Source organism: Globicephala melas, chromosome 16 (genome assembly GCF_963455315.2).
Source record: "Globicephala melas chromosome 16, mGloMel1.2, whole genome shotgun sequence".
In the NCBI taxonomy this organism is placed as follows: domain Eukaryota; kingdom Metazoa; phylum Chordata; class Mammalia; order Artiodactyla; family Delphinidae; genus Globicephala; species Globicephala melas.
Window position 1 is genome coordinate 71,614,528 of NC_083329.1, and position 143,791 is coordinate 71,758,318.

A 143,791-nucleotide genomic window follows, 5' to 3' on the forward strand; every position below is an offset into this window, starting at 1 on the left:
TATATGGCCCCAAGGCCTCAAAGTCCTGTCCCTGGTGGGCATTAAACTCAAATGTCATGGTTAGGAAGACTCACAAGTCTACTGCTCCTGTTTCAGCTACCAGGTTACTGCTCTGGTTTCTAGTACGCTGCCCCTTCCCTTTTTGATTCATACATTTTATTGAAGTATAACATACATATAGAAAAGCACACAGATTATAAATATATAACTCAATATCTTTTCACAAGTGAACATACCTATGTAACATGTACCCAGATAAAGAAAAAGAACATTACTAGAAATCTCCTAATATCCTTTCCAAACACTATTTCCTCCCAAGAAGAATCATTATTCTGACTTCTAGCATCATAGATTAATTTTGCCTACCTTTGAACTTTGTATAAATGCAATCACAGCATACATCCTTTTGAATCTGGCTTCCTTTGCTTATCATTGTATTTCTGAGGTTCACTCGTATTGTTTCTTGGAGTTGTAGTTTGTTTATTCTCATTGTTGTATATTATTTCACTGCATGAATATAACAGGATTTATATTGTAGGTGGACATTTGGTTTGTTTCCAGCTTTCCTCTTTGCTTTTGGAGCCTGGGATTTCCCTTTCTTTCTTTCAAGCTCTGCTGTGTATTTAGTAGGATTTAAAAAGCATTTCCTGCTCAGCAGTTCTGTATGATCTGTGTCAAGATATGTTTTAGGTTTTTCAGACTGCCAGATTTTCAGACATGTAAGTCATATATTTCATTTTTTGTTGAAAATCTTGATTCTCACTTGATTTACTGATGACAGTTCTTCAGACTGCTGTTGGTAGAAATGGTTTTGATTCCTGTAAACAAATAGTGAGTAAACACATGTGGGAGGGTAGAGATGAGATATGTAATTAATCTTGTAGGCTTTATCTCTTGCCTGGGTTGGATACTGCATATGCAAGGGTAGTTAAATGTTAATCAGTGTAAATATTGAAAAGGCATGTTAAAGAAATGGGTGATTGAAGACAAACAATAGTAAGAAGTGTAAGTGTGGATGTGACTGTTTGGGTCCAGGATCTCCTGGCTAGTTGACACTGGGAATTGGTTCGTTTTTGTTTTTTTTTTTCTGTAGCGCCATGCGGCTTGTGGGATCTTAGTTCCCCAACCAGGGACTGAACCTGGGCCCTCGGCAGTGACAGCACAGAGTCCTAACCACTGGACCACCAGGGAATACTCAGACACTGGGAATCTGAAATGAGAGGGAGCCTCTCCTAATGGCTCACTGGTATGTTATCAATATGTTGCCTGAAGAGCCACTCCAAAGTGGGCCTGCTTTTGCCCTGCAAAAGTAATTGTTCTACTAGATCAGTGGTTCTCAACCTTGGGCAATTTTGCAACTTCTGGAGACACTTGGTCAGCACGCTATTGGTGTCTAGTGGGTAGAGGCTGGGAATGCACGGGACAGCCCCTCTACCCATGCCCCCAGTGAAGAATTTTCCAATGGACCTAGAGATTATCATACTAAGTGAAGTAAGCCAGATGGAAAAAGACAAATATCATATGATATCACTTATATGTAGAATCTGAAAAAAAAAAGGATACAAATGAACTTATTTACAAAACAGAAATAGACCCACAGACATAGGAAACAAATTTATGGTAACTCAAGGGGAAGGTGGGGAGGGAGAAATTAGGAGGATGGGATTAACAGATACACATTAGTATATGTAAAATAGATAACAAACAAGGACCTACTGTAGAGCAATAGCACAGGGAACTATACTATTTTGTAATAACCCATATGGGAAAAGAATCTGAAAAAGAATATATATATATATATATATATATATATATATAACTGAATCACTGTGCTGTACACCTGAAAGTAACATGACATTGTAAATCAACTATACTTCAATTTAAAAAAAAAGAATTTTCTGGCTCCAAGTGTTAATAGTGCTGAGGGTGAGAAACTCTGTACCAGACTTAGGGACTAGACTTAGCCTCTAAATCAAGATATATTTAAATAAACACTATCAATTACCTTTCAAGAAATGATAGCACCCCAGTGGCACATTCTACGATTCTATCCAAATTCTGATAATCTGTGATAACCATCTCATACTTGGCTTACTCCAGTTCTTTTTAAAACTGCAATGGTGGGTTCTGCAACCACTAAATCCTTTCAGAGTTTGAATGAAATCACTTGTATCTCACACTAATGTAATTAGATACGTACAGCAATTTATTTAGAGCCACTAAAAATTAAACAACAAAAATCGCCTATGATTTATGCCCTTATTTTAACTTTATTATTGAAAGTTCCAAGGCCATGGAGTAAATTAGCCGCACAAATGGACTCGGACAGATTTCGATGTTGTGCTTTGTAATTAGACTATAGGTATTCTTTATCTTTGTTGTCATATTTTTGCAGCTTGAATTTAGGACAAAAGAAAATTTTGTTATTTCTCCAATGGACGTGACGATCTACATTTGTCTCTTCTTCCTCCAGGCAACACAGACTACCATTTAGTCTTCTGATTCATTTCCCCTGGAAAGGTGGGAAGAAGTTTTATGATATTATTGGTTTTCTAACTAGTGTTTTCATTGTAATGCTATTACTGAACCAGTGTTGTGATAAATGGTCTGTTTATAAGGGGAACCACTTTTACAAGTAGAAAATTAGACACGCTTCTGCTTTGCAATAACAATAAAAAAGCACAGTGAAAAAATATTCTCCAGTTTATTCCCATCTGTATCAGCAGGGAAGCTTTAGAAGATGGCTTTCTCCCTAAAGTCTTCTAAACACAGTTACTGCCTGTGAGTACCAGGTCAGAATGCTGTTTTCCTCCAGATCCTGTTCAAGACCAATCCATTTTAAGTTACCATAACCGTGGGCCCTTTAAGAAAGTCAGGCACTTTAAACCCCACCCCTCTGCTGACTTGTAGCAGTAGGTTCTCTTTCTGAGGCAGTTGGTGATAAAGCTGAGAGCCAGCTTGCCCCCTGCTTTGCCTGGAAGGAATGTTTCTAAGTACGCTTGAAAAGTGGAAGCTTTAAGATACTGTGGGATAGGGAACAATGGAAACTTGTGAAGTATGGAAGCCAGACTGGCTCTTAAGATTCTATCATGGTGCTGGATAAAGTGGAAAGAATGCTGTTAAGTCTGAGTTTCGCCTTGTGGCACTGCTCCCTGCTAGCATTGCTCCTCCATTTCACCCAGCAAGTGAGTTTTCCAGAAGCCGTTTCCAATTTAACGAGCTGCTTGTCTCATGTAGCAGATCCCCAAAAGGAAAAGTCAGCGAGAGGAGTCAGTTTCAGTGAAAATTAAACTGGATCACTTCTAACAGAATTATTTACATTGGTTGTATGCTTCTGAAGAGTAAAGCCAGCTCTCTAGTTTTCTTTTTGTTCCTGCTACAGCAACAGTGACTAAGTCCAGAAGTCCTCTAGTACTAAACTAAAAAATAATTAGGAGAAATTTGGGGCTTAATTGCAGTTGGCATTTTGGAGCTGTCTGCTAGAAGCAGCCATCTTGGTAAAAGACGATGTCATTTGGAACACTTGGAGGTTTCAGTTTACTCCCGGGTACCAGTTTTCATTAGCCATTGAATAACAGTGTAATCATTAAGTCAAGTTTAGGTTTAAAGATAATGGAGGAGTTGGAATAAAAATCATTAAAGCCACTTCTTTATTCTTCCTAACACTTTATAAACTTTCCCCAGAGTTCAAAGCAATAGAAAAAGTTTTACACTTTATTTTTTCCTATTTTTTGTTTCCATGTGTTTGTTCTTCCGTTGGCTAAGCTTGGATAATAAAACTAGTCTGGTCAGTTTCATTTTCTGATTTTTATACATAAGTGAAAGCTGTTTTGTGTCAACCGTGTAAAGTGTTTAGAATCATCTCACCTGCTGGGCCAATTTCCTGTAAGCCTTTGTTTGGGAGGGGAGAGGGGAAATACAAGTTTTGATTTTGAATTTCTTATGCTTTTCAAAACTAGAACCCTGAATTAGACCACAGTAGCATAATTACTCTGTTTTATTTTTGACCTACTAAACTTTCCTAGAAGTGGGCTAAATGATCGTAAAGAAGAATGATGGTTATGTTGTATTCCCACTTAATCACCACTATTAGTATAGCCGAATGCTCTGTCTGCAGTTACTTTGGAAAATTGGCACTTAAAAGAGATGTTTTAATCCACAGAAAGTGTTTCTCTTTTTTTCTTTTGGGATTAGATAAATGTTACTGTCTTAATCCTATTGCGCTACAGGTCCTGGCATTGTCTGCAAGATGCAGAGAGAGAAAAAAAATTGCACCTTGTTTAAACAATTGCGCGCAGTGTGCTTTACCAGATTAGGAGGAGGAGGAGTAGAGAGGGCGGCGTGTCTCTTCTGCAAATTTTTTCTTAACGAGGTTAACCTGTGGCTGCTGTCGCCTCGCCCTACTCGGCTCCTTGCAGGGTAACTTTCTGTTCTGTGAGCGCTATCCGAAGCTTCCCAGGCAAGCTCACGGAGATCAAACTAAAAGGGCTGCGTGTATGTCTGAAACAGACAGAGGGAGACAGGAGCACACACTGTCGGCGGAAGATGGGGCCACGGGCTCGGCCGGGGCTGGATGCCAGAGCCGGGCTGACCTTTCCACGTGTCCCCAGCACCTGCGAGGCTAGTGGGGCGTTAGGTTTCCTTCTCCCAGGAGCTGGCTTGAGCCCGGAAGAGGATGGGCGGCCTCGGGCTTAGGTCAGGGGGCTGGGAGGCCCACCCTCGGAACACTTGTGGCCGGCGAGCGGCTGGCGCGTAGGCTGGTCTGGCCTTCCCGCCCCGGCCGGGCCCGCGCTTCCCCAGCCGTCCGGCGCACGCCAGGAGGAGGGCGGCTGCGGCGGCGGCGGCGGCGGGGGGCGGGTCTCGGAGCTTTCGGCCGGCTTTGCAGGGCGGCCTAGCGAGCGCGCCAGGCCCGGCTGGAGCGAGCCCCAGTGCAATACTGCCCGAGCCCGGGCGGGGTCTCTGTTCGCTGGCAGAGGAGGTCCCTTGGCAGCGGGAAGCTCCCTCTCTTTCTCTCGCAGCCACTCCGAGTCTGCGCCCTGCTGCCAGGCTCCCAGCTCGGCGCTCCCCTGTGCTCGACCGGCGCCCACTCATTCGCAGCCCAGCCTTCGCCGCCGCCGCCTCCCTGCTCCTCCTCCTCGTCGTCTCCCCAGCCCGCCGCGGCCATGGCGGACAGCGCCAGCGAGAGCGACACGGACGGGGCGGGGGGCAGCAGCGGCAGCTCGGCCGCCATGCAGTCATCTTGCTCGTCGACTTCGGGCGCCGGCGGCAGCGGTGGCGGCGGGGGAGGCGGCGGCGGTGGGAAGTCGGGGGGCATTGTCATCTCGCCGTTCCGCCTGGAGGAGCTCACCAACCGCCTGGCCTCGCTGCAGCAGGAGAACAAGGTGCTCAAGATCGAGCTGGAGACCTACAAACTCAAGTGCAAGGCGCTGCAGGAGGAGAACCGCGACCTGCGCAAAGCCAGCGTGACCATCGTGAGTGTCCCCCACGGGCGCGCCGCAGCGCCGACCTCCGCCCGCCCCCGGGAGACGCTGCGCCCAGACCCGGGCGGCCCCCGGGCTCCCCGAGGCTCCCGAGGACCCGCAGAGAGCACGCTCCCTGCCAAGATCCGCCGGCCCCGGAGGGTGGGGGGAGAGGGAGGTGTCCCTTCGGGGCCGCGCGGGTCTGCCCTCCCTGGGGTCCAGGCCCCTCGCGGGGTGCGGGAGGAGGCTGCTGGAACCACCACCCGCGTTTCCTTGTCGCCTCTGGGGAGGAGGCCCCTCCCGGGCGGAGCTGGAGGCCGGCGGCGTGGCTGGGGAGGCGGGGTGGGACTTTTTTCAGTCCTAGTTTGCTTGAGGGGTGCGTTCAGAGCCCGGGAGCCCTAGGCAGAGGGAGAGGGAGGAAGCCGGGGCCTGTTCCGGGGGCCTGCGTTGGGGTTCGGGGGGTGCGCAGCTGGGCTGGGTACTTCGCTGGCATCAGGACGGCGCTATAGCTGGATCGCCCGGGGAGGGGGCGGGAGAGAGTGGCCGGGAATCCGGGAAGTGGAGTTTTTCTGGCCAGGATCGAGAGGGAAGGGCGGGTACCGGAGCTGATGCTCCCACCTCCGTTGGAAGCCCTTTCCTTGGGTGGGGGGTGGCGGCGGCGGTATACAGCCGGGAGAATGCAGCATCTTATACCGGCCTGGACAGAGTGAAGGCTACGAAGCCTGAACCGGCCGAAACCTGGGTGAAGGGGATCGACTGACTCCCTTGCTGAGCAAGATGTACGTGTGTTTGCTTCATTGGTGGTGGAGTGTCTAGGGATATTTTGCCTCGGAGTCCAGATACTTGACGGGAGAACGGGCTGTCTGTTCTGTTTCCACCTGGCCTCCAGAGGCGCCCCCGAAGAGGGGAAGTTTAGGGGTGTAGGTCTCCCTTTTAGTGTAGCAGGCCTTTAGAAAGGCCACTATTAGCTATGGTGAGGCGAAACATAACTGGAAAAAGTACATTGTGTGCTCTCACCTACCATCCCTGCCAGCTAGCCACATCATTAACTTGCAGGATCCCCCTACAGACAGCCCTGTTGAGATCAAAACAGATTCACAGCCAGGAGGAGAGAGGAAAGTGTCAAGAAACCAAGGGGATAAATTGCTATTGCTGCTGCAGAATAGCTGATTAGGCTGAACCTTCAGATGGAGAAAAAGGCATGAACTTGGGGACAGATCAAAGATCACGACCCTGGAAAGGAAATGGGGCGAGTTTAGGATGCCCCTGTGCCAGGAAAAAGTCTTCAGTGGAGGAGGGAGTGTGTGTATGCTCCCCCCCAGTGCTAGCTCACACTTGGGAACTGGATGGCATTCTGAATTTGCTTAGAAAGCAGGTTTTCACCCCAGTTTCAGTGTGATGGGCAGCCTAAATAGAAATTGATTGTTGAAAGACACTCCGCATGCTCAAATGCAGCCCTGGTGGATGGCATTGGAGCCATATTCATGTGTCTGCAGACTGTAAAGTTCTTGAAGTGCCCTTTTGGTAGGAAGGGGGAGGAATTTGCAGAGGCAGCCGCTTCCAAGCCTCTTGAGTAGCTTTTTTGGCTGAGAGAGATGTCTACGGTGAGTGGGGGTTTGAGAAGAGGGAGAAGCTGGTGGAAGCAATTTAGTTAAGGTTGGAGTTAGTAAATGAGAGGGTTTGTTGGTCTCTTGGAGAATGTGAACCACCAAAAGCAGCAACACTTACACGAAACAGAATCTCTGGCTTCTTGCATATTGTGAGCAATTCAGGCTGTTTTTGTTTGGGAGGGAGGATGGGGGGGTGGAGAGACTAGGAAAGGGTTATCTGTTTGACACCTGGCCATATTAAAAAGTAGGTCTGTAAACTGTTCACCACACGTTGGCTTTGCATGGACAAACACATTCGTTCCTGGTGTATAAGATCAGAGACCTCTGAATACTTGGCGAGAAGAGCGTGCGAGGTGGTGGCTTCCTTGGTACTTCCCGCAACTAAAACTGACATTTCACCAAATACGCCTTGTGAAATGTTCTGTGGCCTCACTGAGTCAAATTTTAAAATTGTTTTAGATGACAGCCTATACGTACCAGAAATTTCTCCATGCTTCTTTAATCTCTGATTAATATAATCAGGGAAACAAATAAAGTGCTTGTGGTTTCCTGAGTTCCCTAGTACTTGGCAGGTGTTACTAAGGCAAATGCAGAGGAGAGATTCCTTTCAGCTTTTGAGAGTTAGAGTTAACTGACCTAGGACGCAGATTGTGTTTGGGGGGTTTGACCTCTAGGGTGTGTAATTTGCGAGGAGAAATGTGTGCGACCACATGAACTGGGTCTGTGGATGTAAGGATTCCATTGAACAACACTGTCATAGTCTATGTCAAGGTTAAGCTGCACAGCCCCTGACAACTCTAACTGACATATAGCCCTTGCTGGTAGCTGCCCAGGAAGTGTTTGACAAGGTCTAGATATTCAATTAAGTGAAGGCTTTGCTAGATTTTTCACTTTCGAGTTTATTTGAAGGGAAGATGGTACCAGAATCCTATTAGTACTTGCCTTCATGGCTCTCACTAGTTCCTCTAATTGTGATATTAACTTTCATGTTTTGAACACAAAAGGCGATTATGGATGTCTTTCATTTTCCTTGAACGTATTCAGGAAGTTACCTTGCTAATCAGCTACACCCTGGGAAGAGAGCAGTGTGCTTTTATTAAAACTGTTTTTTAGAGTAGTTTTAGGTTTGCAGAAAATTTAAGCAGAAGGTGCAGAGATTTCCCCAATATTCCCTGCCCTTCCTCCCATCCTCCATTATCAACATCCCCCATCTGAGTGGTACATTCGTTACAATCAATGACCCAACATGGAAACATCTTCATCACCCCAAGTCTATAGTTTACATTAGGGTTCACTCTTGGTGTTGTACATTCTGTGGGTCTGGGCAAGTGTAAAATGACATGTAGCACCATAATAGTATATAGAGCAGATCCAGTGCCCCCAAAATCCCCTGTGCTCTGATTTTTCATCTGTCCCTAACCCCTGGCCACCACTGATCTTTTTACTGTCTCCATCGTTTTGTCTTTTCCAGAAAGTCATATAGTTGGAATCATACAGTCTGTAGCCTTTTCACATTGACTTCTTTCACTTAGTAATATGCATTTAAGTTTCCTCCATGTTTTTTCATGGCTTGATAGCTCATTTCTTTTTAGTGTTGAATAATATTCCATTGTTTGGCTGTACCACAGCTTACTTATCCATTTACCTACTGAAGGACTTGGTTGCTTCCAAGTTTTGGCAATTATTAATAAAGCTGCAGTAAACATCTGTGTACAAGTTTTTGGGTGGACAGAGGTTTCAGCTCATTTGGGTAAATACTAAGGAGCACAATTACTGGATGGTATGGTGAGAGTGTGTTTATTTTGTTGAGAAACTGCCAGACAGTCTTTTTGAAGTGGCTGTAGCATTTTGCATTCCCACCAGCAATGAATGAGAGTTCCTGTTGCTCCACGTCCTTGCTAGCATTTGATGTTGTCTGTTTTGGATTTTGCCCATTCTAATAGGTGTGTAGTAATATCTCATTATTGTGCCCTCTTTTTGTAAGCCAAGTCCAAAGGCCCATGGAAGTTCTTAACCAGTGGTCTTTTCTGTCTCTTTTGGTATGTAGGCGTTTACTCTGGTCCAGCTACCCATTTAGTAAAGGACTGGCTTCATGGGTCTGTGTTCTCTGCATTTGTATGATAGAGGTAAACGTCATCCTTGGGGAAGAACCAACTGTACGAGGCCCTTCATCCAGGTCTACAAGTGTCTGGTGTTACCACTTGCCCCCGGTGTGTTTTCTTTGGCTTAGAGGTGGAATGGAATGTTTTGAGTGATTATCTGATTTCTCCCAGTAAATCAGCAGTGGAACCAGACTGCTTATTATCGATCATAATTTCTCCTTTGGAGTGGGGAAAATAAACAACAAATGCTCAGTCACGCTGTTGAGTAGCTTTTAGATGTTAGGCTAAGTCTATCTGGCTTGTCCTGTGAGTTAAAGTGTAATCGGAGACTGTCTGACTCAGTGTAGTGAGATGTGTCCAGGGGTCGCGGTCTCTGAGAAGATGAGGAAATGCAATTGTGGGCAGTAATTGAATGGCTTGTAAGTTCTGGACTAGTTTCTCAGGGTATAAGCAGGGTCTCATACTTGGCGTGGCTAGTTCTCTAAGGTGTGTTTTCTATACCACTTCAGGCCTTCGCCATGTGTTTGGTTAGAAAATAAATACCTATGTTAAATCACTAGAGTTTAGTTGTCTTTTTCTATCTATAAAATTAGTCTTTCATTGTAGAAGTTTAGGGAAATAGAGGAATACAAAGGCATTTTGAAGTTATAGTAGGAAAACATGTTAGTACGGCATGATTAGAAAACCTGGCTATTTTAAACATCAACAGTGTAATGATTTCATTAACCAGTAAAAGCCACCGTATAGTTAATATTGTGGATTTTGGATTATTTGTTCTGGAAGCCTAATACATTATTTTCCATTTTTTAAGACTTTGTTTTGGCAGACTCTATGAAGCTATCAGATCAACATTGCCCTTATAAAAAGGTGTAGTGTGTGTCTTTTTTTTTTTTCCTGCTTTAAAACTTTTTTTCTTAGGTTCTTATGGTAACACCCAACTTTAGACACAACTCTGAGAAAAGTATGACCTCACAGTTAGGTCTAATCATACACAAATCCAGTCTTCTTAAGGAGGCTATTCTTAGATTTCTTCTATATGTTTCATATAATCTCTTTGTATTTGATTAAAAAACAAATCCCCACAAAACCGTAGAGGACAGTTGTGACAGTCTTTTCTAGTGCTTTTATTTATTTTGCTGAGGATGGGGAATAGTTCAGAGAATCACCAGTATCTAGTTTGTGGTGACTCTTGTTCAAGACCAGAGACACTGGTCTGAAGCAGAAATCCAAGCTGGCCGTTGCTGGCTCACAGATTTCCAGTGGCTTCCATTGCCCTCTGGATCCAGGTAAACTTCCTGTGGTTTACCAGGCACTGTGTGCTCCAGCCCCTGCTTGCTTCACAGACACACCCCTCACATTCTCAAAGCTCCCACTCTGCTGAACTGCTGGTTCCTGGAATTTCAGTAGATTTCTCTGGCTTCTCTAAGATGTACCTCCTGCCCTTAAATGTCCTTTCCTACCCCTTCACCTAGTAAATGCAAGTAGACTATACTTCCTCCCCGACCCCAGCGTGCGCTAGCACTGCCTGTTTACTAGCCACACGCTGGGTTACGTGCCCATTCATGAGACCGCCCCTTCTCCAGGCCCCCATCACATAGGTCTCCCCTTTGGGAGATGGCAGATGTGTTCATTCCTTCAGGGGCAGAATTTGCCTTGTTCACTTCCGTTCCTCAGTGCTTGGCATGCAGTAGACACTCAAGGGGATGTTGGGTTGACCGCAGAGGCATTGGGTGATGAGGTGTTTTTGTTTTGTTTTGTTTTTTACTGGGCAAGGGCACCAAGACTGTCTCCTGACCTTGTGCTCATAGAGCTGCTCTGCTGCCTGCGTCCGGAACAACAGCAAACGCCATCCTCACCATCGTTGGACGGATGAGTGGATATATTGTACACTTTGGTGGAACGCTACAAATCAGCGTGTGTCCCACGCCTTTGCTTTCTAACTGTGGATGATGTTGTAGGCTACTTTGTAGCATATACCTAGGCGTTCGTGATACATTTCACCTCTAAAAGGGGACAAAGTGTCTTTGGGTTCACCTTTCCAAGGGCTTTGTTGGAAGTGTTCAGATTTGCCATCTCAGTTTTGGTGATGGTGGCCGGTCACTCCAGGTGTTTCTTATAACCGTATTTAATGTTGAAATGCCCCACAGTGGCTTCTGGGAAACAAGCATGGCCGTCAAGGGTGGGGAGGCATCGGGGCAATTACCAGGCACCTGAATCTCCAAACCGAGGAAGTTGCCGCACACAGGATGGGGAGACTTGCTGAATTCTGTGGATTTCCACACGTGGCTTGCAGAGTGGAGTTCGGGGGGTTGATAGAGTGTCACACCCAGTGTGTACTTGCATTCATTTTTCTTTTTTTCTTCTTTTTTCTCAAATTATGCCTTGCAGCATTTACACCTAGAAATGCTAATCTGAGCTTTTAGACTCATACAGCCAGGTTGAGCAAGGAGTAACAGTCACCTTCCTTGTTCCCTCAGTGGATAGGTGTTGTATTTTGTTTTCAGTCACCATGCAGTTGCTTTTAGATTGATTGATCATCAAAGCTAGCGAAGTAAATGTTCACAGGTTCAGGGTGTGCTTTCTTGGTGGTGGTTGAAATTTTCTTGACAGGGGAACGAATGTTCTGGAAGATATTTCTAATCGTCAGGATCTTGGAGTGGGGTTAACTTGCAGACTCTTCCTATTTTACTTCTCCAAGGCTGTCAGATTTTCTTATCTTTGATGCTTCTCAAGCCCACAGCTGTGGATTTTATCCCTATTTACTCCTACCAGTAAATTGCAGATGTCACACTGTGTAGGCCTTCTCTTTCAGGGAGAGTATTAATATTAAACAAAGGGTTAATAGTTTGATGGTTATTTAGAATGAACTCACCTCCTTACTTATTATTAGTCCCTAGATTCGATGCATGGGGTGCAGTTTGGTGATTAAAGTTCATTTTAATACTCACTCGTTTAATGCTGGGGAATTTTCACCTCTTCAGTATGGCACGGAATGGCGTGTGATAAATACAGCCTGAAATAGGATTCAACCTACAAGTACTTGGGAACTGCCTACTGTGTGCCAAATACTCTGAAATACCCAGAAGGAATGTAAGGCCTTCTCCAGCAGGATTGCACTTGACTTGCATTCAGCTCGGCCCCAGCTGGGTGCTGTAGGGAATTCAGAGCAGAGGGAACGGTCCTTCCCTCTCCAGCACTTTGCAGCCCAGAGAGTTGTGAAATGCAGAAATAACCAACATACAAGTGGAAACAAGAAAGGTAGTTCAGGCAGACTGGTGCCAGGGTTCCAGGGAGGGCTGGCTTACCTTCCACCTTCCAAAATGAAGTTCATCTAATGCGGTGAATACATCTGAGGAAAACAATGTGTCATATTCACTCACAGTTCGATTAGCTTGGAGTTTATTTTTATTTGGTAAGGCAGAGATGGGGAGAACCGTTGCTCAATTTGTCTGTCCAGGTGGCACCGAAAGGCTTTTTGTTTGTTTTTAATTTTCTTTTTATGTGCTGATGATTGAAAAGAAATGGCATTGATGTTTTTAATTTCATAATTTACATCTGCCTGTAGATCAAAATTATGTAGGTGGTTTTTTTCATCTATTCCTGTTACACTCTGGGGCCCACCCACTTTCCTTACATGGAAATTATTGGATGGACCAAATTTCTTAAGTCTTTAATGGGAAACTGTGTTTACCTTAAAGTTAATTAGAGATACTAGTTTATGGACAATTTCAAACTCCAGTTTTTTAAAAAAGCGGTGTTGATTGATGGGATAATCTTCCACGCATCTGTTCCAAATCAAACCAGCCTCTGTGGGTGCCAGGTTTGTGTCACCAGTGAGCTGGTTAATACCCTTCAGGGCGTCTCAGGGCACTTGGGATCAAATGAGGCCATTCGCTGCTAAGGAGCAGAGTTGGCATATTCAGCTAGACAGACGTAGCTCATAATTCAAAAAAGTTTTCCATAGGAGGAAAGAGGAAAGTAAAAGAATGAAAACATGGAGTATGGGTGAGCTAAGGAGAGTTCTTAGAAATCTAGTACCTGTATTAAACCCTTCACGTGTTTCTTTCCTTAGTGAACAGTCTTGTGCAGTCAAGGTTTTTGAGACTGAATTAGAAGGGCTAAAATAGTCTTGAGAGAAAAATTATTTGGTGTTTAATTATAGGAAGAGCTTCTCAACTCATGAAATTATTTGCATGTAAGCAGGGGTTTTTTTTTTTCAATTATCCCAATATACCAACTCAAATAATAACTTTTATTCTATTGAGATTTTTGTTTTTGTTTGGGGTTTTTTGTTTGCTTTTTGTTTTTGTTGTTGTTCTTCACTAGGCAGGCCTTAATTTATCTAAACAGACATTTGCTAAGAGTCAAAACATTGTGTCTCTGCTTCGTTTAGTAGCTCCCGATTATAGAAACAAAAATTTGAGGAAAAAAATCGGTTAGATGATTTTAACGTCTTTGTTAATCAAAGAATACAATTTTGAGTATATGTACCATAAAGCAGAGGTTTGGACTTCTTTAGGTCCAAATCACTACCTGGTAAGGTGCCATGTCCTTTGAAAAATATATTAAGTATTTCACATCATTTTAAACCTTCAGTGCGTGTAGCTTATTATTGAGAAATACCCTAAGTACCCAGAGAAGAGGGCCAGTGACTTTTTTTTTTGGTAATTTTTCTTTTTTTTTGGTGGTAATATATACACGACATAAAAGTTACCCTTTTAACCATTTTTTTTTTTTTTTTTTTTTTTTTTTTGCGGTACGCGGGCCTCTCACCGTTGTGGCCTCTCCCGTTGCGGAGCACAGGCTCCGGACGCGCAGGCTCAGCGGCCATGGCTCACGGGCCCAGACGCTGCGCGGCATGTGGGATCTTCCCGGACCGGGGCACGAACCCGTGTCCCCTGCATCGGCAGGCGGACTCTCAACGACTGCATCACCAGGGAAGCCCTAAAATTTGTGTATTTTTTATAGGAAAAATTTAGTCTGATCTACAGAAGCAGCTAGCTGCTTTTTCTTGTCTTGGTGTTGAAGTTGTGAATTAGGACCCAAAGCATTTTAATTAAAGTGCTGTTGATGTCTTGCTCCGACTTCGATTTTTATTGCCTGTTGGCCATCCCACATCTGGTTCTTTCCTGTCATTCAGTAAACATGTGGCACCCCAGCTCTGGGCTCTGCACCGTCGCTCTGGATTTGCCTTTAGAGTGAGCACCCAGATGTGGAGAACCTGGGGAGGGACTCACCCACAGTGAAAACTTGTCCTCTGGGAAAGAGAAAGGACTGGGAAAGGAAAGAAACCTTGTAGATGATGGGTGCCCTTTTTTTTTTTTTTTTTAGTGAAATGTCTCATGTTTAATTTCCTTGATGGCATTTCGAATAAACCATAATTTAAGGAAGTCTGAAAAAGAAAAAAAAGCTTGAGATTCTTCCTTCCAAGCATTGCTCTACTTGCAAGTCATTTTGTGCTGCTGTGACGACAGCTAATGTTTACCCAGTGCTTTTACTATGGCAAAGGTGCTGTCTGGAGGCCTGGCATATATCCTCTCATTTAATCTGCACCACTGATGGGTAGCCTGCAGATTTGCAAATGCAGGCCCAGAGAGGTCATGTAACTTGCCTGAAGACCCCAGGCTATCGGGGGGGCTGGAATTTGAACTCCCAGTCTGACCTCAGAGTTTAAGCACAAGACTACCCATAAATTAATTTATGAACAGTTTTATTTTTATCCTGTTGGGGGCGTTTTCCTCTTAGTTGTTCCCACACTGTTGTAGCCCTTCAGTTAGAGTAGTGAGGGCTGCTCCATTAGCACAGCAAATTCCCAGGATGCCAACCCAGGCCTCAGGGAGTGTATCCAGGGTAGCAAACTCCCTGCTTTGGAAAAGAAACAGTGATAAAGAGGGTGCCTTCAGTGGGTAGGGGGGCGGTTTGTCAGCACCTTTCGGGCTGTCTTACCCTCCAGTATTGGGCCTTGGTCTGTTCCATCCCTGACCCTGTCTAATGTACCCCAGTAGGTGCCACCTCTGCTGATAGCTCAGCCATCTGGGCGCCTCTCCCCACCTCCTCTCCCCCCACCCAATCCCAGGTTGGAACAAGTCCCGTTGTACTTCTGTTATAATCTCTACTTAAAAATAGTCTGACTAGCACAATAAGAGTGGATTGTTTTTCAAGCACTGTATTGATCACCTGCTGTATGCCAGGCGCTGTGTCACGGATCGCAGCTGGGAGGAGACTGCACTCGGGGAGCTGGGGGAGGGCCCCTGACTTAGGCCGGGAGTGGGAACCACAGTCAAGGAGGGCTGTCTCTCTCTCAGGAGGTGACGCTGAAGCTAAAACCTGAAGGAGAAATTGAAGTTCATGTAGGTGTGGGCAGGGGCGGTGGCAGGAGGAAGCATTCCATGAATGTGAGGAAAGAAAGGAAACTGGGGAGCAGAGCAGGGCCGGCGTGGGCTCTTTTCCTGGGTCCCATCCAGGGGCTAATGACAGAAGCGGGCAGGGAAGGGGGGGACGGTAGGAGCGTTTCTGCCTTTTCATAATCTGCTCTGGCTGCTTAGTGCAGACATTGGTGTTTCCCTTCTAAACTGCTGGGAGACAGGTACTTTGTCATTTGTCATCTATAAGATGATCTGTCTTATTCCATGATAATAATAGCTACGGATTATGGTCTCACTCTCTGCCCGGTGCATATCTGAACACCTTACTTTCAGGGACTCACTTCATTCTCATAGCAACGTTTTGCTTTCTCTGTGTCCCAGGATTTGAACTGGGCAGTCTGATGGTACCTTGGTCGGCGCATAAAACCCTGCCATTTGAAGCATCATTTGCATTTTTCCATAGCCTTAGCACAGCAGCTGCTCAGTAACGTTGGTGGAATTTATTTTGGGGGGTGCCCAGGTTTACTTCTTATTAAACTCTAATGGAGTTAAACATACAGTAAAGTATCCAAGCTTTGAATGTACCAATTTATGGAAAAGTGCTCAGTGAATTCACAAATGAATTCACCAGTGTAAATCATTTCCCTGATCAAAATGCATGCTGGTATCAGCACCCCCTGAAGTTCCCTTGTGCTCTGTTCCACTCATCACCCCTCCAAAAGTAACCTTGTTCTGACTTCTATCACTGTAGGTTAATTTTGCTTCTTTCTGAACTTCATATGACAAGTGACTTTATACAGAATGTATTTTGTATGTGTGTAGATTCTTTGATTTCTTATCCTGGTTTCTACACTGACTAATTAGTCAGCCTCCGTGTTACCTGTAGCGGTGCTTCTTTGCCACTGCTATGCAGTGCTCCACTGTGTGAGTATCTGTGGAATTGTTTTCAATTTAGCTCTGCTCCCTGGGTAGCCCCACCCCCTTCCCTAGTGTTGATCACTGGGCACTGGGAGGGGACACAGGCCCTGCAGAACGTGTCTCCCAGTTAGTTGAGGTTCTAGCTACCTTGCTAGTTATGTTATGCTGCCCTCAGAGCCTTTGAGCCTTGGTGGACTTACCTGGTTAAACCGGTCTTTGGAGTTGGTACCTGTCTTGCTTCCACCCACTGTCGTTATGAGGATCAGATGAAACAGTGCACATCAGAGTGTTTTGGTAATTTGTGAATTATTATTCTTGTAGAAAATGATATTAAAGATGATTAGTAACACCCCCCCCATACACACTTTCTCTTGTTCTCCAAAATGTGTTTCAAGATCAAAACTGTTCTTGTTAATCCTGTATATAACATGATGGTGCAAAGCAGCGTCTGGCAAGCTGAGAGGCGATGGTTTGAGGCAGCAAGAACCAAGCTCTGCGGAGACCTCAGGCTGGGGAGCTCTGCAGCCTGGCTTCTCAGGGCCTGTGTTTTTCTGGCACTTGGGGATGCCTGGGAACTCGGCCGATTTCCTAGGGTTTGGTGAGTCAGGATGAAACCAGCCTGTGTGGCCGTGTAAAAGTAACAGGACAGCAGGAGGCAAACGCGTTTCCTAAAAGATCCATGTTTTCTTATAGGCCAGTTGTCGGGCTCCTTCCGTTATTTCATGAAAAAAGACCCAGCGCGTGCCTTTGCCCAGTTTTCTGCCTCTACTGCTGTGCGCAGCAGGCAGTTGTCCTGCTTCTGTGTCGTGTGACCTTTGACCCTGTTTCATGGGGGTGTGGGTTCTAGAGGGCGGACTTTGACGGCTGAGACACGAATGCCTCTCCTGCTTAGTGGCTGGTCTGAAGAACGGAAAGCAAAACAGGACTCTCTGAAACTGCCCAGCTTCGCAGGCTTGCAGTGCCCACGTGCTGGAGGGACCGTCGGGCCTGTGAGCCCAGAGTGGGTCTGTGGAGGCCGGCAGTTTGCTCGCTGGGGACTCCTCAAGGGACTGGTTTTCTTTCTGTTGCCTCTGGCTCTCTCTCTAGCAGTAGAAATGGTAGCCTGGGGACTTCGTGAAGGTCGAAGGCGCGTGCTTTTCACCAGGGCACCGTTGGGGTTTTACTCTCCTGCTATGAAGGCTTTTGGTGCGATGAGAGGGGGCGAGGAGGACAGACAGACAGACGGGCAGTCGGTGAAATTCAGGGACTCAGCTGGCATTGTCAGTAAACGAGTTGCAGTAGGCCGTCTGGGACCCAGGGATGCCCTTCCCGCCTTTGCTGTCATCTGTCTGCTCTAGCCAAGGCTGGTAGGGTCTTCTGGTTTCTCCCTGCCTCGCTCCTGGGCTGCTTGGAGTGCCTGCCCATCCAAGCCTTTGAGATGAGGGAGAGAACAGCACTGATCACTTGAACCCCTGATTTGTTTGGTTCTTCCTTGACCCCGTGCCTTGCAGCTCTGGGTCCTTGGTACGTGATGGGTGATGTGAAAAGGCACCTGGAATCCACCTGCCAGCCCACACGCGGAAGCCAGTAGGCTGCGCTGATTTTCCTGAGTACATTCTTTCTCTTGTTCTCGAATTCCCGTGGGTTCCACCGCTCACATTTTTTGTTCTTAGGCTTTGACATGTTTTAGATTAGCATGCTCCGTGAGGCCGTCTGTGTGAATCATCCCTTCTTTCCTTTTATGCATTAACTCCTTTCTGTTTTTCCACCCCTGGGTTCTTGGAGAGAACTTGGTGGAATGGAGAGAGACTCAGAAACCAGATAGGGGTGCCAGATTCAGCAAAAGCAAACACAGGTTGAGGAGCTGTACTTAAATTTCAGGTAAACAATGAATAGTTTTTTAGTGTCTGTATGTCCCCACTGTGGCATGGAACACACGTGTGCTAAAAAATTCTTTGCTGTTTATTTGAAATGCGAATTTAACTGGGCATCCTGTATTTTATCTGGCAATCCTAAAACCCATTAAGACTTAAAAAAGAAACAAACAAACAACTCAGTTCTGCTCCTGCCTCCCTCTGTGATCGTGTGGCATCTTACCTGACCCCTAAGCCACTGCGCCTTCTCTAAAAAGGGCTCATGCCGTCTTAGCTCTCAGGTTTGGGGGATAACTGATGCCCTCAGGACACATTCCGTGTCTTCCTTTTCTGTCTTTATGGGGTGATGGTGGATCTCCTTGCCCTTCCTTTGCCTCCTCTCCTCCTCTGTGAAGCTAGCCCACACTGTCCTCTCCTTTAGTGTGGCTTCTTTTTTTTTTTGGCTACACCGAGTGGCTTGCAGGATCTCAGCTCCCGGACCAGGGATGGAACCCATGCCCCCTGCAGTGGAAGCACGGAGTCTTAACCGCTGGACCGCCAGGGAAGTCCCTAGTGTGGCTCTCTGGGGTCTTCTCGGGGCATCACCTCCTCTTCTTCCTCAGGCTGCTCTCAGTTCGCTTTCACTTTTTCTGTCCTTCCTCCACCAGCTTCCTTATTTCTTCCTCCCTGCAAGCTGTCTTTGACTGTCTGTCTCAGGTGTCTCCCTTTATTTGGCCACATGTTACCAGCCCTCTTGTTTCATTTCTCCTTTCCTTCTGAGCCTGCAGTGGCACAGGGAGAACAGGGCCTTTCGGCCTCTCACTGTAGGGCCAGGCACAGATAACAAATACTTTTGGGGCCTCGGTTTTCTCCTCGGTTCACTGAGAAGGCTTGTTGAGAGTTCGGGGATTGCAAACGGGCAGGCTGCTTTTGGCCCACAGGTGAGTGGTTTGGCTTCAGAGTTTGGAAAGCCCCTTGGAAAGAGAGGTCTTAGGGCAGGAAAGGCACGGATGCTCTCGTTTGCCTTGGGCATCATCTCTGTCAGCTTCACAGGCTGGTTCATTTTGCATCTTCCTGGCAGTCGGGATTGAAACCCCGGAGCTATGTTTCAGGTAATGGCTGATGAAGCCAGCATGCACTGTTTCATTGAGCTCTTGAAACAAAACCACAGGGCACAGTTGGTGCAGATTTACAGATCGAGAGAGCTGAAGTACAGAGAGGTTACCTTGCCAGAGTCATTGGACTGGCAGGCCGGCTCTGCAGCCCCCATTCTTCGCCACTGTGTTGTATTTCTGTGACCACTTGCAGCTGTGAGGTTCCGTGAAATTCCTTGTAGGAGTGCAGAGTAGAGCAAAGTTTGTTTGTCTTTTACATTCATAATCTTAAGTCCTTGTCCTGTCATCTGGGCAGTTGCTCTATATTCTTGGGTAGTGAATCCTTAGACTCAGTTTCCTCTCAAGGATCCTTCTTCTTTCCCTTTGTTACCTGAAAACCGGGTTTGCCTCTTGGTGGGTTTCAGGTCAAAAGATACAACCAAGCCAAAGAGGGGGAGAAGGAAAGATTTATTACTTGTGGCAAGTAAGGAGGACACCGGGGATCTTTCCCCAAAGCAGTGTCTCCCCAACAGCAAAATTGGGGTTCGGGATAGGGTCAGCTAAGGGTACATGCATATTCGTGAAGTGGCTTGAGCAGAGACTTCAGCATAGAATTGGGGCAGAGTTTGACAGAGTCCAAGCTTTAGTTTATTGAAGTCACGAGGGTCAGAAAAGGTCAGTATCATTCCGGTCCCCCACCTGGGTGGGGACCTTTGTCCCTGCAGAACTCAAAGATAGGTATCAGATTATATATCCCTTGAGGAGGAACTAGGACTCTGTTTTATTGCTCAGCTTTTGTTTCCGGGCTGCTTTTCCTTTGTTTCTGCATTCCCTCACTTCCTTTAAGATGGTTAATTACTGAGACCTGTTCAAGGGCAAGCACTGTGGCTAGGCTTTGATCACAGGTTGGCTTAGGCCCAAAATGGCTTCCCTTATGTAAAGAAAGCCATGCCTGGTTCTCTTTCTCCAGGGACCCCCTACCCTACCTGCTTCCACCGTAAAGATGTTTCCAAAAGTTTTCTCTTCCTGCAGCCTGCCTCTAGCGCTTAGAGATGATCAAGTGTCCTTGGCGTTCATTTAACTCAGTTTAGTTTTTGGACACCTACTAAGTGCCGGCTGTATGCTTGAGATGTCCTTTTAGGAGTAAGGCAGGGCATCCAAAGCTCAAGGAGACTTTGTGAAGGAGCTCAGAGGCTGCTAGGAGACAGGTGAGAAAGCAGTGACCGCAGCATGGTTGAAGGAAGATGGAACCCATTCAGGGTTCACACAGGAACACAGACCCTGCAGAGTAGGAGGGAGAGAATTTAATCCCGGGAGTTGGTTATCCCAATGATAGAGTCGCTGAGAATACAACTCACCGGGAGGTGCGATGAGACAGGCCAGGGGTTTGGAGCGGCAGGACAGCACTCCCATACCTCCTCCTCCAGAGGGCAAAGGGTAGAGGTGGTGTTATCAGAGCCCAGGGCAGGGGTCACTCAGGGAGAGGGCTGGAACCATGGGGGCCTTGAGACAGGAATGCTGCCCAAGGTGGAGAGGAGAGGGGAGAAACACCCCAACCCTCCCTGCTTCCACCCTTCCAGCCTCCGGCCTGTGCTTTTCATTGGCTGAATCGGCTTGAAGATCTCCGATTCCAGGGAACAGGGAGATGCAGCCTGCAGAGGTTGCCCCTCCCCCGCTGAGCAGGAGAAGGGCAGTCAGTGCAGAGCTCTTGCACCAGACACGCCCAGGACTGGCTCAGGCAGAAATGAAAATGGAATGAGTGGCATCGGCCTGGGTGATCGCTGAACGCTTCACAGATGGCAGAATGTTGGAGGACTTGTAGGTTTTCATGGCGAAGGGCATTCCAGGGAGGAGGACCTGCAGGGACCAAAGCACAGCAGCCGGAAACGGCAGCCTTCGCTTGCAGCATCGCAGGTGGCTCCAGATGGCTGAATTGGTACCTGGCGTCTTGTCGTGTCCCTCTCTCTTTTCTGCATCAGAAGCCCCTTTCCCAGAGTGCTTTCTCGTGTCCGTGTTCTCGTTTATGGCTGAAGTGAGTTTTCCCACGGGGAAGGCCGAGTGGGGAGCTCTGCATCTTGTTGCCTCCTTCACAGAGCACATGTCCTCTCACAGCAGCTGGGGTGCCTCGCCAGCCCAGAAAGCAGTTTATGGCCAATGCCAGTTACACATGGTGCGTGGGACCCTTCCTGCCCCAGGGCTCTGATGAGGATGCGGATACCTTGGGAGGAGACAGAGCTGCTCACATTAGTGACTCTTCGTGGCTTGTCTCCTAGCCTCGAACGTCTGGCACTCGATCATGCTGTTAGAATCCATTTCTCACTTTCCCCTGCTGTGAAATCTGTTTTTATGATGATGGAGGATTTTGTTTAAACTTTTTTTATGATGGAAGTTTTCAAGCGTGCACAAAAGTAGAGTGAATGTACAAACCACTTAGCTTCACTAGTGATCAACAGATGGTCAGTCTTGAAGTGGTTTCACCCAGAAATGGTTCAGTTTGCATCTCTGATAAGGATTTTATAACCACCACACCATTATCACGTTTGAAAAAAATAGTATTTACTGTAGTAAATTTGTGTTTGAAAGGTAAACAGCAAAGGCTTTTCTGGAATTAAATGTGTTATCCTTGCGCCCCCTCTGCTTTAATGCTTTACCCCTGTGCCCTGAGGCACAGATGGAAATCTCTTCCTCACCAGTGTGCCGACCGAAGGCTCTGGGACCTTTTACCTGCTGCCCTGTTTCTTGGTACGAGCCCCAGAAGAATCCCAGTCATGCTAGATCTGTCTGTCCTCAGGAAAGTATGCGGGCTGGCTTCCCAGCCCCCATGGCACACAGCGGTCTGAGTCTCAGGTCACCACCTTGTGCATGTAGGGCAAGAATCATGGCGTCTGCAGCTCTGCTGCAAGGAAATCTCCTTTGCAGTCTTCCCTGGAAGCCGGGAAGTGTCTGCTGAGCACCCTGGAGGAATCATGCCATAGCAAGCTGGGCAGGCATCTAGAAAGTCTGGCGCAGTGTTGTGTGTGAAGCCACGCAGGGCTCGACGGCAGCAGCCAGGAAGCTATGGGCAGTGTGTGCAGACGGATGGCTTCTGGACAGGTAGAAAATGAGCATCTTGGCGCAGAATCTCCAGCTGTGAAATCTGCAGCTTGTGCAGCATCCACAGAATGGTTTCAACTCACCTATTTCACTGGAAATCTCACAGCAAGTCTGTGGGGGAGGTAGTGGGAACCTCACCTGGGAAACAAAGGATCTGGGGCTCAGGTGAAACGCTCAGGGAGGAGTGCCGGTAAATGGGACAGTGGGCTTGCAAGGTAATGACCCAACTCCCAGGCCAGGATGCTTTCCACTTGGCTAGCTCTTCAGCAGAAAAGGAAAAAAAGGGATCTGGTCCTTCCATACTTAGAAACAAGGGGGACTGACTGTAGCTTTGACGGTAATGCATGAAGGAGAGTGAGGTGACAGGTAGCAAGCGTCCTTTTACCAGGATTTATCCAGATACTTGCCAGACCTCTGCCAGGTGGGGCCACTCCACGAGGGTAATGAAGCCTCATGGGGGTTGGGGCAGGACGGCCAGGCCTTTGACTTCTGTGAGTCTAGGAAGAGAAATGGTGGGCGGTTCACCTGTTGAAATGACCTCCGAGGGACGGTCCGGATTATTTGACTTTGCTCTCGTTTCCCTGTGTCAGCTAGTGTTTGAAATGGGCCGCTGGCTCGGGGGCTTGGGTGCTTGGGCCTTTGGTTACTTTTGGAGCCGTTGCTCTTTGTGGGAATAATTTGACCTCTGTAGGCCATAGCCTTTCACTTTTCACTGTGTGGTTCCCAGACTTTGCTCTCCATCTGAATCCCCTGGAGAACTTCAGAAGTCATGATACCTGGTGTCACGTCCTTCAAATTCTGGGGACAGGAGCCAGGCATTAGTTTTTTTTTTTTTAAAGGTTCCTAGGTAATACATTTTTGAGTACATAGTAATCTCACCTGAGGCTAGAGAAAAACTACTGCCCCTTTAAACTGTTCTTTTGTGGGTTTTTTCCCATTAGTTATTTTTCCCCAGCTTTATTGAGATATAGGTGACATAAAACATTGTGTAGGTTGGAGGTGTTGATTTGATAGACTCGTATATTGCAAAGTGATTAACTACTGCAGCATCAGCTAACCACCTGCATTGCGTCAGTCATGTAATTACCTAAAATGTTCTTTTATTTTTTAATTGCATTTTCTGAATAGCAGAGGCAGCTCATGACGTGCTTTCTCCTTCCCTTTTACACAGAAGGTGGTGTAAATGCTTCTCTGTCCTGTGCCTCTCCCACTTAATTATATTTTGGAGATTTTTTGGTAACGGTCTGCTGATTGCTTCCTCATTCTTTTTTACAGTTGCATAGTGATCCATTGTATGGCTGGGTGTTACAGTTGGGCATCTCATTTGTTTTCAGTCTCTGGTCTCACAAACAAGGTTACCGTAACCTTGAACATGGATAATTTTGTCTGTGGGTGAGTATATCGAAGGGGATACATTGCATTTGTTAACGCTTACCTAGTGCGTATTACATACTGGCTATCCTTTTAAACCATTTCCTTCTATTGGCTCAATCCTCGCATTAGTCTGTGAGGTAGCCAGTATTATTACCTCTGTTTTACAGATGAGGAAACTGAGGCTTAGAGAGGCTTGGGTGATTTGCCCAAAGTCAACACCCCAGAGAGTGGCAGAGCCAGAATTCACAGCTAGGCAGGCTGATGCCAGAGGCGTCCCTTCACTCTGAGATATACTACCTTTCTGGGTAAATTCTCAGACATGTCATTGTGGGGTCAGATGCCCTATGCATGTGTAATCTGAATAGATGTTACCAAATTGCCCTGGACAGGGCTTGTACTGATTTATTGACGCTTCCATGTGCAGGATGTGAGAGAGAGAGTGTGTGGCCTCCTACCACGTTTTTATCAAACTTGGATTTTGCCAGTCTGGTAAGATGAAAAATGTCAAGTTGACGTAGTCTCTTCGCATTTCCCTCGAGGGTGCGGGGAAGCGTCTTTTCACATGTGTGTGAGAGCATTTGGATTGCCTTTTCTGTCAATGCCTAGTTCATAGTCTTCCGCATTTGTCTTTTGGGACGTTGGTCTTTCTCTTACCCATTTTTCTCAGTACTCTCCATATTGCAGAGAATTGCCCTTTTTTCTAATTTTGAGTTGCAAAAACATTTCCCACGTGTCATTTATCTTTTGACTTGGCTTTAGTGTTTTTTTGTTTTTAAAGCCACAGTGAAATTTCTTTATGCTTTTTTTTTTCTTTTTTTTTTTTTTTTTTTTTGCAGTACACGGGCCTCTCACTGTTGTGGCCTCTCCAGTTGCGGAGCACAGGCTCCGGACGCACAGGCTCAGCGGCCGTGGCTCACGGGCCCAGCCGCTCTGCGTCATGAGGGGTCTTCCTGGACCGGGGCACGAACCCGTGTCCCCTGCATTGCAGGCGGACTCTCAACCACTGCGCCACCAGGGAAGCCCTCTTTATGCTTTCTTAATGCCGTTTATGATCTGCAGGAATTACTGTTATGATAAAACTGGGTATTTACACTTTTGAAAAAAAATGTAGGACAGACTTCTGTTGCAGTTTTGTTTCAATGGTAAACAGTGCATTTAAGAGAGATTCAGAAGAAATCATAGAAGTAAAGATGCTAGATACTCTTTGAAGTTGCATTAAACTTCTTGAATTCATAGCTGAATAATAGAGGCACATCTCCTGGTGTCTTTCCCCCTCATATTTCTCTGCAGTATCACTTTATAATTTCATATAAGATCTTGAATTAGGATAAATCCCCTCCTGTGAGGAACTGATCAATTCCTGAATTATGTGCATTTTGGATATTATTACTGTAGCCTTTTCCGCTCTGCAGAACCTTCTTAAATGACCTTCCATTTAATTGGCATTATTTCTCTCTCCTGGTCAGTTTCAGACTGTTTATCTGGTGGTTTTATTTTACTCTGCAGTATTTTCCATTTCCCCTGCTTAAAGAAAGGTTTGAAGCTCTGGACGTTAAATTTAATTATCTTCCATATTGACCAATTAGCCAGTCATCTTTGTTCATCTCACAAATATTTCTGAGGATATTGTGTGAGCAGCTGCTGTGCTAGGGTTTAGGGGACAGTCCCTGCGTCTTGGAGCTTATATTCTAAGGGGGGCACGGGAGGGGTAGGGAGGGAATAGACATCAGACAACTGATTTCAAGTTACATTGTGATAGATGCTTTGAAAGATACGCATGTGGTTCTCAGAGGATATGATGGGGGAACTGAGCAGCCCGGGAGATGCTCCCCAGAGACGCCATGTAGGCTGCCATCATCTGAAAGATGAGTAAAAGTTAGCTACGCAGAGGATTGGTAAAACACGTTCTGGGCCAAGATAACAGGCCATGCAAAAATCCTGAAAGCAACAGAAGCATGGCAAGTTTGAGGAACTGAAAGATGTGGTCAGAGTACGATCTGGATGTGGCCTGAGGAAGGATCTGGAAGTAGGTGGGGCCAGTTTTGACAGGGGTGGTAGTCTCTCTTCTGATGCTACCGAGTATTCCTTTGCATAAACCTTGAACCCTTAGTGAAATCTGTAAGATGTCCATTTGAAGGGAAGAGACCTACTCGTTAGCCTTGTCTCTGGCTGTCTTCAAATTTCTGATCTGAGAATATCTTAAATGTTGCTTATTGCTAGTCTGATGTTCACTTCTACAGAGTACAGACTAGGGAAATCAAATGACACGAGTCCACGCTTTTAGCCAGTGTCAGAACTTGAACCTTGGTCTCCCGGTTTGGAGACGGTGTTCTTTGTACTCTGCACTTCCTCTTCCCTCAGAGAATATGTGTTCTAAAAATGGAAGTGTCTTTTGATGTGTAGTTTTTCCCTGATTTGTATGAGAACTCGTACGAAGGTATAAAAATTAAATCATTTAAGAATTTTGTCGAGTAACATTTATTAAAAACACCACACAGGGAATTCTCTGGCGGTCCAGTGGTTAGGACGCAGCACTTTGACTGCTGAGGGCCTGGGTTTTGCTTCCTGGTCGGGGAAATAAGATCCCACAAGCCGCATGGCGCGGCCAAAAAAACGAAAACAAAAACAAAACGAAACAACCCCCCACACACACCATACAAAAGGGAAGAGAATGCCTTCTAGAAGGTGGGATCTGCTGAGACCACTTCCGTGCCTCTAATCCTACAGCTTCTGTACACCCTTTAGTACCTAGAGCATCTAATTCAAGGAGCAATGCTGGCGTATATGTCTTTTAAATTAGGAATAGGTGTTTATTCCAGTGTCTGTGCCAATCTAGAACATTCTTCAGATGAATAAATTTGGCCGGCAAAAGTGGCATTTAAATCCATCCCATTTTAGTTTTTCTTTAGGATGTGTTTTTGCCAATAGTCTTCCTGTTTCAAAACCCATATGTGGCAAAAAGATTTACTGCTTGTTAAGCAAACCTCCACTTGGCTGGAGGATTGAAGAAGGAATAAAGATGGGAGGACTGTTGATATATAGTAAATGTGTCCAAAAATGGGTTTCTCCCTTCCTCGCCCTTGGTTCACACTTCATTGTGTGCCCGTTTGAAGTTGAAAGATGAGTAGCCAGCTCTGGGCTTTCTTTGTACAAGGGAAGAAAAAAAGGGAAGTGGTAGAGGGTATGTCCTCTCTACATCTGTTAGAGTCTTAGATCCTTAGGTGGGGGAGGGCTCTTCCCTGTGCTCAGTGGGATTTCTTGGCGTCTTACTAATGTGTTTAGGAGTCCTGCACCCTGTATCTGAGTGAGTCAGAGCCTCGAGACCTTCCCTTATTGGAGCCTGTACGTTGCTGTGCTGTGGTTGTCTCTCTAATCTCTCAGGTACCCATTTCAGATCTTGGCTGCTTATGTGAGCGATGGAAAGGAAACCTGGTGAAAAGGTGGATTCAGTGGTATTACCAATGAGGTGGGCCACAGGGAGGTTGAAGTGAGTGGGGAGGAACAGTCAATCTTAGGGTCTTAGATAGGCAGGGGACAGATGCAGGAAGGTTCCCTCCTGCCTGGATCAGCTGCCTGGGGAGGTGAGTGGAGAAGAATCAGGTTATTTGGGGGTGGTCTGGTCGGCAGAGGGCACCAGGAACCTGAACAGGGCTCGCTCAGCAAGGTGGTAAGGTAGAGAGCTCCTCTTCTGTGTTTTCTGCCCAAGGTTGTCACATCTCTGCTTACTGGTGGGTTTCAGTCTATAGATGAAGACAGTCAGGAAAGTTCTACTGGCATTTTCCCATTCTGTATTCCGTGTTCTTTCTTAACCCCCTTTCCATCATTAAATATTATTAACTGTTCCTGTTTTGTCCCCAGCGCTGAACCCTCTACTGCTATTTACTTTGCGGACATCATCTGAGACTCTTCTTTTACAGATAAAAAATGCATAGGCTCCATGTTAAAACTGAAAAAGCAAATAGTTTTATATTTTTAGGAAAGGTAGTTTTAAAAAATCACGTAATTGGTGCCTTTGGAATTCAAGGCACACAAATATGAAAGTTAAGTCTCTCTTGTCCTGGACCCTGGTTTGTCCTCATAGCCATAACCGCTGTCACTAGTTTCTTACACAGTTTCTTAAGGGTTTTTTCTGGATATGTTTTACGCAGATGCACGTGTGGGCCTCTGTTGTCCCCCTTAAAACATACACAGAAATGGGAGCTCATTGTACATGCTGTTCTGGCTCATGCTCTTTTCACTTAGCCGCGTATGTCATGAGTTCATTCCTGTCGGGCCTAGAGCTGTCTCATTGTATAAAGGGCCCCCTATAAAGTATTCCATGAAATGGGATTCCGTGAAATGGGAGCTCTCTATTTTTGTAACTCTCTATTAATTGTTTCCAGTCTTTTGCTTTTTATAGACAAAGCCAAAGTAAACATTCGTTTTTTCTTTTTGACACCTGCAGCAACTATTTATTTATTTATTTGGCCGCACTGCACAGCTTGTGGGATCTTAGTTCCCCAACCAGGGATTAAACCCGGGTCCACAGCAGTGAAAGCCCTAGTCTTAACCACCGGACCACCAGGAAATTCCCTACAGTAAACATTCTTCTAAAAAAATTTTAGCATAAATCTTAGTGATAGTTGGTAAATATTATCTATGGGATAAATATCTAAGAGTGGAATTACGGGTTTCAAAGTATATGTGTTCTTAATGTTCTTGTTTATATTCACTTGGGCAGTATTGAGTCATGTTTTGTTTTTTTTTTTTTGCGGTATGCGGGCCTTTCACTGCTGTGGCCTCTCCCGCTGCGGAGCACAGGCTCCGGACGCGCAGGCTCAGCGGCCATGGCTCACGGGCCCAGCCGCTCCGCGGCATGTGGGATCTTCCTGGACCGTGGCACGAACCCGTGTCCCCTGCATCGGCAGGCGGACTCTCAACCACTGCGCCACCAGGGAAGCCCTTGAGTCATGTTTTGCTTTTTGTCATCTCTCTCTGCACTTGTAATCCTTTCTTCTTTTTACTCTCTTGTCTGTTTCAGCCTTTTCTTTATCCCTTAGGTGGAAATATCTTTTATTCTTTATCGAGTTTTGGAGGGATTGGTTTTCCTTTGAAATAAGTGCCATGTTGTTTACCCTCCTCCCTGCCCCTGAACTTAGTCAACTTTCTTAGCTTTGAAAACTCCTTTTGTCTGCATATTGATAACTTAGAAGCCAGTGAGAGACCAAAGATACATGGCTTTTATGACCAAACTCTCCTTTTACTAAGAATCTGAATTGATAGATGTTGGGAGTTCAAAACTGTTTTTGGAGTACCATTAAGACGTGTCACTAGCATGGCCCACTCCCTCAGGTGACAGAAGGAGGTGATGGTCTTTGTAAGACGCTAGGAAGTGTTAAGAAATTTGTTCGGAGTTTGGGGCTCTCCGTTGAGAGTTTTGAACTCTGACAACAACACATCAAACTTTACCTGGCGTGCACTGTGTACAGAGTTCAGTTTCGTAAAACATGTTCTATCCTGATCTCCATCAGTTCACTAACATGATAGGAATCTTAGCCTCATGTTCTCAGAGATATTTTAGGGCGTTTTAGAGTAAAGTGGATTTCCTCATTAAGTACATAATCAATTGAATTCACTCCAATTTATGTAAGTTGAACTGATAAAAGGAACACAAGCTTTTAATATTATGGTTCAGTTGGACAGGATATATAATTTGAGCAACGTTGCAATAAAACTTACTAATTAGTTAGTGATAGTTTTCCTGTCATTGACTCCTGCTTATTACATGGGTTCCGTTGTTAGAATAGGAAAATGCAAAGAGAAGGAAAAGGACGACCTGGATTTCTAAATACAGAGCTGCGCCAGGTGGTGGCTCCCATGAAGGGTACTAGCACAGCTTCTGGTGTCACTTGTGACAGCTGGGTCATTGGCTACCTCTGAGTGTGTCTTAGTTTTTGAACCTTTCATCCTTTGCAAGGTGTTGATGCCATCCTCTCACTTGGAAGTCACAAAAGGGCGCGTTCATTTCCCTTCCCAGTTTCCGGTCCTCCAACTTCACTGTCGTGTTTCCTTCATCGGTAAACTTTAGTCTTTTGCAGAATGGATGTGTTTTGCAGAACTGGAGAGACACATGGTGTTTGAACTCAAAGGATCCTGAAGGCATCGCTAGTACAGAGAAATGGAGAGAGAAAGAGCGCCGTGGGCAGCGAACCCAGCTGATACTAACTTGAGATGACCCTTCAGAATCCCTGTTACTCACTGTACTTTGGGGGTAACAGTATATCCCTTTTTTTTTCCTACTGAGTTAAATATTTTTTTCACTTAAAATGTAGACAGATCAGGGAATTGATTCCCTGGTGGTCCAGTGGTTAAGACCTGGTGCTTTCACTGCTGTGGGCCCAGGTTCAGTCTCTGGTCGGGGAGCTAAGATGCCGCAAGCTGTGTGGTGCAGTGTGGCCAAAAAGAAAAAAAAAAGAATGTAAACAGATCAGTACAGTGAAGACCCTTGTACTCCTCACCTGAACTCACCAATTTGAACATCATTCGATTCCATCACATACATCTCTCCCTCCCTCTCTCTGTCTCTGTCTCCTTTTGCCCAACCCTCTGAAAGTCAGTTTCAAATATCAGGCCACTTCATTCCTAAGTGTTCAGTGTGCATCTCCCAGGAGCGGGACATGAGAGTGAGAATATTTTTGAGGCTGCCATCCACCCTATCACACGGTGTCCCCGTTATGGGGAATCACAGAAGAAATTGTTTTCTTAGGTCTTAAGACCAGGAAAAGCTCCTCAGCTTTTGGGCAACACAAACTGCTGGGCTGCTAGGACACTCAGAACTAGATTTTCAAAATGCATAGGACCTGTTGATTAGCATCTCTGTAACTTTTAGCTTTATTGGGCTATTAGCCTTTTTTTCCCCCTGTGACCATTCATGCGTCTTTCCCTTTTAACATCTTATATATTTATGCAGAGAACCCCCATGAACTTGAGAATGAATTGATGTATAAAAATTAACTCGGGAATTCCCTGGCGGTCCAGTGGTTATGACTCAGCGCTTTCACTGCCGAGGACGCGGGTTCAATCCCTGGTTGGGGAACTAAGATCCTGCAAGCCACGCAGTGAGGCGCCCCCGAAATCGACTCAAAGTGAATCTGAAATTGCAGTGTGCCCTCAGCTGACCCTCCAGAGAGGAACAGGTCATCATTGTTCAGCCCCCTCATGTTCCTTCTGGGTCATCAGGACAAAGCAGGTGGAATTTCCCCCACCTAAAGTCCCACTACTTCCTTTTTTCTTTTGAATATACTGCCTCGATGCTCATCTTAAGGGCCTTCTCATCTTAAGTCTTACAGGACGTGTCACACTCCGCGCACGCCCGCCTCAGAGAAATCCCCAGGTCTCACGGTCTCTCGGGGAGAGCTCTGCCCACTCAGACCTTGGGTGACATCGGTACCATCGGCCCCTGACACTGGTGGGAAGTGAGCACCCTTTTGATGGTTACATCTGTGAGAACAAAGCGAAGACAGTGGGAAGGGTCTGGATTGAATGGTACAGACAGTGCTGTGGGGTTTTGAGAAAGGATGGGTATTACCTGAATTAGTAGAGGACATGGAGGTGGTCAGAGGGCACCAGTGGCTGGAGGAGCCTGGTGAGACCTGCTGAACAGGTCGGGGGGAGAAGGAGATAAAGGGAGTGCGGGTGGGGTCAGACGTCAGTCTGCTCTGTGCCGTCTCCTCAGATCATGCCGGAGATGACCACTCCTCCCCGAGGTGTAGGGAGGGGACCCTGGGTGGAGACTGGATGTCCGGATATCCAGTTGGTGGAATCACCATGTTCTGAGCACTGGGCACCAGGCTGTGTACGAGTGTTATCTCATGTAGCCCACAGAGGAACCCTGTGTAGTTTAAGCAGTTCTCATTTACCGATGGAAAAGTTTAGGCTCAGAGAGTTTTAAGAAACTGGCCTTAAATGTGGACCTGTGTTACCTCCAGATTCTCAGTTAACTGGAGGCTGCTCTGCGCCATGCTGCTACTTCATCCCCTCCCCCTCCCCTTTTAAAAAATATATTCATTTATCTGGCTGTGCCGGGCCTTAGTTGCAGCAAGTGGGATCTTCGTTGCAGCATGAGGGATCTTTTTCAGTTGTGACATGCAGACTTCTTAGTTGCGGCATGTGGACTGTTAGTTGTGGCATGCAGGATCTAGTTCCCCGACCAGGGAACGAACGCAGGCCCCCTGCATTGGGAGTCTTAACCACTGGACCACCAGGGAAGTCCCCCCCGCCTATTTTTTAAACTTATTTTGAAGTATGACTTAAATAATTTACACATATGCTAAACATATGGCTGGATGAATTTTCGCAGATTGAAGGCATTGTATAACTTGCACCTGATGAAGATACAGGGGAAACACCCTGGACTCTGCTTTCCTCCCTTCAGTCATTATCATTCCCACTGGCCTGAGTTTGAACTCTATCTAACTGGAATCTTATAGTATATATTCTTTAGTATTTGACTTTCTCCCAACATTATGTCTGTGAAGATTCATCCACGTTGTTGCTCTCTTCCTTTTTGACATTGGGTCTTGGGACTTAGAGTATCTAGAAAAACCATTTATACTCCAGGGCTACAAAATTCCCTTAGTATACAGTTAGAATTTTCAAAACTTGTAAATTTGGGAAATGTAGTCAATTAGGTGTCATCACAGTTTGCTGTCCTTTGAACTTTAGAAGAAAAAACTTTCTGGATCTTCAGGGTCCTTGGTGTAAAGGATTCCCTGTATATTCAGGGAAATGCCTTTTGGTATTTTTAAAAGAACGAAGTAAAACTCTTGATGCATTCAGGGTCTCCGTCAGAGACATTTTCTCTTACAGAGGGCATGTACTTTTATGCAATAGCTAGGATCCTGAAAAGTTTGTTTGTAAATGCAATAAAATTTGTTTTTATCAAACAGTAAGCATATGTGGGATCTTCATGGGAGAAGACATTAGAAATCTGCAAAGTGAAGGTTTTACAAAACCTTTTTACAAAAGACCACCAGGGACACACCTGTCACTGAACAAACTGAGTATATTCCTCACTGCAGTGAAAAACACTGGCTGGAGTAAGAGTGCGTAGAAGGCATATCTACTCTAGGGTTTGGGCTTGGGTTGGCTCATCTTGGGAGGGTCTGCAAAAGCACAGGTTCCTTCTAGATTGGGTGTTTCCAAAAAGCGGGGACAGTTCTCTGATTGGGTATCTCAATAAATCTTATCTAGAGCGAGGGCAGAGTAGAGTCAGATGAAAGCTGTAACTGGTTAATTGGTAAAGAAGCAGCAGTCACTCATTTTAGCCGAGAGAGGGGATGTTAGGTATTTTGTGGGTTTCACAGTGATCTTGTTTTGTCTCATTTTGTCGTGGTCTCAGAGTGACCTTGTTTGACGTGGATGTTCTGTGAGATCGTTTATGTCCTACGGGAGAACGTCACGGCTTAGCTGTGTCACATCGGTTGGTAATGTTGAGCTTTAGCTGTGAGCCTCGGATCAGCTCCTGGGTATCAGGGGCTGCTGCTGTTTGTTTTGTTTTGTTTTTCCTTTCTTTCTCAAGGAAAACTTCCAGGCTTTTGTTTCCCATAAATCTACACTTTATAATATGAGTGTTCTTAAAATAGGATTGACCTTTAGTAGATACCTATGCCTTAAGATACTAAATAAGAATTCCAAACAGAAAGTATATTTAGAACATGACCCTTTAGATCCTTGTTTCCAGGCTTAAGTGACTGGGTTGCCCTGTGTGTACTGGTTTTTAGTGGTTTTAGGTGATCCTTGTGAAGTCACATGGGCCTTTGGCAATTGCTCATTCACACCAGACCCTTCTTTCCTTACCTGTTGAGTGAGGGTAATTATAACAGCGACCCCGATTTTTTAAATATATATATTTATTTATTTATTTTTGTCCGTGTTGGGTCTTCATTGCTGCGCATGGGCTTTCTCTAGTTGCGGCGAGCGGGGGCTACTCTTTGTTGCAGTGTGCGAGCTTCTCATTGCGGTGGCTTCTCTTGTTAAGGAGCACGGGCTCTAGGCGCGCAGGCTTCAGTAGTGGCCTGCGGGCTCCAGAGCGCAGGCTCAGTAGCTGTGGCGCATGGGCTCAGCTGCTCCGCGGCGTGTGGGAATCTTCCCGTACGAGGGCTTGAACCCATGTCCCCTGCATTGGCAGGCGGATTCTTAACCACTGCGCCCCCAGGGAAGACCAGTGACCCAGATTTTTTTTTTTTTTTTTTGCGGTACGCGGGCCTCTCACTGTTGTGGCCTCTCCCGTTGCGGAGCACAGGCTCCAGACGCGCAGGCTCAGCGGCCATGGCTCATGGGCGCAGTCACTCCGCGGCATGTGGGATCTTCCTGGACCTTCACGGACCCACGTCCCCTGCATCGGCAGGCGGACTCTCAACCACTGCGCCACCAGGGAAGCCCGACCCAGATTTTTTAATGGCCTCTTGTGATCTAATGGTTCGATCTCAGGCTGAGATGATACCTGCTAATTCATATTGTACTTGCTTCCGAAAGGGGTTCGAGGTGGACAAGGTGATATGCATTCCCCTTTGAGCAGTCCAACCTCATCTTTTGCCTTTTTTTTTCTTTCCTTTCCCTCATGGCCTGGCCTAAATGAGCAGTCACAGCTGTGAGACAATTCTTTGCCCACAAAGAAAAAAATGTTTCTGAAAGCACTGGGGGGTGGGGAGTGGTTCTTCACCTAAGGAAGCTACATCTAAGGATGCCCCATGGAGGTGCTGCAATACCTCTTGACTGCGTTAAAATCTTTTTCATAATTTTTCTTTTACTTTTTGTGTCTTTTTTTTTTTTTGCAGTACGCAGGCCTCTCACTGCTGTGGCCTCTCCTGTTGCGGAGCACAGGCTCCGGACGTGCAGGCTCAGCGGCCATGGCTCACGGGCCCAGCCGCTCCGCGGCATGTGGGATCTTCCTGGACCTTCACGGACCCACGTCCCCTGCATCGGCAGGCGGACTCTCAACCACTGCGCCATCCGGGAAGCCCTTTCTTTTACTTTTTAAAAATTGAGGTGTATTTGTTGTACAGTATTATGTATTTCAGGTGTACAGCATAGTGGGTCACAATTTTTAAAGGTTATACTCCGTTTTTTTTTATACTCCGTTTTTAGCTATTATAAAATATTGGCTGTATTCCCTGTGCTGTGTCCTATATCCTTGTAGCTTATTTATTTTATACATTGTAGTTTGTGTCTCTTACTCCCCTGCCCCTAACTTGGCCCTCCCTCTGCCCTCCCCCCCACTAGTCTGTTCTCTGTATGTGTTCTCATTGCTTTCTGAAGTAGGGTGTGCTAAGAAGGCTCGCATTGGGCTGGCCCAGAAGTTCGTTCGGGTTTTTCTGTCGGATGTTATGGAAAATCCCGAACGAACTTTTGGGCCAACCCAGTACTTTGGTGAGCCCTGCATTCTGGTCGCTTATGAAGAGTTAGGGGCTTGTGTGTCACATGCGGGTCACCTTAGACTCCTGCCCTTTTCGCAGGGGCCAGGGATGGGGCTTGATCACATGCTTTTCTAATTTCGTTGTCTGACAGAGCATTTAACCTGCTGATTCCCGGCCTCTCCTTCTTGCGGCTTGAATGCTTGTAAACGGAGCCTTATTTGTGAGCTGCAGCTGTGTATGAATTCTCATCCGGTTTCGTGGACCAGAAGAGGAAACTGGCTAGCGAGAGTGGTGTTTCACCTTGCATCATCCAGCCTGACGATATTTAAGAAAGGAAGGGAAAAGGATGAAGAGAGGAGGGCTTGGAGCAATTGAATAAGAGCTTCAAGCCAATGCAAGGAGGTGAAAGAAACAAGAGAGGAGCTAGAAAGTAGATATTTTGGGGGTTGTGTGGCACCTTTTGTGCATGTTTCGATGTACTCTAATTTTATTTTTGTCTAAATCTATGACTACTTATCCCCTTAAAATACCTTGAAATGGCATCTACATTCATAAATACCCAGCTTTAGTTATGTACACTCTTTTCTGATTTTTTAATCTCTGTATTCCTGTGTGAATAACTCTATTTTGATTATTATAACTGTATAGTAGTTTTTACTCTGCCCTGCGGCCAGTTCTGACACATTGTTTTCAGTATCGTCCTGGCTGTGATGACTTCCCCCTCCGCCTCTCAGCCCTCAAGTCCTGTGGAGGTTTTAGTTTGGGGAGAATTAACATCTTTAAAAAATCTCCTGTTTGTCCATTGATTGAGGTTCGTGTTTCTTTATTTTAACCCTCTAGTGCGGCTTTTAAAGCTACTCTCCTTCATGGAGGTTTTGTGGGCTCTCTCTCTTTTTTTCTTGTATCTTGTTCTTGCCATTACGAACAGGAGTTTTTCTGGTTTACTTTCTCGTATTTAGGCATGATGATTGTGTTTGTGTGTTTTTAATATGTTGCTTGGCTTCTGGTTATGTTGCTCAACAATTATTGGTTGGTTCCCTTAGACTTTCTAGGTGGATGACATCTGGAATGACAGACTGGTGTTCCCTCCTTTCTAGCATCTTCTAATCCCTTAGCGTAGAATCAGGTCATACGTTTAATTTAACATGTTCAGCTGTTTATACGTAGTAAACAGAAGAGAGTACTGATTTGAACAGTGTTGGCCCCTCTTTCTCATTCCGTGAGCCTTTGTAGGCTCTGGGTCCGTCTCTCCTTGCCTTGGTTGGCTGTTGATATTTCCTTGTACCTTTCCACCGGTGCGTGTGATTTTTTGTTTTTGGTTTTTTGTTTTAAAGCAGAACAGGATGCCCTACCCCATCCCAGCCATATCATAATCAAAGGAAAACTGACTTTATGCCATTTCCCACTTACAAGCTAACCTTGAAAGCTAACCCAAACATAAGAAGCCCCTCCACCATATTTCCTGTTGACTGTGTTAAGATGTTCTCTATGGTGTTGAATAATATTGATGATAGCAGGTGTCCTTCTCTTGTTCCCAACTTTAATGGGAATGCTTCTAGAGCTGTATGCATAAATATGTTGTCTGACGAAAGCATTTGGTAGAAGCCTGGACGTAGGGTGTTGCTTTGTTTTGTTTGCTGTCACGAGTGAGCAGAGTTTTTGGCAAATGTTTTGCATCTGTTAATATCTTAAAAATCTTAATGTAATGAAATACAATAATGCATCATCTCATGTTGAACTATCCACTTATTCTTGAGATCAACCTTACTAGGTAATATTTTTAATTTTAATACATTGCTGCATTCATATTCGTTCCGCTAATATTTTAGTCAAGATTTCTGTACATATATTATGCAAAAGTGGCCTTTGGCTTTTTTGTTGTACAACTTTGGAAGCACGGTCACTTTTGGGTAGCTTTCCTTGATTTATTTATTTTTTTAAATATTTATATAACATGGCAGTTATCTTTATCTTAAAAATTTGGTGGCACTTCCTGTAAAAAGAAAAAAAAACCTCTGGCATGGTATCTTTTCTGAATAGGGAAGGCTTTCAAAAATGCCAGAAGCTTCCGTGGTAGGAGAATAGTGGGGGCGGGTAACCTATTCAGTGAGGCAGCTGGGCATGTCACACATCAGTGATGATGCTTTTTAAAAAATGACAGGTGTGTCCACACATTCTTGTCTGTGTGCATGCATGTTGCTCACACACATGGCTTGGCATTGCGAAATTGCTCCTCAAGGCTTTTTAGCAACCACTATTTTTTCAGGATTGCAGAACTGACTTTAGTGTTTGGGTATGAGTAAATAGTACCAAGTTATATCCACGTGTCAGTGTTCTTTGCATAATTATCAGACACATTCACAATGCCATTGGGCAGGTCTGGAGTGGTCAGCGCTTTTGGTTTGGTCAGTTTCAGCCAGTTCAGTGCCTCTGTAGGTCTTAAAATATCAAATTGAGTATAGGGGTTTCTGCCCTCACATGATCTATGTGTTCCTGAAAAATGTTGCATTCTGCAAAATCGCACACTACCAATATCAGGGCTTGGGGGAGCACCAGTGTTGAGGCAGACCACTCACTACGTGGTGGTGTAACTGGAGAACTAGGCAAATGGTTTTTGGTAACTTGGGAGATACAGCTTGGACTTGTGGAGTAGTTTTCAGTGGATCAGCAACTTTCAAATGCTTGATGTTCCCACTGTGTGCTCAGAGAGAAAGATAAAACAGTTCTTTGTCCTTGAAGTTCACCTGGACAGGAATCTTTGAACTTCTGTGGTTTACTAACCTCTTGCGTGTTCTTCATCACCCCTTAGAGTTTGTCCTATATACACTGCCAAACGTAAAATAGATAGCTAGTGGGAAGCAGCCGCATAGCACAGGGAGATCAGCTCGGTGCTTTGTGACCACCTAGAGGGGTGGGATAGGGAGGGTGGGAGGGAGACACAAGAGGGAGGAGATATGGGGATATATGTATACATATAGCTGATTCACTTTGTTATAAAGCAGAAACTAACACACCACTGTAAAGCAATTATGCTCCAATAAAGATGTTAAAAAAAAAAAAAAAAGAGTTTGTCCCTCCCAGGCCTTCCCTGGCTCAGTCATGAAGGAAGCTGTCACAGTCATCCTAGATGAGCAGATCTCCGCCAGATTTTAAGTATGTTTTGCTGGAAGGTAAATACTTACTTATTGCAGAAACTTTGAAAAGCAGGCTCACTGTGCAAAGACTGTGTCATCAGTGCTATCCCTCAGCAGCCCCTCTGTTGCCGTGGTTTGTGTGCTTCCGTCATTTCTCACGCCTCCGAGGGTTGGTGTGGACCTTTCCGGCAAGCACAATTGGGATTGTGTGGTGCATCCCACCCTGTTCTTCTCCTATTGAAGGCATGTGACAATCGTTGCTTGTTCTTAATTATGGCAGCAGCATGATTATTCCATCGTTAGAATAAACTATCATTTATCGGTGGCTGCTTCTGCAGCAACAGATTACACACACGTAGTGGCTTGGGGCCACATAAGTTTATTATCTTCCAGTTCTGTAGAAGTCCAGCACAGGTCTCCCTGAGCTAAAGTCAAGGCGTGGCAGGGCCGCCTTACGTTCTGGATGCTCGAGAGGAAAATCCATTTCTTTGCCTCATCCGTCTTGTAGAGGCTGCCTCTGTTCTTTGGCTGGTGGTCCCTCCTCCATCTTCCAAGCCAGCTATGGCAGAACGAGTCCCTCTCACTTGGCCTCACTCTGACCTCCTCTCTGCCTCTAGTTACCGTTTTAAAGGACCCCTGTGATTACATGAACTCATCCAGATATTCCAGGATCATCTTATTTTAAGGTCAGTTGATTAGCAATTCCATCTCCTCCCTTAATTCCCCTTTGCCATGTAAGCTATGTACTCACAGGCTCTCGGATTTAGGATGTCAGGATCTTTGGGGCGGGATGGGGAGGGGCATTATTCTGCCCATGCGCATCTCCTGGTTGATGAATTAATTGGTTGCTTGTGTTAGTGTGGTTGACGATTCAGTGAACACCTTCATACGTTGCTCTCTGTGGATCTCTGGTTGGTCCATGGACCACCTTTCTGTAAATGGAATATTTCAAAGCGATCATTTTCATATGCTTGACAGGAAAAAAGGATCAAAGTACTGAAACTCCAGTCTTGGTTGAGTAGGAGAACAGGAGGCAAGTTTAGTGCCAAAGAGAAAATTTCAGAACCCAGAGGAGATCATTTTGTCCCTCTGTTGCATCCCAGTTAGAGTGTATGGTTGTTACTCATTAGAGCGTTACTTATTCCCTGTGCCTTCTGATGTATGTAACATGCGTTTCTTTGGTATCTGTTTGCTGGATGAACGAGTAAGGAAGTTACACACACATGCACGCATACACGCTTCACCATTAAACTCCTTCTTTCACTCTGTTTCTTTTCCAGTATTAAATCTTAGTAGATAATCAATCTGAATTACTAGCCATGGTTAATTTTGCAGCATTTTGGTTGTTGACAACTGTTTTGTGATTAAATGTAATACTGCCTAGACATCACTGAAATGGGGGACATTGATTCTCATATTGAGCATTTAAGATGTACTTGGATAGTTCTAACTGTTCTGTCTTGCTAATTTTTTTTGTTTATAAATTTATTTTATTTTTTTATTTTTGGCTGCATTGGGTCTTTGTTGCTGTGTGCGGGCTTTCTCTAGTTGCAGCGAGCGGGGGCTACTTTTCGTTGCGATGTGCGGGCTTCTCATCAGGTGGCCTCTCTTGTTGCAGAGCACGGGCTCTAGGCGCGCATGCTCCAGTAGTTGCAGCACTCAGGCTCAGTAGTTGTGGTTCCCGGGCTCTAGAGCGCAGGCTCAGTAGTTGTGGCGCATGGGCTCAGTTGCTCCGCGGCATGTGGGATATTCCCGGACCAGGGCTCGAACCCATGTCCCCTGCATTGGCAGGCAGATTCCTAACCACCGCGCCACCAGGGAAGACCCCCGTCTTGCTAATTTTAAAGGCTAAGTATGTGTCCTGTGTTCTCTGTCTTTCTCCTTCCTTCCTTTTTCTTTTTTAATACGAAAAGTTTATTATAAAATCTTCACAGATTTATATAAATACCAGTTGCCAGAAAGAGTGAATGAAACTGAGAGTTACTTTGGAATAAGCAGAATCAGATGACGCTTGAAATGACTGTTCTGCAGTCCCTTATCCATGGGGCCAGATATGTTTGAGAACTAAGGTTTTGGGTGGGGGGATGGTGGTGTATGTGCCTCCCAGGGCTTCCGTAACAAAGCACCGCAAGCTTGGTGGCTTGAAACAGCAGGAATTTATTCTCTCACAGTTCTGGAGGCTAAAGGCCTGAAATCAAGGCGTTGGCAGGGCCGTGCTCACCAGGAATCCTTGAGGGCAGGATCCTTCCTTGCCCCTGCCAGCTTCCGGCAGCTCCAGGCGTTCCCGGGCTTGCAGCTGCAGCGTTTCAGTCTGTGCCTCTGCCTCTGCAGTCACATGGCATTGTCCCTGTGTGTCTGTTTCCCCTTCTTATAAGGACACCAGTCATATTGGATTAGGGCCCATCCTAATGACCTCATCTTCATTTGATTCCATCTGCAGAGGCCCTACTTCCAAATAAGGCCACATCCACGGGTACTGTTGGGGTTAGGACTTCAACATATCTTTTGATGGGGGAGACGCACACATTTGAACCCGTAACCGGGTGGGGTGTGGGAAGGTCGTCCTGAGCACAGGCATGTGTAACACAGCACCTCCGCTGGGTTGGAGCAGCAGCCCATCATCAGACGCACAGGCAGCCACCCTAAGGCTGGTACTGAAGCTGCAGACAGCCTCAGGTCCTTTCAGATCAGGCTTTGCCACCACCTGAACGCAGGCCAGGCTGCTTGGCTTCCTGCCAGATGGCTGCAGCTTTCGGTTTTCAGAATCTCTTGGATTTGGAGTTGCGTTTAAAGGATTGAGGACCTGTGCGAGCTAGGTTTTCACCTTGATTCCTAACAGCCAGGTAGTGAGCTTTCTTGGCAGTTCTGTCGGGAGAATTGCTGCACGTCTACTGTCTCATGTTGCTGTCTTCTTCTTTTTCCCTATCTAAGGCAGTTCCTCAGCCCTGGGTATCAAGGAGCTGAAGTACTTTGACCCCCACATCCTCGCGTCCAACCAGAATAGAAACTTTGTTCTGAAAGTTAAACCCTTGCTCCAGGTTAAAACTTCTCTCCCTCCTCCCTGAGCATCTCCAGACACCAACAACCGCCAAGTCACAAAGCCAATCTTCTGTTTAACCAAAGCATTGTGCCTTTCCCCTCTTCGAAGGGGTGGGCGTCCACAGAAAGTCAGCATAGAAGCCAAACCCCTAGACACCTTGGAGCAAGCGGAGGGTGAGTGGAAAGTCGATTGGCTACCATCTCCTCGCCTGCATCTGCACAGGAAACAGACTCAGCTTTGTAGCTGCCAAAGTAGGAAGCGGTTTGCTTACATCCCCACATCTAAACTGCATACGGAAACCTGCTGGAAGGAATATCCAGCCAGAACAGTATTAGACACTGTTGAAGCATGTTCATTGTAACAGTCCTTATGGCAGAAGTATCGGGAGCATCTGGGATGTCAGGGAGATGCCCATCAGTGAGATAGGACATTCGTGACATTAAAAATTATTAGAGGAACATTTAGTCACAGAGAATTCTTACAATATAATAAGTGAGGTGAACGGATACAGTTTACCTGTAATGGGAACCAGTTTTGTCAAATATGTAAACATAGGGTCTAGAAAGCATGGATAACAATGTTGGCAGTGTTTTTGCTAATAGACTACTTATTTGCTTTGTACTTGGGAGTTTTCTACTTTTCTGTAATCTCTTCTTTTCCTTTTTTTCCCCCTTCCTTCCCTCTAAGTCCTGTGGTCTAGGGGCCTGTTACTTTGTAACAGATAACTGTATTCTCTTACATTTAATCCCAGCACTATCCTCATTGCTGCCAGTTATCAGCTGAGTTTGGGGGATGCCATAGGGGTTACTGTTGCAAGCCGGGTGGGCAGGATGGTGATGAGGGAAGAGGGATACTTGGCTCTGCTTCTCGCTTCCCTACTGACCAGCCCAACTGCTTGGCCTCAGTTCCTCCAATGACAACAGGTTTTCCCTAAGTCCCTCTTGAGTAGGTGACTGGTTTTTCTCAGCTGCTGTGTCATAAGGGATTGTCTCACATTTTACAGAGCGGGGAGTGGAAGCTTAGGGGAGAAGGAAGTTTGCTGAGGTTCATTAGACTTTAACAGCAAATGGGCCGCCAGGGCCAGAGCTGAGGTCTCCCCGGGGCTGCTGCAGTGTCCGTCCCTCTGCTGCCGGTTGGAACCCCTGGGGCCCACCCCTCGGAGCTGGCCCAGTGTGCCGGGAGAGGGGCTGAGCATCAGTCGTTTAACTCCCGCTCCCACCCCGTTTTTGTTTCTTTTCCCTGTGAATAGAGGACGTTCAATATTTCTGTGCTGGTCAAACAGAACGCAGGTGGGGAATACATAGGGGAGGGGTGCCTTTTGAAGGGGTGTATGTGGGGCTTTCCTGGGAAATAGTCCAAGGAGTCTTCTCAGCAAAGGGGCCTGGCCTGGGGTGTCATAAGCATCACACACACCCAGTCCTTGGCCTTAAGTTGGGGTCCCGCATAGGGGGTCTGTGGAGAGTCTCACTTTTTTTCCAGCTCCTTTGCTGGAATCCACACTCCCAGTGCGATGGGGAACTTGGTCCTGGAGAAAGGGGTCTGGAGAGTCCCCAGTACGCAGCCCAGGGTTGGAAAGAGGGCTCTTGTGCCCACTGCCCAAGGGGCCGAAGACCCCGCGGGGTGCTGAGGGCTGCCCATCTCCTCCCCTCTGCCTGCTTTCCTTCCCCCAGGCCGGGCAAGAGCAGAGGGGAGGTGAGCAGGGCCACCAACCTCTACTGTCCCAGGGTCCTCAGGGTGAGGTGGAGGGTGGGTAGAGAGAGAGGGTCTAGGCCACCAGCAGGCACTGTAAACTTTGGTTTAAAACAATAACTGAAGTTGGGGAGGGCTTCCAGCCTGGGGCCAGGATGGGAAGCGGGTTGAGCAGGGGGTACGGGAGGCGACAAAGGAAAAAGCCAACAAAAAGTTTTGGTTTTTGCTTCCGGCATAAGAAAGGTCTTTGGTCATCTGTGTGAGTGGCAGGGTCGGGGAAGGGGTGCTGAGGGCGAGTGAGAGAAGACGGCGGTGGGGCACCTGAAGGCTGGGGTGGGAGTCCTGTCGGGTCACAGCAGCTGCCGTGTTCATCCCACCCGCCCCTCAAGCCTGCTTTCAGCCTGGCCTTTCCCTGGACACAGGCAGATGTTTCCCCCAGCCCTGGCACCCCGTGGGGCCCCAACTCCAGCCTCAAGGGCAGCTCGGCCGCCTTCAGCGGCTGCACCTCCGCGAGTGCACCGGCCACAGGTCTCTTCCTCTGCTCCCGGGCGGGGGGCGGGGGGCAGCACCCAGCAAATGGAGATGGAGGCCCAGCTCAGCCTGCGGGGAGACCCGGAAGGAGGAAGCCCCGCCCCCCCGCCAGGGCACTCCGCTTGTCCCCCTCACCAGCTGTGGCTTTTGAATGGGCACGGCTGAGGGGGCAGGTTTTTCCTGGGGTTTCTCTAGACTTTAGCTCCCCCAACCCAGGCCAGGGCCGGGGTGGGAGGGGGGCGGAGTTGTTTCTTCACAGTGCGGACAAGAAGGTGGGAGGGGGCACAGGTTACCCACGCCGTTTTTTAAAATGAGCATTAGGTGATGCAGATGCAGTCTTGGTACTGGATTTTGGAAATCCTTTGCCTACAAGGCAGTCCCTCCCGGGGGTGTGTGTGTGTGTACACGTGTGTGTGTGTACACACATAGAAATGCAAGGTGAGTATTCATTTTTATAGTACTTGAGTGCCTAGTATGTACAAGGCAATGCTGTCTGCCTTGTGGATGTCGTGTGACAAATTAGTCACTTAACTCCGGAGGCATTGTTAACATTTCTGGAGTGCAGGTCTATTAATTTTTAAAATATTTATGATGGTTTTGATACTTACATACATTTATATAATATAGTAAACTTTTATAATTTATATTTATTATTACATAAATGCGTTTCATATACCCTTGTTAAATAAAACTTTATTTGTGGTGGGATCATAATACACATGCTCTAGCCTTTTGCCTTTTTAATTTCCTACATCTTGGGGGAGCTTTTCATTTCTAAACTTAGATCTGCCTCTCCTCTTGTACTGATGAGTTTTCATTTCAGGAATTGTATTAGTTAAAGTAGATGCTGAACTGCTGAAAGGGAGACACCAAAACCCAGTGGCTTCGAGTTCTTTTGCACCCACTTAACAGCCCAGGGCTCGGTGAGGTTGTTCACTGGCCAGGGGTTAGCCCTGGCCCCTGGGGTGGGAGCTGGTTCCTGACCACTAGGTCTGCTTCCAACCTGTGGGATGCAGGAATGAGCCTGGATGACACCCGCTTCCTTTTTTTTTTTTTTTTTTTTTTTGCGGTACGCGGGCCTCTCACTGCTGTGGCCTCTCCCGTTGCGGAGCACAGGCTCCGGACGCGCAGGCTCAGCGGCCGTGGCTCACGGGCCCAGCCGCTCCGCGGCACGTGGGATCTTCCTGGACCGGGGCACGAACCTGTGTCCCCTGCATCGGCCCGCGGACTCTCAACCACTGCGCCACCAGGGAAGCCCCCCGCTTCCTTTTTAAAGAAAGATGTGACTCCTGAGTTGTTGCCCGTCACTTCCATTCGCCTCTGCTGACCAGAAGTTAGTCTCGTGGCCGCACCTAGCTGGCGGAGAGGCTGCGAGATGTAGTCCAGTGGGTGGACGTGTGTCCATCTAGGCCGTGGGAGGGTCCTTTTAGCACAAGGAGGAAGGAGCAAGTTAATGCTGGGGGTCCATCACTCACTGTCTGCTGCAGCTCGAGCACTGGCCAGCAGTGGTGACAGACTGGCAGGAGGCAAGTTAGAGCTGCCGAGTACTGGGCTGTGATTTGGCAGTGACAGTGTCTGTGAAAGCAGACGTCGGGGTGTGAAAGGCTCTGAAGGGTCTGGAATGACCGGACTCTGAGTTCCTCCAAGAGCAGTGATAGTACCTCCATCATGTTTTCTGTCATGCGAACCCTACTTAATGCTTTGACCATCCGCTAGCCAGCAGAGGAGGGGAGGGAGAAAAGGTCCCGAGATTGAGAGAAGGTTTTTCCCGCATCTTAGCGTGCGCCTGTTGGCGCAGCGTTTGCGCGCTTGCCCTGTGCCAGGTGCGGTTCTGGGCTCTGAGGCCGCATCCGTCCCCAGCAGACCCAGCTCTGCCCCCTAAGCCCACATTCTGGTGAGGAGTGGCAGGGTGGCAAACAAGAAAGGGGGGGAAAAATTCCAGTAGCAGCGGATGCTCTGATGAAAAGAAAGCAAGGTCATGCGATGGCAAGCAACTGGGGGCTGACTTTAGGTTGGGTGCAGGGATGACCCCTTTGGGGAGGTGGGAGATGAAAGGTAGCCAGCCTGTGTGGCAGAGGGTCTAGCCAGTGCCCAAGTCCCACCACAGGAATTGTGAGCATGACGTGTGTGGGAACAGATTTGCTGGTGTGGCCCGAGCCTCGTGAGCTTGGCTGGGAGAGGCAGGCGGGGGCTGCATCACGGGAGGGCTGGCGGATTATGGGAGGGAATCGCTATTCCTGAGGATGGCGAGAAGCCTTTGGAGGGCTTGAAGCAGGGCAGTGAAGTGATCAGTTTTCTGCCTCTAAAAACACTATGGATGTAGGATGGAGCATAGATTGTATGAAAGGAAGAGTGGAAGAATCAGCAGGGCCAGCTAGGCGGCTGCTGGAAACCTGAAGAGAGGTGGTGGCGGCTGGACCAAAGAAGAAGAGAACGGAACATTCTGGATCTGTCTCAGTTAGAAACGGGGCTTTCTGGTGGATTGAATGGGCACAAGGCAGCGAAGGAGAGAAAAACCAAGGTTCACTCGAGATGTGTTGGGGACTGGGTTGGTTGAGGTGCCTTTATGATCTCCAGTGGGAGCTGGTGAGTAGGGAGTCGATTAAGAGTCTAGAGATCTGGGGAGATTTGTCTGGCCAGGTGGTCTCAGGTCCATCTTAGGTTGCACTTAAATTCCGGACTTTGGGTTATAGCCTGTACCACTCCGCTCTGGAAGAAACCAGGCACAAGCTTCCAAGAGTGTTCTCCCAGTAGAGTCATCCAGGATGTACTTAATTCTCCCAGCAACACGTTTTGACAGCACATGTGAAATGCTGTCTACCAGGGAAGCTCATTAGCGACACAGCACCCAGACTCTTTAACTGGGGACTGGTCCTGTAGGCACCCTCTGCTTAACATGTACCAGAATTTTAGACTCCTAAAGGAAAGCAGGTGTTCATCACAGACCATTTCGTTTGTAAAGTTTTGACACAGTGAGCCACTTTTATCAGGGTGGTGGGAACCCTTCCCAAATCCAAGTGCTGAGTCACCAGCCAAGGGCCGCCTTGTAAACAGGCTTTCAAAGGATAGAAGTTCGTCCTGCTACGTTAACTCTTTTTACACATGCAGAGTGTGACTTTCCTTATTCTGCAGTAGACTTAAATCCATATCTTCACTGGCCTGCCTAAGGCAGACCTGTTTCCCTGGGCTCTTTTTTTTTTTTTTTTGCAGTACGCAGGCCTCTCACTGCTGTGGCCTCTCCCGTTGCGGAGCACAGGCTCCGGACGCGCAGGCTCAGCGGCCATGGCTCACGGGCCCAGCCGCTCCGCGGCACGTGGGATCCTCCCGGACCGCGGCACGAACCCGCGTCCCCTGCATCGGCAGGCGGACTCCCAACCACTGCGACACCAGGGAAGCCCTCCCTGGGCTCTTTGACATGTCTGTCCTTACCCCCCGACAGCTATGCCTTTCTTCACTGTCTGAAGGAGAGGGGGAAAAGAGCTTGCTGTCAGCACACAGGAATGATACATACACGTACACATATGATGTGTGTGCCACCAGGAAATATGTGGTCTCCTTCTTGTAGCAGCAACGGTAGCAGTAGCAAAAAGTGGCTCTTTTGCAGTTCTTAAAGATTACCTGTCATTCACCTAACATTTACTTACTTAGTTCAGGCAAGGAAATGACGGGGTATCTCCTTGCAAAGATGAACTGCTTTGTGATGCTCAGTCGCTGTGTGGCAGCGCAGAGGATGTTGGCTTTACTAGCAAGTGAGTGGGTTCGGCTTCTCGAGCTTGGTTCCACAGCCCTTGTCCCAGGGGAAGACATTGTTCCTGGATGGTGGGGCAGGACGTAGAAGGACTGGGCACTCTGGAGCCAGTCCAGGGTGGAAGATTGTAGCCCTGGTGTTTAGTAGCTTGGATGCTTGGGCAAGTTGCTTTACCATGCTCAGCCCCTGTTTCCCCGAATATGAGATGGGGCTAAAATGTGTGGAGCCAACGTGTGGATGAAATGAGGGCCCATAGGAAGAGGCTGCTACAGTGCCAGCAGTATAATCAGTTCTTTAACGCTGACTGCCTTTATCATTTATTATAAGAGAGTCCAAAAGTTAAATATGCATTTATAAATATATATATACACACACACACACGTAATATAAAGTTTGTATATTTGTATACGATTACGCTCCTCATTATTCAACAGGTGTATGAGTGCTTACGTGCCAGACCATTTCTTCTGTTACCGTAGTGGATACAATACTTAGCTTTTTCTTCTGTGCATCTTAATCTCATCTTTTTTTTTTTTTTTTGCGGTACGCGGGCCTCTCACCGTTGTGGCCTCTCCCATTGTGGAGCACAGGCTCCGGACGCGCAGGCTCAGCGGCCGTGGCTCACGGGCCCAGCCGCTCCGGGGCACGAACCCACGTCCCCTGCGTTGGCAGGCGGACTCTCAACCACTGCGCCACCAGGGAAGCCCTCTTAATCTCATTTTAAATCCCTTGGTTCTTCAGGCTATTTTATAGAGCCAAGACCATTCCAAGGCCAGTTGCTAAATGTATGGATTAAGATGTTACTTTTCTTTAATTGCTAGAAGGATTATATACCCCTTCAGGGCGGGGACAGTGTCTGTTATTCACTGCCATGTCCACACAGTGGTTACCGTGTACGAGATACTCTGTCATGCGTGTTGAATTAAATTTTAAAAATCTAACGACTGTAGTTTGCTCTTACTTGTCAGCGGTTCTGGTTGGGAACTTATTATTGGGGGAGGGGGGAGCATATGGGAGCGATGTCTCTGGGAGTAGCAATGAGGCTGACCCCCTACCGTGTCAGAAACAGTGGGGATGTGGTTAGAAGGACACATTTCCTGATATAGGGAAGCTTCAAGTTAGGCATATGACGAATGGTGCGTGACCAGTATTCAATCTGGAATCATTCATTTGCAGTCAGCTTTACCTTCAGGGTGAAATTGACTGCCGGTGAGTTCATTCTTTGCTCGAATTTTGTTTTGTTTTGTCGTTTTTCATTTCCTTCACCATTTCTCATTTTGGGGGACTGTACCTTGTATGAGGGGAAGAGGGGCGGGTCCCTCAGTCTTTCTGTCCGGAATTGGCCTGCCTTCCTGTTCCATAGAGGTCACTTGCCCACAGCTCCCCCTATTGATTCTTTGGCGTAGAGCTTGCCTGACTCTGCACAGGTGGCAATGGAGAAGCAACACGCATTTCCCAAGGGCTGTAGACACTTCATATCCCTGTTCTCCGGGTCTCCGTCACTGCCCCGGCGCCAGGTTGAGAAACCTCAGGCTGTTTGGGTGGAGGTAGATGTATGGAGAGTGTGGCATTGGTGGTTTACTTGTGAAAGAAAATGATAGAGACCTCAGTTTGTTTGTTTCTTTAAATTAATTAATTAGGCTGCGTCAGGTCTTAGTTGCAGCACGAGGGACCTCTCTTGCGGTGCACTGGCCTCTCTCTAGTTGTGGCCTGCGGGCTTAGCTGCTCTGCGGCATGTGGGATGTTAGTTCTCCGACCACGGATTGAACCCGTGTCCCATGCACTGGAAGGTGGATTCTTAACCACTGGACCACCAGGGAAGCCTGAAGACCTGTTTTAAGGACACATATTCCAAGAGCAATGAATAACTCCCCCCATGGCTTTTGAGCCAAAATAACCCCTGGAGATTATTTACCTGTTGAATGTTACCTGTTTCCGTGGAGCTCTTTATTTTTTTATTATTATTTTTAATGTATTTATTTTTGGCTGCGTTGGGTCTTCGTTGCTGCGCATGGGCTTGGCTTTCTCTAGTTGCGGTGAGCGGGGGCTACTCTTCGTTACGGTGCGTGGGCTTCTCATTGCAGTGGCTTCACTTGTTGCGGAGCACGGGCTCTAGGCACGTGGGCTTTAGTAGTTGCAGCACGCAGGCTCAGTAGTCGTGGCTCATGGGCTCTAGAGTGCAGGCTCAGTAGTCGTGACGCACAGGCTTAGTTGCTCTGCGGCATGTGGGATCTTCCCGGACCAGAGCTCGAACCCATGTCGCCTGCACTGGCAGGCGGATTCTTAACCACTTTGCCACCAGGGAAGCCCCGTGGAGCTCTTTAAATGTATTAAAAGAAAAGCCTTCAACGCAGACGTAGAGAATGGACTTGAGGACACGAGGAGGGGGAAGGGTAAGCAGAGACGAAGTGAGAGAGTGGCATTGACATATATACACTACCTAACGTAAAGTAGATAGCTAGTGGGAAGCAGCCGCATAGCACAGGGAGATCAGCTCGGTGCTTTGTGACCACCTAGAGGGGTGGGATAGGGAGGGTGGGAGAGAGATGCAAGAGGGAGGAGATATGGGGAGATATATATACGTATAGCTGATTCACTTTGTTATACAGCAGCAACTAACACAATACTGCAAAGCAACTATACTCCAATAAAGACGTTAAAAAAAAAAAAAAGGAAAGCCTTCAGTTAAATTTTTTAAATTAACGTGAAGATCATGGATTTAAGTTAATCAGTGATGTGAATCACAAACACACAACACTGATGTGGTCCTTTCTCCCTTTGCATTTCTATCCATATATCTCTGCATCTGTCTAGTTTGTGAGCCCTGTTCTTACAGATCTGTGTGGCTTGAGACAGGCACCGATATTTTTTGTCTGATCTCTTTTTACTTATTGCTGATAGATCTGAGATTACCCATGATAGTACTGCAGGACCCATTCCTGTATTTTTAATTGGGAAAATGGGTTATTACTGCACCAGGAGACTACATTCTCTAGTGCTGTCAGCAAGAAAGGAATGGAGTTTAGAGAACAAGTATATCATGTAAGCTTAACAAGAAAAAAACTTCTGACTGTACTGAATTTGGTGGTCATTACCGGTGCAGGTAGTCCTCCCACTTAGATCTGACTGCACACACGAACCAAATTCTAGAGTTGCTCCTTTCCCATTCTGATCCGTTACCAAAAAACCTTGAGAGATTTTAGGAAATCTGTGCCTTCGAAAGAAGGGAAGAAGCTTTGAAAAAGGGAAGTATTCTGGTTGAGTGTGGTCACTTGAAAATCACCAGCACAGTATTTGACTGTTCCTCCCATTAAGACATGGCGTCTATTTGAATCTATTTCCTACCCCTTGATCTTGGATCATCTAGCTCAGCTGAACCTCCAGCTGAATGCAGCCTTGGGCGTGAGCGCCATGAAACCAACCAAGGAGTCACCCACCCATCAACCTATAGAATAATGACAAATAATACGTATGGCCTGTTACATAGCAGTAGGTAACTGATAGAACGAACTTGTTCTGAATGAAAATACTCAGGCAGGGATTCTATTATGCCCTCCTGTCTTCTCAGGAAAAAAAAAAAAAAATCAGGGTTAGGAAGAAAGTCTTTCACATTTTAGTATAATTTAGCAAGCAATCTGATTGCTTTCTTCAGCAAAGAAAGGGCTGCTAGGTGCTCACAGCTTTGTTTTGTAATGGAAAGAAGGTCGCTGATTTGGGGGCGTGATTCATTTTGGGGAAAGGGTTGTTTGGGAGTTATACTGGAGTGGGGACCTAACAGCAGTTGGAGTATACTGTGGATCTGGTGACTGTTGCAGTAGGAGATAAAGAATTTTGAGAGGAAGAATGAGAAAATACCAGAGAACCTGTTTGAAAACTGTCTTGAACAAGCAGCCTGTTGCTAAAGAAGGGGCAAGGGTGTGAGCATTGTGCTATACCCCCAAAGCTGAAGTTGGTGTAACGGCGAGAGACTCGGAAGCCAGATAGGGTTGGCAGATTTGGCAAAAACGGACACAGGATGAGGAGTTGCGTTGATTTATTTATTTTTGGCTGCGCCCTGAGGCTTTTGGGATCTTAGTTCCCCGACCAGTGATTGAACTCAGGCCCTGGCAGTGAAAGCACCGAGGCCTAACCAGTGGACCACCAGGGAATTCCCTCAGGTCTTTCATTAGATTAGTTACGGGATATTCTCAGATTTGCATATGTTTGTGGAGTTGAAGCCACCATCTCTTCAAATATGCTCCCTCCCTCTTTCTCTACTGTTACTCATCCTAGTCTTTAGTTAGTTGTGTGTTACATCTTTTCCTTTTCCTTGCTGAGTCGATTGATGTCTTTCACATTTGTGATCCTCTTGTTTCCTTGTGCACGTTTTAGATAAAATTATTGTATAGTTTATGAGAATTTGAATGTCTGAAGCCTTTGCTTATCGTGAGGATAGGGTAGTTCGTGTCTGTGCGTGGAATCGTAAACAGATAGTTTCTGTTAACTGATGCATAGCGGTTTGTGTCCCTGATGTGTGGTTTTGGTTTGGGAACTCAACCTGGGGCCCTTCCACCTTTACCTTCGCTATTTCACTTGGCCATTTGTTGCTAGACATCTTTTTATGACGGTACATACATATGGTACATATGACGGTACAAAATGGTTCCGCTATGTTCCCCCCCCCGTGGATGTGTCATAATTCTGTCCATTTCTCCTTTTAGCTAAATGGAGATTCTGTAAGATTTCCCTGTTTTCTCATGAACCATCCCTTACATGCCCCCTCCTCAAGCTTTGTTGTAAATATCTCTTGCGTGCTTACTCATGCGAGGTACTACGTAAGCTCTTGATGTGAATTATGTTACTTTATCTTCATAACCAACCCGGAAGGAGGTGCCGTTATTTTCACTTTACAGAGGAGAAAGCAATGGCTCCGAGAGGTCCCATGGCTTCCCTGAGGGCCACACAGCTGGAGGTAGCCATAGGCACCCTGCAAACCAGGCAGCCTGACCCCAGAGTCTGATGGTGTACGCGCAGCCGCCCCCGCCAGTGACGTTATTCAGAGCTTGGCCTGTGGACCCGTACTCTTTGTCACCGGGAGATAAGTTCTTAATCCATAATCCATGCAAACATTTAGCAGCTTCTCTAGCAATTTCTCATTGCTCTGTATCCAAGCGAGTGACCAGTGGACTTATCTTCCTGAGCCAGGCGTGGACCAGTTTGGGTGTTGTTGAATTCATGGGACGAGGCATGTCTGTGGAGCTGTGTTCTGGTCATGTCTAATAGGACATGCACAGAGGGATGTGTTGTCCCCTGCAGATCGGTGGTGAGGACGCCGTCTTTCACTGAAGCTGGTTTGAGAGGCACTGCAGCTTGATGAAGCTCGGTAACCTTTAGGGTCCTTTTTAACATCAAGATTCTCTTCTTGTCCTGAAAGTCACCCTTTGTTGCCGTTTGAGCTCTTGCCCTCCAGTCCTGGAACAGTGGCCTGGGCGTAGTGTCTGGGGCAGAACAGCCCAGTTGTGAGGGCTAATCATGATTCTTCTCTGGCTCCTGTGTACTTAGTGATTTGCTGGCAATACTGGAAGGAAATAAATAATATAAGTGCCTTCGTCCATCAGCTAATAATTGCTTTTACTGCGGGCTGGTACGCAGTGTGAAGGAAGCACAAAATTACCTGATGCTTTCATAGACTAAATAGAGAGTTGTAATACTTAGGCATGTAATTGACATCACCTCCCTAGTTCTTTTTTTTTTTTTTAAGTCACATTTTTGCTGTTTTATTTCCCTAGTTCTTCTAATAGAAGAAACGTAGGTGTGCACTTTGGGCCTGTCACATGTATCACTTGTCACCCACCCCTGCAGTACTGGCACTTAAAGTGTTAGCCAGTGCAGGACCACTGCAACATAGTGGTTTGTGTTGATAAACCCATGGGTATGACCGGTGTTCAAGCGAGTCCTATAAGAGGTGCCAGCCATCAGTCATGAGCTCTACTGAACGCCGAGCATCTCCCAGAACAATTGATATGGGCAGTGATGCACCTAATAAATATGACAGCAGAGAAAAGAACCGAGTGTTACTCGGTTGCCCTGGTGGTTTCTGCTATCCTGACAGTTTGGTTTCAGATGCTCTTTCAAACTGATGTGTTAAGATAATGAAAATTTGTACTGTAAGTGACTAAGCAACAGGATAATAAATTTAAATAATTGGAAGAATACATTTAAATAGGTTCCTAAATTTAAGGAATTTAAATAATTAAAATAATACATAGAGCCTGCCTGGATTCTTAAGCATTAGAGCTTCAAGGTATCTTATTATTTATTATGATTTTTTGTTATTAGAGCAAGTCAGCATTCAACTTAAAAGTAATTTTTTAAAACAAATGCAAATGTGTTATCTTGGTAGGCACTTGAACTTTCTCTTGATTATATCCTTTACCCATGCCTGCTCTGAAATAGATAGTGCCTATATTTTTTTGCTTTGGAAACTGTCCTTTTTTTTAATTCTTGACAGATGATGAGTTGCATCATTTTATATAATTTTGGTCTTGGTACTTGAATTTTCAGCAGTGCTATTGTTGAGAGAGTTTGAATTCTCCTTTCTGTACTAACCCTTGATCTCCAAAATACCACTGATAAAGAACAGAAGCACTAAACAAGCACATGGGAATCTCCTGTCAAATCTGTGCCCCAGTCGTGAGAGCAGTGGGTGAGAATGATTTCCTTATCAGAAAATTGTGCCCACCTAGAGTATGGTTGCCTCAATACGTGGTGACTCAAGAGAAAAGAATTTTGGGGCTTCCCTGGTGGCGCAGTGGTTGAGAGTCCGCCTGCCGATGCAGGGGACACGGGTTCGTGCCCCGGTCCGGGAGGATTCCACATGCCGCGGAGCGGCTGGGCCCGTGGGCCGCGGCCGCTGAGCCTGCGCATCCGGAGCCTGTGCTCCGCGACGGGAGAGGCCACAACAGTGAGAGGCCCGCGTACCGCAAAAAAAAAAAAAAAAAGAGAAAAGAATTTTTTCTAAATGTGCGTGTGTGTGTGTGTGTGTGTGTGTGTGTGTGTGTGTGTGTGTGTCCCAGAGGACTTGGTAAATTGCTCCTGTCTCTCCCGTGCTCTCCCTTTCCTTTTTTTTTTTTTTTTAATTGGACTCTTGGAGGATGGGGGAAGAGTGATGGAGACTTGCTTTGTACTCTAGTCCTCACATCACACATCGAGTGATCCCTGCTGGGTGAGGGTCAAAGTAGCAGACACCGATAAGTGAATAAGGTTATACCAGCATTCACTCTGCTTCTGAACATAGCAGTTAGAACCTTATTGAACATGAAAATATAATCATATTTTTAATTGAACTGTAGTTACTGTGTAATATTATATAAGTTGCAGGTGTACAATATAGTAACTCACAATTTAAAAAAGTTATACTCCATTTATAGTTATTATAAAATATTGGCTATATTCCCCATGTTGTACAATATATCCTTGTAGCTTATTTTATATCTACTTGTTTGTACCTGTTACTTCCCTACTCCTCTAACGCCCCTTCCCCCTTTCCCTCACCCCACTGGTAACCACTAGTTTGTTCTCTATATCTCTAATCACAGGTTTTTAAAAATTTCCCCCCAGATTTTCCCAATCTTCAACTCTACAAACGTATGCAAAACAAAGAGTTCCTAAGTTTTTGCTTCACATTTTCTTTTGAGAGTTTATGGAATTATAGGCAAACCTTGATTTTAAATTTTAAAATAAATTTTAGCTTTGGAAATATAGTTTTATTTTTGAATTTGTTGAGGTATGCTGATTTTAAAGCATTGCAGATAAAAGGGAAATAGATTGATAAAACTGATGAGATTCCATGTTAGCCTGTTTTATCTTTGCTCTGTCTACCTGCCTGACCCCTAGTTCCTTGCAAATGGCACATGGCCTGTTTTGCCTTTGTCTACCTAGCTCTTGGCTTGGGGGAAATAAATTGCAAAGGTAATTTGTTTTATGGCCTAAATAAAAAGGCCTGTTTTGGAGTTTAGGGGAAGAAAAAGCCAGGATTTAAGGTTAAGATTGAGAAGATAATACACAAAGAATGGGAAGAAGGCTGCAGGGAGAATTCCAGATGGGTGCGTCCTGCTTGTCTGTGATGCATGGTGCCTACTCTGGTTGTCAGTACACTAGAGCTGGTCTTTTAAAGATTTAATTTTTTAATTTATTTTGGCTGCATTGGATCTTCGTTGGTGCGCTTGGGCTTTCTCTAGTTGCGGTGAGCAGGGGCTACTCTTCGTTGTGGTGTGTGGGCTTCTCATTGCGGTGGCTTCTCTTGTTGCAAAGCACAGGCTCTAGGCGTGGGGGCTTCAGTAGTTGTGGCTCGCAGGCTCTAGAGCGCAGGCTCAGTAGTTGTGGCGCATGGGCTTCGTGGCTCCGAGGCATGTGGGCTTTTCCCAGATCAGGGCTTGAACCCGTGTCCCCTGCATTGACAGGCGGATCCTTAACCACTGCGCCACCAGGGAAGCCCCTGGAGCTGGTCTTTTAACCAATTTTCTCTGGGGCTGTATTGGATGTGGCACCTTGTCTTTGTCCTTGTTTACGTGTTAATTTCTAACAGTGCCCCCTGACCGGTTGGAAAAAGCGTGAACTGGGGTTTTATGTTTCCGGGGCCTGGAGTCTTGCCCTTCAGATGTGTGGTTTTTCTCTGGGATGACAGTGGGAGGCAGAGTGACAGTCCCCGTGCTAAACCTTAGCAAAAGGAAGCCTTGAACAAAATCTGTGCCCGGCCTGCTTAACCCCTTGTTAAGCTAGAGAGGCTTTAACTAGCTTCCACAGATCAGTTCCTCACGCTGGTGGTGGGTCCTGAGAGTGGAGTTTTCTATGAATGGGCTTTGCCTAGAAATAAGGGGCTACTCTAAAGTGGTGAAGAATTTTGTTGGCTAAAGCCCGAGTCTCTCACAACCATCACTCATTTTGGAAGGCACTTTCAGAGCAGATCTAGCTCGAACGTCGCCCTCTCCGAATCCTTTTTATTTTATTTATTTAATTTTTTGGCCGGGCCGCAAGGCATGTATGTGGGACCTTAGTTCCCTGACCAGGGATCGAACCCACGCCCCCTGCAGTGGAAGCGCGGAGTCTCAACCACTGGCCCACCAGGGAAGTCCTCCCGATCCTTTTTATAATAAATTTGCTACTTTCCCTGGGAAGAATTGCAAAGGAAACCCAATGCTCTGTGAAATACAGGGCCCTGTTAATTATTAGAGTTGTTTCCCTTAATCTAGTTATAATTCACATACCATAAAATTCACCATTTTCAAGTGTACAGTTCGCTGACTTTTAGTATATTCACCAGGTTACATAACCCTGTTAGCACTGTCTAATTCCACACCATTTTCGACACCCCAGAAGAATCCCTGTACTCAGAAGCAGTCATTCCCCGTTCTCCCACCTCCACCCCTCCCAGCCCCTGGCAACTACTAATCTATTTTCTATCACAGAGTTTTGTTTTATATTACACTGAGACCTGTTACCCCTGCAACTTAATGATTGGATGAAATATGGGAAGGGTGAGGGGCCGAGGTGGAAGTTTCATGAATAAGCCCTTAGGGCCTGGCCTCTTATTCTCAGCTTCTCACTTCTGGGTCCTTGTGCACAGGGGGAGGTGATCTGCTGGGCCTCTGAGTCTGGTTCTCTGTTACTGTCTGTGGGTAAATTTCCCAGTCATTGAACATAGGGAATGCCTGGTAATAGGCAAGAAGTTGAGTCTGACTTGATAACAAAATGAATTTATGGCAAACCTTTTGAAATCTAAGTGCACAGTCACCTGCAAAGGCATTACAGTTCCCCTCCCTACCATTTTTGTCCTGTAGCTTTTAGAATAATCAGAATTCAAATCATATAGAACTTTGTCAGTCAAAACCAGAAAAACAGGTAGCTCAGACAGATTGCAGGCTTGGATGTGTGTGTCAGATATGCCTGAAAGAAATGCTTTGGGTTCCTGCCCATTGCACTAGGATGAGATCTTGAGGTCTGAGAGTTTTGAAGCCGACTTGGAGGTTAATTTAAAGGGGAGGGGGGAAGTGCCAGTCCTGGGCAGTGTTCCCTTGACCATGGAGTAAGGAGTATGACCTTGAGAAGTGCTAATGAATTACGGAGTGTGTAAGGGCCTGGGCACCTAGGGCCTGCTACCTGGATGTGCTTGGCTGGTCATAAATCCTTATTAGCTGAGTGATCTGTTCTTTGCTGTTCACATCTCCCGGCCTATCCCAAAATGCTGTCTTAAAGAACTGGACTGCAACACCTCCTCCTGAAGTTTCCATTTTCTACGTAGCTCTGTTTTTCAGTGTAAGTACTACATACACGTGGCTTTCTTTGGTAGATTTGCTTGGCAGGCAGTTCAGGCCCTGGCATCCTTCTCTCTGCTGCTATCATGGGGAGCAGGGAGGATGGGCTCCCCAGAAATCAGGGCTCTAGGGGGCCCTGGGTGTCGGGGAAGTCAGTGCGTATGTACAGAAATCCAAACCAGCTGAGTTGGGAGTGGTTGGCGGACCTTTTACAGTACAAGGTGGTAACTGTTTAATGTAGGTGCCCTTTTGTCTCCTGCCCTCTAGCTCTCTTGTATTATTATAAGTGACAGGTACTGGAGGCTTGGAATTGATGCAGTTCTCCCTTCCTGGACTTGGCAGATGAATCAGGAATGCATTATTGGGGATTAACACATCAAAATGTTGCAGTTTAAAAAGTACTTTGAATAGAGTTGAGTCCATTTGAAAGAAGTACCCTTTTTCTGAAAAGATTAATTTCCTTCAAGGATGGCTGGTTTTTCTGTTTATTCTGTTAGAACATAGGTGGTGGAAGGGATCTGCAGAAAAATATTTTCATCTCCATGGAATTATGCCTGACCCCCTTTTCTTCTGTTTTTAATGCTCAGTAATGCCTGTCCGTGCCCTCACCTCCAGAAAATTCCCAGTAGGGAAATAAATAAGTGAAAAATGACACTCTCATCCGTCCTTACCCTTCACTCCCTGGATTCTTGCTGCTTTGCAGTTAACTACTTTTTAGCCTTCCAGCAACTATTCAACAAACATGTAAATTAATCTATGTCTATCTGTATTGCTTTTTAAATTGCATACTGAAACCCTTTCAGTAACATCTTAGAGAGATGACATGATTTTGCGGTTTCACTTTTAAGCGAGAGGTACTTCTCTGCTTCAGTAAAAATGTTGCCTAGATATTTTACCTCTGAACCTTTGGGATGTGGAGAGTTGTAGAGAGTTGTCATGAATCGATGCATATACCCCAGTACTGGACCCGTCTGCCCTATGCAAGAAGAAGCTTTCTGTAGTCTGGTGATTGACGTGGGATGGCTTCTAAAACTTGCAAAACAACCTTTGTTAATTTCTTTGGAATATCTCTTTAAGAAGAGGGGCCATGCATAACACAGGGAGGCCCTTTGGGGTAACATTTACTTTTATGGCTGCTACTGAGTTCCTCTGTTTTGTGCTTCTTGGGGTATATTGGTTCACAGTTAAAAATAGAGCTCTAATTAAAATGGGTGCCCTCTCTGGAAATAAGGACTATATTTCAATTAGTAAATTCCTGTTTCCTTAACATATTTTTTTGTTCTCTTTTTTATTTTAACAGCAAGCCCGGGCTGAGCAGGAAGAAGAATTCATCAGTAACACTTTATTCAAGAAAATTCAGGCTTTGCAGAAGGAGAAAGAAACCCTTGCTGTAAATTATGAGAAGGAAGAAGAGTTCCTCACTAATGAGCTCTCGAGAAAATTGATGCAGGTAAATTACCTTTTCTCCCCTCTCATCTTCCCTGCCTGTTTTCTTCTCTAGGAAATAAATGACTTTGATACAGCACTTTGCTTGAAACGTTCGCTGATGAGGTTGTAGCTAAAATTCTTTAGAGATTAAAAATACCTAGTAAAGATGGCAGCAGTATAATACTCAAGACTGTGCTTCTGCTTAGGTAAGGTAAGATATTTTATACCCTGAGCATTTCAAGAAACTGCTGATAAGCCTGAGGTCTTAGCGCAGGAGTAAATGCTGTATGCAGTGTTTGGGAATTATGAGGATTAACACCAAATATGAGATTTCTTTTCCTGTAATGTTGAATCTGTAATGAATACATAAACATTTTTGGCAAGCAGAAGTGGGTCTTTTGCACGAATATATGAGGACACAAAGGGAAATGTCAGTTTGGGGGGAGAAAAAGATACGTATCTGTGATAGTTAAAATTTTACACAATCGTGTTCACACGGGTGAGTAATATGTTACTGAGCAAATAACAAATGTTGAAACTTAACATTTATCGCCAATGGTGTGTAGAAGACAACACACAAAACATATAGAAGTTTTGATGTTTCTAGTTCAGAGATTCTCCTCCTCCCCTTCCTGTTTGGTTTGGTTTTCCTCCAAGCTTACTAGTAAAGTACAAAAGTAGAATTTGTTGAGGGCAAATATTTTACGGTGTATTTAATGTGAACTTGAGAATAAGTAGGACACTGAGTTTTCATTATTTAACAAAGCGTGTCCAAAAGAGTGGGCAGGTATAAAATTTTCCGAGGAGGACCACAATTACCATTTTGTCAGATGGCTGTAAAAGGTAGGAACACTCCCTTGTATTTTCTGTTCACTGGTATTACTAACAATTTCACTCATTAATTTGATTGAAATACATATTTTAGTGAGATTACAACACAAGGATATTTGGGACTTTTAAAAAACTTCCTAAATTCTTCTCTTACCTTCTAACATATAAAATATTAGAAGAGAAGACCAGAAACCTTAGTGTTAAGACCATGCAATGGTCCAGGCAACTTTTATCCCATCTTTCTTTTCTTCTCATTTTCCTACCTAATTACTGAATAAAGATACCATTGCAGTCTCGTACAAAATTTGGTTTATGTGGTAGCTGATGGAATGTGAAGGATAGAGGTACCCAGGCATTATTGTCTAGCAGAGATTTATGGTGAAATTTCTGCATTGAAACTGTATTCTGATTTAGACAAAAAACGAGGAAGAAGGTTAGTTTGACCTTTGACTCTACCTCACCTTGGCGGCATTAGACGAATTATTCTGCATGTTGCTTCTAGAAATAGAAGGATGCGATCGATTATCGTCTGCTCTTCTGAGTTTAGTGTGTAATCAGGTGTCCTAATTTTTAACACTTTAAGAAACATTTTTTGGTTTTCAACTTGCATAGTCGTTGGTATTTGGAGTCTGATTAAAGTACATTATAAAGCAGTCAAAACCTAGCCAGATTATACTCCTTTTCTCTGGAAAGACTTATTTTCATCGTGAGTGGTCTGTAGCGTGTCGTTTATCACTAATCGCTCATTCACTTATTATCATGACCCACCTACTTTCCAAGGACATGGATGTCCCTTAAAATAAGCTGCTGAATAGAGTGAAAGCACAAGAGACACGTGCAGCGAAAAGGAGGTTAGTTATAGAAATGTACTTGGCATAAGGAGGTTTGAACTTAAAATTTAAGCTCTGAGCATCCTATAAATAAAACTATAACTTGGAAAAACATAGTGATTTTTTTCACAATTCTTACATTAAAAGAACTAGTTTTACTTGGTCAAGAGAAAAAAATTTTCATATATTAAAAACTTAAATTTTTTTGAGGGGCATGGATCTTTCTAAAGGTACTGAATAATAAACAAACTGAACAACACAAGAAACTGTTCTTGCGCAAAGTAGTCTGTCATGTGGAGCGCTTGTCTTCACATGGCCGGGTCTTATGTTTGCCCTCAGTCAAAGCAAAGTGTCTGGTACGAGGGTGTGAGTCTATTGTTTCGGGAGCTCTAGGTGGGTCTGTAGCTCGTCAGTGGCCTCACCTGTCGAATCTGGACAAATGGATGGTCAGCATGTCTCTGAGACAGTCTCTCATGAATCTCAGCTTGGTTCTTAAGCCATATATATTTTTTGTTTTTGTAGTAAAATATAAATAACATAAACAAACAGAACAAAATTTGCCTTCTCAACCATTTTTGAGTGTATAATTCAGTGGCATTAAGGATTGTACATTCACATTGCTGTGCAACGATCACCACCATCCATCCCCAGAACTTTTTCAAACTGAAACTCTGAACCCATTAAAAAAGAACTCCTCATTCCCCACACCTGGTTCTTCCTTTTGAAAGGACACGGTTGGCAGGTAGTTTGAGGTTGAGGTCTCTGGCAAGTTCTGGAGCTATGTCTGTTATGTGGCATGGTAGGTGATCTCTCACTTTAGACACCAGATATCACAGCATGCCATTTTGTGGTAAATACCCGAGAATCCCTCTCACCGTTGGCCAGTTGGAAGGATCTTGTATAGATGCAGGGAAGAAGAGCTGCAGGCCTACTGTACACATCCCCCAGGCTTTCCTGAAGGATTCCAGCCAGTCCTTTGTTGAAGGCTCACATCTTCTGCCACCCAGTATGGTAGAACTCATCTCCATATGGAAGATTTTTAGAGTAATTGGTATCAGTTTCCAACGGTGTAATTACTTCATTAAGACTCTCTAGGGGGCTTCCCTGGTGGCGCAGTGGTTGAGAGTCCGCCTGCCGATGCAGGGGACGTGGGTTCGTGCCCCGGTCCGGGAAGATCCCACATGCTGCAGAGCGGCTGGGCCCGTGAGCCATGGCCGCTGAGCCTGCGCGTCTGGAGCCCTGTGCTCTGCAATGGGAGAGGCCATGGCAGTGAGAGACCCGTGTACCGAGGGGGGAAAAAAAAAAGACTCTCTAGGATGCTTGCTTCTGGATAAGACCTTGTTATGATAGCCTACTAAGAGAACCTGTGTTGCAGGTGACACTGATGGACAAAGAAGTAAATTGACCTGTTCACCAGGGAAGTGTTTAGCATTTTTCACCCAAAGGCTGCTTAGAGGCTGTTTATGAAACAATTTTGGTTTTGTCATTTGTTCTATGGCTATTGTCTCCGATAGTGATTGAGCAGTGCCTTTATGTGCATTTCAAAGGAATTCTTTGGTCCTGAGAACAAAACGAGATTATTACTTTAGAGGAGATACCTCCCTTCCCATCTGCTATGATAGAGGTGGTATCTAATACCTTTAAAAACTGAATCAAGTTTATTTAAGTGTAGATGAGTGGAAATCCCTTTGCCCTTTTAGAAGGTCGAGTTTGGAAGATAGCTTCAATGTCTCCAAATATGTTAAGCCCGTCTGAAACAAACAAAAAACACACACACAGACAAAAGCATGCAGCTTTCCTCCCTTGTTTTTGTATATATCTGCAAGATAGTTACTTTGATTTTGTGAACACTCTCGTCTGAAAGATCTGCATACTTCTGAGCCCAGACCATGGGATTGATTGACCTGATTGGTGAAAAGTCTGAAAAAGAGCCTTCTAGTCTAATGCCAAGCCTACTTTAGAACTAAATTCAGCCCTGGAATGCCTTGAAGAGAGGTTTTAGTTTAATCATAATTTGTAATTAAAATTTATAAGAAATGTTTTATGAGCAAACTCTTCAGAAGAATTTGATATATAATACTTATGTTAGAAAAAAAGTCTGAAAGACTATTCTCTGAAATGTTAGCTGTAATTATACTTGGGTGCTGAGCTTATAGGTTATGTTAATTTTCTTTATTTTTGGTCTATAAAACTTTTTTTATACAGCAGGTTTTTATTAGTTATCTATTTTATACATATTAGTGTATAGGTGTCAATCCCAATCTCCCAGTTCATCCCACCACCACCACCCCCCCATGTTAATTTTCTTATGCTCCTTTCCTTCTCATTTTATAGAAAGCAATGTGCATTACTTTTGCAATCGGAAAATATCTTACTTCCTGAAAAGGAAATTTAAAAATTCTGATGCCTGTTTTGTCCTTACCTTTTGAAACCTCCTTCTGTGTCACTGACTTCTAGAGCTCACAGTCCTGCAGTTGCTACTGAACCAAACTTTAGTCTGCTTACCTGATGCGCAAAAAAGCTAGTCCACTGGTACCGGGTTGTGGTGAAGGAAAGTACAGCGTTTATTGCAGGGCACCAAGCAAGGAGAACAGGCAGCTTGTGCTCAAAAGACCTGAACTCCCCAATGGCTTTTAGGGAAGAGTTTTTAAAGACGATGTGAGGGGAGAGGGTTACAAGGTGCATGATCAGCTCGTGCACAATTCTCTGGTTGGTTGATGGCGAGGTAATGGTGATGTTTCAGGAATCTCAGTCATCAACCTTCAGGTTCCAACTGGTCTGGGGTCTATGTGTGCTGGTGGTCAGCAGGCAGCTAACTTCTTCTACCTGGTGGGGGTTTTAGTATCTGCAAAACAACTCAAGGATATGGCTTAGGATATTATTTATAGCCCTTGAAGAGGAACTAAAGATCCTTGACTTTGTTTTATGGCTAAACTATTATTATTCTGTCTTGCTTGACTGTTTTCTCACTTCTCTGATTAAATTTGCTCTTTGGAACTCAGAGAAGGCCAAGGAGGCTAAAGCTTTGCTACAAACCAAGAGGCAGGGGTTCCAGCAGGGACGGGGGTAGGATGGAGATCTCTGCCTGGTAAGGCCCTGAAGGGTCCTACTTGGTTTCACTATCATAGTTGCATCTGTTTGTCATGGACAGCAATGCACGGGAGCTCCTTGCAAAGTCAGGGCTCATTTTGCAGTGATGGAAGATTCTGGACTGCCCAAATCATTACGAGCTAGCATAAACAGAATGCTCTAATGATTGGCTTAACTGTCTTGTCACTCTTGATATGATTCATTCCATTGGCCCCTCAGTCTTAAAACTTAGAAAAAAAAATCCTTAATTCCGCCGCCTGTTAACCACCCCATCACCAGTGCCAAGTGGAAGATCTGTTGTTGCTGAGAGTGACAGTGGTTTTAGCACTCGTGGATTTTCTCCTCAGTTTTTTGTAAGCCCAAGGCATCAGGTTCACTTCCTGCTCTTGGGAAGCCCTGTTCAGTTGTGGCCTACACTCTTCTCAACCAATACCACTGCCAAAAGGTAATGAATATTTTTTTTTATCTTTTTTTTAAAAGGCTGGAACAGGAGTGAGATAAGAGTACGAGGTATTATATGTATCTCTGAATCTTTTCCCTATAATCCAATATTCAAATTTTAGACCTTAAAATAACAGATAGGTTTGTAGTTTTGTTCTTTTGATTCACACTTGAAATTGGATCTGGTCCTCAGAAAATAATGCCACTATGACTATAATAGAAATTATTGTACTCATTTTCTTATGGGGGAGGCACATTCTTATTGATGGTTGAAAGCACTTACGAACAAAGGTTTCCTGGATTTCTTGTTAAGTGGCATGGCTTATTTTTACCATTATTGACTTGCTCCCTGAGGTGAAAATGCCTCCTGGAATTAAAGCATCTATGGAAAGATGATATATGGAGGGAAGGAAGGAAGTTGTGGGCAAAAACCACTGCTGAAGCTGCCAGTACCAAATGATGTATTGCCGAGCAGTTCGGAGTGAAACTGAGAGGAAGGATTTCAGTAAGTCCCCAAATCTGCCTCTTCATCTAGGCAAAGGCTTACCTTCATTTTCCGTCTCCCTCTCCTCCCCTCAGTCTGGAGAAGTAGTTTCTTCTTCCAATACCAAGTGAATGGATGCAGGATTTTTCTGCAGCGTGCATTTCCCTAGCCCCTGCGAGGCTGTGTCTCTGGGCAGCTGGAGTGTCCTCAGGCATTAGAAGTGAGTGTAGACCCCCAGTTCCCTTCTCAAGCCTGTACACCAGAATCTGAAGCTGCCTTTTTTTTTTAAATATCTTTATTGGAGTATAATTGCTTTACAATGGTGTGTTAGTTTCTGCTTTATAACAAAGTGAATCAGCTATATGTATACATATATCCCCATATCTCCTCCCTCTTGTATCTCCCTCCCACCCTCCCTGTCCCCCCACTCTGTGTTGTCACAAAGCACCGAGCTTATCTCCCTGTGCTCTGCGGCTGCTTCCCACTAGCCATCTATTTTACATTTGGTAGTGTGTATATTATCAGTGCTACTCTCTCACTTCATCGCAGCTTCCCCTGTGTCCTCAAGTCCATTCTCTACGTCTGTGTCTTTATTCCTGTCCGGCCACTAGGTTCATCAGTACTGTTTTTTAAGATTCCATATATATGTGTTAGCATACGGTATTTGTTTTTCTCTTTCTGACTTACTTCACTCTGTATGACAGACTCTAGGTCCATCCGTGAGGCTCCCTTTTTTTACTTCAAGTTCTCCAAGTCACTAAGACGGCAGTGCAGTGATTTTGTTTGTTCAGGCAGCAAAATCACATGTCAGGGTGATAAATATGTATGGAACTCTGTTTAGTTCATTTTAAAGGCACCGAGGCTAACACTGCCGTTGCATCCATTCAGGTGAAAACTTGTTCCCTGATGGCAGGGGGGAAGAGACCTTGAAATATGTTCTTCATTAAGCTGGCTCGGCCAGTGGCCCTCTTGGCTTTTAGTTTTTCAGGGCTATTAAGGCTGAGCAGGAAAATTGGCCATCACCTAATAGCTAACAGAACATTTGGGGCAAAGCTGGGTTTTCTGGTTGTTGTTGTTTTTCGTTCCAAATTATCTGAACCTCAGCTTTGTGTGTTCTTTGTTTCTTTTCACGGAGCAAGGGGCGTATACATTGTGTTCCCAATGCATCTGCAAAAGGCTTCTGGGATGTTTTCATTGCATTTTAAATGCTGCAACCACCAGAGGGCAAATTATAAGCTCAAACTTTCCTGTTAGCAGCATGCCAGAAATCTCTCAGTCTAACATAATTTGCACTGTGATTAGAAAATACACTAAATTTGATGCAGTTCTTTAGTCTTCAGAAATCACTGAGTTTTTTTCAAAGTGTGTGCATGTGTGTTGTCATTACGGCCGGAGTTAATGTGCCAGCCTCCCCAAAGTGTAAGGGCAAGGGCAAGGGCAAGGGCAAGGGCTTAGACGCCTCCCAGGCTGACTTCTTTGACGAAATACAGGAAAGCGCGGGTAGGAAATAAAGGTAGAAGGAAAAGGAAATTAAAGATAATGAGGTGGGCTTCCCTGGTGGCGCAGTGGTTAAGAATCCGCCTGCCAACGCAGGGGACACGGGTTCACATCCCTGGTCCGGGAAGATCCCACATGCCGTGGAGCAGCTAAGCCCGTGAGCCACGACTACTGGGCCTGCGCTCTAGAGCCTGCGAGCCACAACTACTGAAGCCTGTGTGCCTAGAGCCCGTGCTCCGCAATGAGAGAAGCCACCGCAATGAGAAGCCCGCGCACCGCAACAAAGAGTTGGCCCCGCTTACCGCAACTAGAGAAAGCCCCCGCGCAGCAACAAAGACCCAAAGCAGCCAAAAGTAAATAAATTAAAAATAAACAAATAAATAATAAGGTGAAGCTGGAGTGAGAGGTTGCTTTCTTCACCAGGATAGGGGTAAGCATTGCTATTTCTAATTGAAAAGGTGAATCTTGGTGTTTGAAGGATACTTGGCTCCACTGTAAATGGACTTGAGCTATCACTGGAAACACTTTTCAAATGATTTCAAAACTACAATTATAAATGTTGCAACGTTTTGCATTTATTGGGTAAATTTTTTTTTCGTTTTCAAAACAGTTTACACTCAGCCCAGTTAGTAGTTACCTTAAAATACAGAGTTATATCCTCCTGCTAATTATCTTTCTTTCCTTTTTCCTCTTTATTCATTAACTGGATAAGAAAGATGGGGCTTTTTATTTTAATTTACAGTAAGGTCTCAGCTTAGAATGAATTCTTTCTTTGGGCTAAATACTCTCTATTCCTCAAAGAAGAAAAGGCTAGTTTTTACAAAATGGATTTTTTTTTGCAGGTTAACTCTAGAGCCTAAAGGACTTCTTTATCTTATTTGTGGAGCATCTTTTTTAAACCTCCCTCCTAACCAGATTTCTTTAAAGGTGTTAATGCTTTTTTTTTTTTTTTTGCGGTACGCGGGCCTCTCACTGTTGTGGCCTCTCCAGTTGTGGAGCACAGGCTCCGGACGCGCAGGCCCAGCGGCCATGGCTCACGGGCCCAGCCGCTCCGCGGCATGTGGGATCCTCCCGGACCGGGGCACGAACCCGTGTCCCCTGCATCGGCAGGCGGACTCTCAACCACTGCGCCACCAGGGAAGCCCTAAAGGTGTTAATGCTTTAAGCAGCATGATGCTACTGGGAATCTAGGAAACTCAGACTTAGCCCCTTAGGTATTGTGAGTGGACGGGAAGCCCCATGTACTGGAGCCCTCCACTCAGAGGTGAGAGCTTGTCCTTGGTGTTGAGGATGCTCACAAGAAAGCAACATTTAAAAAATAATTAATTTTCTGGAAGGACCTACCTATTTTTTTCCCTTGCAAAAGTTATATATGCCTTTCCCTTTAGAAAATGACAGGTTCGACAGTTCAGGCAAACCTCACCGAGGATAAACGAAAGAACTAACAAGATCATGAAGAACTGTTGGAGATCTGGGGGGGTAGGAACTGAGAAGGAGACCCAGCACCCAAGCCTCCTTTTGTCCTGAACACATTTGCTATTTATTCGTTACAGAACAGCCAAGAAACTGAATTGTGCTTTTGACAGTTGTGTGGAGCTGGGGTTACAGAAGTCAGAACATGGGGCTGGCCACAGGTGAGGACAAAGAAAAGTCACCCCCACTTTAAGCTGGAATCACGAAGAGCTACACCCTCAGGACCAGAGTGAACCAGTTTTGCATCATCTGGGTGAGCTAGAGAGCTAGCTTTGGTTTAGGCTTAAGGTAGACCCAGACCTCTGGTGCCTGGCAGAAGAAAATGGAATTTTCTGGAGGAAGGTACCATCACCCTAGGCCACAGGTTTCACCTACAAATAAAATTTTATTGAATTTTGGGTGCATTTTGAGGGACTATCCTTACAGGACTTTAGGAGAGATTAGAAGTGGGTGTGAGTCAAAGACAGGATCATGGAAGACTTTGGTTTTGGCCTCCATGACTGGAAGAACAGAGTTCTTTCCCACCATTTAAGGTGGAAAAGATGGCAAGTGGAGTAGACTTGGAGTGGCAAGGTCAGAAGTGCAGTTGAGATGTCTAGACATCCAAATGTAAGTAACAAATAGGCAGGCTCTCTCAACAAGAGAAGTCTGGGCTAAAGATATAAATTTGGGAGTGTTGTTATTAATTAATTAATGCCTGGAGAAGAAGACCAAAGACACAGGAGATCACGTAGAGAGACTGCAAGGACGAGCCACAGAGTGGAGGAAGGTATTATCGACATATGTAACCAACACAAAACTACAAATCAGCAGAAAAACAGACAACCCCAAAGAGAAATGGCTAGAGACTTGAGCTGGTTCTTCATATAAACAGGTAGCTAAACGGCCAGTAACCATATGGAAGGGTACACAACCCAATTAGTAATCAGGAAAGGTGAAATCAACCACAGAAAGAAAGATATTACTAGAGAATCCCCATGCATACCGTCAGAGAATGGAAATAGTTTCAACCATTTAAAAATAATTTGGCATTACCTAATGAAGTTGGAAATATTCATTGTCTTTAACCCAGCACTTCCACCCCTAGGTATATCTTATAATGTTTGCACGTGTGCACCAGATGTGTAGAAGAATGTTCTTTGTGACATTTGTTCATAATAGTGAAAAACTAGAAATGACCTAAATACCCATCATCTGTAGAGTGGATAAATTTTGATATACTCATCCAATGGGATATTATCAGGCAATAAAAATACACACCTCAGCTATACTCAATAACAGGGGTGAGTGAAGTCACAATTTCATTTAGCAGAAGGTGCTAGACAAAAAAGAATATAAAATCAAGCAAAAACTAATGCTTAGAAATAATAGTAAAATCTTTTAAGATAAAAGGTGCAAAGAAGTGAATACGATAAGAATCAGGAGAGCATTTACCTCTAGGGGATAGAGGATGTGATCTGGAAGGGATGCACTGGGCTTTGGGGTGCTGGCGATGTTATATTTCTTGATTTGGGGCCATATATATATATATTAATATACGCCAGTGGTATCCTTTCTACTTGCCTGGTTATTTTGCTCATCCGGAGGCTTAATCTAGGGGGAAAGAGTCTGTAGGAAGGGAGGTCATTCATTACCATTCATCCAGTCAGTATTTGCATAGATAAGACATTTTTCTAGATGCTCTAGGGTAGAGTTGAGCAAATCCTGGTCACTGCTGTTCATAGAGCTCACAGTGCTGTCAGGGTGATTGAGAGTGCACCCAGGTGCTCAAGGGTGGCAGCACACGTCAGGGATAAGAATAAAGGCTTTGAAGCCAGAAGCCTGTATTTTAAGCCAGGATCTACCTGTTAGCAGCTCTGTGACTCTGGGCAGCTTACCTCATTTCTCGAAGCTGTGGCTTCATAATGTGCAAAATGCAGATGGTAGTATCTACCACAGAGTTAGAAATAGTAAGTGCATTGATGTGCATAAAGTGCTTGCTCCATAGTAACTAGTGCCTTGAAGTATTAGCTGCTTTTTGAAGTAACTCAGAGAAAGGATATGAAACCACCATGAATGTAACTCATAGAAAGGATATGAAAACACCATGAACAAGATGTGGAGATGCACCGGAAGCACACTGCGCTCATCCCAGCCTGAAGAGCGGGGAGTATACGTGATGCTGAGGGCGTATGGGAAGGAGCTGTGGGAGTTTCAGAAAGTTGGAGGGAGGGGTCCAGGTACCCTAGTCAGAGGGCAGTGTGACCAGGGCTGTGGGCTCAGGGTGCAGCAGCTCGTGTTAGCATAGTCCTGTGTGACCAGCGGGGCTCGTGGTCTGGAAGCCCCTGGGCTGGAGTGGTCTGTAGACACGTTTGCCTGGGATCATAGGCTTCTTTTTTTTTTTTTTTTTGCGGTACGCGGGCCTCTCACTGTTGTGGCCTCTCCTGTTGCGGAGCACAGGCTCCGGACGCGCAGGCTTAACGGCCATGGCTCACGGGCGCAGCCGCTCCGCGGCATGTGGGATCTTCCCGGACCAGGGCACGAACCCGTGTCTCCTGCATCGGCAGGCGGACTCTCAACCACTGCGCCACCAGGGAAGCCCATAGGCTTCATTTTGTAAAATGTGTTTTTTCAGGGAAAGAGTCTTTAGAAGAGGACACGAGCTGTGCCTCTAACTGCAGTTAGTACCACTCTCTGTGCTGAGACCCATCATTCTTTGTTTGCCAGATGCCTGGACCCTGAAGGCATTAACGTTTATAAACCTTAGACTGTCACTTGGGTTGAGTGTGAAAGTAGCAAGAGGAAACCATGGGAAACTTGCATGGGGAGTGGATCATGGGAGGAGTTGAACGTCATACCAGTGAGTTTGGACTTACTCTGCAGGTAGTAGGGAGCCATTGCAAGGTTTTGAGCAGGCTGTTGAATGCATAGAAAACTCTATTAGTTTAGTCTAGCATGATCTACACTGGACCTGGGGGCATCCATTAGGAGGCTTTGGCGGTGGCCCGGTGAAAAGGAATAAAAGACTTGAACTAGAGCACAGAAAGCACAGGGTATATTTGACAGCTGTTCTGGGGGCTGACTTAATGCCATTTGGTAACTGATGAGGTGTGTGTTGAATGAGAATAATAGTACCAGTGACAGAAGGAGGAAGGAGGTGGGCATAAGTGTGGGCCCAGGAGGCATTTAGTGGTGAGGCACTGAGTTTGAGGTGGGAGGCAGGCTTTCTGCTCAGCAGAACGGTTTAGAGTTGGTTAAGAGACTCAGTGTTGTGAGAGAGTTCTGAACTTTTTTCTCAAAGGCCATGTTAACTGCATGATACAGTAGGTCCTCTACATGCAAACGAGTTCTGTTCCGAGAGCGCGTCTGTAAGTCCAATTTGTTCATTAGTCCAACAGAGTTAACCTAGGTACCCAACTAACACAATCATCTATATAGTACTGTCACACAAATAATATTAATGCATAAAAAACAAACACAAAAAAGAAAACATTTTTAATCTTACACTTCAGTACCTTGAAAAGTACAGTAGTACTAGCTGTATCACTGCTGCTTTTTTTTTTTTGCGGTACGCGGGCCTCTCACTGTTGTGGCCTCTCCTGTTGCGGAGCACAGGCTCCGGACGCGCAGGCTCAGCGGCCATGGCTTACAGGCCCAGCCGCTCCGCGGCATGTGGGATCTTCCTGGACTGGGGCATGAACCCTTGTCCCCTGCATCGGCAAGTGGACTCTCAACCACTACGCCACCAGGGAAGCCCTATCACTGCTGCTTTTACACTTGCTTCCGGACATCCTGGACTTGAAATAAAGATACTGTACTACTGTACTCTATACAGTACTTACAATAAAGTACACAAAAGCACAACCAATCGCAGAGGATGCGCGTACATGACAATGTACGCCAGACACGTGAACTAACTTACGTGATTGGATGTGTCGAACGCACGTTCGCATCTTTGAAAGCTTGCAACTTGAAGGTTCGTGTGTAGGGGATTTACTGTAATTGTTTATGACAGTCCAATGACTTAATGTGGTCACTGTCCTATGGTGGGCTTTACTTGGTCCAGTGCAAGTGGCCCTAGTCCTTGGTGGTTGTCAATAAACCAGGCACGTTGGTTGCAGAACTGTGGGTGGTACACAGAAAGAATGATTACTGAAAACAGAGGTGGGGGCATCTTGGGTTTATCCTCAAGTTGCACTGAGAAGGGTGGGTCCCGGGGCTGGTGGCTGGAAGGCATGCCTCATTTGGCACTGGCTGGATTGACAAGAAGCCCAGACACACTTGCAAACACACTTTGCCCAGCCTGGGATTTGGCACACCTGCTGTGTGCTGAGTGGGTGGCCTGACTCATCCATGTGCACCTGCAGTGGTGCCTTCACCTGCTGGAGAGAATTTTTGCCCAGAAGAAAAGCCATTCAGTGAAGAGTGCTTGAATCTCCGATATAAGAAGCCTGGTTTACTGAAGTGGCTCCAGAAAGCTTTTGTAAATTATGAGAAAGACAACAATTATTGGTAATTCACTGATGCTTAAGGCTTGCCTGTTTTTAGATCAACTTAATGCTATACTTGTGCTTTTTAATGGTCTGGAAATTGGCTTTGGGACTCCATATGTGAGTGGATACAGTCAAAAAATGCTCATGTTTGAGTACTTAGAATTTTACAGGTTTGTAGTTGTATTTTTGCTTATAGCTTTTTCACTTATGTTAATATATTTTTCATGCTGAATCCTAAGGAACAAATCTTTATTTATATAACCCTAATTCCATTGAAAATGTGCTGCCAGTGGATCATCGGTTATATAACATAATTTCCATTCTATAAGGTTTTTTGTTGTTAATGTTAAAAGTATATTGCACGGGTAAGAGTTCCAAAACTCTTCCGTAGTCTTTGAGATTGACTTTATAAGAAGTATATTTACAGAAAATTCTGATTTTGGAAACAAATTTTAATCTACTTAAGCATTTTGCTTTAGATATTTTGAAGGCAAACACGTGAATTTTTTTCAAACACATTAATAGAATTTGCTTGACTATTTACTTCTTAGGTTGAATGACTTTTGTTCTAGCTCAGGATCTCTGACCTAATTGAAAGATTAAAAATGGTTCATAAAGTGTTAAGACCTTTGGTAAGAAATTTAAAATCATGGCTTGAATTTTATGCCCACGTTGAAGATGCTACTCAGAGATGAAACCGGAGTTTAGTTCTTTTGATAGGTCCTGGGTCAGCCTAAACCAGGCTTCCTTTTAGGGTTTTTGTTTATGGTATCATGGGCTACAGCTTTAAAATAGGCAGGTGGAGGGAATTCCCTGGCGGTCCAGTGGTTAGGACGCCGTGCTTCCACTGACGGGGGCACGGTTGGATCCCTGGTCAGGGAACTAAGATCCCGCATGCTGTAAGGCGCGGCAAAATGCAGAAAATAATAAAATAAAATAGGCAGGTGGATTCAGGGTGTTGGTTCCAGTCCTCCTGGGGCCACATGGCTTGAATATACATGGTGTCTATTTAAAACAGAAACGGTTTCTGAATTTTTCTCAGGCAACCTGTTATGAGGCAAACTCTATGGCTGTTAGTTCCTCAAGTTCTCTTTCCCTGCTCTGCCCCCCTTCTCCTTGCCCATCTTAATTCTCATCTCATAATTGCTTTGGCGGGGGTTGTTTCTGTATTTTTCTCTGTGTTTTTCTTTGTATTGGTGGTGTCTTTGTTCCAAGGAAGAACCAGATTTTCTATTTCCAGTATTCTGTTCAGAAACTCCATGCCCTGCCCCTAGATTGCCTGTCGCCCGAGAGATGGCAGAGCAAAGCAGGCAGCAGAGCCATGTGTTCCAGGTCTGTCTTTGGGGGACAATGAAAACTGTGAGTCTTTGGCAGAGTTAGAGCTCAGGATGGCTTGACATTTTCCCAGTGGGTTAGCATAACCCAGGGACCTCGCTTGAGTTCTGGTAACGACAGCTTATTCCTCAGGGTATGGCTCTTGAGAGGAAAAGGCCTTTTCAAATTGAGAGCTTTTTATAGATTTCCTTACTAGTTGAATCTGTATTCTTATAGGAAATACCTAATCAGATATTGACGGTGTTGGGCCATCTGTCTGTATATGAGTATTTTCCTCTAAGCCAATGAGAACCTTACCTTTGCTCAGATTGATATTCTGCGACAACTGCTGCTTGGGGGGCAAGAGATTTTTCAACATTAGATTGCATCCTTTATTGTTTTAATTTACTTCAAGGCAGAAGCATAACGCTAAAAAAAGGCGGAAGGGGGCTCTTTCAAATAAAAAAGACAGCAATTGAAAACATATTAGAGGAAAACACAGCTAATATTTTTAAAAAGCTATGCAAATGGTTTAAAGGTTTTAAGACTACAGTTCATTTTTCTAAAACCAGGAGATATCATTTAAGCTTAGTGTTCATAAACTATTTTAGGGCAAGGATAATGTCTTAACCATAGATTGTACTCCCTCTAACATAATACATTCAGGTAAAAGACATGCCACACAGGTAATGTTTATAGAATACAGGTGTTAGTTGAAGATGTACATGTTTTGCTATTTTTTCCTCGTAAGTGATGCTTTTCCCACTCAGGTCTTTGTGTCCGAAATGCTGGAAACTCTTCTCATTCTCTGTGCGTTCCTCTTAGTTCTTTTAATTACTGCTTGGTCTTGCAGAAACTGAGTTTTAAAGGGTTAGCTAAAAATAGACTCATCGCTGTAAGCACCTCTTCACATCTGCTTTCTTTCTCGGTCCCTGCAAGGTTGACCAGTTTTTTTTGGAGTTGTGCATCACAAACAGTTGGAGGGAAAACAGCATCTGTTTAGTCAACATTTCCAGTGTTGGAAGAAGATGTCAGATTTTTAACTTTTTTTGTTTTCTTTTTAAACACCAAGTATGGTGCTTTCAGAGCAATGGAAATTGTTTCAAATGTGGAGATGGTTAGGTGTAGCCTTTTGAGGTCCGTCAGGCCCACTGAGCTCTCTGTTGTCCATCTCACCCTGTGCAGGGTTTACAAAGAAACGTAGCATCCACTGGGTGGGCATATATGGCTCACTGTTTTCTACATTCAGTCATTTGACCTTCTGAATGCCAAGGGCGCACTAGGCACTTGTGGATGGAGGAGTGTGAAGCCAGCCCCTCTGAGGAGTGCTCAGGATCCGGTGGGAGAACTCTGGTTTAGAGTTCAGAGCAGGGTTTGGGCCCCAAGCTCTGCCGCCTTCCAGATGAATTACCTTGATCCATTAACCTGTTTCGTCACATTTGAAATGGGGGTGATCATGCCTGCCTAACACATGTGATGAGCCTGGTACGCACTGCCTGCCTGAGGAAATGGTTTTGAAGGTAGAATTAGGGAGTGGTGTCATCTTAGACCCCACAATCCAACTAGGTGTGCTTCATTGTTTTGAGTAGTTTTTGCTTAATCTGTCCATGGTTCTGAAACTACCAGGCCCTGTGGCTCTCATTCCCTTCACCCCCTACCATGAATCAACAGCCCCTCCCAGCTGAGAACCTTAGAAATAATGCACAGTGTTTCATGAGAACCCCAGTCGTTGTGTGTCCACTGAATTTCTTTTATTCTCTTTTGGTTTTGAAGGTTGGAGTACATTTTTTTTTTTAATTTCTTTTGCAGCAACACCATAACCTTATCTTTTAATTTCATAAATAAGAGGCCTTGCCTTTTGGTTTTTTAGGAAAGATGTAGGAGGTGTGATGTTTGGTCTCATTACAGAAAGTTAATTATTTGTACTTATTTTTGCCAAGCATGCTTACTTAGTACATTGGGAAACAGCTTTCAGAATAATTTACTAAGTATTTTTTGTGATTGTAGCATCTCTTCCCTCTCTCCACACATTGTATAAATGCAAGTAAACTGTAATTCATTCAATAAAAACCAACAGTTGCAAATTTTCTATTTTTTAATAATTTTTATGCTCATGGTATAAAAATTTAAGAGTACCAAAGGGTTATATATATGCTGGAAAGTAAGTTTTCTTCCTTTCCTCATCCCCAGTTGTTCCCTACAGAGATAACCACTTACATGTTCTTAAAAATGGAAATCGGTGTTTAATCATGGTTTGATGCTCTGATATATTTGCCCTGTCATTTCTTGGCCTTTTCACTAAGATCAAGTGCCTCTGACTGTGCACTATAATTTTCGGTTATAAGTTAGAGGAATCAGGAGCAAGTTACTAGGTGTACACTTGGACATATGAGCAGAAATGACTAATGTAACTTTATGATATACTCGGTTTAACTAGCTTTCGGAGCCGTTGTTCCCATGGCTTTTGAGTGTCTTGCTTTCCACATCTGTGTTTTTTCATTTTCCAGTTGCAGCATGAGAAAGCTGAGCTAGAACAGCACCTCGAGCAGGAACAGGAATTCCAGGTCAACAAACTGATGAAGAAAATTAAGAAACTGGAGAACGATACCATTTCTAAGCAGCTTACGTTAGAACAGGTAAAAATGTATAGTTCTCTCTGTACCCTTTTTAGGATCGTTATAATTATATATATATATATATATTTCTCATATCATCAACTGTTCTTTCAAGCTTTAAGAGGTCCTGAGGAATGTCAGTGAAAAATGTTTTTCAACTTTTTCTTCCCACAGTGGCGGCTTCCTCTCTGAAGTACACATTGGCAGATCTGCATAGCACCTGCTCACTCTTTCACACACTTGTGCTTTTCTTAACCACAATTAATAAAGTTTCAGGAGACACGTTGTGATGTACTGATTTATAGGCAGGAAATGTTAGGTTCCTTTTGCAAAAGGGGGAAGAATATGTTTTTAACCACAGGATCGTTTCTGTGAAATTTCCTGAGACGGTGTGGCTATGGAACTAAAACTTTTCTTTCAAGCGTTCTTCAGAACAATTAGCATTTTCTGTCTTTGAATTATTAGCAACCTTATATGAACCCTGTCTTTTCCCACCTAGATTTGTTGATACGGGTATGGAGCCCTAGACTTAGTTGCACGTCCTGGTTCAGCCACTAATGAGTTTTGTGACCTTGCATTAACTTCATTAACTTCTCTGGGCCCAGGTTTTCCGTTTGCAAACAGAGAAGCACAAACTAAAGTCAGGTGTGGCAACCTTAAAAAGGTACAGAAGGCGGAAGGTGATAGCGCACAGTTTCTTCGGCCATTGCCCTTGGTAGACGTTGGTATTTGAGCACAGGTCTTGCCTTAGGAGGCCAGGCTGGTCCTTATTTGCCAACTCACAGAATCGTGGACCACCGTTATCAGTCCTTCCAAGTTGGGGTGTCAGACAGAAGCTCCTAGCGCTTTTCCCCACGCTCTTTCCCCAGAGTTAGAAGAGGCTGACCGTAGTCTACTGCCACCTGGTCTCCGTGTCAAATTCAGCGTATTCACATTTTCTAGTTCTTTGCGATGTGGATCCCAATTACCACTTTGATGATCTGGCCAAGCTCTTCATGCAGACTTGTCTGATTTATCCCAATTTTAGGATCTTTCTGTGCATCTTACTCCATGCTGACTGGTTCTTGAATCACCCTCGGCACCATTCTCATTTCATCATTGTACTTGAAGCTGAAACCGTGACGGCAATGTCAGGCTTGAGAGGAAGCCAGGGTTTGTTTTAAACTAATTGGACTAACTTTTGGTTTTTGTGTTATTCTTGTATCTACCTATATCAAAGGGTGGAACGTCACTGGGTTTTCTAAGACTATGAATAATGGCCTTGGAAATTTTTCCATTCCTTCTAGGTTAAAGAACAAAAAAGCTTCATTTCCAAGGGTTGGCTGTTTTACACATATCCAGAGTAATCGATTCTTACCCGTCCTCTTTGGAATTCAGATGCAATTTCTAAATTTAGAAAACTCCCCCACGTCCCCCCACCCCCCACCCCGACCCTGCCTCCAGCTTAAAGCATTTTGTTCCAAAGTTCACCTGTTTAATTTCCAGGGTAGGCAATAGCCAGTTCTTCCCAATTAAAGTTTTGAAGATTCTTGTTTAAGTCCCTGACATACCAAGAACTCGTTACTGGTACTTGTTAATCAAGAGTTAACCAAGTGGCCAGGTGAAATTTTCACAGTGGTTAGTATTGTGAGAACTTCACTTGGTCAACACCTTCCCTGTGATGGCTGTCAATAACGGAAGTAGCTTCTATCTTGTGTTTGTTTACAGGCTCCTTGAGGAGACTTTGGAGCTCTGACCCCCACAGTTCAGTTGTGGCCACAAGGTGGAGGTAGTGGCCTAGAGTCAGAAAGAGAAGGGTTGACTGATCCTACTGTCCCTGGGAGAGAGGATGGATGGCTGCACGGTCTTAAGGCTCTTTGGAAACTTTAGTGACTAAATGCTTTTAAAATGAGGCCCAAAGGCATACATTCTCCCAAAGTTAATGATTTAGTCCACTGTAAGGCTTCTTTCAGACCTCAGCACCAAAGAAATGGATTTCCACAATGGAATGTGTGCATTGCAAAGCCCTAAACTAGAAATTATCCTCAGATCTGGGATATCAGGTCCTTATTTTATATTTTTAATTTTATTTAAAAATTTTTTTTATTGGAGTATAGTTGATTTACAATGTTGTGTTAGTTGCAGGTGTACAGCGAAGTGAATCAGTTATACATGTACATATATCCACTCTTTTTTTGGATTCTTTTCCCATATAGACCATTACAAGTCCTCATTTTAATTAAGATGGGGAAAAGTAACACCATCCTAAAACTTTCCCCCCTTTCTTTTGGGTATGTCTAGGATGATTATATGTTGGGGAATTTATTTGTTTTAACTACAAGTAATTTTAGTCGGTGTTTAGGGGAGAATGTTTGTTTTGCTCTACTGTAGAAATAAATGTCTTCCATGTTTCCATGGATGTGATCTGATCCTCTCTTGTGGCCATCTCTTGGGATTATCATCTGTATTATAATATTTACGATACATCGTAGTCTATATAATATAATATATCCTATGCTGAAATTATTATCAGAAGAGCCAAGGCATGTGCTGTACTATGCATTATAACGATATATGTGTGTAGTACATGCCTTTGCTCTCCTATCTGACAATAAACATATTTTTAAAACTAAAAGCTATTTGAAGACAATTATCCTATGTGTCCTGTGCCTCGCCGCTGCTTTGTTGGAAGAGTTTAAATAAAGTGTGGATTTAGACAGGTGCCTGAAGAGCTGTCATTTGTACTTTGAAAGGCGGTGTAGGGTAGGTTCAGGGTCTGGGTATTGGACTTGAATGGAACCAGATGTGAACCTTTTTCCTCTGCTGAATATCTTAATTATTTATTTTTTTGGTAGCAGCTTTATTGAGTTATAATTCACATACCATTCCAAATCATCCATTTAAAGCGTACAATGCAATGGTTTTTAGTATATTTAGTGTTGTGTAACCATAACCAAAATCAATTTTAGAACATTTTCATCACCTCAAAATAAACCTTGTCACTCAATCCCCTAATCCCGTTAAGCAACCACTACTCTACTTTCTGTCTCTGTGTATTTGCTTATTCTGGACACATCCTATAAACGGAATCATATAGTGTGTGGTCTTGTGTGACTGCCTTCTTTCACTTAGCGTGATATTTTTATCCACGGTGTAGCATATATCAGTACTTCATTCCTTTTCCTGGCTAAGTAATAATCCATTATATGGATGTACCACATTTTGTTTATCCATTCATCCTTTGCTGGACATTTAGGTTGTTTCAGCCTTTTGGTTATTATGAGTAATGCTGCTGTGGACATTCATGTACGATTTTTTGCGTGGACATGTGTTTGAATTTTTCTTGGAAATTAGAATGGAATTGCAGGGTCACATGCCAACTCTCTGTTTATCTTTTGGAGGAAATGCCAGACAGTTTTCAAAGTGGCTGCACCATGTTATTGCAGCCATCCTGGTGGCTGGGAAGCGGCATCACATTGTGGTTTTGTATTTCCCTGAGGCTAATGATGTCGAGTATATTTTCAGGTGCTTCTTGGTATATCTTCTTTGGAGAAATGTCTATTCAAGGTCTTTTTATTCTGGAATTATAAGAGTTCCTTATATATTCTTATACATATATGTATTTTATAAGATACAAGTCCCTTACGAGATACAGCATTGCAAATATTTTCTCATTTTCTGTGGGTGTTCTTTGCACTTTCTTGAGCGTGTCCTTTGAAGCATAGAGCTTTTTTAATTCTGGTGAAGTCCAATTATTAATCTTTTTCTTTGGTTGCTGTGTTTTGGTATCATATCTTAGAATGCAAAGTCACGAAGATTTACCCCGTTGTCTTTTTTGGGTGCTTACATTTAGGTCTTTGATTCCTTTTGAGTTAATTTTTATATGTGGTGTAAAATAGGATCCAAATTCATTCTTTTGCATCTAGTTGTCTCAACCAGTCCGTTTCTGAGCCTCAGTTTCCTTATCTGTAAAATGGCAATAATAGCAAGCCTGTGTCAGGTACAGTGAATGAGAGTGTAAGGTGATTTGTATAATGCCTGCTACATAAGCACTCAACATAAGGTAGCTGCTGCTGTTAATTTTTAAATAAGCATATATATATGTGTGTGTAACAGAATCACTTTGCTGTACACTTGAAACAAACACATCTTTAATTAACTATACTTTAATTCAAAATAAAAAGAAACTAAAAAAAAAAATCATCTATATTTTGAACCTAATGGGTTGAACCTGCAGAAGGGGTATTGGAAGGCCTCTGCCAGGGATTCGTGTTGGCCATACATGTTTGTTTTGAAGGTGTAGCTTAGGTTGTAACGGTTTTTAAGAGGGCACCTGGGGACTTCCCTGGTGGCGCAGTGGTTAAGAATCCACCTGCCAATGCAGGGGACACGGGTTCGAGCCCTGGTCTGGGAAGATCCCACGTGCCACGGAGCAACTAAGCCCATGAGCCGCAACTGCTGAGCCCGTGTGCCAAAACTACTGAAGCCTGCGTGCCTAGAGCCCGTGCTCCGCGACAAGAGAAGCCATCGCAATGAGAAGCCCGCACACTGCTACGAAGAGTAGCCCCTGCTCACTGCAACTAGAGAAAACCCGCACACAGCAACGAAGACCCAACGCAGCCAAAAATAAATGAATGAATGAATGAATTAAAAAAGAAAAGAAAGAAAGAAAAAGAAGGCACCTGCCTATTCTCTGTAAAGCAGAACTTATCTGGGTTTGGGACTAAGTCTTAGACTCCTTGCAAGGTGGGCTCCAATTAACTCACGTGCTGGAGGCCTAATTTTAAATTAATCTCACCAAAAGTCAGGCCTTCGGCATGGACGCTCGAATTAGTCAGATAGCATTTGTTCTTCTCTTAGAATCTGAGATCTTTTCATTCTTTAAGAAGGGAATGTTACCAGCTTGATCATCAAGGGCTCTGGGCTATCAGTGGTTCTGTCGGTGTTTTGCAGGATGAGAATTCATAGAATTGTAGAGCTGGAAGGCCACATTGCGGGGGAAGACTACTCTGTCGTTACTTTGTCCCCAGCCCCTCATGGGGATGTGAGAAAGTGGGGAAATCACGAGGAAATCCAGGGGCAGGGGCATCAGATCTGCCCAGGCTTTGGAACCACAGCTACCTGCACCCGTTTCCTCTTCCTCCAGAACTTGCTGCCTAGGAAGCAGGCTTGGGAGGAAAATGGACCAGCTTGGCCTGTAGGTGGCCCAGCCTGCTCATACCTGCTCACACTTTTTCAGAGAAGGAAACCCAGAGGGAGATCAAGAGGCTTTCTTCAAGTCACACAACTTAGCATTCTGAATGTTTAACTTCAAAAGATACTTTATAAGCAGATGTAAAAAAGCATGTTCAGAAAACTGTAACGTTAGGTGGTCTTTGCAGCACTAATAATTAGTCTAATAAACTGGATTACTTTAGTCAGTATGACTTTAGTACTCTTAAGGGCTCTTTCTAACACACACTGGTGGGCACTGCCTATTCCGACATGTGGTCACTGTTACATTTAGGTGATAAGAACATTTCGAACTTAAAATATTCTCTGAGTGTCAAGAACTCTTCATCAGAATGTGTTCTGTCAACTAGGAAGGATTTTCCTTCTCCTGAGGATAACTAGCATGAAAGGGCACAAATTAGCTTATTTATTAAGTGAAGTTCAGCTCAGCAGATGTGAGAACCTTCTGTGCACTTTGCACAGAAAGTTATAGGAAAGAAGAAAACAGCCATAAACAGGTGGATTTGACACTTAACTATTATTAGCTAGTACAGTAGAAAAATCTGGAATAAATTGGTTGGAGAATTAGTCATGTAATTCAGCTAACACTTAATGACGAACAGGGATGCCTGTCATGTACTAGACCTCTTACTCTTTTCTCCTGTGGTTGGCCCAGTAAAGTCTTCTCAGTTATTTCTAGAATTTGGGGTGTATTTTCTTATCGGAGATGCCCTTTCGTCCCAAAGCACAGACACCCATTTCTAAAGGTTGGCTTTAGGATTGGAATGGTCATTTTATTTATTAGCATCTACGTGTAATGACAGTATCTCAGCCCCTGTAGTTTCGGGACACTCTTGGGTTCATATCTCCCTTTCACCTGAATAAGCTGTGTGACGTCAGGCCAGCGATTTGATCTCTTCTGTGAACAGACGTACTCTCTAACTTGTAGGTTTGTTGGGGGGATAAATCTTCCATTCTGCCTCTCCTCACGCTCCATCCCTATTGAAGTTCTTTCATTTGTCTTGTCGGGGAAGGAGAAATTATCCTCTTCCCTTCTAGGTTTTTCTGGCAGAGAAAATCAACAGAAGTTTAATGACATGTATACGTGGGAGAGAAAATTCGTCAAAATTGTCGAAGCCCTCACTTTAACACTGTCTTCAGCACTAAAGACAAAAGAGGATGTTGTGGGCAGAGGTTTGGAACTTCAGAGGAGGAGAGGAAGGCAGTTGACAGGCAGAGGGAAAAGCAAACATTGGGCAAACAAATGTTTGCTAGGCAGAGACAGTGGGACACAGAGAGGAATTTCAACAAACAGGCTTTGCTAGATTCCTCCCACTCTACATACCTAGGTCATGCTACCGTTATCATGGTGATAGCTCCCTTTCTGGAACAGGTCCTCTACCTACATTCTTTTAGGCAGTTAGGGGGAAGGTCAAAGTTTCCTCCCGATTCTTTGGGGCCTTAAAAAGAATCAGCCTAAATCATTTATTTGTTTATTTATTTAAAAATCGAAGTATAGTTGATTTACAATGTTGTATTAATTACTTCTGTGCAGCAAAGTGACTCAGTTATACATATATATACACTCTTTTTCATGTTCTTTTCCATTATAGTTTGTCACAGGATATTGAATACAGTTCCCTGTGCTATGCAGGACCTGGTTGTTTATCTGTTCTGTATATACCAGTTTGCATCTGCTCATCCCAGACTCCCAGCCCATCCCTCTCCACCCCTCCCCCACCTTGGCAACCCCCCAGTCTGTTCTCTATGTCACAATCAGCCTAAATTAATCCTTGTGCCAAATAGACCTATTTTGGGGTGGCAAGTTTTGTTCCCCTGCACAGAATTGTCCCCATGTGGATTGCACAGCAGTAAATAAGTTTACATGGTGACCCAGTACACTGATGTTTTTGTAACTGTATTTATGACTGGGACAAGTTCTGTGAAACACTTGCTTATGTGCTTTGCACTGATTTTCTGTTCAATCCTATTTCGTTTTTAGCAAAATGTAGGTGACAAGTGACTTGAACTAATTTCCTAATCCAATAGTGGGTCACAACCTGCAGTTTAAAAATCATGCTCTGATGTGCCCAGTGCTTTCCTGCCCCCAGGTTTCCATGGATCTGTGTCCTCTGCCTGGCCCATTTTCTCCCTCCCCTGCCCCATCCCTACTTAACTGTTACCCAGTTTGCTCCTCTAGTCACTTTGGGGTCTGTGCTCCAAGGTGTTTCCATGACGTTCTGTCCTTTTCCTGTACCACTTGGTACACAAACAGCAATTAACAATTAAATCATTTCGTTTCTGTGAGCTCCTCATAAGGTAAAGGAGGGAAGGTACGATGTTAACCTCACCCCTGTATCCCTGGTGACTCACATATAGTAAGCGCTCCAAAAATTGTGTGCGCTGCCATTGATAATCAAAGTGTTCATCTAATTTCTGTGGTACTTTGCCCTCCCCATTTTCCAGGAAAATGAGCATACATATTATTTGAGCCTCAAACGTCTCACCACCTTCCTTGATCTGGTTATCCATCTCTTTAATCCATGGATCTGTGTGACTGTCTTTTTGGTCCATGCTGCACTTGTGTGGCACACATTCTGCGTTAATTCAACACACCTTTATTAACATGCCTGTTGTCTGCCACAAACTCTGCTAAGAAAGATGACGTCGGGTCCCTGGTCTCGTGGAGCCTGGTCCAGGGAGGCCAGTGGACCTGTGGACAGTGACGAGGGATGCCCTGTGCCGAGCTGTGCTTAGGGGAACAGCATTACTACTGCAGCAGGACTCCCCGCTCCCGCGTAACCAACTGAGAAGGACCTGAAGCTCCTTGGCATTTGGTCTAATTGTTTGTTACTTAACACACATGGGCTGGATAAATCTAAATCGAGCCTTGTTGCAGGGAAGCAGGGATGTGAGAGGAGACAGAAATGGGAGAGAAGATAATGCAGTAAAATGTAGACACAGGTTGCATGGAGTAGAGATGCCGAGAACACAGAAGAGAGTTCCTGCAGAAGACGCGAAGTGGAATCCCTCTTCTTTGTTACTGGGAGGGGGAACAGTAGGGATTTTGGCAGTCTGCATGTGCGGTGTCTTTGAGGACATAAGCTAGTCTTTTTTTTTTTTTTTTTGTGGTACGCGGGCCTCTCACTGTTGTGGCCTCTCCCGTTGCGGAGCACAGGCTCCGGACGCGCAGGCCCAGCGGCCATGGCTCACGGGCCCAGCCGCTCCGCGGCATGTGGGATCCTCCCGGACCGGGGCACGAACCCGTGTCCCCCGCATCGGCAGGCGGACTCTCAACCACTGCGCCACCAGGGAAGCCCTTGAAAACTTTTTTAATCAAGCATTTGCATTGTAAAAGTAATCCATTGCTCTTTCAAGAAAATGTGGTAAATGTAAACACAGAAGTACAAAAATGAAAAAAGTTACCTAGACTACAATCCTCCCCAAACAACTGCTATTGATATTTTTTCTTGATGTGATAGTGTGTTTGCAACATGCACTATGGTATGTGTTCTTTCCCCAGGATTTCTCCACTGTGCTCTTGATGTAGCAAAAGAGTTTACACCCCAGACTTTGAAACCTGCTTTCCACCAATGGTAATTATTTGGTAAAAGAGACCCCTGGAATTATGAACCCATTATGCACATTTGTATAATACTGTGCTGATGTCAAAGTGATAAAAACTTGAGCTCAGAAACCATATAAATCTGACTAATTATATATGTATCTATTGCATAAAAGACCTTCATTTTCAGTGTCATTGAACAAAAGCAAAATTTACTGAGCTGGTAAACTATGAAAGTGTTATTTTCACATATTATATATTAACGGGGTTTTAATATTATCCTGAAGTTCTGTCCATTTCAAAGAACAAATCTAATTTTTATGGGAACACAGTGTTTGAGAAGAAAAAAGTTATAAGCTATGGTAAAGAAAGTTAACTCTTGGGCAGTCTGGAAAATTCTGTCTTCCAGATAGCTAAGCCTTCACTATCATTTCTCCTCTGAGAGTTTATTGGTTCACTCTGTATTTTAGATATGTGAATTAATATCCTAAATTAATGGATGTACTATTAGGAAATAGTTAATTTTTAAGATTAGATGTCTTTAATTTTTTTTGTTATAAAAATAGTAAATGTTCATTAAAAAATTGGATGGGAGGGCTTCCCTGTGGCACAGTGGTTGAGAGTCCGCCTGCCGATGTGGGGGACACGGGTTTGTGCCCCGGTCCGGGAGGATCCCACATGCCGCGGAGCGGCTGGGCCCGTGAGCCATGGCCGCTGAGCCTGCGCGTCCAGAGCCTGTGCCCTGCAACGGGAGAGGCCACAACAGTGAGAGGCCCACGTACCGCAAAAAAAAATAAAAAAAAAATAAAAAATAGGGTGGGAGCTGGAAAAGGTAGGAAGATAAATTACCACCAACATTACTTTCACCCAAGGGCCGACCCTATTTATCTTGCTATATAGTTCTTCATGATTTTTTTTTTTTTGCATCTTTTTCTGTTCTCTATCAGTATTTTTTTTTTTTTTTTCATTTTTTGGCCGTGCCGCGTGGCTTGTGGGATCTTAGTTCCCAGAGCAGGGATGGAACCTGGGCCCTCAGCAGTGAAAGTGCAGAGTCCTAACCACTGGGCCACCAGGAAATTCCTTCTCTCAGTATATATTTCTTTTTCTTTTTAAAAAATATTTATGGACTTCCCTGGTGGCACAGTGGTTGAGAGTCCACCTGCCGATTCAGGGGACACGGGTTCATGCCCCGGTCCGGGAAGATCCCACATGGCCGCGGAGCAGCTGGGCCCGTGAGCCATGGCCGCTGAGCCTGCACGTCCGGAGCCTGTGCTCCACGATGGGAGAGGCCACAACAGTGAGAGGCCTGCGTACCGCAAAAAAAAAAAAAAAATTATTTATTTGGTTGCACTGGGTCTTAGTTGCGGCAGGCAGGCTCCTTAGTTGTGGCCCACAGGCTTCTTAGTTGCAGCAGGCTGGCTCCTTAGTTGTGGCATGCGAACTCTTAGTTGCGGCATGCATGTGGGATCTAGTTCCCTGACCAGGGCTTGAACCCGGGCCCCTGCACTGGGAGCTCAGAATCTTATCTGCTGTGCCACCAGGGAAGTCCCCCTGTCAGTATATTTCTGATGCACATATATATATTTCTTTTGAACTGTAATTTTTGACCACCTAGACTTGAAAGTGATCATCCTTTCTCTCCTTTTCTCTTGCTCCTTACTGATGAACTTCCATTAGCTCTTTCTGGGCTCAACATTACACAAGCCAGTGGCGATGAACTAGAACTTGTTTTTAATTCTGAAACCATATGCACTTGATTGATCAAATAGGTACCTTGGGAGCTCTGTAGTCTGTGAACACCTGTCTCATCTATAACACAAATTGGCTGCTTGATTTCTTAAAGATATATATATGTTTTCCAGAAGGCAAAGGTCAGATGTCTTCCAGCCTAGGAAACCTGCCAGGGCTAAGTAAAATTCCGCTGATTGCTACACCAGCAGAGGCAGTGTTTAAGTTTTACTTTACTTGTCTCTGTTGCTTTAATTTGTGAGGGACCTTTACCACCGAGCAAGGACCATTGTGCATGATTTCAGTGCTTTTCACATCATTTGCATGTGGTATGTTTTAATAGCCCCTTCATGAATCCTATTAGTCACTTCTTTCCTATATATAAGTAAAACTATGATTAACTTAGATGTATTGGCAAAGTAGGATGGAATGAGGTAATATCTTTTACTGTCTCCACTCTTGCAGTATAAACAAAACTGTCTTAGCCCGTTTGGGCTGATTTAACAACACAGACTGGCTTATAAACAACAGAAGTTTATTTCTCACAGTTCTGGAGGCTGGAGGTCGAGGATCAGGGTGCTAGCTTGATGGAGTTCTGCCGACTGCTGACTGTGTGTGTCCTCAGTTGGTAGAGAGCAGAGAGCAGCAAGCTGCAGGGTCGCTCGTGACTAGAAAGGACACTAATCCCGTCATGGGAGTCCCACCCTCCTGACCTCAGCTAAACCCAGTCACCTCCCAAAGGCCTCACCTCCAAATACCGTCACCCTGGGGACTTAGGCTTCACCATGTGAATTTTGGACACAAACATTCAGTCCATTACAGAAACTGCATTCATTTTTCTGACTTTGATTTAGTCATGTTTTAAATATTGTATGTTTTATTTTCCCAGGTGACTCTGATATACCTCCAAGGTCCCCACTTTGAACATCTATGGTATTATGTAATAAATTGATGGGAAATCGGGCTGAACTGTTAATGGCTCTCAGATGCTACCTAACTTGGAAAGTTTGGGGGGATTGTGTTAATTCCCACACCCATTTGTTTTCTTAGGATTAACCGCTATCTCTTTAAAAAACAAAAAACAATTAGCCAACTAATAAAGAGTTTGGTCAACGTAGGTCTTAGAGTACTCTGCTATTTCTTACATCTGGTATACACCTCTTGTATCACCATCATTCTAAGTACTTTTTGCCGTACGTTGTAACAAACTTTGTGTCTCTGTTCCGTGTATATGGTAGCCCTTACGTGGATTAGTTGTCATGGGCTGCCTTCCAGAATTCGTTTTTTCAGTCAGACGTTTGGGGTTCATATATTTTCCCATAGAAATGATGATAATATGGCAGTTAGGCTAAAACCAAGTAGCTTGAAAAGGTGCACTAAAACCTTTCAAAATTCTATCGTTGAGCGCAGAGGTCATGGTAAAGTTCTCATCGGGCTTTTTTTTGGCCAAGTACTCCCTTCCACCCTCTCCCCCCAGCCCAGCATCGCGGCTCTCTTTAAATGGGAAAATGCTGCGCTGAGAGAGAAGTGCGATGGTGTTGGGAGCCGTCTCTTGGCTGCCCCCTTTTTCTGCCTTTTTAGTGGTGAGTGTCTGCCCACTGCAAAGACACAGCTAGGGTGGGCTGTGAATTCAGACAGCCAGCTCTCTTTTTACACTCTAAGTTTATCCATTAAAGAAGTTGTGTATTTATTTGGGGAATATAATAACAACTCTTGGGGCCACGTTAATTAACTTTCAGTGGGAGGAAGGGCTACTGAAGAGGAGTAAAGAGTTTGGCTGGGAGGCCGCTGACCTGACTTAATTACAAAGCAGCCTTTCAAATAAATCATCTACGAATCGACTATATCCGTTGCTGCCGCGTGCTCACAGACTATGCAGTCGGAAGGGGCTTGGGTTAGCCTGAGAATTTAATGTCTGGCAGTGGAAGAGAGTAGGTGCCTGTTGCGCGAACACTGAGTTTAAAAGGCCGTTAGCTATTATGAGGAAGGAGATGGGGGAGAGTATTACAGATGGAGACCAGCACAGAAAAGATCATCTGCACAGGCAAGGAATGCAGCGCTGGGCTGCTGTTTCCATTCCAGCAAGAATTTCTGACTTTGCACGCTGTAAGTTTAACGTATACCGTCAGATTTGAGGGTTGTTTGATCTCACGGCAATGCAAGCACTGAAAATCTACTTCTGTCCGAATTGATAGTACTGGTGTGGACTCTTTTTAGGCTGTGGGATTAGATGGACGGGAGATGGAAGGGCAGCTCTGATAAAGAACTTCAGGGGGAATTAATCATGATCATAATTAGTACCGTTTCCTCTAACTTCTCTGGTCTTTAGTGTAAGAGCTCCTCAGCAATGCTGAAAAGTTAAGATTTTCTTTAGCTGAAAAAACAAGACTGGAAGCCCTGTTCTTTCTAAGGCCAGAGAGAATATGGACTCCCATAGCACTGCCAGCCTGTGTAATGAAACACCCAAATCCAAGCTGCTGCGCTGGGCTTCCTGTGTTGCCTGCTTCATGGAAACAAATTAGTAGAGCAAACTGGTACAGCAAACCCAAGTTGCACCCCCAGGAGGCTTTGGTTCACTGAAGTGGGCAGCAAATTGATAGCTGGTAGCTCTACCAACAGGTACCAGAAAGAAGCTGAGATTCGTGTTTGTTTTCAACTCCTGTTTTTCCTGCTCTCTTATTTGCTCCTGCATACTCTCGGACTCACTAAGCTACCCCTACTCGGCTACTCCCAAGTATTATTGGGTAATTTACCCCAAATCCTACTTGCCCCTCGAGGTGCTCTGAACTCGCTGGTTGGGTGGGACCCAGCTCTTTTGGTCACCATGGTGACTGATACCCATTCCTCTCCTGGCAGCGTCCATCGCTTTTCCTGAGTCACACCATCTCCCGGGCCAGTGGTGTCCTCAGCTCTTAAATGAAAGGGTGGATTTAGATGATTTCTCTTGCTGCTTCTGGCTCTAAAAATCTCTTACGGAGCTAGTTCAGACTGAAGACAGCTGCCCTCTTGAGATGGACAGAGAATGATAGAGTGGGTGGCCCCGGAAGGGACCTTGGCCGTCATCAAGGCCAGCGTAGATGAGGGCAGGTGAGTACCTACTCAAAGCCACACGCCAAGTCAGTTATACGTGGGCAAAGAGAGCTTTGTCTTGACTTGGCTTTTCAGGGTTACTGAGTAGCATGGTGCATGATGACTCTAAAATTAAAAGTCGTTGGGCATAAGTTTCTACCAGGCATCTCTACTACGAAATGATGCCTTGCTTGAATTTTTTTCTCACCTACCAAGTACCCCCTATCATGTTTTAGTTAAACCTGGGAATAGAGTCCTTAAAGGGTAAATGCCATGGCATTTTGTTTCTTTAAATAAATGGCTGTGAATTGTACTTCAAAGCTTGGCCCAAAATGTGGTCAGAGGATCGCCAAGGTTCTTAGGAGGTCTGCGAGGTGTTCCTGGGTTTCTCCTCCTCGCTGCGGGTAGGAACCGTTTAATATCTTGAAGAGCATTTGTGCACTAGGCGGCTCCAAGCTTCAGCACAGAATGCTTCCGACTCGGTTTGACTCCTCTGCCTTTTCCTATGCGAAGAAAGTGTACCGAGGCTGTGTTTCCAGTTGACTCTGTGTGATCTTGGCTCCTTCACTTGTGCAGTAAGGTCTGTCTGCTTTGGTTGCTTTAAAAGACTACCTTTTGGGCTTCCCTGGTGGCGCAGTGGTTGAGAGTCCGCCTGCCGATGCAGGGGACACGGGTTCGTGCCCCGGTCCGGGAAGATCCCACATGCCGCGAAGCGGCTGGGCCCATAAGCCATGGCCGCTAAGCCAGCACGTCCGGAGCCTGTGCTCCGCAACGAGAGAGGCCACGACAGTGGGAGGCCCACATAACGCAAAAAAAAAAAAAAAAAAAAAAGACTACCTTTTGTCCAGGGAATTGGTCTCTCTTTACTGTATGTATAGGGATCTTTGATCAAAGAGAAATAACCTGCTAAAAAGATACGAACTCTGCTACTTCGACGTCTTTACAGCTGTGCAAACAAAAATAATTCGTTGAGCCTGTGATTGAAAAGGTAACTTGCTATTGGTTGAAGAGACAGCATGGGGCAGTAACACAACCTTTTCCTCCTTTTAAAAAAGATTCCTGTTAAAGTTACTTAACATCTCAAGCATATAGACAAATACAAAGAATGATATCACACATTCCCTCTCCCCGGCTCTGTGAAGTCTGTTCATCGCGGCACTTCCTACCCCCCTCACTAGCGCTCTTTCTCTTCCTCTCTCTCTCACCCTCTACCAGAGTCTATAATTTGTTTCGTTTACTGTCTTGGCCCCCACTACAAGGTAAGGCCCCGAGGGCAGACATTTCTGACTCCTTAGTTCCCTGTTACATCATCCCTATTAACCAGTGTCTGACATTGTTCTCTGTATTTGCATATTGCTTTACGTTAGTGGATTAAATTAATTGCTTCCGCGTATTGCTTCTTTTTACGAAGTAGAATGCAGTTCGGGGTTCCCTCTGCAACTGCCCACCCCACCCCCCCAAATCAAATTTTCCTTCTTCCCTACCTCACTGTAGGTAACCTGTATTGTGAATTCAGCGTTTATCCTTTTTGCGTATGCTTTTTATATCTTAGGACATATTTATGTGTACCAATTAACCACTACGTAGAATTGTCTTCAGGTGTTTGAGTTATTTATATAAATAGTACTATAACCTTTCTGGTTTAATGTTGAACTACATGCAGGACTGGGGGGACAAACCCAGTTAAGTCCTGGGACAACTAGTAAGCAGAACTCCTCAAACCCTCTTTAAGGAAGACTTTCCATGTGCCTTGCATAAATGCTGAGGCAACCACTGTGATTCACGTACCAGATAGCAATTAAGCTTTAACATCAGAGAATGAACCTGTCTCGATGTTCTCAATTAAAGTTTAAGAACTAGACGCGCTTAATGTATCTGTGCCAGAAAATTGGCCATTCCTTTGCACTTTTCTCCATGAAAAGGGGTCCTAATGGTCCAATCAAAAAGAATCTAATTAACGAAGTTTAAGTGGTCTACAATTCTCAGCAAAACTGTTTTCCTTCCTTCAGCTGAGACGAGAGAAGATTGACCTTGAAAATACTTTGGAACAAGAACAGGAAGCACTAGTGAATCGTCTCTGGAAAAGGATGGATAAACTTGAAGCTGAAAAGCGGTTCGTTTAGTCTTGCTGTTCGGTGTTCTGTACGTATGTGTGTGTTGGAGGAGTGGGGTAGCTTGCTGGGTGTGACCGAGGAATGACAGTGGGACATTTTAATTCCTTGATCAAGTGGAAAAAACGTTGATAGCCTGTCCTCCTGTTGGTCACTTCTTTATACTTCTCCCTCACTGACCCGGTAAAATTTCTTTTCGTTTGGTATTAAATCCTGTGAAATTTCATTAAGGAGCTATTGTTCGCCTCTGTTGTTCTAGAGGATGGTTGCAGTTCCAGCTTTTTACCTAATTGAACTGGCTTCCCCACTCATTTTCTCCAGTGCTTCGGATATGTGCTGGGTACTGTGAATTATCACACATTTCTAGAAGGTACTTCATGAGGAAGGCTGGGATTTTGATAGAAAAACGATCATCTGTGTGTTTTGAGACTTGCTATAAAGAAATACTGGTACATATTTAATTAAGGTTAGGGTTCTTGGTGGTAAACGTATATCCATGGGTGTGGAATACTCAGCAGGACATATTTCTTGAACCCCTGTGTGCAAGATCCGGTTGGGCCCTTAGATTTAAGTACTGTGTGCTTTGGGGTGGGTGGAGTGGACCTTGAATAACGGCAGGAGGTTCTGTGGGTGGGATGTGTGACTGGGTGTAGAAAGGGAGCTCCTTGAAAATATTCATTCATCTCCTTCACCACGATCTTCTGTTTGCTAGCCAGAGACATTTGCCATAAGTACTTGGTTTGGATAAACATCCGTAAATTGAGTTCATCTCAAGATTCGCAACATAGAGCCATACCACAGGCTTAAGAAAACTGACAATCTGAGGTGTATCTATACGGAATTATGCAAGCAGTAGTTGAATCAGCTGTGTTTTGCCTTATTACAGTAGTGCTAATAAATTGAAGCTTGAAAAATGATTTCATATAATAGATGGGGGGACCATTACAATATTTAACCTACTAGGTTTCTCAACAAGGCCTGAAGGTAATTCACAGTTTGCACTTGGGTAAACTCAACGGTAAAAAGGTGAAAACCAAACGAAACCAGAAACTTCCCAGCAGCGTATAAAAAGGGGCAGAGAGGTCTGTTGCCAGTCTGTCTTCCTTTTTAAAAAGCAGTGGGAGGTTTTATATATATAAGTACCAAATTATTGCATCGAACAGTATGAAATTGTCACTTTGTAGAATATTCATGTTTTATGTGCTTCAAAATAATGATAATTGGTAGAGAAGGTGGCAACCACCAGTTATTAACCCAGTACATTTTGTTTTTGTTTTTTTTAACTCTTGTTACCTTTGCTGTGGCCTGAAGCAAAGGGCCTTCGGTCCAGTTTGCCATACCTTCAGGACTGGTTTTTCAGGAGGGGAGTTGAGAAGTCAGTCTCTTGACATGATGTCACTCTCCAAGGAGAGTCATAGTCTGTAAGTTTCAACTGAAAGCCTTGAGAGGAAGTTCCTCCAGTGTGGCCGTTCCCTGCAACCCAAGCCTGTGGACCGTTTAGTCAGCGGATCATTCTGATTGCCCAGTGTATTCCGGCATGATAATCAGAAGCCAGTGTTACAGACTTTTTTTTCATTAAGGCTTAATTACCAGTGGCCGTTTGAAAGGAGAAAAAGGAAGGTGGCTCCTTCAACTCTGCCCTCTGACTTGACTGTCAGGTAGGGGCGACCAGAAGTTGATGGAAAATGGGCACAGGAGTCAAACAATTCGTTGAGTTTTGGCGATTAACATGGGCATGCTGTTAATGAACCTCCCGGCTAGAATTTGTTGTTTTTGTCTTTATTTATTTTTCTGATTGCTGAGAACTTATTCATGTATTTTTTAAATAGACAATGGTGAGCATCAAATCAACGTTTTGTGTTTTAAAGGCAAACTGTTTTTCATTGTTGGAATTTTCTTTTCAATGAAGAATCCTGCAGGAGAAATTAGACCAGCCGGTGTCCGCTCCCCCATCGCCTAGAGACATCTCCATGGAGATCGACTCTCCAGAAAACATGATGCGACACATCAGGTTTTTAAAGAATGAAGTGGAGAGGCTGAAGAAGCAACTGAGAGCTGCCCAGTTACAGCGTACGTAGCCTTGGTGTCACTGGTCGTCTGTCCACAGAATTAATCCACTTACCAAGTATAGAGTTTTACCTATATTTACTATTGAATTTGTATAAATCAAATTCATATTGTGTTTCATTGCTAGTACATATTTATGTCTGTCATCCTGGAATAGATTATTTAAAAAAAAATTACAGTAGAGCAGGGCAAATAGTTTAGAATACTTCTAGAAAATCACATAGTTTCAGGATGGTCCAGAATCAGAGGTACTATTTCTTTCTTTTTTTTTTTAATAAATTTTTATTGGAGTATAGTTGATTTACAGTGTTGTGTTAGTTTCTGTGGTACAGCAAAGTGAATCAGTTATTCATATACATATATCCACTCTTTTTTTTTGGATTCTTTTCCTGTATAAGGTCGTTGCATAATATTGAGTAGAGGTCCCTGTGCTATACAGTAGGTTCCCATTAGTTATCTATTTTATATCAGTGTTACTATTTCTAACCTTCTCCCTGGTGTTCACCCCTCGGATGGTGCTAACAGAAGCAGTGCAGGAGACCTCAGTGTACTTTGGGGGCATTAGGCAGAAAACAGTGTTTATCTTCTTTACTACCGAAATTTGGCCTCAGCTAACGATTGTTCATGGTGATTGAGGAATAAATGCTTTTGAAATATCTCCTTTTTATTTTTGGAAATCAAAGGAACTAATTTCTGGACACTTGATTACATCACTCTGCATTCACTTGGGTTTCTTCTGTTTTGGTTTTCAGGCCGTTCAACTTATTTGAATAGATAATACAGGGAAAGGTATGCAGGGGAAAAATAAGTCTCCCTTTCACCCCTGATCCCCAGCTGCCCAGTTCTCACAATTAACACATTTTTAATATATTTTTCAGGTGTGTGTGTGTGTGTGTGTATAGACTTCTTTTTTTTTTTTTTTTTGCAGTACGCGGGTCTCTCACTCTTGTGGCCTCTCCCATTGTGGAGCACAGGCTCCAGACGCGCAGGCTCAGCGGCCGTGGCTCACAGGCCCAGCCGCTCCGGGGCATGTGGGATCTTCTAGGACCAGGGCACGAACCCGTGTCCCCTGCATCGGCAGGCGGACTCTCAACCGCTGCACCACCAGGGAAGCCTTGTATAGATTTCTTTTATACCAATAGTAGCACAATGAACATACCCTTTTGCATTTTTCTTTTCACTCACTATGTCTTACAGTTTTTTCCCTGCCAATATATACAGAGCTGCCTTACTCCCCCTGCCCCTTTTTTTTTTGAATCTTTTGGCCGCACCATGTGGCATGTGGGATCCTAGTTCCCCGACCAGAAATTGAACCCACGCCCTGTGCTTTGGAAGCATGGAGTCTTAACCACTGGACCGCCAGGGGAGTCCACTCCCCCTGTTAAAGGCTCTATAGTATTTGAGTGTTTGGATACACTGTAACTTATTTAACTCATCCATTACCAACAGACCCCTTTGGGTGGTGATGCTACAACCATAGCGAACATCTCTGTACAAACGTTTGATACCTGTGCACGAACACCTTCAGGGTAAATTCCACGGCGTGGATTTGCTGAGTCAAATGAAATGTGCATTTAAAATTTCAGCGCTTCTTATCTTTATGTTTTCTTCTCCGAAGCTGATTTCAAGTTCTAGTGCAGTAGTGCATCTGGGATGGGTGCCTCAAGGTTCTCCTGGGAGCCTTTAAGAAGTACAGTGTGGTCAGTTTCCTGTTGCCGCTGTTAACAGATGAGCACAAACTTAGTGATTTCAAACAACACAAATTTATGATATCATGTTTTTTGGAGGCCTGGGTTCAAAATAGGTCTCACTGGGCTGAAATCAAGGTGTCAGCAGGGCTGGTTCCTTGTAAAAGGCTCTAAGGGAGAATCCGTGTCCTTGCTTGTTCCAGCTTCTGCGTTCTCTGGCTCATGACTCCTTTGCATTGGTACCACTCGCACCTCTGCTTCTTGTCACATCTTTTCCCTCTGACCCTCCTGCCTTCCCTGTGTAAGGACTCTTGATTGCCTCGGGCCCAGACAGATAATCCAGGATGAGTTCCCATCTCAAGGTCCTTAATTTAATCACACCTGCAAGTCTCTTTTGCCATGGAAGGCAACCTGGACACGGGCTCCAGGGATTAGGATGCAGACATCTTTGGGAGTCCACTGTCCTGTCTAACCCCATCCAGGGTTCTGGGCTTTTACTCTAGGGGTGGAGCCTGGTCCTCTGTATTTTTTAAGTAGAGGTGATTCTGATATGTACCCCGGCTTGAGAACCAGAATGGATGTGTATTCCGTGAAAACAAATCAAGGAGTTCTCAAATATTAGTTGCCTTAGGTTAGGATATTTTTTGAGGTTTTGCTGTGTTGGACAGACACAGGTCTTGTGAGCCCCTTTCTGAACTCTTTCCACTGCTGTCAGTTTATATTTTTCTTTCTTGTATAGACTTGCCTTGTTGTTCCCCAGACAACATTTTTAGAAGAAATTTGTGAAGAATATCTTACTTCCTCTACTTCCTTCCTACTGTACTGCTTGGTCTCTGGAGAGACTGCGGATGTCAGCAGAGGCTTCTGCAAAGTGCTGTTTGGATTCTGTGAGGACAGGGAAGGCCGTGGCACTTAGCTGCACACAGTAGCTTTGGGTTGGGCGTAGAGTATGAGTTAATGGCTTTCCTCATCCACCTGCCTCTGCCTCCTTAGGCTGGATAACCTTGTCCACTTTGAAAGCTCCTGGGGCACTTGGTCCCTCTCCCCCAAGTCCAGCTGTGTCTGAACTTGAACCGCTCTCCCAGTAGCTCTCAACTGACATTAGAGTCCCCTGGGGAGTTTTTGGTAGACCAGTGGAGAGGCTTCATCCTCGGGGATTCTGACTTAAGTGGTTTGGATGGGGTCTGGACACCCCATCCAATACGGCTAGTATTTTCTAGCCATAAACCTGAAAGGGAATTTAAAAGATCCCCACCTTGGGATCAGGTAGGACTCGTCTCTTGGGAGACTGTCCGTAAGTCACCCTCAGCTGACACTGTCTTTGACTAACTGCTGTGAGATGGCTGAAGATGGGGGCAACATAACCTCAGGACCCTGAGTCCTAGGGAGCTCTTTGTGGGAGAAAGAGGAAGACTCCTGAGAGTAAATCTATGGTCCTTTGAAGTCAGGTGTGCGGTAGCCAGCAGAGGGCACCCAAGGAATGCCACGGCGTCAGCCATCTGTGCCTGGGTCTCTCACTCCCAGAGACTGTGGGCCTGGCGCCTTCTCCTTGCCTCCAGCTTCTGGGTTAATTGCCAGACTGCCAGGAGGTCTTTTCAGCCATCACCCCTGGTGACTGATGTTCTTGTCGGTAGCTTATTGTTGAAGGATCCCCCTGCTGGTTTCCCCAGATGCTAGAGGATTGCCATTTTCTTTGAAAGACAGTGTTTCCTCTTAAGTAATTATTCTCAAAGCCTCATGAATCCTCAGTTCTGCGAAGCTTTCCTATTTATGGAAAAGAAAGGCAACCTCCTCCGACAACTGTCCCTCTCGTCTAGAAACAGTAGATACTCCAAGAGGTCAGTGTAGCGATGCCTGTAGAGCAAGTGAAAAATTCCGTCTGCTGACATATTTGGGATGAAATAACGTAAATCATTTATATTAAAAGTGTACTTTGTAAATATTTTCCCAGCATGCCTTCCAGTAAAGTGATTTTTGCATCTGGATTAGACAGCAGGGTTTCTGGTTAGATTGAAAACGGCCCAGGAATATAGTGTTTAATAATGTTGGTATTTCCATTTGAATTTCTGAAATAAGGATATTCAAGATACCAAGATAAGTATTCAAGATACTTAGTGACAACACAGGACAGCGGGGAGGGTCATGTTTTCCCATTGCCTGGAAGGACGCTAGAGGGCGCCACAGAGTCCTGCACAGGGTCACTCAGAAGGGCAGGGGTTACAGTGGGTCCAGGCAACTCAGCAGAACGAGATTCCAGAGCCCCAGGAAGGTATCAGTTCCACATTTCAGATTCGCAGGAAGGATGATCTGGCCAGCTTAGCCTGGGTCCAGTGTCTCGCCCTGGGGCTGGTTAGCTCTGGCCGGCGCTGTAGCAGAGACCTCTCCGCATACAGGGCAGCTCCCAAGGAAGGGGTATTTGTCATAAGCACGGTGCCATGCCGAGCTCCTGGCTGCATGTATGTCTTTACCTGCTGTCTGACTCCAAAAGACTGTGCGTAAGTCAGGAAGCAGTAACACAAACGCCGAAAACTAGACTGATTTGAAATATTGATCTAAAGTTGCTTGTTATGTCAGTTTCTAGTTTTATAAAAAGATTTATAACTGTTACCTAGCACGTTGAGTACACTGGTTCTCCGTGTGCAAACCGCTTCCCCCCACCCCGCACCTCCCAGTGCACTGGGGGGTGTGCTAACAAGTGTGACCCGTGGGTGTGCTCCCATAGGTGACCTACCCTGCTGTGTCTGGAGTTGGCAGACAGCAGAACTGGTGCCTGGAGGGGAGCCCCGTGGGCTGAGTCTGTTTCCCCAGCTGGACCCCGTTCCCTCTCCGCTCCAGCAGTATAGAGGGAGCTCTGGGAGCTGCTCGGGCCACACGTAGCTCCAGCATTCCTTCTCTACATAAAGCCCTTTAGAAGGCAGGGAAGCAGGATGGAAGATGCCTAACCTGACAGCACTGCTTTTCGTATGTTTTTCTAAACGCACATCGTGGGTCAACCTTGGAACCTGGGATAAACTGGAAATCCGGATCTCATCTGTGTGTGGGAGAGTGAGAATGGCTGTCTTTCAGCACTTCTCGGTCTGTGGCACAGGAGCTGGACCACCGTCTTTTTGAAGCGTGTACTGTGACTGCACGGACCGTGGTTTAATTGAGAACTCTGGCCTTTCAGATTCCGAGAAGATGGCGCAGTATCTGGAGGAGGAACGCCACATGAGGGAGGAGAACCTGAGGCTGCAGAGGAAGCTGCAGAGGGAGATGGAGAGAAGAGAGGCCCTGTGTCGGCAGCTCTCCGAGAGCGAGTCCAGCTTAGAGATGGATGATGAAAGGTGCGTGCGTGTCTCACAAGCCTCGGGAAAGCAGCAGCCCAGGCTCCAGCCCCTCTTCACCTCCTGTAAGAGGAGGCAGCAGACGGCAGGGACGTTTATTTATTGTGATGATGAACACTGTGGCCTCAGTGCGGATGCTGAGAATGGGATAAATGAAGAAGTTTGACCGTCCTCCTTAAACACAAAAAGACACACAAAACATGGCCTTTCCCAAATTACTCAGTGGGACAGACATGGAGGCGGGTTTTGTGTCGGGAGGCAGCGTTTGCAGGTGTCGTTGAATCGTCCCATCCTGGAGCATGGGCGCATATCTTAATCCCTAGGTACAGGTGAGCAGGCGGTGCGCGGTACAGCCTGAGGAAGCAAATACATCCAGGGGGCGAAAGAGTCCACGGCGGGGTGGGTGGAAGCTGTTGAAAGCCAGAGGCTTTGGTTTACCACACTTGGTAACTTCAACCTTTTTGCAGCTGGTTTTCAAAAACAGAACTCACGCAGTGCTCAGGTCGCAATGTCAAGTCCCCTCACTGGCCCTCTGGGAAATGGGCCGGCATAAGAGAGGCATCCTTTGGTTAACTAGAGGACACGGCTCAGTTCTCCTTGCTCACCCAGATTTTCCTTTCCTTCCCCACCTGCCCTCCTCCTCTGTGCTTGGGAGTGAGGTGATCGTTAAGATAAGCAACATCCACCTGTGCTGGGCAGCCAGCGCCTCAGACCAGGGTCTGCCAACGGCTGTGAGGACTAGTACAGGCTGTCGATGCCAGAGCACGTTGTTTGAACGCATGTGGGCAGTGTTAGCAGATCAGCACTCTGTTTCTCTTATTGAAATAGATCCAGAGGGCTAACAAGGCTTTTTTTTGTGTGGTATGCGGGCCTCTCACTGTTGTGCCCTCTCCCGTTGCAGAGCGCAGTCTCCGGACGCGCAGGCTCAGCAGCCATGGCTCATAGGTCCAGACGCTCTGCGGCATGTAGGATCTTCCCGGACCGGGGCACGAACCCGTGTCCCCTGCATCGGCAGGCGGACTCTCAACCACTGCGCCACCAGGGAGGGGCTTTTGATTAATTTGCTGTGGACAGTATTTGCTGTGGTATTATCGTTTCATGAAAAATGTAAATTTTTCTATAATGAAGATCTGGTCTTTTTTTTTGGCTGCACTGCACAGCTTACAAGGTCTTAGTTCCCCGACCAGGGATGGAACCCAGGCCGTCAGCAGTGAGAGCACAGAGTCCTAACCATTGGACCACCAGGGAATTCCCGATCTACTTTTATAATTTAAAAAACTTTATAAAAAACAGACTTAGATCTGTTTTTTTTAAAAAAAAATCTTCCTCATTTGAAAAGAATAAAGAGGATTCTTTCTCAGAAGTTTCTATCATAAAACTATCAACCTTAACTCTGAATTTCACTGATCTGCTTCTGACGGTGTCTCCTTCTTTCTGAAACTCTTCTCCTCTGAAAACCATTTCATTGAAAACATAAGCTACAATAGTAGATAACTTATTAACTACTTTTTTAACCACCTTAAGACATGGAGCAGAGCATGTATTAACACACACAGTACCCTGTGCTTGATTTTGATTACGACATACTCTGAGGGACAGTTTCTCTGACTGTGGTGACAGCACTGAAGCTACTTCAGGCTTTCCAGATAAATTTTTTTTTTTTCCAGGATTGGTGTTCACTCCAGAAGGTTTGCCTTACCTTTTTAGGTTAGATTGTCCCAGGTAGAGTACCGCTGTTGAATAAAGACATCTGCTCTCTCTACTGGGAATGATGATGTCAGATCTGGGAGGAAGAAAATAGTCAGACACTTGAGACGTCTACAAGTGTGTTTAATTCCTTAAAGACCAAGAGGCGGTCTTAGCCACCCCCCTGGCTGTAGAATACAAGAGGTCCAGCCTGGTGGCACTGTGGTGGGCCGTGCTAAAGAGAGAAGGAAGAATTGGTGGTAGGTAGCTCGTTGAGAGGTGCATGCCAAACTTGGGAGTCTAGGGCTTCCCTGGTGGCGCAGTGGTTGAGAGTCCGCCTGCTGATGCAGGGGACACGGGTTCGTGCCCCGGTCCGGGAAGATCCCACATGCCGCAGAGCAGCTGGGCCCGTGAGCCGTGGCCACTGAGCCTGCGCGTCCAGAGCCTGTGCTCCGCAACGGGAGAGGCCACAACAGTGAGAGGCCCGCGTACAGCAAAGAAAAAAAAAAAAAAAACCTTGGGAATCTGTTTTTCTTCGAGTTGAATAAACTAGCATAGGAATACCTGTGTTAAAAGTTCCTCACGTGAACTGGTTGCATATCAGGGCTGAGATGTTTCCTGGGATAGAAACGCCTGCACATGTGGCCGTTCCTTCCTTTGGCCAGAAGGCCTGGGAAGGATCGCTTATTAGGGAGTCTCTCAAGCAGAAATTCCTCCTCCTCAGCTCTCTGTGCTTGTTCACAAAGTGCGGCCTGATGTGACTTCCGAATCCAGTAATAAGTCAGACCCGGCACGGCGTGACCTGCAGAGGTGCTCAGCCCATGTGTCATTTATTATATTCCACGTTCTGCATTTGAACACGTGACTGTTAGTTAAGCAAGCCCTGCCTTGTGGACAATTGACATCCATTTCACGGGATCACATTATCTCCAATTCGATGATCTGCGTCTCAGAGGGCTTGTTTGGTTTTGCCTTTCAAGTAACAGTTTACAGGTAGCCACTAGAATGTGGATTTGTCTAATTCTTGGGACAGTGGTGGTGAATGTCTACATAGCTATAGTGTGATGGAGAAAAGCCTGGTCCTCTCTGTTGCATGACGCAGCTCTGTCACCAGGCCTCCATCCTGAGCGAAAACACCCCGGATTCCCTCACCTGTGCCCCTGGGGAGAGAGCTTTGCCAAGCAGTGGAACAGCATGGCTCTGGGGTCCACATTATACATGTCTCCTCACTGCAGCATTGATTTCTAAACATTCAGGAGTTTGACCTCAAGATGTGAACCCCAAACATTTTCTCATAGGAGCTTTCTTAGGAACTACTGCAACGCAGGCGGCTCTAACCATCTCCTTCACTCCTCTTAGGTATTTTAACGAGATGTCTGCACAAGGATTAAGACCTCGCACTGTGTCCAGCCCGATTCCTTACACACCTTCTCCCAGTTCTAGCCGGCCGATATCACCTGGTGAGTACATGTTCTCAGCTACCTCTGTTTCTGCTGTATTTAACGTATCCCTGAATACATTCCCTTCTAGCATCTGAAAAGCTTGTAAACAGAGGGTGGTCACGTGTTGTCCCAAAACACCAGAAATGATCAGTGCTATCACAACTGAGTCTTAGCTTGCAATTTTAAAACAGTGTCAACTGGTGGTTTTCTGGAACCAAAAAAGTAACTTAACTCTATAAAACCTTTTTAAAAAGACTATCTTTGACTATGATTTTAAGTGCCGGTGGTTTGACAAAAACCTCGGGCAGATTTCTGAGATGCACCATAGCATATCTTTTATGGGTTCTCTCATTTTGGTATACATACCTCATCTCCTTTTTATCCTCAGAATAATTAACGCAGGCGTCGTGTTAAAATTGAGGAAGCAGTCATTTGGTGGGTCTGTAGCTACTGGTCACGTGGCCAGGAAGTGGCCGTGGCCAGGCAGGGCGTGTCTTGCTTCACACAAAGCCTGTGTTCTTTCGAGCATGAGCTGCATCCTGCTATTTCCACTGGTGGGTGAGTGGGCCTCGGCCCTAGCAGGCAGGCCGGGCAAGAAGGAACTGGCTGCGCTTCTGCCTCTGGCTTTGCCCCTCAGAAGCCTTTCCCTCAAAGGCGTGCTTGTGTTCATCTGACCCTGAAAAACTCTCTCCCCAGGGTCTCTGGCTCGGTACCCGCACAGCATGGGGCTTTCGGGCCAGGAGGGCAAGTAAATGATCCAGCAGGGAAGAAAGAGGAAGCAGGGGGCCGGAGGGGGTGTGTGTGGGCAAGTGGGGTGGAGGGAGGAAAGCAAAGGTAGTCGGCCAAGGGATCGTGTCTTGTGACTGAAGTGTCCAGGCTGACATTCTTGTGCGCGCTGGTAAACAGATTTTCAACAGAGTTGGGGAAAAACGTGTGTGGGGAGGGGGGAAGGGCGGTGGCGGAGCACTTTCGCACAGAATACAGTGAGGTGACGGCTTAGAAGGTGGCAGCAATAAAGGTTTTGTGGCTTCGGACAGTAAAACAGCTTCAGGTTAGGGTGACGTCTCATTTTGTCTGTTTGTAATCATTAGACACCAGGGACGCCCTTCAGGTTGACCGAGGGGAAATGCTGCAGCCTCGCGGGTGGCCGTGGGTAGCGGCAGGCAGGAGGGGCTTGGGTTTGTGAGTTTAGGATCCAGCCCAAGCACTGTGCTGCTGTGACTTTTTGTTTTTGTAAGAGGGGTGATTTTTAAAAAGTCCAACACGAAGTGTGGCAGCTTTTGTCCGCTTGGGGCCGGCACGCTCTCTGGCATGTGACGGGGGGAAGAGGGGCTGTGTGCGAACCAAAAGGACTTTGTGTTGTGGATCCACAGCGCAGTCCTCAGCTGTTCTTGCCCCGAGGATGTTCCTGAATCTGTTTCTCCTGCTCTGCAGTGGCCTTGAGGTCTCTCCAGAAGCTTCTCTCCCTAGCCGCCTCTCAGTTTTCCCCAAATAGCACTTGGATTTCGTTACCGTGATAAAGGTTGTCTTTGCTTTCTGATTTATTGATGTAAAAGGAAGTCATGAGTTAGGAAGAAGCAAGAAGGAGGGAGGCTTTTATAGTTGATCGTGATGCTGATTCATGCTAATATAAATTCATGTTCTCTTTGATTTATTTAAACCTACAGGCGTGTAACTTCCAGTTCATTAAATATAGTGTTGTGGTCATTGAAGAAAGAAAAAAACAAAAGTGAGGCCTTGGTTGGGAATATTAACTTCTATGGTAACAAATACTCTGCAGGAGGATTTTATTCCATGCACAGAATTTTGGCTTTCGCTGGCCCTGTTCCTGTAATGTGGGGCTTGCTTGTATAGACAAGCTAGTTGGTTTTTCCCTTAAACTACATCATAATAAGTAACACCTAGATTTTTTTTTTCTCTCAGCCAGCCTTAGTGAGAACATTTGTATCGTATTTTAAGTTCTATAATATCATCAAAGTAGATTATAATCTCCTATTTGGCGGTAGAATTACTCCTATTCTGATCTAGTCCATTGGATACATAATACATTAGCACAATCTGAATTTTCAAGTTTTCTTTTCACTTTATTTTTTGTTGGAAGAACTTGTGCTTCTCCGTATTAAGAATATCTAATCACTTCTCTAGTGGAATTATGCTGTTTGTATAGTTTTCATTTCCATTTGAAGCATTTTGGCTTTTCTTCTTCCCTTACCATTTCTGGTTAACATTGGCATTGGCAGTCTTGCATTTTCACTGACTTGGAATATTTTGAGGGCGATCTCACAATTTGATTGAAAGGTACATTTCCCAGTACTTCTGAAAAATCTTCTGCTTGCTTATGTGTGGATTATATAGAGGGACAGGATTATTTTTTCAACAATTTTTTTCAGGTTGTTCACTATTTGATATAGCCTGAGAAAAAGACATTCCCAGTTAACATATTTTCATATGCCTACATCAGCCATGGGGAATAACTGAAGTTTTAAAAAGGATCTACATCCCACTAGCCACAGGCACACCTACCACCCAGATCTTGGTTTCTAATTCCGTTCTTCAGTGAAGAGAACTAGGGCTCCTGGAAGAAATGGATGTTTCTAGGGCCTTGGGCAGGGAACATACAAGATGAACGTGGACAGTCTGGTCATGCCAGAAAGTTAGGAGAAGGTCAAAAAACTGAAAGATGAGGATAGGTCCAAGAGACGCAGGAGGAAACTGAAAGTGCTCCCAAAGGCCCAAACTGGAACAGTTCGAGCAATGAAATAAATAATGTAATATTAGATTATAACCCAAACATAAAACAAATATGCATTGGTTCACACTGATATGAACAAATGACTGACTGAGTAAATAAACACGAGAGAAGAGAGAAATCACCTATACAGAAGAATTCCAAATAATTGACATAGAGATTCCATCTTCACGGAAGTGGAAATAGCTCCCTACTCTTTAAATGTGGGCTAAAGATAGGGACTTCCTTGCAAAGAATACAGTGTAAAAGGGAGGGGGGGGGAAAGAGTACCTTGGGACTTCCCTGGTGGTCCAGTGGTAAAAAAATCCACCTTACAATGAAGGGGGCGCGAGTTCAATCCCTGGTCAGGGAACTAAGATCCCACACGCCGGGGGCCAGCCAAGCCTGCGCGCCACAACTACTGAGCTCGCGCACCTCAACTAGAGCCCATGTGCTGCAAACTGCAGAGTCCACGCCCTCTGGAACCCGTGCACCACAGCTACAGAGCCCGGGCTCCCTGGGGCCTGTGTGCCACAACTAGAGAGAAGCCCACGCACCACAAGGAAGAGCTCGCGTGCCGCAACTAAGACCCGACACAGCCAAAAATAAATAAAATAACTAACTAAATAATAATTAAAAAACCTTCTTAGCTATTTAAAAAAAGAAAGTACCTTTACAGAGGAAAAACTTGACAGGCACTGCCTTATCTGGGAGATCAAGGTCAGCATCGACAGTGGTCAGTCATGTCAGTAGTATGTACCCTTGATACGATGTGATGAGAAGGGCCCTTTACCTCTGTAGTCTTCCTCCTCAAAACGAATCACCCCAGTCTAACCACGTGGAAAACATCAGACAGTAGAGGGACAGTCTGTCTATAAAATACCTGATCAACACACCTTAAAACTGACAAGGTCATCAAAAACAAGGAAGTTTGAGGAACTATCTCAGCCAAGAGGTGCCTAAGGAGACATGAAAACTAAATAGCATGTGGTATCCTAAATGGGTTCCTGAAACAGGAAGAGGACATTAGGCAAAACCTCAGGAAATCCAGATAACGTGTGGACCTGAGTTAATAATAATGTGTCAACATTGGTTTATTAGTTGTGATGAAGGTACCACACTGGCTTAAGAAGTTAATAATAGGGCATCTTTCAGAATTCCCCAGTGGTCCAGTAGTTAGGACTCTGCACTTTCACTCCCGAGGGCCTGGGTTCGATCCTGGTTGGGGAACTAAAATTCCACAAGCCTCGGGGCACGGCCAAAAAATAATAATAATAATAATAATAACGGGGAATCTGAGTGTGTGAGATGCAGGAACTCTCTGTACTATTTTTGCCACTTTTCTGTAAACCTAAAACTATTCTAAAATAAAAGAATTTATTTTAAAGAAAGCTACTAACATAGATGAAATCACCTAGTCGTGGAAGATGGAGGGAGAAGAGGAAAACCCTCCCATCTGATCCTGAAGGATGTAATATGTAGAGGTCAGGTACAGGAGGAAACCTGGTGAAGGAGATTGGGAAGTTGCTGCCAGGGAAGGGGAAGGGAAACGTGTATCCGATGTCACTGAGGTTAAGATAAAGCATTTCAGCAGGAAGGGAGGGGTCAGCTTTGTCTGTTGTTGCCCCAAGGTCAAGTGCAATGAGAGGTGGAGAGTAGCAGTGCACCTGGCAGCGCGGAAACACTGCTGGCCTTGACGAGAGCAGCCTTGATGGAGTGATGGGGACAGAGCCAGATGAGAGAGCGTTAAAGAGGAAGTCGTATCTCTAGCGTATGAATGTTAACAGAGACATGTCCGACTTGTGGAACTAAGATAAATTTCAAAGGAACAGAAGGTGTCTGCCTTTAGTTTGGTTCGACGATGCTTATTTTTTTTTTCTTCCTTCAGCAAAGATTTATTAGAGGGAATTTGGGGGCAGTCGGAAGGGTATAAAGAAGCAGAAATAAAATCATCCAGAATCCTTTTATCCGAAGGCAGTGTTAATATTTTAGTGTTTTCAAGTGTCTCCTCTCCCTATCCCCCCAACCTCTTGTAGTTTTCCTTTAAGTAGTCGGTTTTCTATGGATTATACACTTTGGTATCTTGATTCATTTTGCTCAGTGGTTTTTGGTCATGAATTGCTTTTCATGAGTCATTTTTAGAATTTGTTGTCTTGAACTTGTGGACAATGAAATAAATCTTAAAATTTTTACTCTAGTTAATGCATTTGTATAGCACAGCAAGAGCAATTTATTCCAGGAATAGCTTTATAAAGCCACAGTATTCTGTTTAGGAGATATTTTCTACCTAGGTTTTTTGGGATTCTTATTGTTTATTGTATTCCTGGGCAAGAGGGTCAGATGCATGATGATTAAGGGAAAACAAAAACTAGTAAGACATGGTCTCTGGCCTCTAAGAGCTTATAGGGCCTAGGGAAGTAGGGGGCAAAACACAAGAAATAAGATAATCTTAATACAAGTTTTATATATATATATATATATATATATTTGTTTGCTTGTTTTTTAATAAGCAGTGCCTTTTTTATAGGTTTTTTAAAAATTTTATTTAATTGATTTATTTTTGGCTGCGTTGGGTCTTCATTGCTGCACGCGGGCTTTCTCTAGTTGCGGCAGGTGGGTGCTACTCTTCATTGCGGTGCGCGAGCTTCTCATTGCGGTGGCTTCTCTTGTTGGCGGAGCATGGGCTGTAGAGCGCAGGCTCAGTAGTTGTGGCACACGGGCTCAGTAGTTGTGGCTCATGAGTTCTAGAATGCAGGCTCGGTAGTTGTGGCACATGGGCTTAGTTGCTCCGTGGCACACGGGATCTTCCTGGACCAGGGCTTGAACCCACGTTCCCCGCATTGGCAGGCGGATTCTTAACCACTGTGCCACCAGGGAAGCCCGCGTTTTATGTATTTTATATCCCCTAAAAAGTTAAGTTGTGGTACACCCACTCAATGACATACTACCCAGAACTAAAAAGGAATTAACTTGATACACACAATAACTTGTATGTGTCACAGGGGCATTGTGATGAATGAAAAACTAATCTCAAAGGGTTATATACTATATGATTTCATATCTATAACATTCTCAAAGTGACAAAATTACAGTGGTGGAGCACAGATCCGTCGTTGCCAGGGGTTAGGATTAGAGGGAAGGGGTGACTATATGTCCCTATAAAGGGACAACACAAGGAAGCTTGTCTGTGGTTTTGTAACAGTTCTGTATCCAGATTGTGGTGATAATTACTTGGATCTACACAGGTGATAAAAATTACACCTGTACCCACACACACACGAAGAATGCATTAAAAACTGATGAAATCCAAATAAAGTCTGTACCTTAGTCACTTGTATTGGACCAGTGTCAATTTTCTGGTTTTGACAGTGTGCTCTGGTTATGTAAGATATCACTGGGGGGAGCTGGGTGAAGGGTAGACAGGGACCCTGTAGTATTTTTGCAACTTCTTACGAATTACAAACTATTTCAAAATAAAAAGTTAGGATAAAATTAAAAGGTATAATTAAAAAAAAGCACTAAATAAAGAGAGTTTCAAAGAAGAGAGAGCTACCAGCTTAGAGAGCTTTTGAGAAGAGCCCTGAAGGAGAGGTTAATGAGCTGAAACATGCTGAGCCCTTCCTTTGTGCCAGGCACTCATTTCATCCTCACAACAACCTTATGCAGTCACTGTGATAATCTCATTTCACAGTTGAGGGATCTAAAGTCCAGTGTCGCTCAGCACCAAGTGGCAGAACGAGAGCCCGAGATAATATGGCAGTCGGCTCTGGAGTCTGGGCTCTTTGCCCCTCCAAAGGCTGAGTGAGGTCCTGATTGACAAGGGGAGAAGGAGAAACCAAGTCCTGCAGTAAAGAGAAGACATCCCAGGCAAAGGCCATGGTGGGAACTGAGACGTGGAGGTCAGAATCAAGAGTGATCAGGTCACTGTGGTTCTTATCACCGGCTGCCCTGGGGCCCTGCTCCCCATAGATTCGGATTCACTTGATTTGGGGTCGGACGAGGGCTTTGATTCTCGGTATTGAGAACCACTGACCTAGAACATCAGGAGATAGTTTGGAGCCAAATGCAGGCCTTTTTAATAGCCAGAGAAGGGACTTTCTTTTTTTTTTTTTAATTTGAGCAGGCAGTAGGCGGTCTTTGAAGATTCGTGATTAGCAGATTAACATACTCATCATTATTAACCTTGTCATACTGGGCAATGGGCTTGATCTTATTCATTTATTTTGTATTATGAATCGAACCCCCTGAGCTTCTCTATCTGGGGATAAGGACCTACCTTCAAAGCTTTTCTCTTAAATTTCATCACTTTCATAAGAAATGGAATTAGCGTTGTATTTCCCCACGTTGTTTAAAGAAAATCCCTTCTTCCCTCCCCAAGCTGAATGAAGTTCTTGCGATACAAATACAAGTCACAGTAGATGACCCCTGAGCTCCCAAAGACTTGTGCTTTACCCCAGACCTCCATTGTGTACATGTGAACCAAATCCACAATTGGAAATGGAAATATGTCAGATAGAAAGCAGCACACTAGTTCATAGTCAAAGCAAGAAATAAAATCCTTAACCATAGGTGTTGAGGGCACAGACAGATTCTGGGACAGGACAACTAAAGATAGGCGTGGTGGCTGCATGTCTCAACCGTGGAAGTCAAAAGACACTATAGAAGAGCATCTTTAAGGACTTCCCTGGTGGTCCAGTCGTTAAGACTGCTCGAGCACTGCAGGGATACGGGTTCGATCCCTGGTCAGGGAACTAAGATCTGGGCATTAAACTTTGGAGCTGATTCTGGGGTCCTAGATGAAGACTATGCAGAAGGTTATAGTGGGCTGGGGGTGTTTCTTCCTTAAATATCAGTTTCTTTGGGGGGAACAATGGCATATGTAGGGCTTTTTGTTTTCTTCATTGAATATCCTGAAGTTGCCAAGTTCTCAGTGGTGAATTTTTTGTTTGCTTTGTGGCTGCTATACACACCCATTGGTTTTGTCTCGTTATTATTGGTATATCTTTTGACACTTACCCTTTCCTTGCATCCGATTTTTACCCCTTTGCTCTATTTTTTCCACTTTACTCTTGTTTCTTCTCATGTCTTCTACTTCTGTACATCTCAGTTGGACTCCTGTCAAGTCTGGACTTGTTTTTTTTTTAGTTGTCATAAGAACACTTTACATGAGATCTACCCTCTTAACACATTATTAACTGTACAGTACAGTATTGTTAAAAAAGCACAGTGGGGCTTCCCTGGTGGCGCGGTGGTTAAGAATCCACCTGCCAATGCAGGGGACATGGGTTCGAGCCCTGTTCTGGGAAGATCCCGCATGCCGCGGAGCAGCTAAGCCCGTGCACCTCAACTACTGAGCCTGCGCTCTAGAGCCCACATGCCACAGCTAGTGAAGCCCGCACACCTAAAGCCCGTGTTCAGCGACAAGAGAAGTCACCGCAATGAGAAGGCCACGCACCACAACGAAGAGCCCGCTCGCTGCAACTAGAAAAAGCCCACAAGCCCAACGCAACCAAAAATAAAATAAATTAAAAAACAAACAAACCACAGTGTTGTGCAGTAGATCTCTAGAACTTATTCTTCTTATAAAATTGAAACTTTGTGCCCATTAAACAACAGTCCCCCATTTCCTCTACCCCCAGCCCCTAGCAACCACTGTTGTGCTCTCTGCTTCTGTGAGTGTGACCTAGATCCCTCGTGTATATGGTATCATGCAGTATCTGTCCTTCTGTTACGGGCTTATATTAGCATAATGTCCTGCAGGTTCATCCATGTTCTTTTTTAAAGGAATTTTCTTCTTTTTAAGGGCTAAATAATATTCCATTGTATGTATATACCATGTTTTCTTTATCCACTCATCTGTTGATGAACTTTTAGGTTGTTTCTACGTCTTGGCTACTGTGAATAGTGTTGTAATGAACACATGAGTGCAAATTTCTTCTCAAGATCCTGTTTTCAGTCCTTTTGGATAATAGCCAGCAGTGGGATTGCTGGATCATGTGGTAGTTCTATTGTTAATTTTTTGTGGTAGCTCCGTACTGCTTTCCATAGTGGCTCTACCAATTTACATTCCCATTAGCAGTTCCCTTTTCTCCACATCCTTGCCAGCACTTTAAAAATGTTTTTTATTTTTATTTTTTATAATAGCCATCCCAACAGGTGTAACATGATATCCTATTATGGTTTTGATTTGCTTTTCCCTGATGATTAGTGAAGCTGAGCATCTTTTCATGTACCTATTGGCCATTTGTATGTTGTCTTTGGAAAAATGTCTATTCAAGTCATTTGCCCATTTTTAAATCAGGGTATTGGTTTGTTTGCTTTTGAGTTGTAGGAGTTCCTTATCTATTTTGGATACTAATCCCTTATCTGATCTATGGTTTGTAAATATTTTCTCCCATTCCATCGGTGACCTTTCTGTTGATGATTTCCTTTGCTGAACAGAAGCGTTTTCGGATGCTGTAGTCCTACTTGGCTACGTGTGCTTCGCTGCCCGTGCTTTTGGTGTCCTATCTAAGAAATCATTCCTGAGACCAATGTCATAAAGCTTTCCCCCTGTGTTTCCTTCTAGGAGTTTTATGGTTTCAGGTCTTATGTTTAGGTCTTTAATTCCTTTTGAGTTGATTTTTGTGTATGGTGTAAGATAGGGCTCCACTTTCATTCTTTTTGCCCATGAATCTCCAGTTTTCCCAGCACCGTTTGTCGAAGAGACTACCCTTTCCGCATTGCATATTCCTGGAACGTTCGCTGAAGATTATCTGACCATTTACGTGTGCACTTATTTCTGGGCTGTTTAGTCTGTACCAGGGCTTGACTTTTATATCCCTTGTTACCCATCCAGCAGGCCGTTTGGTGAGCCCACCTCTCCTCTTATCTGTTTGCATTTTTGTGGGTGACTAAGAGCTTCTGCATTTTAAAGCCTCCTGGATGCTTAAAGACACCAGAGAGTTGAGTTTGTAATAATACTTACAAGTTGTTGTTCTATTTTAGGTCTCTCGTATGCGAGTCACACAGTTGGTTTCACGCCACCGACTTCACTGACTAGAGCTGGAATGTCTTATTACAATTCCCCAGGTCTTCATGTGCAGCATATGGGAGCCTCCCACGGTATCACAGTAAGTATCCACGGGGCAGGAAGCAGCGCTTTCCTCCTGGCGGTGGTAGCGACTGGTCCTCCGTGGGAGCCAACATTGATGTCCTCGGACATTTACCTTTCTTCTTCCTTCCTTCCTTCAGTTCACCTTAAACTTCTAGAGACCTCCCAACAGTTTGATGCTACATTCTGGTGTTGAAACTAAAATCCTTCCCAGGAGGCAAAACTTCACCTTCATTTTCTATGAAATATTGCCCTTTGTGAAACGTAATTTGACCTCCGGCCTGTGCCTCGTTTGAACTCTAGCCAGCTCCTTGCCATAGCGAATTATCGTTGGTTGCCACAATGTCTAAAATATTTATTGTCCGCACCTTCACAGTTCACTGACCCTCAGTATTCTTCCTGGAATTAGACTTGTTTCTAGTTTCATCCAGAATTTTCTTTCCTGGAATTAGAAGGAACCTTAAGTGTATCCGGTTCAAACTCTACTCAGGGGAGTGTTTTCATTAGAGCTGGTTATTTAGTTGACTAATAGACCGGTTAGAAATGTCGCTAATAGGGGTTTGAGAATAGGGTAGAACTGAGGGTATTCCCAATGAGGGAATCTTGAAAAGAACCCCATTCTCTAAAAAAAGCATGTAAGATATTTCTGAATCTGTTTTGCTGGTTTGATGAGCTTTACATTAAAGCAGGAACGTTTTGGGTCGAGCTGTAGCCTTCATGACATTGACAACTTGTTTGAGGGATGGAAGGAGCTGGAGACATACAACGAACAGAAAAGATTTAAGGGGAGGACGTGACAGCTGTTTTTCCAATTTTAGGACTGTCTCACCGAAGTCCAGTTGTTTGATCGACGCACGTTTCATAGTGATTTTGCATAGCTTTTTCATAGATGTCGGTGTAAACTCTACCTTGTTGAAGTGTTCCTGATGGGTTCAGAAGCCAGTAGGGATGGACAAGGACCTCGCTGGTGTTTGGTCTCTGTGGGTCCGCTTTGGGGCATCCTGGGCTCCGAGTCACGCTGGGTTAGGGATGAGCCGTCTGTGCCTGCTCTGACCTGCTGTTCCTGTCCTGTCTACAGAGGCCTTCACCGCGGAGGAGCAACAGCCCTGACAAATTCAAACGGCCCACGCCGCCTCCGTCTCCCAACACACAGACCCCCGTCCAGCCTCCGCCACCTCCACCTCCGCCACCCATGCAGCCCGCGGTCCCCTCGGCAGCCACCTTGCAGCCCGCCCCCTCGCAACATTCGGTGCACCCCTCCTCCCAGCCTTAATGCATGTGCGCAGTCCGAACCTCACGTTGGGACTCGTTCGTGCAGTGGAGCCGTCGACTCAAGACGCCACAGGCTTCCTTCCCTGGCATATTCGGATCTGACTTATTTGCACTGAGGTTATCTAGGCTTCACTATTCATTGTGTTGTAAATGTGTGTCGGAAACGCAGCCAGTGTTGTGGGTCTACAACACTAAACAGACGACTTTCTCCATCGGTGTTTTACTTGAATCTTCATGTGCGTCCATTCCCTGGCTGGGACGTCGGCTATTCGACTATTTGGTAGTTCAGCAGCGGTGTGCAATTTTTTTGCTTGGCCCCAGAGCTTCATTTTCCTAGCTTTTAGGTTTGTAAAATAAAAAGGGATATCTTTTTTATATTTTTTTTCCCCATGAATTTGCAGAAAGTTACTGAGCTGTTATTACCCACCTCTCCCCCCACCCCCATTAGAATAGTGTTTACCAAGCATACCAGTAATTCAGCACTACAATTCAGACCTTTGAAAATCTAGCTCTCACTATAGAATGGGAAGTTGGATGCATCAGTGCCCAAGACAATGTTTAATAGAGCTTTCTACGGATACACTTTGTATGCGTTCTTTTCAGTATATCTCAACATCCATGTCTCTTGTAAAACATATCTCCTGAAGTATTGGATCACATGGCTGTACCTTTTCCACATACATGGGATAGATAATTATCGTATATCTGGGTGTGAGTCTTTCTTTATCCTTGATGTTACCCTACCCAAACTGGCCCTCTCACGTGAGTCGATACCTGTTGTCCTACCCGCCAGTGGTTGCGATGGCTGATTAGGATGTGCTGTGTGATTTCTGCTGCAGAAGGCAACGTGATGGTGACAGAAACAGCTCATTTCCCTTTACATTCTTTACTCGCGTTCCCCTAAAATAGAGTTCGAACAGATATTTTAAAGGTGCAGAGTACTATGAGAAAATACTATGTGAAATGAACATTATAGGAACATCTTGGCACAATGGCCAAAATACTTTATTGCTGGCAGGAAAGAGGCGTAGAGGAAAGTGGCACATTAGCCTTGAGGACTGCTTAGTTCGCCCAGTCAAAGCAAGCGCAGTGTACAAAGAAGTATATCCTGAATGCGTCATTTCCATTCATTTAGCACAAATAAATCGTCTGGTTTCACTCTACAGTGGAACGCCGTGAGTCAGTCTTTTCTTAACACTTGCAACACCTTTATTTTGGCTTTTCAGCAGTTACTGTTTTGTACTTTGGTAGTAAAGTGATTTTTACCACCTGTGTTTGCATATTTATATATGCCGTGGACAAAAATAACTTACTAGAGAATGTATATTTTATGATGAGAATGTGTATCTGTTGGATATAATCAGAGAACTGAAAGTTAATTTATCCGTAATTTTGAAGAGTCCATGTTTTGTGATAGCTAATAGCTAGCTCTTTACTGAACACACTCCTACCCGTAAGGAACCATGACATTGTAGATATTTAATATTGTACAGTAGAGAAACCTCCATTTTTGCCTTTGAATGCATATTTAAAAGTTACAGAATGAGAAAAGGTCTCGTCTCACTGGCTAGTCGTGTTTGACTAGCATCTTAAGAACTTGAGAGTAAAAGCAACAATAGGATTTTTTTTTTGACTCTTTCAGTTTCCACCTCCAAACTGAGAGTGTCACTCCTCAGTCATTTGAAAGAAATCGTAGGTCTCTATAAATTTTATTTATAAGGTGTAATATACATAATCATAGTACAGTTTTCAAATATGGGGAAGAAGTTCGGCATTTAATTATTGAGGCTTGAGGTTTTTAATTCAGTCAGATGGGGTCCTGTCCAACCCGGGGATTTCACCAACGGCTCACCGTCCCTCCTGGCACCTGGCCATTTTGAGGAATTCTGAGAGCAGGCGAACAAGTATTGCCTGCATCGTACAGTTCTCGGTTTTTCTTACAGGAGAAATGGTATATGTTTACAAGAATCTTCTACGAGACTATAGATTTCAGTGCTGTTGAGTAGTGTCTTGCACTCAAACAAGAAAGTCCAAAATGTAATCATCTTCCCTCCACTTGCTAACAATTTAGTGACCTCCTGAAAGCACAAAAGTCAAAACATTGCCCTGTGGTGACTGAAAAAAGCATTCGGAGTGAGCAGACAGTTCTGATAAATGCCTTTTGGAGACAGGTTCTTGACATCCAGACTTCTACAGAAATGTAGCGCCGGTTTCCTTAGACTAGTTGTTTCACTGCAAAATAAAACACAGCTCCTTCAAACAGCACTTTCTCACCATAAATCGAGTTGCCTCTCCCGGTGGACATTCTGGATTGATAGAACAAACACTACCCTTTCGAAATGATGCTGTTTCATGTCCTGTTCGAGTGTTTTATGACCCCGTGTGGAGCCTGTCACACTTGGGCAGTACCTGCTAGGGCAGTTCCTTGGCCATGGTTTAGCCCCCAGGGACCCCGAAGATTCCAACCCCAAGGCCACGAGAAGCTGACTTACCTGGGGCACTTCTCGGGGGGGCTGAACTTGGTTCCTGCTATTCCTGTTGCCCACCCGCCCAGGGCAACCCCGGACTGACTCCCAGAGGCCCCAGAGGCCTTGGAAGGCAGGTGGGAGCCACAGCAGGTTCAGTAGCTTCATTTTCCTGTCTTGCTGACAGAGACCCTTGGCTACCACTGTGCTGCTAGTAGGATAAGTACTCTTCGCCAGAGGACCATGCCTTTTATACAAAACCAAATTACTTTCCCTAACACCTGAGGCCTCTCTGGGCTCTGAACTGCTCTCTTTCATCCAGCATGCTGGCATTCTAGACAGACTTCTAGACATTGGGCAGATGGTGGAAGTATTTCGGATCTGATTTAACTTGCTCCTTTGTTCATTGAAAGGAGTTTTAAATTCTGAGCTCCTGAGAGACTGACCACAACCGTGGAATGAATGTGTGACCAGAATGTGGCTTTGACACCAGCTTGCTGCCCCTGTGTAATCGGCTTCTAACTGATTTGACCAGAAATAACGGATAATGTGAATTTTCGTTAACTCTTCAATTGTAGGAAGATAGAATATGTATCGCCCTTTGTTAGGTAGACACGAACTTTTCCTGCACGAAGCCTTGCTTGTAGAGGAAGCCCAATAAGGCAAGAAAAAGCATAGTAACTTGTGCTTGGAGAGCTCACTATTTTTATCTTATCAGTATAGAAGAAATATTTCTGCGTAACCTTATCTTCTATCTAGTACTTGTCTTATAGGTAACCAACACTGAAGACTTTGTAGTGAGGACTACCAAAGAAATACATAGGGAAACAACCTTTTATTTCCAAATTACTAAAGACCCAGCCATCGACGCTGCTACGTGAGTTCCATGCTCAAGAGCCATTGTAAGAGATTAAGGGGTTTTTAGGTTTTGGGTTTTGTTTTTTTTTTCTTGTTGTTGTTTTTTTAGTTTTCTTTTTTCCTTTTTCTCTCTTTTTTTTTTTTTTGTGATAAAACAGACACACACAGCTGTTAGGATAGAATTATGGGGGGCATGCTTCAGTACGCTCAGCAGTCGTGGTTAACTGTCGAGCCCCGGTTGCCTCTCGCTAGGCAATGGGAGGAATCCTATGTGCATGATAGCGTGGGTGCTGTGTGTGTGCACATGTGTGCGCATTCATGCCTTAACTCGGGTTACTGCTCAACTTTAGTTCTTCACTTAGTCTGCACCGTCATCTAGATTGTACTGTACATCTCGATCTGAACTTCATCCTGGCAAAAACAAAGTTGCAGGCACACCGGTTTGAGAATGCATTCCTCCAGCAGAGTGTTGGATCAGGTTGACCCTGAGCCTTCTTTGGACTTTCTTTGGAACTAGGCATGGACAGCAAAAGTGGACTGTCCCATGGAAAGACATCAACAAGGAAGAGAGGACAGCCGAGTGCTATAGCGTGTCTCTGGCCTCTGTGTATGTGTGCTCACTGTACGTCGTTCATGATAGCTTGTCTACAACTTGACTAGGTTGGAGTTCTGGTAATAGTGGCAATCTTGACATTCTTGGTCAGAGTTTAGAGAGATGTAAGACTTCCAATTAATGTCTTATTTACTTCTTTATGTTGATTAGTCTTTGATACATGTGCTGAATCAGAAACCTAAATAAAGATAATTTTTTAAAATTAATCTCTTGAGCTTTATACCCTATCTCTTTCTTTCTGGTCTTTGAGTCGGAAAATGAACCTTGTTTCCCTGTGATATCTGATAGATATCCAGCTTAGATTCTGAATACTAAAGGCTGCCTTAGAAAGTGAACTCAAGATGAGGACACAAAAGGGATTGGTACCGCTCTGTTTCTTAATCAGGATGCTGGTTACCTGGATGTATTGAGTTTTTGAAAATTCATTGAGCTGTGCGTTTATGATCTGCGCACTGTCCCATATCTGTGTTGTATTTCACTTGAAAACCATACACCTAGGGGATTATGAAAAGGAAAGGAAAAGCACACTCATTCCCAAAATGTTCCGTATAAACAATTAGATATAGGTATATACACACACATATATTGTCAGGCTTTGGAAATTACACTCAGTATATTAGCATATTCTTAAATGTTTAAGTCTGTTTGTATGGTTTTCTCTTCCTACGTATAAGAAGCATGGCTTTAGAATGAGTTCTAGGTTTGAGTACCAGTTCCTTCACTGGCTCAGTTACTTAACCTCCCTGGAACTCAAGTTTCTTACCTGTAAAATAACAATACTATATGCCTTGCTAAGATGAGAAAATCAAGATGAAACCCTCTAGTACAGGCCTTCACATATACAATAAGACACAAGTCCTTTCCGTGTCCATTCCTTTAGGTAGAAAGGTAGAATGAATATTTGGGGTGATGTTTTATACACCTTGCATTTTAGGAAGCCCCTAGCAGTTAGTCCACGTTCTGTAGGGGAAAAGAACAGACTTAGGATCCTGCCCTAGGAGCATGGCCTTCAAGAACACAGTTGTGATATCGTCTTAGGAGTGCGAGCTGTTTAAATCTAGGTCCTTTTCCATATTAAAGAGCTAAATAAACCTTGAGTTAGTCTTGACTCGCTCTGGCTTAAGCAAGATATCATATTAACTATTAGTTAATGAAAAGAGTTTTTAATTTGATTTGTCATTTGGTGAATTGACCAAAATCTCAAAATGCCTCTGTTCTCATGGCAGCGAGGTTTTAGTTGTAACTTGACGAAAATGTTGACCAAGAAATTCCGCAGGACCTCTGAATTTAGGACTTGGCTTCATCTGCCGGCTTCAGTTTTCTAATCTATATAGTGGAGATAGCCGTTCTTACTTCATGTAGAATTTGAAGAAAATGGGATTCAAAACGAAGTGCTTTAACAACATGTAAGTTATAAAGTTTAAGCTATATGTACACTTTTTTTCTTTTAACACCTTTTAGAGGCTGCGTGTCCACGTGGTGCTTCTAAGATTGAAACGGTGGGTTTAGAAACTTTTTTTGTGTTTACGTAAAACTCTGTAGGTAAATCTGGGTCCTTGTTTTAACGTATGGGCTATTTAAGTTAAAAAATACTTGGGAAAATTCAGTTGTATTCGCTAATGTCTAATTCAGGCCCAAACTTTTAAACATTCTCTTTAGAAACAGGAAGACGCCAGTGCATGGTAAATATGGTTTGTGCCAAATGTTTCTGTCAACATGAGACGTTGAATTTCTGTCCTTTAAAGGTTTTTTTTTCTATCTTTCACATAACCCCTATTTCCATATTACATTGAATCCTTTTGAACTGAATGTATTTAGATCTTTTTCTAAAGATCGTATTTTCTGATACCCTACTCATGATTGAGTGCAACTTTCAAGATTACTAATTATCCCATAAGGAGAGCTTAGTAATTAACCTGAAAATTTTTCATCTTAAAAATCAAGAAAAGGAAAAGCCAGACTCAGAAGTGAAACAAGATGATAGGATTAGTAGGCAAGGATGTGAAAACAGCCATTATAAACATTCTTCGTGCATTCTAGAAGGCAGAAGAATACATGAGCATAAGGAAAATGAAACGTAAAAAAGCCTCCAGTTGAACTTCTAGAGACAAAAAATACAGTATATGAAATACGTAAAGCAACAAAAAAGCCTTTTGTGGATTCGTATTTGTGTTCTTTAAATGTTCCTTTGAAAGGCAACTGCTGAAATTCAACTTAAGCCCCCTTAACCTACTTTTCTCCCACCGCATCTCCCCAGGGGTAGCTTTGTCTGGGTCCTGGTGAAATGCTATTGGGAAGTCATTAACCTGGGGGACTGACTGACTACTGCTATCTGTTACTTTAATGTTGGGCACGAAGCCTCAGGTTTAAGGTACCCAGGTACGGTAGAAAGTGTCCTGTGGGTTCAGGTCTGGCCTACGTCCAGTTTTCTGGGCTTTGGTTTCCTCACCTACAAGATAAGAATGAGAATGTGTTACCGCGTCCAAGCTCGTACTGCTCACCAGGCGACAGGCCGGTACGTCGAGAGATGAGTTGGAGCACGGAACAGCGACTTTATTTGCAAAGCCAGCCAACTGAGAAGATGGTGGGCTAGTGTCCCAAAGTACCATCTTACCAGGGATAGAATTCAGGCTTCTTTTATACTAAAAAGGGACGGGGGGTGGGGCAGGATGGAGGTTGGTTGGTGCAGACTTTGTGGCGCTGGGATGCTCTGTTCTTACAGCGGTCCACATAGATCTGGCCACTGTGTTCCCTGTGCACCTCCAACCAGACAGATGTTATTCTCTGTTCTGCAACTTTGCATCTCTGAAGGTCAGAGCCTTGAGAGTCCTCCTGTGTATTTCAGGCTGTGGGCAACATTCTTTTCCAGAGGTGTAGAGCCAGCACAGCTGAGTACAGGCCACAGAGCACAGGGGTTAGAGCTAAAGGAATAGATCTAATATGCTGTCACGTTTGTTCTTCTCTGTTACAAATGGGGTGGTTGGGATCCAGTGAACATTGTTAAAACATGGGAGCGTTAAGAGTCTTCATAGTGTCGCTTCTTAACTACTTCTAGTATCATTTCATTCACTCTACAGCTGTTTTAAAAATACTGCTCACGCCAGCCGTTGTGTGCGGTGCTGGGAATTCGGGGGATGGGGCGGGGGGAGAGGGGACATGAATACCGACTTCTTTCCCTTTTGGCGTTTCCCAGTGTGGTGGGTGCTGTGAGCGGGGCAGCAGCGCAGTGGGACCCACGGCATTAGAAGAGAGGGAGGGTCAGAGAGGATTTCCGGAGGAGTCGATCTCTAAGCACATTCTTGAAGAACAGGTGGAAATTGGGCGAAGAGTGTTTGGGGCAGAGGGAATAACGTGTGGAAACCTGCAGGTCTGAGCATGACACAAGTGGTGACTGTTTGGGTTCCCTGAAAGCAAACTGAGACGGACTTGGTGCAGGGAGCTTCCTTGGAAGGGGAGTCCAGAAAGCGGAATGAGAACGTGGAGAAGGTGAGGCCAACAAAGGGTGTGCAGATGAGCCCGTTAGCATTGGGGGGCAACTGCAATTCAGTCCCACTGGGTGTCCCCGAGGAAGAACTGAGAACGTGCCTCAGTACTATCCCACCAGAGGACAGGAATGCTGTCCAATGCACCTACTCCTTCCTCCAGGGGTTGAAGGTGACCCCGGGGAGAATGACTCCCACATTTGAATTTTCTCCATTGTGTGTGAGGCTTCCTGGAAACCCTGAGACAACAAAGCCAAGGGTGGCTGCCCCATAGTTTTGTTTGTTTGTTTGTTTAGCACTTAATCTGCACTTTTGAAAATCCTGTGTCTGGGAGTGGAGGTATCGATGCCATAGTTCTGAAATGGTCATGCTTTGAAACTCGGAAGTAATGTTATATCTGAGTGGAATGCATATTTACAGACTCCCATGGCTTAATAACCAGGACGCAGGGACATGCACATGTGCAACACGTATTCATGGGAGAAAATACCATCAACGATGACAAGTTTTTACAAAACATATACCAGCCCCAAAATAGCCATGGGATTCTGTTGACACCAATGATTTGGACCAAGCTTCTTCATCAGATCACCTTGTAGACACTAATTCAGGTACCACTGTCCCGGATCTTGTGGTCAGAGTTGTCCCAGAAGAGGCAGCTGCTTGTGTGATGTGGCTTAAGGTATTGGACAGGTCCCTTCAACCGAAGGTATCTGTTCCTCACTCTGCCCATGCCCATCGCCCTCCTTCTAGGTGCAGGGATTCCCGCAATTTTATTATAATCATTTACAGGCACGTTTGCTTGGGACCATGGTAAATAGTCAAGGATGTACTTCAATAAGAAGGATCCTTCACTGAGGCAAAATCTGTCAGTTACGAACAAGTCATGGAAGACCACAGTACCCCCTCCTCCCTCCAAAAAGAACACTGAAAATGAACATACAGAACCCTCTGTAAAACACGGCAATGCTTTCTTCTTAAGGAGAACCATATTTTAATCTATTTAAGGCCTTTCACAGGTATTTAAGAACCAGAGTTCAGCTTACAGGGTGTTCTCAGTCTTCTGCAGAATCTTGTGTTTACCAGCTCCTCATGGGTGGTCTAAAGAACATAGAAATGAATTAGTGCCGTTTGCTGAAGCCAAAGCCTGAGCAGATGACCCTGTTTCTCAAGACAACAGAACCATACTCTATGCTTTTTTAAAAAAAAAAAAATTTATTTATTTTTGGCTGCGTTGGGTCTTCATTGCTGCATGCAGGCTTTCTCTAGTTGTGGTGAACAGGGGCTACTCTTCGTTGCGGTGCACAGGCTTCTCATTGTGGTGGCTTCTCTTGTTGCGGAGCACGGGCTCTAGGCACGCGGGCTTCAGTAGTTGTGGCACACAGGCTCCGTAGTTGTGGCTCATGGGCTCTAGAGCGCAGGCTCAGTAGTTGTGGCGCACAGGCTTAGTTGCTCCGCGGTATGTGGGATCTTCCCAGACCAGGGCTCGAACCCGTGTCCCCTGCATCGGCAGGCGGATCCTTAACCACTGCACCACCAGGGAAGTCCCAGAACCGTACTCTATGCTTAAAATGACCTTCCTGCAATGTCCTTTTGTCCCTTTCCACACCATCACCCAAGACCCAATAGTAGTTTTCTCTTTAATCTGTAGATCATTTTCATCACCCCCAGAAGTTTCCTCATTCCCTTTTGTATCCAGTCACCTCCTTCCGCCACCACGGGGCAGCCACTGATGTGTTTTGTGTCCCTATGATGGTCACTCGCTGTTTGATGAGGGATGCTGGCAAGGTGTATGAGTGTTCACAGTGAAATCAGGTGGGCTGGAGGACGGGGGTGGGATGGATTGCATCAGCTCTGCTACAGGTGGTCTGGGGGCTAAACACCTCCCACCGTCCTTTGGTTTGGCCTAAGTATGCATGAAAAACGGTTTTTCCCCAAAGGTGGAAAAATGTAATGTGTTTTATTTTCCTTTTTCCCTCGCATCTTATTGAGAATAAGTGACGTATAACATGGTGTAAGTTTAAGGTGTAATGTAATATTTGATACATAGATATTGCATGATGATGAACGCAATAAGATTAGTGAACATATCTGTCGCTTCCCATAGTTACAATTTATGAAAAGTTGAAATACCTTTTGATTTGAAATGAGGGAGACTTTCATTTTTTAAAAAATCCAGATTTCTTATTATTCTTAAAAAATAAGAGCTCAGCAGGGCCTCGTCATCCATTGCTCAGTCAGCAGGGGCTGAGCAGTAGCTATGCCAGGGGAGCAGGGAACACCTGCCCCTCCAGAGCCACGGTGGTCCCCCTGCCCACCACACAAGTTATTACAGTGTGGTCCCTGCGGGCTTTGAGTTCGTGGAGCCCTGGTATAGGCTCCTTGAGAAGAGAAGGCTAGAGCTTGTGTGTGTGCGTGAGAAAGAAAGAAGGGGGCAAGAGTAGGAGAGTGAGGGGTGAAAACTGAAGCCCTGTTTGGAAAGAGGCCTATACCAGAAGCTCCCAGCACAAATCCAGCTAATAAGAAAGTGGTTTGGGGACTTCCCTGGTGGTCCAGGGGCTAAGACTCCGCACTCCCAATGCAGGGGGCCCAGGTTCCATCCCTGGTCAGGAAGCTAGGTCCCACGTACATGCCACAACTGAGACCCGGCACAGCCAAATAAATAAATATTAAAAAAAAAAAAAAAAGTGGCTTGTGGATGCGCAATGGACTTCGGGAAATCAGTCTTTCTTGTGAGCCTCATAGGGATGGTTGGCCAAGATTTGAGATGGGATTAAAGTGCTCCTGGATTCTCAGCTGCGATGCCATCTACTTTGCCCCTTGTTCTCCCCCAATTCAACAGGCAGCGTGGTTTCAGCAGGCTGAGAGGAGGATGTACCCATGGGTGGAGAACTATAGAGGAGATGAGTCAGACAGCGTTGTTGATAAGTGTCTGCCCTCTGGGAAAACAAACCTTGGTTTGTATTGCTTATGGATGTTCATGGTGTAAATACTCCCCACCGTGGCTGATTTCAAGCTACCAATGTGAAGTCACTAAACTTGGAGAGAGAGGTGCAGTAGTAACACCGTATATGGTATTTCTACCGTACAGATACATTAGGTATAAATAACCTTAAATGCATAGTAATAGTAAAATGTAGTCAAATGATTAGGAAGCGGAGTGGTTTGAGTATTTGTTACCTATGTGTTCTTTTAAACCTGTGGGGTTTCTTTGGCCCCACTGCGAGGCATGCGGGATCTTAGTTCTCCTTCCAGGGATCAAACCCGTGACCCCTGCAGTGGAAGCGCGGAGTCCTAACCATTGGACCACCAGGGAATTCCCTTCACTTGTATTTTCAATACCATCTTGTAAATTATCTTAAATAATTTAATTTTTCATAGTATCTGTGTTTAACAACCAGCTCACAAAATTCCTGGCAGTTTAACCATCAGCTCCCTTGAGCCTTTTGAGCTTGTTCTAGGATACCTGTGGGCCAGAGGTCCGGGGAGCCTCCTCTATCGGAGGCCTCTGGTGTTTATACGTCCCACTGCAAGGGCAGTGGTGATGGTAGGGAAAGTGATTTACTTGAGGGCGCTTAAACCCCAAGCACAGGTGCAGGCTCTGAGCAAGCCTGGGTCTGGACTTGGCAGAGGGCAAAAGGTTGAGGGTGAGACTCCCTCAGGAATCTCAAGGCAGCTGAGGCAGCTTCTCTTGCGGGAAGGATCCCAGGACTGTTGCCTAGACCCAGGCACACTCAGGCGGCACAGTTTCTGCAGTCACAGTTTTCCCCCTACTCTCCCTTTACCTCCCCTCCCCACCATCCTAGCTTTCAGCGGGACAGGAGGTTAGAGCTTCATTCTGCAGAAGCAAGGGCGTTACCGGCTCTGCGGGGTGATGGGTTCTCCCTCAGCTGTCCTCGAGACGGGCTGCCTCTCGTCCCGTTCCTCTTGGTCTCGGTTGGACTATCAACTGAGCAAGACACGTAAAGTTTCAATAACTTGCCCAGAATCACGCGGTAAGTGGCAAGGCCAGACCGTCTGGCTCCAGATCGTGCAATCTTAACCACTTGATGGAAAAGAAATGTGGTAACGGGGTGGGTGTATCACCATGAGGCAGGCAGGCCTCACAGACTTAAGGAATTCTGGTGCGGTGGTCATTGGCAGCTGCCACAAAATCCTTAGGAAGATGTGTTGGGATATGGGAGCAGAGGAGTGGGGTTGGAGGCGTTGGTTCAGAATGGAGGGAAGGGAAGCCTGTGAATGTTGTTTGGAGAGGTGCCCCATTCATATGTGTGTTTAGGTGTGTGTTGGGGGACTGACTGGGCCCTCAGAAGCAAAGAGGCTTCCTCTCTCCGTGCCTAGTCGAGTACCCGAGAGACCAGGGCCACCTGGATCAAAGCAGAAATGGGTCCAACACCCCCTGGATAGTTGGTATTAAAGGATTCTTGTTCATTTCTTTTCCAGCTGTGATAATGGTATTGTAACTGTTTCCTTTTTTTTTTTTTTTTTAAGGTTTTTATTTTAGCCAATGACTATTTCCCCTAGAACCTGGGCCCCAGATCCATGAGAAATACCAGGACCATGGAATGAAGGTGCTGGGGAAGGCTACAGAGATGGAAATCCATCCGGGGAAGATTCCAGGTTTACCGTGAGACCTTTCTCATGGCTTTAGGCAGATTAGTTACTTGGGGGAGCTTTGTCCTTAAACATGAGTTCAAACGCTTACTCAGCAGAGCCATCAGAGATAGGGTTGCCTGAGAGGTCACAGAGTATAACTGCAGAAGGACAGAATTCCAAGCAACAGAAGATGCAGGTTACAGATAGACTCACTTTTGCCTGGCTCATGACTTTATGGAAGTTACTAAATCTCTCTAATTTTGCTTTTTTTTTTTTTCTGTTTTTTATTGATGTGTAAGATGCATTCATCCTATTGTTTATCTGTAAATAAAAATAATATTTCTAAAAGATCTGTATCTTTTAGAAGTTCCTAAATAAAATACTTACTGATGCAATGATATGGTATCGTGGGTTCTCTTTGAAAAGGTTCACTGAGGGGGCAGGTGGTAGGCAGGTGGATGTAGGTATAGAGGAAACAGGAGAACAGGATGGGGAGCATGTCGATGCCCTAAATTCGGTGATAGACGCCTGAGAGTTTGTTATACTATTCTCTACACTTGTATGTTTAAGATTTTCTTAGTAAATTTTTCAGAAATGGAAGGGAGGAGATCAAGAGATTTTTAAGGATGGAAAGGGAGAAGGGAGTCTTGGGAAAGTGAGAGAGATGCCGCCATAGAAGATTCTAATTTTTGCAGGAAAGCGGGAGCGTTCTCTACACCACCCTCCAACCTGAGAAACCTGGGGATAAGTTGCTCTGAAATGAGCACGTGTATGTGGGTTTGGGAGTTGTGGACACTGGGCAAATGGCTTGGAGTGACTGATAACCTGGTGAAGTTCATCACAAGAGAATGTCCTCTCCTTTTTTCCATTTTGTTCTCATATCTACATTTCTGCAGATAGCGGGGCTGGCTGGCACGGTGGGGCTTCCTTTTCGCTTGGGAAAGGCCGCTGCTTGCAGGTGTCCCATGGGGTTCTCATTTTTGAGTCGAGACGTGATGTCACTGTCACTAAGTTTTGGGTTGGCCTTATGGAACTTTGGGACCACAAGAGGCTTGGGGTGAATTCATACAGCTTGGGAGTCCTGAAGAAGGTAATCAGTAACGAGGTTTCTGAAAAAATAGTCTATACTTAACTGAGTATTGAGTGAGGTTCCCATTAGTATACATGAGCTAACAACGAGATTAGGGAAAGAAAATCACTTTGGCTTTTCCGTCTCTTTGTGGGACTCTGAGGTTCAACTTGGAGATGCTTTTTATTTTATTTTATTTTTTAAGAAATCCAAGAAGAGTTCATTTTATTTCTTTTTATTTTAATTCACACTTTCTTTTTTTGAATTTATTTATTTATTTATTTTTGGCTGTGTTGGGTCTTCGTTGCTTCGCACGGGCTTTCTCTAGCTGCGGCAGGCGGGGCCTATTCTTCGTTGCGGTGCACAGGCTTCTCACTGTGGTGGCTTCTCTTGTTGCAGAGCACGGGCTCTAGGTGCACGGGCTTCAGTAGTTGTGGCACGTGGGCTCAGTAGTTGTGGCTCACGGGCTCTAGAGCGCAGGCTCAGTAGTTGTGGCTCACGGGCTCAGTGGCTCCACGGCATGTGTGATCTTCCCGGACCAGGGCTTGAACCCGTGTCCCCTGCATTGGCAAGCGGATTCTTAACCACTGCACCACCAGGGAAGTCCCTGGGGGTGCTTTTTAAATTGCTGGACTTTCCCTGTGGGGAGTGTTCATCACTCGTTGTATTAGCCTTTTAGGTTATATAACATATATATAACCCCAGGTCGGGTAGCACAATTGGGTATAAAATCAAGGTGAGATGCAGAATAAGGGGTCAGTCCTCCAAGGGTCCAGCTCTGAAGTGTGCTTAATGTCCGACTTGACCAATTTCAGACCTTGGGTGCAGCTTCTACCTGGCTTGTCTCACTAACCCTAGGTCAGTACTTAAGAACAGTACTTTTTAAAAAATTCAATGGCTACATGGGTGTGGACAGCGCATTTCTGATACTCTCAGCTTCTTCTCTTAAAGGGATAATCACATATTTCGTGTTGGCTGTGAAAGCGAATGGTTTAATAAAACTAAATGTAAAGAAATGTTGGCTGGGGCTTCCCTGGTGGCGCAGTGGTTGAGAGTCCGCCTGCCGATGCAGGGAACACGGGTTCGTGCCCCGGTCCGGGAAGATCCCACATGCCGCGGAGCGGCTGCGCCCGTGAGCCATGGCCGCTGAGCCTGCGCATCCGGAGCCTGTGCCCCGCAGCGGGAGAGGCCACAACAGTGAGAGGCCGCGTACCACAAAAAAAAAAAAAAAAAAAAATGTTGTCTGGAGGAAAGCTCTTAAATTCTCTACTCTCCTCCTAGCTTCCCCCCAAGGGTAGCATTTGTTCATTTGACTGGGTGAGAGTTTGGGACAGTGACATTGTGAGCCATGGAACCAGCAAAAGTTTGATTAGATTCTTCCGGTCCCCAGATTCCCAGCCACCTTCCTCATCTGAAGAACCCTGTCTTCAAATTCCGTTCCCTCATCTGGAAAAGTTTGGTTTCGGATCCTTGGTTTCCTTGGTCCTAAAGAAAATACTTCAGAGACTAGTTCGGCTCAGCTCTCCAGAGCTGATTTACCAGATGGCAATTGTAGCAGCTTAAAGGGGAAAAGGAATGATTTTATTTGTAAAGCAATTAAAAACCAACTGCTCTTTAATGTTACTTACTATCTGTGTTTTAGGAAAGCAAATGCCTTAAATTGGCATTAAGATCCTCAATTGTTAAGTAAGTTTTATTACCATTTAGATAAAGTGCAGCTTATTCATGTTATTGGCTTTTTTTAATGCATTCAGAGTCCCTCCAAAGGTTAGGTGGGAAATACCCACATTTCAGACTCTGAGCGAGGTTTGAAATGAAATATCCATGAACCCATACCCTGAGTTGCATGTTTGTTTGTTTGTTTTTGTGTGATAAATGGAATTCTCTATAAGCTGGATCGGCCTATCTATGTCTCTGAAGGAAAGTTCAGTCGGTATCTAAAGAGGGTGCCATGGACTCCCCTGGTGGCGCAGTGGTTAAGAATCCACCTGCCAATGCAGGGGACATGGGTTCGAGCCCTGGTCCGGGAAGATCCCACATGCTGCGGAGCAACTGAGCCCGTGCACCACAGCTACTGAGCCTGCGCTCTAGAGCCCGTGAGCCACAACTACTGAGCCTGCACACCTAGAACCTGTGCTGTGCGGCAAGAGAAGCCACTGCAGTGAGAAGTGCACCACAGTGAAGAGTAGCCCCTGCTCGCCACAACTAGAGAAAGCCCGCATGCAGCAACAAAGACCCAAGGCAGCCAATAAATTAATTTTTTAAAATTAAGAAAAAAAAACAAAGAGGGTGCTAGCACTCATCCGATTGACCTCTCTGATCAGCTGATATGAGGTGTGGCTCCCCCAACTTTTTTTCATTGCATCAAAACATATGCTTTTAGGGAATTCCCTGGCAGTCCAGTTGGTTAGGATTCCAAGCTTTCACTATGGAGGGTGTAGTTTCAGTCCCTTGTCAGGGAACTAGGATCCCACAAGCTGCATGGTGTGGCCAAATTAAAAAACTAAAAAAATATATGCTTTTGTTGTAGCTACCCATGTATATTTTGAAAGCGTAGGAGAGAGACTGGGCCTTGGGACCGGAGTGCCTGATTTTAGATATTGGCTCTGAAACTTAGAGCCTTGGACAGATTGCATAACCACTCAGAGTCTGTTTTCTCATCTTCCTCATAGAGTTGTGTGGAATAAGTATGTTCCCACAGTACAGATAAAGCTCTAGGACAGGAGCCTAGAATTTAGGACAAGTTAAACCCTCAATATACAAGAACTATTATTATACATTTCTGTATTCCCTGGGTTTACCATTCCAGCATTGTCATAATATTAAGTTCTAATGACAGATGCCACCTTAGTTTCTCATACCTCTTTCTTTTTCTTTTTTAATGTTTACTTTCTGAAAATGCAATTAAAAAAAAAGACAGTTGCAGTCTTCAAAATTGACTGACTTTTCTTGCTGGTAGTGGTGTGTGAAAGACGCATCCAAACATGTAAGATTACCTTACTGATTTTGTCTGAGTTTTGTTTAGTCTCCTTTGTCGTGTCTTAAGAATTACTTATGTGCTTAATCCTTGTCAACTTCCCACCTGGAAAATGTGATAATGTTACCGAACCAAACTTGCGTCCACTCACCCGTGTACAGCAAAGCCAGTCTACTGACACCGGCTTGTGGTAAAGGAAAGTGCAGGGTTTATTTCAGGCACCAAGCAAGGAGTCCGGGGCAGCTAGTACTTAAAAGACCCAAACTCCCCAAAGGTTTCAGGGAAAGGTTGTTAAAGACAGGGCGAGGAAGGGGATTATGGGATGCGTGATCGGCTCGTGGACATTCTTCTGATTGGTTGGTGGTGAGGTAATTGGGAGTCAGCATTATCAACCTGGTTCCAACCGGTTTGGGGTCTAAGTGCTCGTGGGCAGCATCAGTTAACTTCTTCCACCCGGTGGGGCTTTCAGTATCTGCAAAACAGCTCAAAGGATGTGGCTCAGAATATTATCTATAACCCTTGAGGAGGAACTAAAGGTCCTTGGCTTTGCTTAATGGCTAAACTATTTTTATTTTGTCTTGCTTGACTGTTTTCCTTTCTGCATTTTTTCACTTCTCTGATTAAATTTATTCTTTGACTAAAGTTTTTCTATAGACAAAAGTCAGGTGGAGGACATGATGGGGGGGAGGTCCTGCTCAGTTACAATGACTTGCCTGTCCGACCGGAAAACTGAACAGAACTCTTTACCTCCGAGGTCCATGCCTGTATCAGCCACACAAGTTTCCCCAAACTTGCCCAGAAATTGAAACTGGGCCAGAGTTGAGCTGGTCGGGGCAGAGACACTAGGCAACAGCTTTTGATGACTGTTCTCTATCACTTCCTCTCCACTGCCCCCTACCATGCCCAAGCCATTCTCATCTCTTTAACAAACAGTGGGCTGATTAAGGACAGGAAGTTAATTTCCTGATATCTATCAAGGACTGAAGGGCAGTCCTTTAGTTCCTGGTTGCCAATTACCTTCACTTGAATGAACCTTCCTGCCAGAAGCCAGTCCCCCTCCCGCAAACATCCTGTGCCTTCCACTAAGCGAAAACACCAGCAGGCTCTATCTGATGTTAACAGTGTTGTCGAGGGATGTTCAGAGCCCGGACTTGGATGTATGCTTCCTTCTGCTGCTCTGAGAGTGCTGGAAGGGGCTGTGGGCTTGTGAGAAGAGAGTGTTGCTTCTTGAATCTTATCGAGTGAGGGTTCGCTGAGTTTTCTTACTTGCTTCACGGACACCTTCATTCAACACACATTTATCAAGCCAGGTTCTGCTTCGTAACAAAAACACAGGGAACTCCCTGGCGTTCCAGTGGTTAGGACTTTGCGCTTCCACGGCCGGGGGCCTGGGTTCTATCCCTGGTCGGGGGAAAAAACCAAACCAGCTTCTTGAGTTGAAGTTGGGGAAAAATACTTGAGAAACAGCTTGCATACATAATCCCATAGGGTGTTTTTTTTCATTTCTTATAATCACTGGCATTTTTTAAACTACAGCCCTTTTCGAAATTTGAGAAATAAATGTGAGAGGTCTGCCTCCTGCAATAAGAATGGATGTCAGAGGCAAAGTATTTAAGTTTGTATAACATGGATTGCATCAAAATGAATGGAATAAAAGGAATTTGCCAAGGGGAGGTGGCTTGAGGTACACTTTTATTTTATATATATATATATATATATATATTTGGTGTGGAAAGACCTAGCAGTTCAAGAGTAGCCCCTCTCATCTCCCCCAGTGCCTGAATTTTCCTTGCTGGTTCTTCAGGGTTAAGAGCTATGATGTGAGGCAGAAATCTTATCCCTGGAAAGGACCCAGTTCTCGGATCGGAGTGGGGTGTGTTGAAAAGTGCATAAACCAGGCGTCAGGTGACAGATTTTCAAGTCTTATTTGGGTTTTTTTTCAAGTTTATTTATTTATTTATTTATTTATGGCTGCATTGGGTCTTCGTTGCTGCACGCGGGGCTTTCTGTAGTTGCGGCAAGCGGGGGCTACTCTTCATTGCGGTGCGCGGGCTTCTCACTGTGGTGGCTTCTCTTGTTGCAGAGCACAGGCTCTAGGTGCGTGGGCTCAGTAGTTGTGGCTTGTGGGCTCTAGAGCACAGGCTCAGCAGTTGTGGCCCGTGGGCTCAGTAGTTGTGGCTCGTAGGCTCAGTAGTTGTGGCGCATGGGTTCTGCTGCTCCGCGGCATGTGGGATCTTCCCAGACCAGGGCTCGAACCCGTGTCCCCTGCATCAGCAGGCGGATTCTTAACCACTGCGCCACCAAGGAAGTCCCTCAAGTCTTCTTTGGTCACTTGCTTGCTCTGGCCCTAGACCAGTTCCTCAGCATCTCTTGGCATCAAGCATCTAGCTGCATGCCTGGCACATAGGAAGCGCTCACAAACTCCTTGTCCTTCTGTATCTTACCCATTCAAACTGCCTAAACCACAGATCTGGCATTGTCCTGGGCTTCTTGAAGTCTCTCCCCCACCCAGTTCTCAGCAGGCGGTAAGTCTGGCCAGTTTTACCTGCTAAATGCTGCCGAATCCTGCTCATCCTCTGCACTCCTGCCCCAGGTCAGTTCGTCCTTATCGTTCATTGGACCCTTGTAGGAAATACTTTCTCTGTTCTGGCCTCAGGTCCTGTTCCACCAACCACATTTCGCTCCTGATTAGAATAGAAGCATTAGCCCCATCTTGCCTGTAGAATGAAGTCTTCAACATAGTAAGAACAGCAAGCACTTCCATCGTTCCTACTGTGTGCTCTTCTAAATGTTCCATGCGTGTTAACTCACGTAATCCTTGCCACAGCTTTATGTGAGGATGACTGTTCTGATCTTCAGTTGACAGATGAGGAAACTACTGCGTAGAGAGGTTAAATAACTTGATTGGAGTTAAACTACTAGTAAGTGAGGAAACAGAACATTAAAATTTTGTGGGGCTTCCCTGGTGGCGCAGTAGTTGAGAGTCCACCTGCCGATGCAGGGGACACGGGTTCGTGCCCCGGCCCGGGAGGATCCCACATGCCACGGAGCAGCTGGGCCCGTGAGCCATGGACGCTGAGCCTGCGCGTCCGGAGCCTGTGCTCTGCAGCGGGAGGGGCCACAACAGTAAGAGGCCTGCGTACAGCTAAAAAAAAAAATTTATGTATCCCTGTTCAGTCTCAATCTTGTCTCTGGCCACTTCTGCCTTATTTTTTTGGTGTTTTTTTAAAAAATATTTATTTAATTATTTGGCTGCGCCGGATCTTCGTTGTAGCATGCAGGATCCTTCAGTTGCGGCATGCAAACTCCTAGTTGCAATCCCTGACTAGGGATCGAACCCGGACCCCTGTGTTGGGAGCTTGGAGCCGTAGCCACTGGGCCACCAGGGAAGTCCCTGCCTTGTTCTTTATTCTCCAGCAATGCAGGCTCCATGCTGTTCTCATCCCACCCATATCCATTCCTCATCCTCCCATACTTTTGCTCCTGTTAATAGCTCTGCTTGGAACGCCTTTCCTGTTGACTGCTTGGCAAATTTCTACTTCTCCTTTCAGACTTGACCCTGGCATCACCTCCTCCATCATTCAGTCTTCCCACCTGGTTGCCCTTGTGCTCCATGCACACCTCTGAGTATCTGAGGTGCTGCTTTGTGTTAGGGATGAGACAGACGATGGAAACCCGGATCGAGAGGTGTGGTCTTCAGGACGTTAGGGCCCTTTGGGGAAAAGAGGCAAAAACCTTGGAGCAGAACGGCATGAGCATCCCAGACAGGTGAACACCCGGCGCTCGGAGAGGACTCCAGCCCGGAGCGTGGGGAAACTAGAAACACAGATGGGAAGAAACTCACAGATGGGAAGAAATTCACAGTGAGGAACTAGGGCGAGGAAAGGCTGTCTAGACAGAAGGGATGGCGTTTGCAAGCTCAGAGCCAGGACAACCCCTCGTAGGTTTGGGGAAATAACTGAGCGTGTTCATCTATTTACTTGTCTCTCCCACTTGGATGAGCCCCTCAAGGATGTCAGATCCCTTCTGCCTTCCTCACAGAGGGCTCAGTGGACATTAGACTAGAACCCAGACACCGGAACCTCTGGGATCCTGTCTCCATCAGTTAAAGATAAGGGCCACGTGAGGAGATAGCGAAAGTCCTTTAGATTTTCTGAGATTCTATGAACCCCCTAAGGAAAAGAAGGCAAGCAAGAAGGCCTCAGTTTGGATAGCCTGAGAGTCCCGGGAAGCTGGAGGTGATGCCCAGGCCCTGATTTTCACCTGTTGGTGAAAAAAGAGGGTTATGGGGGGATTGTAGTTGAGGCACGATTAGCTGCTACATACTTTCCCTCCTACAGACGGGAAGCAGAAAGCGTTTTGCCAGCATCCCTGGCCTGAGTGTGGAGTCATCTGTGGGGCTAGTCAGATGTCTGAAAGCCTCTTCTTAATGCAGGGTCCCTGTAGAGACTTGGAAGACCGAATACACAGTGTCCAGGATATAAATAAAAATGTAACCCTGGCCCACAGCTTGCTGCAATCCGCCCAGGAAGCCAGGCTACTGTAACCAGTAGTAGCTACAGTAACCAGTTGCTACAGTAACCAGTAACCAGTTGCTACAGTAACCAGCAACAGTAACCAGTCCAGGAAGCCAGATCATAACCCCTGTGGCAACTGGTCCCAAACATCCAGGACTTGATTAATAATTGACAGCTTTGCTAATATTTGCACCCGCTTCTAATTTAGGACAGACAGGAGAAAGCCAATATGTCCCCCCAACCAGTCACACAGGAGCCCCCGCGTCTAGCCAGCCTGTCTATTGCTTCCGTGCTAACAGCCTCCAGTCAGGGCATACCCGAAGCCTTTCCCTTTTTGTTCCAATAGAAAACTTTCACACTCTTCTGCCTGCTTTTGAGTTTTTGTCCAATGCAGGTGATGGTGGTCGACTCCTTTGCTAGAGCAAAAAGCTTTGAATCGATAGCCTTTGCTTGTTCTCATCTGGTTGGTCTTCATTCATTTCCACAAATTAGAAGAAGTTCCCTGAAGCTCTGGGTATTCTATTTATTTTTTTCACTCTTGGATCCAATTTCCCTTTCTTTGAACACTGGAGAACGTTTTTTGCCAAAGTTTTTCAATAATTTCCCCAAACCCACCCTAAACATTGACCAGGATTGGGCGTGTTTGTGCTGAAAAGAGCACTGTTTTCTCTGAGATGAGAGATAGCACCTGGATTCCCAACTCTGCCCTTGGTGCTGTGAGTCAGCAAGTCTCTTAGCCTTTTTATACCTCCATCTCCTTACCTGTAAAATGGGACTAAGAAATGATTGCTTGCTTAAGTGTTGGACCATACCCCATGGTCCTTAATGTTTACAACTAGAGGTGCACCCCTCAGCACTTTCTTACAAATAAAAACAAATGTAGATGAAGGTATGGAGAGCCATTATTTGAAAAGACTATTGCAATGGGGCGGGGGGCACTGTTGCAATAGAGAGAGCACAGGGAGCCCAAGATCTGTAAGAGTCTCAAACGTTGTGTCAGACAGGTTTGGTCAGGAAGGGCTATTCAGTATTCTGAAGCTGGCTTAGGTTGAAAGTGGGTCAACGTTCAGGTGCCCATGGGGAAGGAAGAAGCCAGAGTAAAGTTAGGTCAAGTCACATTAGCAGATATTTTGTCCCTGTTGGTCAGTGGGGGTCAAACAATTCAGCTAATCATTGATGAGACAAAGAAGGGGAACTTGGAGCTTGTGTCTGGCTTCGTCCTAGGTAAATAAAGGGGTATCCATGAATCTTATCTAAGTTAGACGAAGGATGTTTTTTTTCTTCTGATTTTATTGAGATATAATTGACATACAGCACTGTATTAAGTTTTAGATGTACAGCATAATGATTTTAAAAAGTTTTTATGGGAGTATAGTTGCTTTACAATGTTGTGTTAGTTACTGCCATACAGCAAAGTGAATCAGCTATTATATACATATATCTCCTCTTTTTTGGATTTCCTTCCCATTTAGGTCACCACAGAGCATTGAGTAGAGTTCCATGTGCTATACAGTAGGTTCTCATTAGTTATGTATTTTACACATAGTAGTGTACATATATGTCAATCCCAATCTCCCAGTTCATCCCACCCCCCCTTTCCCCCCTTGGTATCCATACGTTTGTTCTCTACATTGGTGTCTCTATTTCTGTTTTGCAAATAAGTTCATCTGTACCATTTTATAGATTCCACAGATAAGAGATATTATATGATATTTGTTTTTCTCTTTCTGACTTACTTCACTCTGTATGACAGTCTCTAGGTCCATCCGTGTCTCTGCAAATGGCACGCTTTCATTCCTTTTTGTGGCTGACAGCATAATGATTTGACTTACATACATCATGAGATGATTACCACAGTAAATTTTGTGACCGCACGTCATCTTATGTAGACATAAAATGAAAGAAATAGAAAAAAATGTTTTTTCTTATGATGAGAACTCTTTGGATTTATTCTCTTAACAACTTTCATGTATAACATACAGCATGTTAATTATATTTACCGTGTTGTACATTACATCCCCAGTACTTATTTATCTTCTGAAGGGTAGTTTTTTGCAGTAAGCCATTTTGATGCATAAAAGCATAGGGGGGTTTCTTGACTGCTATTTTCTAGGAACATAGGGCTCAGGTAATGAATGGATGAATGGATAAACGACATGTGGTATAGGTACTCAACAGAATATTATTCAGGCTTAAAAAAGGAAGGAAATTCTGACACATGCTGCAACATGGATGAATCCTTTTTCTTTTTTTACACCTTTATTGGAGTATAATTGCTTTACCATGTTGTGTTAGTTTCTGCTGTACAACAAAGTGAATCAGCTATGTGTGTACATATATCCCCATATCCCCTCCCTCTTAAACCTCCCTCCCACCCTCCCTATCCCACGCCCTAGGTGGTCACAAAGCATCGAGCTAATCTCCCTGTGCTGTGTAGCAGCTTCCCACTAGCCACCATGTATGAATCTTGAGGGCATTATGCTAAGTGAAATGAGCCAGTCACAAAAAGACAACTACAGCATGATTCCACTTATGTGAGGTATCTAGAGAAGCCAAATTCATAGAAACAGAAGGTAGAGGGGTGGTGCCAGGGGCTGAGGGAGGGGAGAGTGGGGAATTAGTGTTTAATGGGTATAGAGTTTCAGTTTTGCAAGATGAAAACCATTCTGGAGACCGGTTGCACCACAAGGTGAATGCATTTAACCCTACGGAACTGCACTTACACTTAAAAAGAATTAAGATGGTAAATTTAATGTTGTGCGTATTTTACCACAATTAAAAAATTTTTTTAATTCAACATTGTCAGTCCCTCCTTTTGTTCAAGATGAATAAATATCATTCATCACTGAACAGCTCAGAGGTGATCCTATATCTCCTGAGTGGGCAGAAGCCAGTTAGTCTCCCGAGGACTCTTGTTGGTGCTGTTCTTGCAAAATCAGTTGAACCATCTATGGAGAGATGGCGGCTAAGATCATCTTTTTAGTCTTACTGATCAGGCACCTTATGAGAGGGATAACTAGAATGAAAAAGAGAAATATTAACATAAATAGTTAAAGAGCTGGGAGGTGGACCCCGGGGATATCCAGTCCAGTGGATACCAGGAGATAGGTGGATGGAAATCTTTTGGTAATGCAATGCTCGCTGCTCATTGAGTTTGTTGTAGCCAAGCTGTCAGTGCGCTTGGCAATGCTGTTCACGGTCTTGGTTACCTCTCTTATAAGGGCGTGCATGACCTAAGCATTTTACTAGACTTTTTTTGGTAGCCAAGAGTGCCTTTTCCAGGGAGAAATCTGTCCCTTGCATGGGCTGCTGTAGGGATAAGTCCTTCAAGGTATATATCAAGTCAACAGGGCTTTAAACTGTAGTATTTCCTCAGATGCTGGCGGGGTTGGCCGGGCGTGGGGGTGGGGGTGGGAACGCCAGCTGCAAAGCAACCTAGAATTCCAGTAAGAATCTGGGCAGTTGTATTTTAGTTTTTGGTGATGCCAAGGCAACAGGGAGGGAGGAACATTGAAAATGTTCGTTTGTATGGTTGTAGGCAGCTTCGGAAGGAAAATAAAGGAACTGAAAATTTAATAAGGTTTGACAATGCATGCAAGATGATAGGATCTAGTCTAGTTTACAGGTGCTCATATCTATCAGTTACCTGCAATTTACAAAGGCTTAAACTAGTTCAAAAACAATGACCAGGGCCAGAATTTGGTAATCCACAGGGTATGCTATAGTTTTCCAATGAAACACAAAAATTCTCTCCATAGTTACCTCTGTTTTGATCAAGGATAATCTCAAAGGAAGATTATTCTTTTTTTTTTTTAGAAAGATTATTCTTGATCATAAACTAAAGCTCATCTCATTAGATATGGCCTGATTATTTACCCAGGCATAACAAGAGTGGTGCTTAATGTATAGGCCTTTTAAAGTTTGCTTTGCTGGAAGTCTTCATAACGAGTCTTAGAATGGACCTTTAAAATCTTCTTGAGGCTGGGAAGCCAAGCGGAGAACTAACCATCAGGTTTCACCTGCATTACCCATAAATTTGGGTGTATTCCTCTCTTCTCAAGGTCCCTCAGATAGCCCAGCTTTCCTGGGCCCACCAGCAAGAGTTCATCTCACTCACTTGTAAGCTGGGAACCCTATAAGCCACGTACCACACTGCTTTTCCCAAGAGAGCTTTGTAAGCACTACCCCCATAAAGTCAACCCTAGTTCCTTAAAACTGACTGGTCTTATCTAATTCATTCTCAAATATAACATTCTGGACAAAGCCTTTGTTGTATAATCAACGTTTTCTATCATATCCTGTTAATAAGCAGGTGAGATTCTTATTGAACTGATGCAATTAATTATATTACCATGAAAATAAGAATATTCCATAGGAGTTTCTGAATTTTGGAGGAGTCAGACAGGGAGAAAAAGGTAAATGTTTCATTTCTAGTTTTCAAAAACGTAGTCACCAAAATTGTTAGAGACCGTTTAAGGGAAAAGAGAAAGGAGCTCCCTAGATACAGAGAATAGAATATTACAGTATTAGCAATATTCCAAACCATCCCTCATTAGCTCGTTCACTTTTCTGTGTGATTCTTTTTCTGCTCCGTCTTGGTTTGGCAGCCTCAGGAACCCATGATAGAATGCTGGGAATCCTGACTCAGTTCAGTGGTAGGGTCTCAAAGTTGTTTAAGTGATACCATCAGAAGCCTGTGTTCAATCCTGACTCAGTTCAGTGGTAGGGTCTCAAAGTTGTTTAAGCAATACCATCAGAAGCCTGTGTTCAAGGGCACTTGGCTTAGCCCTTTCCCATGTGGCTCTGAGACCATTCTTTGTTAAAGTCAAAACATTCTGGACTGTAGCTGATTGGCAAACATGTTCAGGAAACCAACAGCGTTAATTAAAAAACTATCTGTAGATGGTAAAAGACAAAATGGCCATGGTTAGCTTATTAAAGATAATTTTCAAAACTGAAAGATCTGATAAAAGTTTATTACAGGGCTTCCCTGGTGGCGCAATGGTTGAGAGTCCGCCTGCCGATGCAGGGGACACAGGTTCGTGCCCCAGTCCGGGAGGATCCCACGTGCCCCGGAGCAGCTAGGCCCGTGAGCCATGGCCGCTGAGCCTGCGCGTCCGGAGCCTGTGCTCTGCAACGGGAGAGGCCACAACAGTGAGAGGCCCGCAAACCCCCAAAAAAAAAAAAAAAAAGTTTATTACAAGTTTGGGATTAACATATATGAACCAGTATATATAAAATGACTCTACTATTTATAAACTAGATAACCAACAAGGACCTATGGTATAGCACAGGAAACTATATTCAGTATTTTGTAATAACCTATAAGGGAAAATAATCTGAAAAAGAATATATTAATATATGTATATATATGTGTGTGTGTGTGTGTGTGTGTGTGTGTGTATGTGTAATGCCTTTGCTGTACACCTGAAACTAACACAACGTTGTAAATCACCTACACTTCAACTAAAAAAAAAAGAGTTTATTGCAAAAACAATGCAATTGACAAGGAAATTTGGTTGTTTCTGGGCATATGCAAAACAAAATAAAATCAATCTGAAATCAAAGTGACCAAAAATATTTTTAAAAATAGGAGATGGCATGATTGGTAAGAACCTTAGCTCTTCCAAAAGTGAGAAAACTTTGTTCCTTTAAGTCATCAAGGACATAAAGTTAAAGTAAAGTTAAAGTAAAGCACAGAAAAGTATTCTGGTAAGAAACAGGATCTTTGCCTTTTAGGCAGATTTCTCAGAAGGTAAATAGAAACCTTTTATAACCTCTTAAGAGGCAGATCAATAATCCAAGAAAATTTTGTCATTTAGCAAAGAGAAAATAAAATTTCAGTTTTGCATCGGTATAATATTTGATACTAACAATCTTTTAAAGAAAATCTTATAATAAGCCCATCAAACCTTAGCTAACATTGACCATGACAAATACCATTCCCTTTCTATAAACCTTCTACGACTTTCTATATCCATTCAGATTTTGTCCTCTGCATTCCTATTCCTTGTTCTGGAGCAACCAATCATTTGACTTTAGGACAAAGCCACTCTTCTTTCCATTAAAAAAAGCACATCCTGAATACCTTGCATACAAAGTTATTTTACTATGCAATTATTTCTCCCAGAGAGTCTCATTCCCATATATTGATCATAACTTTTAACCACAGTAACTTTTATTTCACAGAAATAACTCTGAGGTGGATAGTTGTGAACTGTGTGTCACACACCAATGTTTTGTAGCAGAGCTTATGACTCACAACTTTTTATAGCCATATACATCTTTACAGTACAACTTCTCAATGTGGCAAAAATGAACACATTCATTAACAGACCAAAATATATAGTCCTAAAATTATGCTTAGTCGTTAATATTTCAGTATTTTATCTTATTAGAAATGATGTCAATAATCTAGCAGACGTTTTTAAGTTACCAAAAGACCTTAGAGACTATCCTCAAGCTGACACAAACTAGAAAACATAATTACTGTTAAAGTATGTCTGAATAATGATAGATTTGGTTAAACCCAAATTTACAGCGTTCATCATCTCAAACACCTGGTAGATATAATGCTAATTTATTCAATCAATACACCTGTGTAAGTTCAGGAAGAACATGCCCAAATAGAGTAAAAATGTATGCTTGTATTATACTTAACTCTGATAACTGAGAAGACATCTGTTTTTAGTAAACCAATAATATTAAACTAGTCTTATTTGTGAAAGATTAAACTTTGTGAACTTGAATTCTTAATGCACTTGGGTTAGTTTTTATAAGAATACTTTTTAAAGTATTAGAAGTTAAATTTTCTTAGTTTCTAGAAATTTTAGGGATATTTAATTTATGTAAGGGCTTATTTCACTTCAATCAAAATAAAGCTCCTTTAGAGGTTTTTATAATCTAACTTGGTAATGTCATCTGAAGGTAGGAAAATTTTACACATATATAACGTACCTACATTACATACATGTAAACAGAGAGGCAGATCGAAATATGGGGGCTTATAGCTTCAATTATAAAATTTCAATTCATATGGTTCATATGAAGATGTGGGCTCTTGTCCTTATCCCACCGTAATATTTTTACCAGGATTATGTTTCTGGCAGATAGGGTAAGTTGAGGTTATCTGCTCAGCATGACGGCTGAAGTGTCCGCCAGTGTGGAGGAGATCCCTTAAGATTTCCTTTGCCTTAATGTGTGATCTTATGGAAGCTAAATTATGCACTAAATTTGGGGCAAGGGGCTGAGCAGGACCAAGTGGCTATCCAGGTGTCTCCAAAGCTCATCCTTGTGGATAAAATACCCAGCCTGCTTCCAGGTAGTTTTTTCAGCCTTAGATGATTGCTTCTGGGCTCCTGGATGAGCCCCTCCAGAACCCCTGACAGGGGGAGGGCCACCTAGACCTCTACTGGCTATAGGGAGTTGAGGGGCCAGAGTGGGAAAGGGAGGGGAGAGAGGGGTGGAGCACGTAAAGGCTTTGAAGGGGAGGAGATCAAGCAGTTCAAGGGAGTTGAAGGGACGGTCAGATTTAGTTAAAAGGAGAAAGAAGGGGCTTCCCTAGTGGCGCAGTGGTTGGGAGCCCGCCTGCCGATGCAGGGGACATGGGTTCATGCCCCGGTCCGGGAGGATCCCCCATGCCGCGGAGCGGCTGGGCCCATGAGCCATGGCCACTGAGCCTGCGCGTCCAGAGCCTGTGCTCTGCAACGGGAGAGGCCACAGCAGTGAGGCCCGCGTACCACAAAAAAAAAAAAAAAAAAAAAAAAGGAGGAAGAAGTAGCAGCGAGGGCAGGGAGTGACTGGGAAGGAGGGGTTCTAGACGAGAGTCAGATGGGGGAGTTTCCTAGTTTCCAGAGAGGCCACTGAAGCTCCCAGTGGCCCTGAGTAAGATGTGGCCATTACTGAAGGTATTGAATTGAATTCATGCCATAAGGGCAAAGCATTTAGTGAGTGGCAGAAGAGGAGGGCAGGTGCCAGATAGGGAATTTCTGTTACGGGTCAAATTGTGTTCCCCGCAAAAGATATATTGATGTCCTGACTCTGGTACCCATGGATGTGGCCTTATTTGGAAATGGGGTCTTTGCAGATGTAATCAAATTAAGATGAGGTCATTAAGGTGGGCCCTAATCCGATATGTCTGGTGTCCTGATAAGAAGAGAAGATAGAGACACACAGGGAGAAGCCAGGCATATGATGGCAGAGGCAGAGATCAAAGTGCTCTAACCCAGGACATGCCAAGGACTGCAGGCAAACGCCAGGACCAGGCAAGGAAGGATTTTCCCTTAGAGCCTACAGAGGGAGGATGGCCCTGCTGACACCTCGATTCCAGACTTCTAGCCTCCAGAATGCTGAGACAACAAATTTCTACTGTTTAGAGCCACCCAGTCTATGGTATTTTGTTATGAGAGCCCTAGGAAACTAATACAGGTAGTAACACATGGGGTTCGATAATTACATCAGACCTTAAAGAAGACGGGAAAGACCATCCTCCTTGTGTTACTGCTCTAATACTCCTTGCACAACCGCAGTCCAAAGAATCCTCCCTCATTCAATTCTCAGTTGAGGAGCTGAGGGAACGGGAACTGCCTCAAAAAATCTCCACTAGAGGAACAAAGGAGAGACAGAAGAGGCAGAGGAAAGTCACTTTGCCTGAAAGAATCATTGTAACTCAGCACGTTATGACAGACAGATGTCCAGAGCCCTGGTTGAGGATCCTGTATTCCCAGGACGCAGAGGGTCAGAGAAGCCGGCGTAAACACCTGGGTGATCACGGCATGGTCCAAGGTATGGCTGGCACTCCGTGTGAGACACGGCACCAGAAAACTGTACAAGAAAACAAATCCAGATTTAGGTAAGGGGGCACTCTTTGAAAGGACTACTGTAGGTGGTTGCCAGAGGTTGTGGGGAAGAGGGGCAGTGGGCAGCGGCTCTCTAATGGGGATGAGAGTTTCAGTTTTGCGAGATGAAAAGGTTCTGGAGATCTGTTACAGAACGGTGTGAGTGTACTTAACATGACCGAACCGCACACTTAAAAATGCTCAAGGTGCTAACGTTTACGATAGGTGCTTTTTGCCACAACTTTAAAAAAATATTGCAAAAAGAGAGAAAAGACTTATAATATGGGCAAGGGGCCTATTGTAAAACATAAAACACATTGACCACAAGATCTGCAAGCATCTCAAAGATCAGGTGGAAAATGGCCTTTTCTTTTCTACAGGGGAGTAAACAAGGCCAGAAGGAACTGGGTGCTGGCTGTGGGGTGAACAGGTTGATGGCTGGACCACTGCTCAGGGAAGGTCTTTCTTCGTGGTCAGCTTGTTTTGGGGGGAGAAGTGCTATTCTGAATTCCGATACTGGCTCAGGTTGAAGGTGGGTCAAAGGTCAGGGGCCTGTCTGGAGAGGAAAAGCCCAAGTTGAGTTTGGTCAAGACAACTAGTGGGTATCTTGTCCAGATTGGTCAGTGGGGACAGACAGTTCAGTTTATGACACAGAGAATGGAAACTGGAGAGTGTGTGTCTGGCCTTGTCCTCAGTAAACAAGGGAGCCTCCAGTGTCGTCTAAGTCGTTTGAGGAAGGGTCGTTCTCGGCAGTGAGGCTTTTCCTGGAACATGGAGAGCAGGGAGCCTGGTGCGGGGATGCTTTCCAGGAGCACAGGACTCAGGTGCTGTTCAACATCATCAGCCCCCTGCAGCCGCTCTCCCTCTCTCCCTCAGTCCTCACCCTGCCAGCGAGTTTCTGAGCTGTGAGGGTTTTTTTTGGTTTTTGTTTTCTTTTTTCGGTACACGGGCCTCTCACTGCTGTGGCCTCTCCCGTTGCGGAGCACAGGCTACGGACGCGCAGGCTCAGCGGCCATGGCTCACGGGCCCAGCCGCTCCGTGGCATGTGGGATCTTCCCGGACTGGGGCACAAACCCGTGTCCCCTGCATCGGCGGGCGGACTCTCAACCACTGCGCCACCAGGGAAGCCCCTGATGCTGATTTCTTAACTTTGACAACTAGAAAGACAATGAATGTTAAAATTGTGAATATTTTTAATAAAAATACTTAAGATATAATAAAAAAAATAAGGCCCGGTACCTGCTCCACTGCCTCTCACCCATC

General features: G+C 44.8%; 1 protein-coding gene and 1 non-coding gene across 3 annotated transcripts; one reads left to right on the top strand and one right to left on the bottom strand.

Annotated features, from left to right (window-relative positions):
* Window positions 1-1,118: 1,118 nt before the first annotated feature.
* On the bottom strand, window positions 1,119-1,191 carry TRNAD-GUC (transfer RNA aspartic acid (anticodon GUC)). Its single transcript has one exon. It is a non-coding gene; the product is annotated as a tRNA-Asp (tRNA).
* Window positions 1,192-4,885: 3,694 nt separating this feature from the next.
* On the top strand, window positions 4,886-116,583 carry CCDC6 (coiled-coil domain containing 6). 2 transcript variants are annotated; one of them, XM_030843916.3, is made up of 9 exons: window positions 4,898-5,471; window positions 58,978-59,127; window positions 76,045-76,173; window positions 91,714-91,817; window positions 93,725-93,885; window positions 98,737-98,893; window positions 101,939-102,039; window positions 111,737-111,861; window positions 112,921-116,583. In XM_030843916.3, the coding sequence occupies exons 1-9, from the start codon at window positions 5,163-5,165 to the stop codon at window positions 113,113-113,115; spliced, it is 1,431 nt and encodes a 476-aa protein (XP_030699776.1). In that variant the 5' UTR covers window positions 4,898-5,162; the 3' UTR covers window positions 113,116-116,583. The 2 variants fall into 2 exon arrangements, with proteins under 2 accessions (XP_060142205.1, XP_030699776.1); XM_060286222.1 differs by lacking the exons at window positions 98,737-98,893; window positions 101,939-102,039; window positions 111,737-111,861; window positions 112,921-116,583 and adding an exon at window positions 94,811-98,723 and having other exon boundaries at window positions 4,886-5,471.
* Window positions 116,584-143,791: the final 27,208 nt, after the last annotated feature.

Excerpts from the sequence above, each read along its gene's own strand:
- CCDC6 (XM_030843916.3), top strand. The coding sequence starts at position 5,163 with ATGGCGGACAGCGCCAGCGAGAGCGACACGGACGGGGCGGGGGGCAGC. Across the intron at positions 76,174-91,713 it reads AGCAGCTTACGTTAGAACAG|CTGAGACGAGAGAAGATTGA; the intron begins GTAAAAATGTAT and ends TCCTTCCTTCAG. Across the intron at positions 93,886-98,736 it reads GAGAGCTGCCCAGTTACAGC|ATTCCGAGAAGATGGCGCAG; the intron begins GTACGTAGCCTT and ends CTGGCCTTTCAG.